At 41.0% G+C, this 142,276-nt stretch overlaps 14 protein-coding genes, 2 long non-coding RNA genes, 2 other non-coding genes and 2 pseudogenes across 20 annotated transcripts; 9 read left to right on the top strand and 11 right to left on the bottom strand.

Annotated features, from left to right (window-relative positions):
• Positions 1–3,350: 3,350 nt before the first annotated feature.
• LOC120292635 lies at positions 3,351–6,687 on the bottom strand (annotated as a pseudogene).
• A 7,921-nt stretch (positions 6,688–14,608) lies between these two features.
• LOC120286027 (acetylornithine deacetylase-like) lies at positions 14,609–18,459 on the top strand. The gene is made up of 10 exons (XM_039311429.1): positions 14,609–15,091; positions 15,836–16,080; positions 16,320–16,428; positions 16,887–17,025; positions 17,104–17,161; positions 17,246–17,263; positions 17,391–17,513; positions 17,649–17,802; positions 17,884–17,917; positions 18,100–18,459. The coding sequence occupies exons 1-10, from the start codon at positions 14,759–14,761 to the stop codon at positions 18,201–18,203; spliced, it is 1,317 nt and encodes a 438-aa protein (XP_039167363.1). The 5' UTR covers positions 14,609–14,758; the 3' UTR covers positions 18,204–18,459.
• A 91-nt stretch (positions 18,460–18,550) lies between these two features.
• LOC120292636 lies at positions 18,551–22,750 on the bottom strand (annotated as a pseudogene).
• Positions 22,751–22,778: 28 nt separating this feature from the next.
• On the bottom strand, positions 22,779–24,610 carry LOC104443192. The gene is made up of 4 exons (XR_005550275.1): positions 24,470–24,610; positions 23,719–23,889; positions 23,019–23,162; positions 22,779–22,907 (listed from the first exon to the last, which is right to left on the bottom strand). It is a non-coding gene; the product is annotated as an uncharacterized LOC104443192 (transcript).
• A 2,065-nt stretch (positions 24,611–26,675) lies between these two features.
• Positions 26,676–28,778, bottom strand: LOC104443193. Its single transcript, XM_039310917.1, has 7 exons — positions 28,638–28,778; positions 28,458–28,544; positions 28,130–28,336; positions 27,883–28,047; positions 27,396–27,449; positions 27,264–27,317; positions 26,676–27,053 (listed from the first exon to the last, which is right to left on the bottom strand). The coding sequence occupies exons 1-7, from the start codon at positions 28,776–28,778 to the stop codon at positions 26,676–26,678; spliced, it is 1,086 nt and encodes a 361-aa protein (XP_039166851.1).
• Positions 28,779–41,432: 12,654 nt separating this feature from the next.
• LOC104443194 lies at positions 41,433–46,482 on the bottom strand. The gene is made up of 6 exons (XM_010056535.2): positions 46,348–46,482; positions 46,122–46,208; positions 45,208–45,375; positions 45,064–45,117; positions 44,826–44,966; positions 41,433–41,807 (listed from the first exon to the last, which is right to left on the bottom strand). The coding sequence occupies exons 1-6, from the start codon at positions 46,480–46,482 to the stop codon at positions 41,433–41,435; spliced, it is 960 nt and encodes a 319-aa protein (XP_010054837.2).
• A 1,096-nt stretch (positions 46,483–47,578) lies between these two features.
• On the top strand, positions 47,579–48,283 carry LOC104443195. The gene is made up of 2 exons (XM_018872707.2): positions 47,579–47,617; positions 47,903–48,283. Exons 1-2 carry the CDS (start codon positions 47,579–47,581, stop codon positions 48,281–48,283), a joined length of 420 nt encoding a protein of 139 aa, XP_018728252.2.
• A 4,825-nt stretch (positions 48,284–53,108) lies between these two features.
• Positions 53,109–57,383, top strand: LOC104442017 (transcription factor MYC2-like). The gene is made up of 2 exons (XM_010055306.3): positions 53,109–53,133; positions 55,074–57,383. Exons 1-2 carry the CDS (start codon positions 53,109–53,111, stop codon positions 56,909–56,911), a joined length of 1,863 nt encoding a protein of 620 aa, XP_010053608.2. The 3' UTR covers positions 56,912–57,383.
• Positions 57,384–61,551: 4,168 nt separating this feature from the next.
• LOC104443197 lies at positions 61,552–62,181 on the bottom strand. Its single transcript, XM_010056539.2, has one exon. It carries the CDS (start codon positions 62,179–62,181, stop codon positions 61,552–61,554), a length of 630 nt encoding a protein of 209 aa, XP_010054841.2.
• Positions 62,182–63,161: 980 nt separating this feature from the next.
• Positions 63,162–63,524, top strand: LOC104443198. The gene has a single exon (XM_010056540.2). The coding sequence runs from the start codon at positions 63,162–63,164 to the stop codon at positions 63,522–63,524; it is 363 nt and encodes a 120-aa protein (XP_010054842.1).
• A 923-nt stretch (positions 63,525–64,447) lies between these two features.
• TRNAM-CAU lies at positions 64,448–64,532 on the top strand. Its single transcript is given in 2 exon segments — positions 64,448–64,485; positions 64,497–64,532. It is a non-coding gene; the product is annotated as a tRNA-Met (tRNA).
• A 2,800-nt stretch (positions 64,533–67,332) lies between these two features.
• Positions 67,333–69,542, top strand: LOC104442018 (protein HAIKU1). Its single transcript, XM_010055307.3, has one exon. The coding sequence runs from the start codon at positions 68,077–68,079 to the stop codon at positions 69,046–69,048; it is 972 nt and encodes a 323-aa protein (XP_010053609.1). The 5' UTR covers positions 67,333–68,076; the 3' UTR covers positions 69,049–69,542.
• Positions 69,543–75,462: 5,920 nt separating this feature from the next.
• Positions 75,463–76,736, bottom strand: LOC104442019 (abscisic acid receptor PYR1). The gene has a single exon (XM_010055308.3). The coding sequence runs from the start codon at positions 76,645–76,647 to the stop codon at positions 76,000–76,002; it is 648 nt and encodes a 215-aa protein (XP_010053610.1). The 5' UTR covers positions 76,648–76,736; the 3' UTR covers positions 75,463–75,999.
• A 2,961-nt stretch (positions 76,737–79,697) lies between these two features.
• On the bottom strand, positions 79,698–85,465 carry LOC104442020 (probable ADP-ribosylation factor GTPase-activating protein AGD8). Its single transcript, XM_010055309.3, has 7 exons — positions 85,208–85,465; positions 84,888–85,006; positions 82,562–82,991; positions 82,173–82,436; positions 81,675–81,800; positions 80,572–80,670; positions 79,698–80,161 (listed from the first exon to the last, which is right to left on the bottom strand). The coding sequence occupies exons 1-7, from the start codon at positions 85,274–85,276 to the stop codon at positions 80,054–80,056; spliced, it is 1,215 nt and encodes a 404-aa protein (XP_010053611.1). The 5' UTR covers positions 85,277–85,465; the 3' UTR covers positions 79,698–80,053.
• A 15,275-nt stretch (positions 85,466–100,740) lies between these two features.
• On the top strand, positions 100,741–104,727 carry LOC104442021 (ubiquitin carboxyl-terminal hydrolase 21). The gene is made up of 8 exons (XM_010055311.3): positions 100,741–101,265; positions 101,412–101,532; positions 101,629–101,739; positions 102,073–102,239; positions 102,344–102,682; positions 103,171–103,293; positions 103,547–104,132; positions 104,232–104,727. The coding sequence occupies exons 1-8, from the start codon at positions 101,053–101,055 to the stop codon at positions 104,525–104,527; spliced, it is 1,956 nt and encodes a 651-aa protein (XP_010053613.2). The 5' UTR covers positions 100,741–101,052; the 3' UTR covers positions 104,528–104,727.
• Positions 104,728–105,317: 590 nt separating this feature from the next.
• LOC104443200 (glycine-rich cell wall structural protein 1.8-like) lies at positions 105,318–105,848 on the bottom strand. The gene has a single exon (XM_039310918.1). It carries the CDS (start codon positions 105,846–105,848, stop codon positions 105,318–105,320), a length of 531 nt encoding a protein of 176 aa, XP_039166852.1.
• Positions 105,849–116,793: 10,945 nt separating this feature from the next.
• On the top strand, positions 116,794–118,448 carry LOC120292759. The gene is made up of 4 exons (XR_005550362.1): positions 116,794–116,945; positions 117,214–117,386; positions 117,589–117,641; positions 118,337–118,448. It is a non-coding gene; the product is annotated as an uncharacterized LOC120292759 (long non-coding RNA).
• Positions 118,449–120,065: 1,617 nt separating this feature from the next.
• Positions 120,066–120,688, top strand: LOC108956048. Its single transcript, XR_001982142.2, has 3 exons — positions 120,066–120,134; positions 120,218–120,275; positions 120,454–120,688. It is a non-coding gene; the product is annotated as an uncharacterized LOC108956048 (long non-coding RNA).
• A 2,477-nt stretch (positions 120,689–123,165) lies between these two features.
• LOC104442023 (putative gamma-glutamylcyclotransferase At3g02910) lies at positions 123,166–125,567 on the bottom strand. Of its 3 annotated transcripts, none has more exons than XM_039311214.1 (2): positions 124,992–125,567; positions 123,166–123,353 (listed from the first exon to the last, which is right to left on the bottom strand). In XM_039311214.1, the coding sequence occupies exon 1, from the start codon at positions 125,536–125,538 to the stop codon at positions 124,993–124,995; it is 546 nt and encodes a 181-aa protein (XP_039167148.1). In that variant the 5' UTR covers positions 125,539–125,567; the 3' UTR covers positions 123,166–123,353; position 124,992. The 3 variants fall into 3 exon arrangements, with proteins under 3 accessions (XP_039167148.1, XP_010053615.3, XP_010053614.3); XM_010055313.3 differs by lacking the exon at positions 123,166–123,353 and adding an exon at positions 123,498–123,761 and having other exon boundaries at positions 124,992–125,566; XM_010055312.3 differs by lacking the exon at positions 123,166–123,353 and adding an exon at positions 123,498–123,774 and having other exon boundaries at positions 124,992–125,565.
• A 12,201-nt stretch (positions 125,568–137,768) lies between these two features.
• On the bottom strand, positions 137,769–139,070 carry LOC104442024. Its single transcript, XM_010055314.3, has one exon. It carries the CDS (start codon positions 138,799–138,801, stop codon positions 138,097–138,099), a length of 705 nt encoding a protein of 234 aa, XP_010053616.1. The 5' UTR covers positions 138,802–139,070; the 3' UTR covers positions 137,769–138,096.
• Between the last annotated feature and the right edge of the window lie 3,206 nt (positions 139,071–142,276).

Genomic DNA, 142,276 nt, shown 5'->3' on the forward strand with positions numbered 1-142,276 from the left:
AGTTGCTTCGCAGGCTAAGCATTAAAGAGGTCGATGGTTGAGTCGACTCGACGTCAGAATATGCGTCAATTGGATCTGTCGTATGTGCTTCGCAGCCCATCTAAGTAAGTTTGACTTTGGTTGACCACCTTAACAAGGCAACCCGCATTAAATGTCGGGTCGAGATCCACGTGCTTACCTAAAGAGGAAGATTTAGTTTCATTTCTGTCCTTTCTGGAGTAGGTCACATCTGGTTTCACCACAATGGCGCGACAGCATTCAATTCTCAAGTCAAACCTCGAAATAAAAGCCAAGCACTACCAGACATTTTTGCTTTCCTAAAATAATTCATCTCGTACTGCCAATGGCGAAAACAATGGTCGGTATTTATTAACTTATTGAGCTTCGAATTCGAAAAATATTCCAATTCCGACCGGTGCCATGTGGCCGGTGTAATTGTTATCCACACTCACGACTCTTTTGGACAAAAATGAGTAGGCATTGTCCTATCATGAACAAAATGAACTTGCAAATCGACAATGATTTCACTAAATATGATATTTTTCCCTCGTTCTATGTTACACATTTTAGAAAATTAGTTTCCAAATCACTATTTTTTATGTTCATTGACATGCAAATCCATGTGCTCACCCATTTCCTTCATATTTCAATATTATCTTGGACTAAAAGAGTATGGAAACAAAATTCATTGAATCTAGCCGCCTTCATGAGGATACATCGAATGTGGACATTGACATCAAGAATGTAGTTAGCTACACCTTAAACTAGAATAAGCAAACTATCCAATTCTCAACTTAATTAAATCCATAAATTTTTAAACTACAATTACCGACAAAGCACATCTCATTGCACGCTCAACGTCCAATGGCACTTGTCAGTAAGTCATCATTTCGCATCGATAAAGATGACAAATGGGTGAGTTTGATTGAGTTTGAATGGATCATAAATAAGGTTAATCCATATCCACCTACTTAACTCACATCGGCCCATTGTTTGTACTTCATAATATAGGTGGCCTACTAGCAACCCATTCCAGATCCAGCATGGACCCACCCACATAATCCGCCCAAGTGAAATAATGATTTTAATCGAATAAGAACGAGAAGGCTAAAGAAACAGATTGAAATGGAGGGAAACTGGTAGACACCCACAAGATGAACATGGAAGAAGTGAGAGCTGCCGGAGCGATGCATCGAAGCAACCGCCACAAACCCCGGCCTATGCCGGGCGGAGCAGCTTGCCCTACAACTTCACCACCGTAGCCATCGCCGACTTGCTCATTATCGGGGTCGCTAGCTACTTCACGCTCCAAGAAAGATTGCTTCTAGAAATTAACGCAAACAACAAGGGAGGAGAAGAAACGTGGGTGGCCCAGAGAGCCATTGAAATTTAAATTTCTGGCCCACATATGTCCCCAATGGCCCACCGATCCATCTCCGCGCATGGAAGGATCGTGTCCTCATTTTACTCGTTTTGCCAAAACGTGAACGGAGGACCCATTGAAATCACACAAGACAAGCACGTGGGAAACATAGAATTGCACAGCCCACTAAAATTCAAGTTTCACGGAGCCAAAATAATTATCTAAAACGTCCTAAACCTATAATACGACAGTCAATTCAATCCTAAACTTTTTGAAGATTTGCAAATTTGGTACTAAGTCTTTCAATTTTGTCAACTTAATTTAAACTTTTTTTTAAAAACTTTGCCGATTTAGTACAAAGCCTATTACTTAAAAAAACCTATTATTTGAATATTTGGTAAGAAGGACTACACTGGTATATCGTCAATAATTAAAAAGTTTTTATAATCAACCCAGAAATTGTCAAAATGTTTAATTCTGAATTAACTTAATTAAAATATTTAGAACTAAATGGATCTATATACAATAGATATAGGATTTTTTGGACAACTTTTTCATTAGTAATCGTCTCATCCAATAGCAGCAGAGGTATCTACGAATCTCTTCGGCGGGTCACTAATGCTCCCCGACAACTCCATCATATAATCAACCATGTCACGATGTGGGGCTTAGAATATTCTACTCCATCAACGTTTCCCTGTTCTGAAACTCCGATATGATGCCTTATCGCGACTTTGAGAGGAGGGCTTTTCCAGAGTTTTTCTCGACAGTCAATGCTAATCTCATCACTCATGATTGGTTGTCGTCTGATCAGGTGGGACAGCGACCGCATCACTTTTCTGTAGTCTCCGCTGATGTAAGGAGGGTTTGCCCATAGAAAAGACATCGCTTTTCGTTCACGGTGGAAACGTACTTTTCCACTAAGGAGGGAGGGGCTAGCGAGTACCGGAGGCTAAGAAATTGCCCCGGACGGGATGGGTCACGGTCGTCGTTCTCACGCGATTTGAGAGATTTAACCCTTAGCCTCTGGCAGTCGCGGTTAAACCAAAGGGAGGGGTACAAGAACGCTAGCTTGGGACCATGCCCAGAGGCCTGGTGCGACCTCATTTTCATTCGGCTTTCAAAGTACAAGAGCTTTCGACCGAGGGCAATTGGCTCGAGACAGGACAACATCGGAATCGAAGATTTTTATGGCTCGTTCGGTCCCCAAAAGCAAGATTCCTTCGGGGACCATGGACAACAGTACGTTACCGAAGGTTCATATGAGGTACCACAAACATTAAAGTGGACAAATGTCTTCGAAAATGAGATCTCTTTTTGTACCAGTTCTGCCGGAGGACGGCTCAGAATCAGATCAGTCTGGTTTCTGAACCCAGTACGAGGAAGAAATTCTCATGTCCTAGAACTGTGAAGCCCTTCACTGATCGTCATGTCCAATGCCGCATCAAAAGGACTCGACTAAATGTCATGGTTGAGTCACCGTGAAAGTGATCCCACGGGAACAATCATGTTACATGTATGGAAGAGGATACGCTCTGAAAGCCCAAACAATGAACAAATGCCTTAAGCCACTCGTTAAGGGAAAGAGTTTGATCATCAAAGTAATAATTATATCATCTTAGAAAAGTAAGCACATTGAAAATTCCAAGTTTTTTTGTTTGCCTAACAAGTACTCTAAAGACACTCTTAACAAGATCGTGTAAATATGCCAACCCCTATAGAACCTCTGCATCAAACAAGATCAGCGTTTCTTGAAAAAAAAAAGGGAACAAAAACAAAAACAATTTCGGCATTCAGCATCAGAGTGCATACAATTTTCAGCACACATGCGATTAGTCATCAACTGAGGGGGAAAAAGAGTGCAAAAGGGCACAACGCTATCTAGTGTTTGCAATAAACAAGATCCAATATGTACATTCACTGTTCAGCGAACAATAGAGGATAACTAAGTAACAGTACCTATCGTACAACAACAATCTCCTGAGAGTTAGTCTTCCATCTCTGCATCACGTCCAGCCACCTCCATCGCGACATCTTCATCATCAACATCGCCATTGTCGCCGTCACCACTGTCCTCTTCTCCTAGCAGCCACTGTTCAAACTCATCGAAGTCACACTCACGCATGTATGAATCGTCAATCGGTTGGATGGGTCCGCCCCAGCTCCTCCCCCATGACACAACACATGCAAGAAAGGGCCTACTCCGCCAAAGCATCTACCATATCCCTATTGACACTTCCCACAGTCCTAACCACCTCAACCTCGGAAATAAGGTCGCCTAACCACCTAAATGACAGTTGGGTAATGCCACCACAACCAGCAGATCCAACAACCAGCCTACTCCCTTTGCCACCCTTCACGAGCCTGCATAGACGCTAATGCCATTACTGAAGTGTCACCAATGAGCTGGCATTGTCGCAAGCGGAGTTCAAGAATTGAAGCAGCCTTTGCTAATGACAAGATTCCATCATCAGAAATGCTAGGGGTGTTGGATAGGTCCAATTCTTGCAGCTCATACTTAAAGGAGCCCTCGAACAAAAGTAATATACCTCTGTCTGTAAGTCTCTTTGCAGCCTCTCAGAGACAGTGACGTGAGCGAAGTGATCACTCTCCATCTCAAGTATGACAACCCGTATCAGTAATATCAGAACCGTCCAACTGCAAAATTTTCAACTTTACAAGAGTTCCAATGGCTCGGAGAGCTTCATCTCCGAGACTTTACAATCCCTGAGATCAAGAACTCTTAAATCCACATTTGACACCAAATTTTCAACACCGTCATTTGTCAGAAGATTGCACCATCTCAAGCTAACATGGGTCAAGGAGAGTGAAGTCGCACGGATGTCATGAAACACCAGATTTGTTAATGAAGTGCCATGAGCAACCCTCAGCTTGTGCTAAACTCGAGCATGAATGCAAGATTGAAACCTGTATCAGTGACACGACAAAGCCACCAAGATATATACTTTCCATGTTTGCACATCTATCGGCCATTAGTAGGATCCCAAGATCGTTAACTCGCTTGAAATAAGTAACAAGAAACTCCTGGCTCCTGACTAGTGAAAGATGCCTCAGTTTGCCATGCTGATTAATCTGTTGAAGACCAGAATTAGTGAGGTCAAATGTAAGTCTCGGGTTCAATAATCGGGTGCATCTCGAAGATCCAAATGGGTAAGGGACAGAAGACCCCAGAAATAGTTCCGACCATAGCATCAGTGATATAGTCCACCGAAAGGCTTAACTTCTGAATTTAGGAAGCACCGATGATTGAATGTGCGTCTGTTCCAAATTAGGCTCAGAAGCTCAGTGATCATCACTGACGAGATATAGCCGATTTCAAGACAAGTGAGCTTTGTTGAAGCTAATGCCCAGACTCGGGAAAGAAATTATGACGTATAAATATCGACACATCAAACATGAGGAATAGTGCCTGCAAGACAAGAAAAGGCATACACATAAGTGACACGAACCAACTAGCTGAAGACAGCAGCTTATACTATGAATCCATACGCTCATAATAGGTGACAAAATCAGTCAGATATGGAGCGGTCATTAAATGATGATTTTTCTTAGATTCTATCATGCTCGAAGGGTAAATAAGAAGTAGAATCCAACACATAATTAATTAACCATAGTAATACTGTCACATGCACAATTAGATCAATTTAAGCAACAGTTGCTAAGGTTAAATGGATGATTTAAGAATGAAGCTCACTCTAACTGAGTAACCACTCAACAACTCGTCAAGATCGGAAACATGAAGTGCTCGCCCTCTATTCTCAGCAACAGAACCTAAGTACAGAGACCTCCATGAAATGAATAACACAGCGTTAACAAAAGCCAATCCTCTACAAGCTGCACATAACCAGCTAATCCATGACCGACGCCAGAAGCAGGCGCGGACAGAAATTAAAGAGGGATTGTCGATACAAACTTTAGGTCCCCGCACTGGGTGATCCTATCTCGGAGAGTGCTTGCCGCTGAAAACTGCACAGTTGTGGAGATGGAGCTCGTGCAAAGACGGCCTAACCAGCAACCTTATGGCCGAATCGTTGAGCTGACCGCAGTCCACCTTCAGGCTCCTCATCAGAGGATTCGGCGGCAGCAGAGGCCCCAGCAATTCGATAGAAGGCGCGATCTCCTGAAACAGTAGCCCACCATCTCAATCGACAAGTTCGACTTCGACCCGAAAAGGCAAATTAAAAAAATCAAAATTTTCCTAAGTTCGATCCATCTTTTGTCCCCTGGATCTTCTTCCACAGTCGCAAGTCCGAGACTTCCGTTTCGTTCCTCCACTTCGTAACCGCCGGCGGAATTATGGACATGGAGATCGATGGGTTCGGTCAAGAACCGCGAAATCGAGCCGGGCTGCGAAGAAAGCAGAGAGGGAGAGAGTAGGGACATACGAGGAGATGGATGCTGGGGATGAAGGAGAGGACGTGGGAAGCGCAGTGGCGGAAGGTCCGGCACGTGGACCCGGCGGAGCAGATCGACGACACGTCCAGCTTCACCATGATCGTCGCCAGCAGAGCCGACGGCAGCTGGTCCAGCCCCACCATGCTCGCCTCCTCCTCCTCCCCTCCTCCATCACTCTCTCTCTCTTGCTTGAAGGAAGACGGGAGCTTATCGTCTGGATCGAGGTCCGGCGAGCAGACGATGGCCCGGAGACGAGCTTCCACGATTTCGTCTCACATGGCGACATGTGCATTTAGGAAGATGAGATTGCTTGCGTGACGACACCGTTTAAGAGAAACGTCTTGCGATGGGAAGGTGTCGGCATGAATCCGGCCCAATCATTCGTAAGCTTGGATTAATTATCTACACAGGTGATTTGTGGGCTAAATTGAGAGGAAAGCTGTCATTTTGGGGGGGTTGAATGAAAAAACTTTAAAAGTACGGGGACGGGGGCACAAATGTATAAAACCTCGAGAGCGCGCGTTGGTCCTCGCTCACTGCCGAGTGCTTCCTTCCGACTTCCGAGTTCCGTAGCTCAGAGTCCCAGTGACCTGTAAATTTCGCCGGCGGATTCTCCCCCTCACTTTGTCATCGCGTTTTCTCGCCGCCGATCCCTGCTTTCGATGCCTGGGGCGCATCCCGCAGCCCCTATGGCCGATTGGAGCCAGATGCCCGTGGACCCTCCTCCGCTCATCGCGCGACGCCTCGACACGCAATTCGACGTCCTCCGATTCCGATCCGTCTGCTCTTCCTGGCGTTCCTCGGTCGCACCGAGCCCTATCCCTCGGGGACGGCGGATTGTGGATCAGCCCGCACGGCAGGGATCCTGACGATCGCCTCGAGGTAGACTTCCTCTCCAGGAGCACCATCTTCCTCCCTCGGAGTGCCCCGATCCCGCGACCAAACAGTTCCCGGCGGGTGGCTGCTCAAGGTCGGGAAGGCCTTCCCTGGGAGGATGCATCTACTGAACCCTCTCTCCAGCTGCGAATTGATCGTCTGCCTGAGGATTTTCCAAGAGTTTTGACTTGATGAATCTGCGCGTGCTGGAGTTAGGGCACGAGTATGTGTTGCGGTGCTTGAATAATGACGACCGCCGTCCTGCTGACATACTTTTCCCGGATAAGGTTGCTTTCATGTGTTTAGGCAATGGAAATGATTATGTGCTGCTCCGATTGCGTCGGGGAAATTGTCCATGTTTAAATCTAAGGAAGAACGGTGGTCCATCATTCAGGAAAGGCCGTCGCCATGGTATGACGACGATATTGTTTAATGGGGAGTTTTATGCCGTTGATCGTGCTGGGAGGATCTGTGATCGTCGGGTTGGATTCGGGTGTGACCTCGTTTGTGCAGCCGAATTTCCGTGGTCGTGAGAAGTTCTTGGTGGAATTCGTCGGCGAGCTGCTGTTGGTCTACAGGGATAGGAGCCTGATGCGGAGAACGACCAATGAAAGCTCAATAGATTACCTTGATGAGCGAGACGGTCCAGCTTAAGGTCTACAAGTTGGACAGCAAAGAGCAGGTGTGGAGCAGGGCGAAAGACTTAGGGATAGGGTGCTGTTTCTGGGAGATGAATGTGCATTCTCTGCTTCAGCTGCAGATCTAGGGGCTTCTAAAGGGAATCTCATATTTTATAGGGATTATGTTGGAAGGGCAGCAGATTTTGAGCCTTAAGATGTGTGTCTATGACATGGATAGTGGCCGTTTTGGACCTACAGAAGATCATGCAGGTTTTCGGAGCTGTTCTGGCCTCCTCCAGATTGGATTGCTTCGACGACTCGGAAGTAAGCACTTGTTTCCTGGAATTCTTTCAATCATCTATTATATGTTTGTCGGTCCTCAGAACTAGAGGAATTCATATAGGAGCACACTGGAGATTTCCTCTGTTCTGTTGCATATTCTGATGCTGCATTCTATCATCGTGTTCTAAAAGTGCTAAACTCATTTCATCGGTGCCAAATTTAGTCATAAGCTTTTTGGTCCATTGTCAATTCAGTCATTCCGATTAATTTTGACTGGTTATTAATAACAAAGGGAGCTGGGCGTGATAATTTTTAATATTTTAATATTTTCGATTTTTTCCCTTTCTTCCTCCTTTGTTAGTGATTAACCACCTGAGCGGGCTGGCCTTGCTTGGGCGAGGGTCGCCGTTGCCTGCCATAGGCGAGGGCTCCCCTCGCTAGGCCTCACTGAGGTGAGAGAAGGCGACACCTGGTGGGGCTGCCCCTGGCCTAGGCAAGGGCCGGCCTTGCTAGATTTGGTGAGCGGAGCCCTCACCAAGGCTCACTTGGCCGAGCCTCATATGGCAACACCGACCATTGCCTACAAGTGAGGCCAGCCTGCTCAGCCATTACCTGTGGCGATCACCTGCAAAAAATAAGAAGAAAAGAAAAAAATCAGAAAAAATAAAAAGTAATAATATGAATATTAAAATATTGAAAATTGTCCACATTAGTCACCGGTTATGCTACAATGTGTCCAACGTCCAAGTAAGTAATATCCGCCCAAAAATAGGTTTTAGAACTTGTCTAACACTTTTCCTATTTTGACTATAGTCACTTCTGGAAGAAAATTTTGGAACTTAACATTAGATTCCTCATGCTTTATCAGTGGTTGGTTTCGTTCGGATAAATGATATTTCATCGAACATTTTCTATCATTTCTCCTTTCTATAAACTATTTAATACTCTCTTCGTGATAGCCTCAGGTTTGAAATCGATTGGAAGCACCGGCAGCGTAATGCGGAGGTTGGTCTTCTTGGATGTGGGATGTTGCCATTATCGAATTGTTGGTTCGCGGCATTGTACATGAATAACACGGTTAGAAAGGGCGAGGGAGGTTGATTTAGCTCGCTGTATGGGATAAAGGCAACTCCTATCGACGCTAAAGGAAGGCAAGAAGGTAGTCTAGTTAGGTGACAATGCATCCTCTGAATAACTGGTTACGAGATTAATGCTCAGATCCCCCTAGAGGTCCGCATCATTACACAGGTTTGTTATATTCAACTGTTCATTATAGATTTTGCCAGACGGTCTTTGTTGATTGATGCAAAGGCAGAGAGCAGTTCACTGTATATATATTTTTGGTCTCACTCCTCTTCTATGTATAGTGCGGTGCTCGCGGGGTTCGAATCCGTCCTTTACTAGCAGGGCCGCATGCCTATTGGCCACTGGACATAGATTAGGGAAGACCATTCTTTTTTGAGCTATAAAAAGTATGGTCTTGTGGTTATTTTTACCCTCTGTACTCACTTATGGATGCTTTTCGTATGGTAAGTTACATGCTTCTAAGTCTTTCCCAAGCGTTAAGGATGTAAATCACTTGCCAAGGTGGCAAACTTTTGCCGTCAAGTTTTGCCCGAATCATTTACCCGGCCATGGTGCCTGTCGTATGGTTTAGAAGTTTATGAATTGGTATCGGTGGTATGTTGCTTGTAGAGTTCAATCTACAGCCAACCCCAAATAATTTGATAAACAGAAACGACAATTTCATAAAACACAAACTTTGCAAGAAGGATTGCGTGGCTTTCATTTAATGGAGCATCCTCTCTCAAAGAGGAATTCTTGAACTTTTATGTTTATATAACTCTTGATCTTTTGGGTTTGCTTGAATTGCAAGGCCATATTTTCAGAAGTAAAATCAAATTTTCAATAAAGTTTGATTCATCTTTTGTCCCCTGATCTCTTCTGCGTCAAAACCGAGACTTCAATTTCGTTTCTACAATTTTGGAACCCCGCTATAATGTTAGGGACCACCAGGTTAGATTATGAACGTTTAGATCAATGGGTTCGGTCATAGCCACGAAATTCCGAGCCACGCTACGAAGAGAGCACACTCAGAGAGAGAGAGAGAGAGAGGGAGAGAGAGAGAGTGGAGGGAGTAGGGACATACGAGGAGATGGATGCTGGGGATGAAGGAGGGAATGTGGAAGCGCAGTGGCGGAAGGTCCTGCATGTGGACCTAGGAGAGATAGACGACACGTCCAGCTTCAACATTATCGTCGCAAGCAGAGCGCGGCGACAGCTGATGCAGCCCCATCACGCTTGCCTCGTGCTCGGAAGGAAGACGGGGGGGCTTGTCGCTCCATCTTGGTCCGATGAGCAAAGGAGAGATGAGCTTCTCCGATTTCGTTCCATATGGTGACAACGCACAGCACTCACGAGCGGAGATAGCTTGTGCGACGACGCCGTTCGAGGATCCTTCTTGCGTGGAAAGGTGTTAGCCCAGGCCCAACCGCGGCCTGTTCGGCCCAATCATTCATAAGCTTGATTTATTATTTAAGATATACGCTAAAAGTTTCCTTAAACTTATCGAAAATGTGAATTTGAGTTCAAAATACAGCAAGTCTTAAAATTTGTTAAATTAATGCAATCGAATTCTTTCATTAATACTGTCAATTTTTTAATGAAAAATATTAATATGACATTTTAAAATAAATATCTCTCATACGTGCTATTTTTTTATATTAATTTTTCTTTTGAATTTTAGTTAATATTTGTTTTTTAAAAAGGCTAAAATATTTTAAGAAAAAAATTGAAAAAAGAAAAAAAGAGAGTAAGGACTCACTAGTGGCTACCACCCATCATTGAATGGGTCGGTGAAGGTTGCTAGCGTAGCTCACCCTACGTTGGCCTATTTGTTAAGCCTCACTCTCCAAGAGGTTCGTCAACAAGGCTCCCAGCCATCCTCACTAGCCCCTCCAAACGATGGGTGGTAGCGGTGGCAGTCATTGGTGAGCCCTTGGCCATTTTAATTTTTTTCTTTAATTTTTTTAGCTTTTTATTTTTTGGTATTATTTAAATAATATTTAAAGAAAAATAATAAAAAAATGACACGTATGAGAGATATATTAATTTTAAAATGTCCCTTGGCATATTCAGCTAGACAAATTGATAGTGTTAAATGAAAGGATTGAATTGCATTAATTTTATAAATTAAAGGATTTGATTACACTTTTTGATTATTCAAACTAAATGGAGGTTAAAATCTTAGACCTTTGGATTGGTTAAAATCTTAGAGCTATGGCTTTTATAATAAGGATCTCTCCAGACTATCCAATCATATATCTCTTCACATTTGGTATCCCCCACAAGATCGTCCAAAGGAATTAAAATGATTATATTGGTATATACCTTAGTCATTGAATGCCCTATAGCCATTGTCCATAGGATCATGACGGCTTTTCTTATTGAGGGGTTTTTGGAAACATTATCTCAAGCCATTTTGCAGAGGTTCTTGAATGACTTGACCCTTTGCCTTATGGCAAAATCTACTATCCATTGAATTGAAGTGCAAACCTCCAAATCTTAAACTCCATGCAACTACAATCTTACAGAAAAGAAACTTCACATCTTAGGATTAGCATGACAATTTGATTGTCCTTATCTTATTGCTAATTTTTTAGAGATCTTTTGACTGCAGTTTCAGTGAATTTTATGAAAAATATCAAGAATTTCAGAGAATCCTAAGCGAAGGTGGTAAAGCTACTCTAAAGTTTATATAGTCCAATACTTCTCAAGAAGAACGGCCATGTTTATTTCCTCGCATATCATGTCACTAAAGATGCAATCCATTGGGTTTCATATATATAATCAACATGCAATCCATTGGGTTTCATATATATAATCAACCAAAACCCATAGATTTTTAAGTATCTTATCTTGAAAACACATGGTAACCAGACATTAGATCTTATACCATAGGTTGATTAAGATGGCACTGAACACTAGAAGGTAGTGCCATCAAAGAGTAGAGAAGAAAGATCTGTGTGTTGGGAAATCATACTTGTCTCAAATCTCCATTAATCTTCCTATTAGACATCTTATGGAGTTTCGTATCCTTAGTGAAAATCATAAAGACTCTAATTATAAGATAAGCTCCGGTATAGTGAAATATGAGTGAATATGTTATTAGATCACTCGATGAAATTGATAGCGTATCTTACATAAACTATGGTATATAAACTTATGAACATTTTTGCAAGATCGTTACGGCTAAGGTAGATGAACCCAAAACATGTGTGGACAGAGCATCGTACAATCAGGCACTGCAATTTCTAAACAATCATTCGGACAATAACTGAGGGACGTACAAGCATGAGGTATTTGCAGATGTTTAGAAAACTCCTGCCTTACATTATCAGAAATACGGAAAATTGTCCAATAGCCCCCAGCATTTGACAAAAGGGTTTGGATTATGTTCAAACCCTAATCCAATTCTATGAGATAATGAGAGATGAGGAATGAAGGAGACGACGGCGACCACCACCACCACCACCAGTCCACAGAGAGAGAAAGAGAGAGAGAGGCGATGGTAGTCGTCACGACTCGACCATCGTGCTTGGGTAAGGCATGGCTAGGTATGGATAACAGAGAGAGAACACACATGAGAACGAGGGTTTTTCTTCCCCGCATCTGGAGTTGCCGTCCCTGCAAACACCAGGACCAAAAATCACTGCTTAAGGCGACCATGGTGAGCTCAAGAAGAGGGTGTTTTTCTCTCTCCCGCTTCTAGAGATTTCTCTCTGTTCTTCTTGCATCCTATCGCGTTGGAGCTTGAAAGGCCAGCAGAAAGGGAAATTCAGTTTCTCACGATCATCCATACAAAAGCAGAATAGGATATTAACCAGCATTTGCCCATTCTCTAGCCCGAGAACAACCCATTTGAAACAAATTTCTACCATAATAAAGAAACTTATTTTGTAAGCATGGGCGTGGAGTATCAGCCACTTGGAGGCCCGCCATGAACCAGTTAAGTCCATGCGTTTTGGCCTATGGAGGTAACCTTGGCTCAGAGCAATTGACATAGAGTTGGTAGATTGGTAACGGGCAATTTTCAATTTTTGATACGAAAATTTCCCAACATCCCAATTGTTGACACCAATTCCGATCAGTTAAACGGTCAAATGATATCTAGATTGCGTTGGATTTCCTCAAACTGAGATGGTGGTGGACCATCATGTCTCTGTCATTATTTTCCTCAATTTCTCTTAATGTTATCATTGAATTTCAATTTACAGTAATGCAAACGGACAAAATATACCCGCTAACCGTTGCGGACAAATGCACGTGATGGGCACGTGACTCAGCACCGTCCAATTTTTATGACGTTCAAAAGCTATAGGGATGGCTTGATACATTTTCGCCAACTACGAAGGGGCTATTTGAGACAAAAGGCAATTATAGGGGGCGCCTTGAGAATTTGAGAGTGATGGAGGGGAATATGGAATTTTCCTTTTTTTCCCTCGGAAGAAATAATTTCCTAAGCCCAACTTGGTCGGACTCGGATTCTGGCCCGTCTCAGATGAGACTGGGCTACGTGCTTCATGGGCCGGCCCAAGCTTTTGGATCATATATTGCTTTGCTTTCACTTCTCTTTAAGGCTGTTTTCGTCTTCTTTTTAAGTTTCACGTGAGCAACAATCCTCAAATTGCAAGCGTCGGGAAGTCTTAAAAATGGCAAAAGTGAAATTCGAAAGACACTAAAAAAGGTCGAGGTGTGAATAGGTATTGAATGGATTGGAGGGTCATGGTGTCAATTCGTTGATGTTGAGTGATTCCTAAAGCTGATTTTTTATTTTCACAAGTGAACAGATTGAATATATTCTCGCTTCATAAAGAATAAATCTCAAGAATGCAGAATTGAATAATTTAATCGGAAGAGAATCTTATCATGTCTGATAGAGCATTCATTCTTTGATTTACGTTGAATCAAAAATAGGAAATCATTTGATTTCAATTCTTCACATGAAAAAGCTTGTCGAATGATTATCTCCTTCCTTGCCCCCCATCTATTACTAGGGGTGATCGGGTCCAAGGTGGGTAGGGTCTAGACTTGGACCCAGTACTCGACCTTATTATAGCCGGTTCTCCATTTTTGAACCATATATCCGACCATATTTGTATTAGACCCTGTACCCGACATATCTTATTCTTTCAATCTAATTCCAGGTCAACCCTGTTTCCATTAGAACTTGTTTTATAATTGTTCGATATTCTATACGGCTTCGAATTTTACATTAATATGCGAAAAAATAACGTAATCCTCATAATTTGTATTGAAATATTAAGCACTTGTAATAAATAAGTACATGGACTTTTTGACTAAACGAAAAACTAAGGATCCACAAAACTAATTATCATAAATAAAATCATAAGGCAAAAGCAAAAATCATAACATTGCATAAACATTAGCAACAAACATGGGTTTACTATTAGTCTCATTCCCATAACTACTACTTAAAGTTATTTATTTATTTGAAAAGTTAACAAATTTCTGCTGCAAGAATAACTCCTCTAGAAGAGAAATTAGGTGGTACATAAGAATTTGGTGGCGATGGACACCATCTGTCTATTGGACGGTGTGAGAGGGAGCTAGTGAGGGAGGAAAGCAAGAGAGGAAGAGGAAAGATGAAGGAAGAGCGTCGTGCATGTTTGAGAAGGCCAAGAGGAAAAATGTTATATGATTGCATGAATAAGAATAAAAATCAAGTAAAAAAATAGGGTTTTGGACTCCTACTTATAAAATCGGTTCCAAAACAGGTTCGAGTAGGTAATCACTTGGACTCAATTTCGGACCAGTTCAAACAATTCCAAATTTTAGGAACCGGTTCCTGAATGATTTCAACGAGAACCAATCTTGACCTTATTTTCCGGGTGGGTCGGTCTAGTTCCTGATATACCGATCCGGTTGCACACCCCTAGGTATATTATTACCATTGAAAATATGAAGAGCCAATCCGTCGACTTTGCCTTGCAACTTCCGATGATGCAAACTGAGAAGAAACCGCTCCTTGAATAAGAAATAGAGAAGCTAAGAAAAGGGGAAAAAGAGAGAGAAGAGAATCGCTTCATATCGACACTTCCTCCTCCTCCATATCTCGTCCTTCAAGGTTTCATCTTCTCCGGCGCCACCTCTCTCTCTCTCTCTCTCCTCTGTGTCCATCATGGGTTCTTCGTCCGACGTGAAGGCGACGCTGGGGGATCTCGAGAGGGAGTCGTTCACGGCCCTCCTCTCGAAGCTCATCGGGGAGGCCCGGTACGTCCAGAACAACCCTCCCGATTTGATCCCCCAGGAGGACAGGATCGTCAGGCACGTCCTCGACTCCCTCCTCCCCCTCAGCACCTCCACCGGCGGCGGCCCCCTGGTGGTGAACCACGTCAACTACCACCCCAACAGGGGCAACCTCATCGTGGAGTACCCGGGGACCGTGCCCGGGAAGATCCTGTCCTTCGTCGGGATGCATATGGATGTCGTCACGGCGGATCCTAGTGCCTGGGTAATGATTTCTGTATTTTTTTTTAATAAGCAAATTCTGAGCCCTTCTTTTGGAAATTGCGTTTTCTGGCTGTTGGGCAATTCAATGCGTTGTTCGAGTTCTCTGAACTGGGTTGGGCTTTTATGTTTTTCTGGGTATTGATCAAAATTCAATCTTTCGTTGGAATGGACATGGATGTGTTGCTGTCCATCCTGGTGGCTTGGTACGATATTGAGCTCGAGTTTCGAGTTGCGATTTCGGTCGTCTTTGAGTGTTACTGTTGGGTTTTGGCTGAATGTACTGAGGAATTTGATCAGATTTGAACTGAGGACGAGGTTTTAGATTCATTATTATTTGGCAATTGGAATTTTTACGCAATTTCTGTCCGTGATCAAGTACTTGTTAGTAGTTTGCTTTTTATCGTTGCCTGCATTTTACAAGTTAGCTGCTTCTGTCCAGCTGATCTTTCCTTTCCTTTTTGTTTTTGTGTGGTAGAATTTTTTGCTGGTTCTAATTTCATTTGGAATGATTTTGAATTATTTAGAACGGGTTCATCCTTTGGCAAACACAATCTTTGTATTGCTTCTTTTACTCTGCACACTTGAGCCTGTTGGTTCTGTTGTAGCAGAATCTACTTGGGCAAGTTACTGGTCCCATGTAGTATATGAGCTGATTGGTAGCGTTTGAGTGATTGACATCAGCTCTTTAATTATGGGATGTGGATTTTCTATAATTTAATAATGGTATAAAGGATCAACTGTTCAGGAGTTTGATCCTTTCTCGTTGAGCATCGATGGGGATAAACTCCGTGGTCGTGGAACGACAGATTGTTTAGGACACGTTGCCCTGGTAACCGAACTCATGAAGAGGTTGGGGGAGACAAAGCCCAACCTGAAGTCAACCGTAGTTGCTGTTTTCATTGCTAGTGAGGAAAATTCTTCCATTCCAGGCGTGGGGGTGGATGCTCTTGTAAAAGATGGATTGCTTAATAAGCTGAAGGATGGTCCTTTGTAAGTATTCTCCCCCAATTTGACTGGACCTTACCTTTGTAAGTATATCTGCTATATATGGATTCAGTACAAGGTCTGGAGATAAATCTTTATGGCTTTGAAAGAAGGATAATCTTTGCATGAGCAATCTATGAATAATCTATTCCACTGTTCTGATAAACATGCGAACCATATGGTATTTTTGCTCATGTTCATTTGAAATTTGTGAAATTTTAGGCAGTTCCTTGATTTCCATGCAGATTTTGGATTGACACTGCTGATAAACAACCTTGCATTGGTACTGGTGGTATGATTCCTTGGAAACTCAAAGCTACGGGAAAGCTTTTCCACAGTGGTTTAGCACATAAGGTATGAATTTAAAATTCCTCACATAAAACTGTTGGTTTCTGGACCATCTAAATTGAATATACCATCATATCGACATTTTTCACAATGACCTTATGAAAAATTTGCTTGAGGTTTACATTGTACATAATTTTGAGGTTCTATCTTTTGAGTAAACTACATTTACACTACACTCTGCACTCTGCAGCTTCTGCTTTCTGTGCTTGTTCTTTCCAAAGGAAGATGCTTGGTCAACATAATTCACTGCTGCACCATGTGATAGATCAATTGTTATTCTGCTCATAGTGGATCACTAGTAGATTCAAACAACAGAATGCTTAGTAGTATGAATGATGACTTAAAAGAAAAGGACACTGGCTAGTGGCTACAATAAGGCTTAGCGAGGTTTCATCAGATGATAAGTGATTTTAGATAGTAAAACTTGAATAATTGATGTATTTTTGTCCTCTCGTATATAACAGGCTATAAATCCTCTGGAACTGGCCATGGAGGCACTGAAAGAGATTCAGACAAGGTTTTACAATGATTTTCCTCCACATGCCAAGGAGCAGGTCTATGGATTTGCTACTCCGTCAACGATGAAACCAACCCAGTGGTCTTGTAAGTTACGACAGTGCAAGTTACAATTTTAGGTAAAACTAGAATTTGCGGCTAAATCATATTTTTCCTGCAATGCAGATCCTGGGGGCGGAATCAATCAAATTCCTGCAGAGTGCACAATTTCTGGAGATGTCAGGTTTGGAAAGCAGCTTTGAACTTCTTTAATGCGTATTCTTGATGGTTTTTATACTTAATGGCCTTTTACAATCTCTGTTTGCAGATTGACACCATTCTACAAGTAAGCTGCTGTAACTGAAAGTTCTCAATCTCCTTCAAATCCCTAGCAATTATGTCTCTAGAATACTCTTTTTCTTTCCCTCACCCAATGGTACTCGTAGATGGATTCTGACTGATATTCTATACAGTGTAACAGATGTTGTGAAGAAGCTGCAGGAATATGTAGATGACATAAATGCTAACATAGAGAAATTAGATTCACGGGGTCCAGTGTCAAAGTATGTCTTACCTGATGAGAACCTGAGGGGAAGGTCTCTCTCTCTCTCTCTCTCTCTCTCTGCTCTCTCTCTCTCTCTCTCTCACACATACACAGCATTCCCATACTTCTGACAGATTTTGCGCATGCTGAAATTTTGTTGAAACGACAACGGTTCCATCTCCTGCAGACTTAGTATAAGTTTTGATGAGGCATCATCTGGGGTTGCTTGTGATCTTAATTCCCGTGGCTATCATGTATTATGCAAAGCAACCGAAGAGGTCGTGGGCCATGTGAAGCCTTACTCAATAACAGGAACCCTGCCTCTCATCAGGGAACTGCAGGTATCTACTTTTTCTCTTGTTGTAGTCCCGTTAAATTATTGTACTCCTTTAATTACTTAACTAGATGATTTCATGCTGTAGGATGAAGGCTTTGACGTTCAAACTTCAGGATATGGTATGATATTTATGTGTCATCATTAATAGAGATTTTAGCTTTCTTTTGGCCAAACTTCTTGATAGTAGTTAAAAATAGAACTGTCTGGTACTTTTTTTTTTCATTTATTTACTGTTTCTTCCCTTTCGCAAAATAATAGTCTATCGTAAGAGCTGATTAGATGCTTTTGCTTGTCAATACAGGTCTAATGGCAACATACCATGCAAAGAATGAGTATTGCCTCTTTTCTGATATGAGCCAAGGCTACCGTGTGTTCGCCAGCGTCATCAGCCAATTAGAAGATTGACTCTCGACATGAAGACATAAAAAGACCATACTGTCAGATTATCGCCTACAAGAATTTAGTCAAATGACAACGAAAATTCCCAAAGAGGTTATTTCCTTGTTTTGATGAACAAATTTATGCAAGAGTTTGTCAATCGATTAGACAGTTGTCAAACAAGGTTTTGCTTCCCTGTATTGCTTATGCACCATCTGTTTCACTTGAATGAACTTGGAATTATAAGATTATGTTGCTTAATAATATGTCAACCAATCTCTCACTTCTTTTTCGGTTGGGACAACTATTCCAGTCATTGATCATAGCACACTCTTGAAATTAAAAAAACATGCTATAGTGTCTGGCAACCAGCAGCCTACCGAAGTAATTCCTTAAAAAGAGGCTTCGTATGATATCATGTATACAGCTTTGAATTTCTCTTACATATTCTTGATGTATAAGGTTATTCTACCGAAATTACATCTGCCACTAGACCATACAATAGTAAACTCTACGTAATGTACAAGTTCCATGCATGCCGAGCTACATTTATGCTGATTCAGTGTTCATTTTGAATCGTTTCCCTGTCTAAGCTGCTGGATTCGTTGGCGTAGTCTTCTCCGGTGGTCATGGATCTTCCAAAGGCCATGTCCAAGTATTACCGCAGAATAAATCCCATGTGTTATTATAGGTGCAAGGATGTTGTTTGTCTGTCACATGGGCATCAGGATTTAAAGTCAAAACAATCTCCAAGTCTCATCTGCTCCATGTGAAATAAGTAGAGTGCTCAAATAGGTGCTTTTTAGGCAAACAGCATGTTACCTGAATCCACTCAAACCCAAGGTAGAGAGCCAGAAGTCCTTCGAGAAGAGGAGAGTAGATTTTCTTCATTTGCCTCCTTTCATACCAGGCTGTCACATAATGAAAGATGGATCACCAAGGAGGCCGAGGAATCCATGTCAGTAGCCATCTAGGAAAAGGTTAAACTTTGGCTTTCCCAGAAGTTCCAGATCAAGAATACAGCATAATCATGTATTGCTTTGCGACATCCATATAAGTAATAAACAGAGAACAGAGAACAGAGATCAGGATGTGATCAGTGTTTCTAACTAAATTGAGGGCCTATCAGAATAGTGCGACATGTCACAACCGAGTCATGTTGTCTATTGCTACTACATAATATGTTTCAGTGTCTGGCCCGTCAAACTATCATACACCGATGAGGGCGCATGATTGTAACCGAAATGAACACAGCTAAGTATATTCAAGATATGATATCTGAGTAGGCACCTGCGAAGAGCTTTTTCAGATTTTCACGACCCGAGCGAGATTGTAAAACTGGAGCAACTACATATGTGGGATCTACGAAAGCATGAAAATGTTTGTCAGTGTTTCGACCAAAAGAAGCAAGACAGAGATTTCCTAGGACTCGGGCACTAATACGTACCTTTTGGGGAGGCAGCCACATAATATAGAGAACCCGTTAGCGCAGCCGTAATAACCGCTGCAAATGCCTGAGCAAAAGGGACAAAAGGTGGTAGCACTCCAGTCTGCATAATTAGAGATGGAAATGAGTTAGGCGTTGCCTGCAGAAAGATAGGAAACAGTTTTCCGGGTGAAACTTATACCAGAGAAGCGATCCCTTTAGCGTCAGTGACCAAATCTGTGCCCTCAAAAACACATCGGCGAGTACTCCCTGTAACATGAAACAGACATTCGATCACAACATGTGCATGTGATGTTGTGGATTACACCAATGACAATTTCACGGTTCCCATAAAAGAATCAGCCGCCCCTTCTTTGTCAAAGAATACGAACCATGTTTATCAATACTAATCTTTAATGCGCAGTAGAAGGTTCAACACATCGTCAATCTCCAAGACAAAATATATTGACAGAAAGAGCTAGAGAATATCCAATTAAATCCATATGTAAAGCCTAAATGGCATTTTCCCATATGAACATACCTGAATCGCAGCTCTGTAGAAAAGCTCCTCCCCAATTGAGCTAGCAGCAACAATTAGTATGAACTGGAAAATCAAGAATTCAAGATTACATCGGACTAGAAAAGTTCCTTCCTTTACTTCAAAAGTTAACCAAGTTCGAAAACAGGGGGAAAAAAAATACAAGACAAAGCAGGCATAAGACGAGATGACTTTACCTGCCACGGCGACATCCCATAAAAGAAGCTCCATAGCTCTTCATCTTCCACGTCTCTTATAGCCCGAGCATGAGGTGACAACTTCACTACTTCGTCCTGGAAGAACAATATTACCTTGTGAACACAAAGTCCCCAAACTCAAAGCATGCATCTAAAGCTAGCATTTGCTAATGAAAACTAAAGCTTCCAAATTTCCCAAAGTTCCACCTCATGCACAAAATTTGAAATTTTTAGTACTGCGAAAATCAAATTCATCTAAAACATGAATTGATGCAATTTACTACTAGAATGCACATACATCTAGAATAAACAGAAGAGCCATGATTGGAGGTATGGCGTATCCGAGCCCTCCGACGATCGCGTCTAGCGAAGGATGGAACCCTCCCGTGCAATCTATCCCGGTGAACGAGCAGATGAATCGCCCGGCCAACGCCATTGCCCCGTATATACCTGAAACAGCAAATTCCACATTGGAACATCAAGAAATCAGGAAAAGGCAAGACCCATCATCGAGAAAAAGCGCCTTTAGGCTTTTAACTCTGTACCCTAGCGAGAACGAAACCAATCATCGCTACATAAACGCAGATGCTTTCCGAAAGTAGCAGAAAAAAGAGTCGAGGGAACAGAGAGAAAAGCAAATTTCCCGTGCAAGGAGGAGAAAAACATTCCACCAAAAGTTTAGGCAGCCGGACCAACTCTCAGGGCCACCTTTTTCCACGGACAATACACTACCTAAGTTGACTTTCGGATTTCTACGGTTCAGCTACTTCTACTAAGACCAAAATCTCGAATTCATCGACTAAAAGTCTTGCAAATCTTCGCTGTTCATCATCGAGCACGGGACTAACTAAGGGACGGATAGAAGGCAAATGAAAACAAGAGCGACGGGAAGGAGAACGATGAAAGCAACCGGACGGACCGATTCCGTAGCTGAGCCGCACGACGGCGCCGATCTTCTCCCAAATCGGGAACTCCGAATCGCCGAAGCCGCGGTCGAATGTGGTCACCTCCATGGCGGGGCCCGTGAAGCGTCCCCTCCCGCGCCCTCCCTCTCCCGGCTCGCATCGATTCCGCCGCCGTTCCTCTCGGCGGAAGACTTGACGCACCGCACCCGAGGTAGGGGCCTGGCAGCTCCGCCGAAGCCCCGCGCCTCATCCCCCTCCTCCCCACCTCCCCCGCCGCCGTGGTCGTAGAGCTGCTTCGCCGCGGCTCTGCCGGAGGATGACGCCAGCGAGGCCGCCGGAGTTCCTGGGACAGCGAAGGCAGAGACAGCTCCATGTCCGGCGGCTACGGCCGGGCTCGTCAGGCGCTCCGTCTCGGGTCACGGCCGTCTCTTCGGGGCTCGAATCGGAGTGCATAGCTCGGCTCGGCTCGCTCGCTCGCTCGCTCGCTCACCGTCGCTTCTCCGTGGCCGGGTTGACCGTTCGTTTTTTAGAGCGAGAGGGAAAGGAGAGAGAGAGAGAAAGAGAGAAGGGACGTTGGAAAAACGGACGGTGGAGAGAGCGGAGGGATATGTCGCGGGACCCGCAAAGGTGGTCTTTTCTTTCCTATGGTCAGATTGATCTGTGGGCTTTGGGGATTGCATAAGCGACTGATAAGGCTTGGATATCCGTGCGCCCAATGACGGACTGACACGTAGGGAGAATCTGAGCTTTGCAGCTGCCCACGTGGAATTTCGAAGCGTCGTACATTTTTTATTTTTTTATTTTTTTTAGATCGGTCAATGCTTTCGGTGCTTAAGAATTTATACGGAATTTTAAATGGGAATTTGAAGATTAAATGAAAGTCGAGTGGCCCCAGCAAACCAAATTCTGAATCGGTTTTATGATTTATGGATGGGTTACCGCCACCTTCATGCCACTGTTCATAATACTCTCTCACTAATTTGATAAATCGATTTATAAAAGAATCACTCGTACTTGAAAAAGCAGCAAGTTAAAGAGGAAGAAGTTAAAAGTGAATTTTAAGTCCAAAATAAGTTGCTAAATTTGCACTGGATATGAATAGATCGAAACGGATTAAATATGTCAATTTAGATTGGATTATTAACTAAACTCAACGCATTTATTGAATGTTTATTAACCCACATAACAACTCCTTTTACCAAACATGGGTTGAGAAACGGACATATGACCCGTTTCGATTGGTCTATTTAGACCCAGAACATACGTATGTCAAGAGAATGCCTTCATGCTCTGCATTATCCTCCAGGACCTCCGAAGGAGAAGGAATAACCCCACGGATCTGACCTATGATGCAGACTCAGCAGACCATAACAACTGGGTGGTCCTTCCACATCCTGGGGCATCCCTTTGTGAGGAGGAAGGCTCGATCCATCTGCATTCCTCCGTTGGACCTGTCTGAAATAAGCCGCTTTTCGGTAATCCTCATTCGGCAGCTCACCGTTGCCCATGGCCGGGCAATTCCCATCCTCGCTTTCTTTAGCGGTTCCTCCCCCACGCCACGGCGGACGTTCCATCCTGTAAAAAATTGAATAACGCCTTGGGCCAATGGCCCACATCGATCGGCGGGTCATGAACGCGCAGCCACCAATTCCCAGTCACCCTGTCCTGCGACAACATCGGCAACAACAGTGGAAGCAATCATAAATACACGTTCAGGTTATCATTTATTGAGTTCCAGTCGAGTCTCTTGATCATGTATAGAAGGACTGAAATCACCTGGGAAGTATCAATTTTGAGTTCATATATGGGTCCACCATCTTTAGAAACTGTTGGAATTGGATAATTGAGAGTCACGGTTCTGTCCATCTGTACAAAACCTGCGCAGTTCGTGTTGTAGCAACCATTGCGCCAACCATTTCCCTAGTACCAATAATGCTTTAATTTCAAGATAAATCAGGATAATGCTAGCTATATAAACGGAAAGAAAAGATATTTGATTTACGAATTTATTGAAGTTTGTAAAGAACTTGAAGAGATACCGTCCAATATGTAATTAGTTTGAGCAAGATTATCGCCACCTACATCGGGATTGACCTAATACAACAACATATAATTTCAATGGAAAATGCAAACCATACGTAGCTACATTCATGCGATAGCTGACCAATACCTTAAATAAAATGCTTGTCTTTGTGATACTAGGAAAGAGTGACAAAAAAATTTAATTGAGTAAAAAAAAATAGAACCTTTTCAAATCCAAATCATTCACACAAGTGTATATTAAAAAGGATTAAAATTTACATTCAAAATATGGAAGATTTATGGAACTATATATCGAGTATTAATAGGTAATTATGATATTTTTCTTATTATACATCATAATTTAAACAGTACATATGGGCATCCATAGAACTTTGAAAAAGTAAGGCTGAAATCCTCCTTCAAATTTTAATTATGCACAATAAAATATACTTACCTGCCAACCGGCTACAACCATGCTGAGTCGATCCAATGGTCCAGTTGAAATCCATATGTTATGCGCACTATATTGACCTTGAGCTACAGTTAAGTTGTGGACAGAGATATATGCGCTACTACCATACTTTATGATAATGACATCAGGTTGATCGAACCGTATGGTTACATGCTGAAAAATACACATATTGGATTGATCATATGTGTATTTTTCAGAGAGAGAGAGAGAGAGAGAGTACATGTACATCGGGAGGAGCTCCAAACATATTCAGATTAGGCATTTTAGGAAGGGACCTTATCCTTATCAAATCTTCTTTTTTGATTCGTTGAAAGGGAACTGTTCCAATCGGACAAGGTTTTCTTAATCGAAATTGCACATACTTTGTACCATAGGAAAGTTTTGGAGAAGGACCCAACAGGTAAATTGGATGCTCTCCATTAAACAAAAATACACAAAAAGAAAAAAAGAGATGCAGTTAACACATAATAAAAAGTTTTACTTATGTGCATTTTTCAACAATCCATCCGGCAAGTAAACGAATGAATAGTGGAATACTATTAACCTGAACTTTGTGATTTTTTAGTAAAGGATGATTGAGTGCCAATTGTTTATCAATATCGACACAATCAAATAGTATCTCCTTCCTCGGTCTCCATGCCAAAAAATAAAAATAAAAAATAATTGACTACTATTGCTAGCAGGAAATGGTCTAGAAAGATGAAACAATTTCGCCGGGTTTCTAACCCATTACCAGGAATGTCTCGATTGGCGGCTTGTTTAGAAGCTTGAGCTGCTCTTCCAATTCGATGTCATAATTTTTGGATATATTTGTAGCTCTACACCTGTAGATTGGAAGCAAAACTAGTACAAACACTACTTGTTTCAATGCCATGGTGATATCAGGAAGTTGCTACAGCTGGGAAAGGAGGACTAGAGTATTATATTATGAGCTTAGATTCCAAATGGAGTAGGTTCAAACTCAGCAAGCATCTTTTCCGCTTTGGCGTGGGATAATCATGACATTAAGCGAAGGAAATTTTGTTGAGTTATTATAAGATTAAAACTGTGCTCGGATTATTTACCAAACCGTTAGGAAAATGGTTTAGGAAGTCTACTAATTTGCTTTAAAAAAATTTATGGCTGGCCTTTGACCATCTCACTGTCATTTTGTAGAGGATGCTAGCCACTCCCAAACTTCTTGAATCGGTTTCAATTTTTTGAATCTATATTTCACTTTTTTCTTTTTCTTTTTTTTAATTTTATTTTTCCTTATTAAGTTGAGCAACAAAATCATACGAGGGCCCACAGAATCATTTTTCCTGAATATGAAGAAAATTATGGCTAGCATAAGAGGGCCCAACCGTTAGAAAAAATGGTTTAGGAAGTCTATTGATTTGCTTAAAAAAAAATTGTGGCTGGCCTTTGACCGTCTCACCATCATTTTGTAGAGGATGCTAGCCACTCCCAAACTTCTTGAATTGGTTTCAATTTTTCGAATCTATATTTCCCTTTTTTTTTTTTCTTTTTTAATTGTATGTTTCCTTATTGCAAGCTTAAGTTGAGAAACAAAATCATACGAGGGCCCACAGAATCAATTTTCTTGAATATGAAGAAAATTATGGCTAGCATAAGAGGGCCCGACCGTTAGAAAAAAAATGGTTTAGGGAAAATTATATGATTAATAAAAAAATCATAAAAATCGTCACGTGAGCGTCCGGTCACTTGCCGATGTCCACGTCAGTGCCGGCCAACCAAAATTGGCGGATAGACTGAATTGGTACCAATATTAAAAAGTTTAGGACTGAATTGGTCCAATCGAAAAGTTTAAGACTGAATTAATACTAATGCAATAGGTTCAGGACTTTTTTGGTACTTTTCCCGAAGTTTAAATGAAAGTCAAGTCGCTACAAAAAATCCAAAGCCTGAACACGTTTATGATTTATGGATGACTTGGGCCAAAATTTCAACCCACCTTCATGCCCTTGTTCATAACCCACCCCTGAGTTCTCTCACTAATTTGACAATTTGGTCATGGAGTCACCTACTCTTCAAAGGCGCAACAATTTAAGGAGAAAAGTCACTTAAATGGATTCTAAGTCAAGTTGGGTTTTAATCGGGTATTGATTGGGTTGAATATGAGTAGTTAAAATTCATATTGAATTTCACCCCACCTTCATGCATTCATTCATAACCCGACCCCGAGTTCTCTCACTAAGTTGACAAGTTGGTCCATGGAGTCACCCACTCTTCAAAGGCAACAATTTAAGGGGAAAAGTCATTTAAATGGATTCCGAGTCGAGTTGGGTTTTAATTGGGTACTGATTGGGTCGGGTATGAATAGTTAAAATTTGCATCAAATATAAATAGATCAAAATGGGTTAAATAAGTCAATTTGGGTTGAACCATTTATCCAAACCCAACCTGATTCTTCCATTCGACGGGTCTAAGTAGGTATTTTGTACCATGTGATGAAAACTCACTTCCTGTTGAAGCTGCTAATTCAAATAACATCGTACGCACATACATCTCAAAAAAGAAAAGAATAGAAGAAGCCGCTCTTTTGCTCTAATGTTAAATGCTCATGGTTAAAGGCGAAATCAGATCAGCCTTTCCGATATGATATTGTCTTGCCAAGTTTGATTTCGTGCACGTGCGTGCGCACGAGGGCGTGTGACCAACTTTGTTAGGCAATACTGAGCGTAAGTACAGCTATTCGAGTCAAACTAGAAAACCGGAAACAAGAATCAATGCAGCTTCTAAATCTTTCGTTCTTGGACATCTTCACATGAATTTCCTTCATGTCTGAACTAAAATTTCCCAAGTCATTCATCACGTTATATAAGACAACACGGGCTATTCGCTTTCAAAATGCACTTCGCCTATAAATATGCGACTTTCATTTCCTTCTCATTATTTATCTGCTACACCCAAAACATAAGCATACAAAGAGAATGCCCTCATGCTCTGCAGTATCCTCCTGGACCTCCGAAGGTGAAAAGATAACCCCATGGATCTCGCATAAGTTTCAGATTCAGCAGATTATAACAACTGGGCGTGTCCACCACCTTGGGCAAATTTTTGTAAGGATGAAAACTCTCTCCATTTGCATTCATCCATTGGACCTTTCTGAAATACGCTGCTTTATCAGTATACACATCCGGCATATGACCATTGCCCATGGGCGGGCAATACCCATTTGTGCCTTCTTTAGCGACTCCTCCCCACGCCGCATGCAGTGAGCCATTGCGTAAATTCACGAATAACTCCTTTGGCCAGTAGCCCACGTTGATCGGCGGGTCATGAACGCGAAGCCACCAATTCCCAGTCGCTATGTCCTGCAATGAACATGGACAACAACAATGGAAGCGATCATAACTACACGTTCAGGTTCACATTTGCTGAATGATTGTCGTGAAAAGTCGAGTCTCTACATCAAATAGAATAACTGAAATCATCTGCGAGACTTCAATTTTGAGTTCATATATGGGTCCGCCATATGTGGAAACTGGGGTTAATGGATAATTGGGAGTTATTACTCTATCCACCTGAACAAAACCTTGGCAGAATGTGTTGTAGCAACCATCGCGGAAACCATCTCCCTGTTACCAATAACGTTCTGGTTTTAAAAATATTGGCGTACAAATTTATTGAAGTTCGCAAAGATCAAGATGGAATACCGTCCAATATGTAAACAGTCGAGTTAGACCATCGGCATTCAGCAATGGATCGACCTAATACAACAATATATAATTGTCACTAAAAATATTGACCGTAAGTCGCTAGATTCAGAAAGGTGCTACCAATACCATTTAAAACCGAATTCTTGTCTTGATACTACTAGGGAAAAAGTGGGGAAAAAAATTAATAGCGTTAAAAAGAAGAAAATATAATGTTTTTAAATTCAAATCATACAAAAAAAAAGAATTTTAAATAGCTGTTGTAGAATGAAAATAACATTAAAATTTACATTTAGCACACGGAAAATTTATGGAATTACATAGCAAGTAATTTGAACAAGTAATGATGATGTTTTTCCGATTATACAACAAAAAAAGTGCGGTCATACATTTTAATAGCACATAAGGGCATTCATGGAACTTTAAAATAAAAATTAGGTTGAAATCCTCATCTAAATCTTATGTATATGTAGTAAAATATACTTACCCGCCAACCGGCTACGATCATGCTAATATGATCAGGAGGTCCGGTCTCAATCCATATATTATGTGAACTAAATTGATCTAGAGCTGTGCTTATATTGTAGACAGAGATGTATCCGCTAGCACCATACTTTATGAGATAAGTGTGATCGTGGCTCAGGAAGACTCGCTGAAAAATACATATATCAAATCAAACATATATGTTATTGAGAGGGGGAAGGGAGGGAGGGAGGGAGGGAGGGAGAGAGTACATGTTGCCCGGAAGGCGGTGCATCTTCAATTTCGACCATATTCACAGAAGGCATTTTAGGAAGGGATCTTGTCCTTATCAAATCTTCCTTTTTGATTCGTTGGATAGGAACTGTTCCAATTGGACAAGGTTTTCTTGATCGAAATTGTATATACTTGGTAGCAGAGGAAGTTTTGGAGAAGTTACTGAGAGGCAATTTGGGTTTTCTCTATTAAACAAAAAAGAAAGAGAGTACATAGTTAGCACATAGTAGAAAGTTTTACTTATGCACATCACTCAACAATGCATCCTGCAAGTAAATTACGAATGAAATATGGAATAACATTAACCTGAATTTTGTGATTCTTAAGTAAAGGATGATCGATCGCCGGTTGTTTGTCAATGTCAATACAATCAATAATATCTCCTTCCTCAGTCTCCACGCCAGGGAAAAAAAGAAGAAGATAATATTATTACCAGGAAATGATTTAGGAAGATGAAAATGTTTCACTGGGTGTCTATTACATTACCAGGAATGTCTTGATCGGCGGCTTGTTTAGAAGCTTGAGTTGCTCTTCCAAATCAATGTCATCATCTTTCGATATATTTGTAGCTTTAGACCTGGACACCGAAAGCAAAACCAATACAAACGCTACTTGTTTGAAAGCCATGGTGACACCAGGAAGTTGCTACACCTTGTAAGGAAGACTAGAGTTTTATATACAGAGCTCAGATCCCAAATTGAGCCGGTTCAAACTCAGCAAGTACCTTTTTCCATCTTGGGCCAGCAATGATCATGACATTTAGGGAAGGAGGTTTTGATGAGTTCCTGTAAGATTACAACTGTACTCTCTGATTTATTTACCGAATTTAGACTCTTCCCAAAACCGTTATCTACTTTTCCTCTTTGGCCTAATTTTCTTTTAAGGTTACACAAAGTAAGAGAAAAGAAAACCACAACTATGACTCCAGCATTTATGCAAGAGTTGTTTTGGCCAACTCAGCTGACCAGTTGAGATTTATGGAACCTTGAAAAATCATCATAGACACATCCATTTTCAATTAGCTTCAATTTGTGACTCTGATCCTTTAGAGATTCTACTATTCCCTTAAGAAAAAAGGGTTTTTTCTCCGTGCCAGTAGATTCCTAAAAGAGCTCATAAGCGTAAAAATGTAGATGATAAAAAAAAAATGCTCCTAATTACATGGTAATTTGTTGATAACTTTTAATCATTTTAGAAATGACTAACTTTTCTTATCTTCTACGAAACTTGATTTGTTTTTCTTAGAAATGCCTTAGATTCGCCAATTTTTTTCCAAATTAAACTATCAACTAATTATGATCACAAACTCTCGTTTGAGTTATTTATCACCGCCTATTTGCTTAATTTTCAATTTATCAATTTTCGTTATGATTTACCAACTTTCATTTGTCATTACTTACAGGAGTCCCTTTTATGAATTCACCGATCTTCATATGTGTGACTGACCAACTTTTATCCCATTAAGTTATCAACTAGTTTTGGTTCATCACTCTAACTTGAGTTGGTTAGCAATGTTCATTTGTTTTTCTCTTTTTTTAATTTTCTATTGAATTGCCAACTTTTATGTGCCTTGCATCCTAACTCATTCAATTTATCAACTATTTTCAGAAAATACCAACCTTAATTAGAGAGATCATCAGCTTTGTTGGATTAAGTTGCCAACTAGTTTGCATTATTAACTTTTATCAAAGTAAGATACTAACGTGTATGTAATTTTGATAAGTTACCAACTTTGTTATGAATGACAACAAAAAACACGTTCTCTTATCGTTTACAAACTGAAGATTGTCAATAAAAGTTGGTGATTAAATGAAAAATAAACTTGGTAAGTAAGTTAAATGAGATTTTAGTAACCCAAAATTAATTGGTAACTTAATCAAAGAACAGTTGATAAAGCACTCCAATAAGTGTTGGTAAAATAATAATAAAATAAAATAAAAAGTTGTAAATTTAAGGCATTACTAAAAAAATGCAAATGAAAGTTTGTGAACGAGAAGAAAATTGGCAAATTAAAATAAATACAAATAAATATCAATATATAACTCATATAAGAGTTGGATACCCAATACTATATAATAATTCAATGATAGAATAGTTGGTGAGTCACAATAAGTTAGGTTGGTGTATGGTTACTTGCCAAGTCAAATAAAAGTTTGTACTCAATAGAAAAGTCAATAAATTAAAAAGAACATAAAGGTTGGTAAGAAACTTAAATGAGAGTTGGTAACCCATAAATAATTCATATTTAATATAACAAAAGCTAGTAAGTTACTCTAATTAAGGTTGGTAATTTCATTAAAAATTATTGAACTCGAAACATTCGTAAGTAATCCAAATAAAAATTTGTTCGTAATACAAATGTCGGTAATTTGCAAATTATCAACAAAAAAAAAAGATAGTAATTTCATGAAAGTGTTGGTAATTTACCAACAACTGGTTTTTGTTATTTATCAATATTTTTTGCCACTTATAAACACAGGTTGAAATTTACCAATAAGAGATAGCACGTCCAACCCAGGGCTAATTATGCTTGAAACCCAGATTCAATGGTGTATTATCAAGATTCGAGTCATGTTGTTTCATGATTATCTCCTTTGCTGAAATGTCTTCTCTCTATTCCAAATATAGCGTTAAAGAAAATACAGAGCGTGCAGGTGTGGAGACAAACACGCACGCGTCTACCCACAGAGAGCGAGTTTGTGTTGATTAGATTGAAAAGCATTCTGCCTTGAAGCTGTTGAGGAAGTCATCCTTGTTAAGGCTTTCGCGCTCTCGCCCCGATCAAATCTTTCTTTATTACTCGAGGAATCGGTACAGTTCCCATTGTACATGATTCTCTATGATCAAGTTGTACAGATTTTATACGCGAAAAGAGCCAACCAAAGCTAGTTAAGTGTAATGTTGGTTCTTTCTACAAGAAAAAGAAACCGATTATAGAATGCCAAGAAGAATGTTTTAGGCAAGATGCTTTTTTTTTTCATAAAAGGAAAAATCAATGAAGTATCACCTGAATTTTGTGATTCTTCAACAAAGGATGTTGTAGCAATAGTTGTTTATCAGTGTCAATACAATCGATGGTATCGGCCACCTCAGTCTACATAAAAACATCAAACACGATTGATGGTTGGTCGAATGTATGATGCTTTTGTGAAACTTAATTAAGAATATAAATTGCAGCAGCATAACATAAAACCACAAAAATCAGGGCATTGCCAGATTGTTAGAGAGATTATTACCACAAATGTCTTAACCGGTGGCCTATTCATCATCTTGACCTGTCTTTCCAAATCTAAGTCGACGTCTTCTGAAATGTTTCCCACCTCGCACAGAGAAACACCGAAGAATACGAACATCAATTGCAAGAGTTTCATTCTGTGTTGCGTGGCGGCGAAGGAGCTTGGAGATACTGTTAATAAGCAGTGTGGTAATAAGCAGTGCTTGGGCTACACATGCCTATATACTGTGAAAGTCACCACGAAGCCGTTTTGTACTTTGGCCAAATTTAAGGGCCTTGTCCGCATATGGAGGTCAACAACTTGCTTTTAGGTTAATAATCCTTCATTTATTCTCCATCCACTTTATTTCCTAGTGCAACATATATAAAATATATTAAACTGGCTCTCTTAACTTTATCTTGGGGCAGCAGTAACCCCGAATTTCAGAAAAAAGGAACCTTTGACATTCATGCATTCTCTTTTGATGGATTTTGTGCAAGAGCGACAGCATGAATGAAACAAAAGAATGTATTTGGTTAGCTTGTTATATATCTAATGGCAATGGCACGTAGAGAAATAGAGAAAACTAGTTAAAGAGGACATTGTGAGTAGATCCTCATACCAGATCGGCAATGCATTTAACATACGAAGTCTAAATTCATGTGTAAATCTATCACGAGAATTGTCTTTGCTAACAATAAGGAAAAAAAGGGGGCAAAAAAAGAAAGAAAGAAAGAAAGAAGGCATTAAAGAGTCGTGCGTTATGTTTACCGTGAAATAAGGCATGGTCGCCATTTTTTTTCCCATTGAAATGCATGTTTTCCACTTATCTTTGAAATTCTGCCAAGACAGTTCCTTGACCGACTGAAATTTTATACTAAGCTCGGAAAAAGTTGGCAATCATCTTTTTTTTTTTCCCCTCAATATCATGTTGTTTTGTTATTGTTTCGACTTGATAAATATTTCTATAAATATGGGCATTAGCCTTGCTTCTAATGTATAGTACCTTTTGGAATTTTTTTTCCTAATAGTCTTCTAAAGTCTCTCTGTTTCATTGAACTGTTCTAAATAATTCTATCTCTTTTTGCTTTCATACCTTACCTAATTAAAATTCTAAGTTTTCATTGTCAGTAGAATGACTCCATGTGAAACAGTTCTGCTAACAACTTAATTGCCATTTAAATTATTAGAGATAATAAGTGGTGGAGATTGAGATAAATTAATTAACACACGAGATGTTTACATATATGAATATATTTCGGTTTAGGGGACCAATTTGCAAATTTTAGATGGATATATCACAATATGATGCTATATGAGCTGAGCGGGTGTATATACTAGTTATTTTAAGAATTAATGGAAAATTTGAACAATAGCCTCAAATATGTTGTACTTTTGTCAATTCAATCATAAACCATTCAATTTTACCAATTCAGTCCTAAATATTATCACTTTTTGTCAATTGTAGTTCATCCGGCCAATTTTAGCCGGATATCGCTGACCTAAACGATGTTGATAGTTGTACATGAACAATTTTTAATAATATTTTAAAAATTGAATTTTTTAAATATTATTATTTTCCTGTTTCTTTAACTCTGTCTTCTTCTACCAAAAAAAAAAAAAAAAACTGTCTTCATCCTCTGAAATGTTTCCAACTTCACACAGAGAAACACCGAAGAATACAGACAACAATGGCGAGACTTTAATTCTGTATTGCACGGTGGTGATGGAGCTTTGAGATAGGGTTAATGAGCAATGCTTGGGCTAAAACTGGCCTTTATACTGTGAACGTTCTGACGAATACGTTTTGTTCTCCGGCCAAATTTAAGGGCGTTGTCCACATTAATTGTCTACCCACTTATTTCTAAGTTCAACATATGTAAAATCTATTAAGCTAATTCTACTAATTTTCCCTAATTCGTTTCTTTTTTTTTTTTCAGGAAATTTAATGATTTATATCTTATGGCAGTAGTAAACCCGAATTTCGGCAAAAGGGACCTTTGATATTCATGCATTCTCTTTTCATGGATTTTGTGCAAGAGGTACTTGTGTAGTTAATTTTATATCGTGGTAATGGTAGTAGAGAAAAAAAAACTATTTAAAGATAAGAATGTTCAATATTTAAATGCAAATTGGAATAATTTGAGACTTTTATTGCGAGGATGTTGTGATTAGCTCATTATACCATATCAGCAATTTATTTAACAAATAAATCCATCATGCTAATAGTCTTTTACCAAAAAGGAAAAGAAGAAAAGGCATTAAAGCGTTACGAGTTAAGGTCCTTATGGGTCAAAGATAAGAGCATGCAGGGTCTAAAGCTTACCTTGAAATAAGGCATGATTGTCAAATTTTATAGTGAAAATGCATGTTTTCCACTAGTTCTTAAAAATCTGCCAGGTTCACATCATGCATAACTACTGTCAAAGAGTTCGATACATTTTTCATGACGGTCCTTCGTCCTACTAAAACCAAGCAATCAATGATCAAGTCCAAAGGTTTGAAGAAATTGGCAATCATTTTTAACCTTTTGGAACATTTTTTTTCCTCAGTTTGTCTTCTCAAGTCTCTCTATTTCATTAGATTTACCAAAAAATAGGCAACATGCTCTCTCCTTACATGCATTGTGTTATTGCGGGTAATGTTGATCATCTTGATTGGTTGATTACACAGCTCAATTAAGGGTATGGGTGAGTATTGTTTCAAAATAGAACCTAGAATTTGAGAATTGGACTAGTGGAAATTTGTAGGTCTCAGGTTCCAAGGCATGCAAGGTAGGTTCTAAGATCCAAAAAATAAGGAATCTTTTTCGACAAGTAGGTTCCGGGTTCTTAATTGGATGTCACTAGAACTTGGAATCTGCAACCTATAACCTAAAACCTTAAATAAGTTTTAATATTTTTCTCGATTCATATCTTTGCACAATTTTACGATATTCCATGCTTTTTGATAATGAGTATAATTTGAAAGCATTAGTCTGAGCTTCCATTTTATAATCGAGACTTTTACTTTATTAATATTCATTATTTTTGTATGTATAAATACAAGTTATAGTTAGTAAATTATAACAGCAAGTAATGATCGTCAAAAGTTTTAATTTATTACAATCGTTCAATTTATAATATAGGTAGAACCTAGTTAGTCTATAAAACCCATGATTGGTTAGGTTCTAGGTTCTATGGTATGTAAAGTAGGTCTTAAGTTCCAAAAAAAAAAAAAAAAAAAAAAAAGAACCTGTTTCAACTAGAACCTAAAACCCTCATCCCTAATTAAGGATCCTTTATTTGAAAGAAAACTATTTTTAGAAATTTTTTTTTTTTTTTTGACTTGCTGGTATTTTCATGACAAAAAAATTAATTTATTTACGAAAAACGTTTTCTATGGACTAAAAAACAAGCTTAGATTGGAGAAAATGGTAGAAATCATTTTGCCTAAATCAATAAGTAAATGAAAATTGAAAATGATTTTCATGAAAAATATTTTTCTTTATTATGAAATTTTTAGTGAAAAAACGCAAATTAAGTGTGGAATAATATTATTTTCTTAATACGATCAATGTGAAAAGTTTCACTAGCACCATTAATTTTATCAAGTTTCTTCCTAATAAAATCAAGTTACGTTAATTTCCTCATAGACTATGTCACATAGAGAGAGAGAGAGAGAGAGAGAGAGAGAGAGAGAGAGAGAGAGAGAGAGAGATGCGACATGGAGAATCCCACATGGTGGATTTGTTGTCACACAAGGCGAGCGTCCTCCAAATAGAGGTGTGATAAGAGAGAAATTTGGTGACTTTCTCTAGGTTTACATGCATATATGTAATCATTTTTGGTGACTATTCATAATGCCTAATCTTTTCTATTCCTCCACTATTTTTTAAATTTTATGATTTTTAAAATATATTTTCCCAAAAAATACTTTTTAAAATATTTTTTCCAAAATAATATGTTTTTAATATATATTCTTAAAAAAGAGAGAGAGAGAGAGAGAACATTTTTTGTCGAAAATAGGGACCCGGGTCAGATCTCCGGATCTAGTCCAATTAGACTCCCCAGCTGGGCCAAAAATCGGGCCTGGCTCCTACACCAAGCCCGGTCCGACCAAAGCCCTAAACTACACCTAAACCTAATTCCCTGAAGCCCAACTATCTAATATAAACCTAAGCCCAGCCCAAATCCCATTTTCTAATCTAAGCACACACCAGCCTAAACCCAAATATTAGCCAGCCAGGCCGAGAGCCAGCCCAGACTAAAGGCCGGCCGGCCCATCTTCCTAAATTTGACGTAACCAAAGCCCAAGTGAGAAAAACCCAGGGCAGGCCCATATTTATCAAGATTGCACCAAGCCCACAGTAATAAACTCCAAACTCCTCCGAGAACCACCAAACTTAGCCCAAGCTCACTGAGACTACAAAGACAAGACCAAATTTGCTAAACCCTAACGTCTTTACATGGCCCAAGAACCTCTCTCAAGAATTATTGGCCTACCGGTTCGATAGCAGCACCCACTCCACGGCAAGATAACATAAAGAATAGAGAAATGCGAAAAGGCACGGGATGCTCTTGGTTTCTAATTCAAATCTCAAGAAACATAGACGATACACGTTCATGACGATTCGAAATTTTAATAAGATTCTATTGTTATTATTAATGCAAATGCTTCTCATACTCAGGGGAAATTATTTTTGTTAGGTGGCCAGGTCGATCCCTAATTTCATAATTATATATGCAACAAATTAATGATTAAACGGGTTGGAAAATTTTAGTTTTAGAATAATTAAAATTACTTAGAAATATTTTCCAAACAAAATGAGCACTCTACACCCGCTATCTAGCTGATTTTCGCACGCTGAGGGGTTCTTGTATGGCTCCGAAAACGGTTCCAGAGCATCCTTTTTACCTTAGTAAAAGCTTTGGGGGTGAAACTCGCATGTTTCTGTCCTAATACGGTTCAATTCACGCCGTTATGGTTTGTTAGTACCAAACCATCATGTTTAGAGTAATCTAAATGTCCATTCATGCAATGTTTAGAATATATTAAGAAGGAACAAAATATGATAAATAAAAAAGTGCACCTTTAGAGGAAAAATCAGGTTTTAGCGATGAGTCTTTTCTTTTTTTCTTTTTCTTTTTTTGGGAAATTTTGAATTCATGTTTAGTTGCATGTTGTTATAATTTAATTATGATGCATTTGGCAAACTTTTAGCGTAATATAAATGCTAGTTTACGTCATGACTTGTATGTTGATGATATACCATTTGAACTTTTCTCTATTATAGTAGTTTCAATTACATGATATCATTTGTAGGTGGTCAAAAGTACTAAATATCGAGCTTGCCGGAGCACATCCATTTACAATATAAGCGTTACCTATGACCAACTCGGTTCACGTAATATATGGATTGAAACTAGGCTTTACAGATCATATTAGCATGATTGGAGCCAATTGGTGGGTGAGTGATTAAACTTATAAATTTCGAGAAGGAAATTGTGTGAAAAAATCCTAGGAGTTGTGTAAGTCTACTATCTCTTGTTTTACTCCATGACTCTATGGTTACTCTCTCTTAGTTCTTCAATAGTGGGCGGGTAGTTTGGAGAAATGACTAATTATACACGTAAATTTTAAAAAAAAACCCAAGTTGAAAGTAGATATAAGTTGGCTTATTTGTTGAATAAGCATCATCGTGACTATTGGACTGGTACGGGTCAACATAATTTTGAACTAACCCGTCATATTGTGCGCTGTCTTCATAACGCATAATTCAATACGGATGAAATCCTATTAGATTTGGAAAGTAATCTCAAGCTGCTGACATAATGTACGACCATCACTGGCGATGGGAACCAAATCTTTCATTAGCAGCAAGTATGGCAATACAAGGATTACGTATAGCTATAGATTGCCCAATACATTTAATTGCATCAATATATTCAAGCAGATTAAATATAAGTATTGGTACTTTGCCATCTAAACTTCGGGTGAACAAGCTTAAGTTTCCTTTGCCTTTTACAATAGATGCAACTAAAAGTGGTGAACGCCACGAGGAAACCAGTGGCGACCACTCCTCCTGCAGTACATATAGTAGGACCCATCTCTTCATACTATTCGGTTGTGATGGTCCCCTGTATAGCTCTATCTTGGACATGAAGTTACCTAAATCGGGGAGAAAAAAAAAATAAACTCTCAATTGAAACAACTAAATTAATATTTTCGGGGTGAATATAGAATGTCTAGACTTAGGAGGACTGCTATTCCCATATGCGCAGTACTACAAAATTTCCAGCATTATTATGCATCGTACTACACATTCGTACATGTATGAGTGAATACAATGTCAATCCTATATCAGCATTCCTCCACGTAATTAGTAAATCATCATGCGAGAAAACTGGTATAGAGAAAATGACATGGAACTTGGAAGCGTGAAAAATCATTGTCCGCACGGTGCTAGCCTTTTTTTCTAGCAAAACATGGGGAATATGAACCTTTGGTTCGATTAATCTACACGACACCTGCAGTTGCTTGATCCACATTGGTCAATTCTTCCCAAGTGAAATAAGTTGGACCATGTATGCTCATGGTTCGGTATGCAAAACAGCTTTTCATTGAAACTGCAGCTTTCTAACTTTCTACACGTACAAGAAAATGACTATGATTACAATTTTTTGGGAGTACTGGAAATTATATGAAGTAAGAAAGAATGATAAGTGAGTGCCATTGGTATCTTTTGAGTTGTACTAAGAGAAATTTAAGATAAAAAAGATCCAATCAACCTAACATATGCACATCCCCCTCCCCGGCCCCGGTTGCTGGTTTTATTATCAATTGAACTAAGCATTGAACCCATTAAAGAAAAAGAAAAAGGAAAAAAAAAACTGAAAAGTAGTAGGTCTAAGTTGAGTTCTTAATGGGTTATAAATGGATTTGGGATAGATCCATTTTTCAATTGGGCTCTATTATGATAAACCTATTTCAAACTCATATTAAAGCATCAGCTAATCCATTTTCTACTTAGTCCATTAAATGTGGATTAAAATATGAGTCATTGACCTATTTTGCCACCCTAGCCCGCACATCGCACGCACAACAACAACACGACACTCGCACGTCATCTGCACGTTGCAATTATGGTGTCGTCATTTCATACATTAAGTATAGATCATAATCTGTGTTTTTCATATATCGCGATTTAAAACAACTGCATGCCGTTTATATATTCTCTCTTACACCTTTTATTATGGTTGTATTTCAACGAAACAATTGAAATCAAATCACTTCCTCACACAATAAATATCACTAGTGGTGGGAACCAAATCTTTTATTAGCAGCACATATAGCTATAGATCGCCCAATACATTTAATTGCATCAATATATTCAAGCAGATTAAATGTACCTATTGGTACTTTGCCATCTAATCTTCGGGGTGAACGGACCTAAGTTTTCTTTGCCTTTTACAATAGATGCAACTAAAAATGGCGAACACCACAAGGAAACTGGTGTCGACCACTCCTGCTGCAATACATAGTAGGGCCCCTCTCTTCACACTACTCGGTTGTGATGGTCCATTGTAGAGTTCCGTCTTGGACATGAAGTTACCTAAATCGGGGGAAAAAACCACTCAGTTTGACTCAGCATTGATTAAGTTACCCATGATATGGAGAATTACTACATGGACCTCAACATTAGTTGGACTAAGCATCGATTAACTTACCCATGATATGGAGAATTGCTTCGTGGACCACTGCTCCAACAACAAGAAGAAGAAGGACCACCGCTCCAAGAAGAAGCAGCAGCAGCAAGAGGAGGAGGAGGAGGAGCCTCTGTCCTCTTTTGGACGAAACGTCCACTTTTTATAGAGTGAGAAGATTAGGGATCGAAGACTCTTCTCTTGTGCACGCACAAGTATCCACCGCACTCGACAATGTTTCTCTCCTCCAACGCAATCCACTAAGATGCGAAAAGGACAAAAAAAGAGAGAAATTTATAAGCGTAGGGAGTTCAAATTAGGATATATAGAGAAAGAGAGGGGCTGAAACCTCCTTTCGTCCCAGATTTAGCCACCTAGTGCTTGTCAAACGTCTAACCTCACAGCCGCCACCTCACCAGTCACCACCACCGCCAGCCTCGCCCCGAGTCACGAGCTCTTGCCATTTGGCTTCCATCCGCTTCTCTCACCGGCCATTACTTTTCTTCTTCTCCAACAACCTTCCACCTGAAGATTTTGTAAAAGAAGAGGATTTTGCTTCAAAACCTTCGGTCTTTCTATCTATTGCTAACACATGCCCCAAGCAACTCTGTTCATGATTCTCTCTCGAAGGACTCATCACCTGCAAACACAACATACGCATCGGGGCTTCTCTTCCCCCATCTCTGTCTCTTTCTGACATAGTATCTCAACGGCGACGCCAAATTCACCGATGAATTTCACAAAATTCATCCACGCGCAACTGTTGAAAGTGCTGATGGGTTCTTTGACCCCTCCATGTTGGGAAAATATGGCTACGAAATGGGTTGAATAATGAAATCGGATCGAGTAAAACAACTCGAACTTTGAGGCATGATATCACTTTTTTTAAGGATTTATTTGCCCACAACGTTGCTAATGGTCACCGGCAAAAATCCTCCAGGATACAACAAAGTCTCAGATGAGAATACTAAATAACAATTCTAGTATTTCTCCAGGGTCTCTCTAGGACAGCAATCAAAAAATTAGCTGCAGTTTTTCAGAAAGAAAACTCGAAAAATAACCACAATTTTCTTTCCGAAAAATGACAAGTATATATATGAAACAGTCTTGCAACTCTTCGTGAAAATTGCCAACAAACACTTCTTTAGAAAATTGTTCGGATAAACAAATGCGACTCTTCGGAAAAAGTCAAAAAACGAACAATTGCAATCCTTCGGAAAAATAAAAACTGAATAAGTAATTTTCCAAAGGTTGTCTTGAAAAGACACAAATAAAATTCGAATAATTTTTTTTTAAAATAGAATTTCGAATTTTCATTTATATTTCATTTCCGAAATTCTCAAATTAAAAGGTAACCTTTGAACTAAAAATATAAAGTAAAATATAAATAAATAAATAAATAAAAAGCAAGGGATTAATACTAATTAACCCGCCAAGTGCCAAGTGCACCAAATGATCGCGCACCCGCACGCGGGTATGGTGGGGTCTAGACTCACCTAATCACTCATTTAACTACAAAAAGGAAATCCCACATTTTTAAACTGACCCTCCTGCTCTCACCTTTTCTATGTGGGACAAAGTAAAAAGCACTCATTTTGTTTTAACAAACAAAATTCCAACACTCTATACTCCTTGATCACTGCGTCGAAGCCTTACCGGAAAAAGGTCGAAGAAGGTTTATATGGATCACTGCGAATATGGGTACTCTTTTTTTCTGCGCGGCAAATCTGGGTGGGCATCCTCAACGGCGAGTGGAAGGATGGTGGAGCGTCCACGCTTGTTTTCTCTCTGTCGATTTACTTTGGCTTTTTTTTTTTCTTTTTTTTTTTTTTTCCTTTACTCCGTATTCTATCCGGGTCTATCTCACCCCTTAGGTGGGAATTTTTTATTCAAACTATATTCAAACAACTCGGGATAAGATAAAAATTATTCCATCTGAAATTTTATCCGGCCCACCAAACATAACCTTAGTAAATTCAATCTTAGACTCAGAGAATTAAAAACGATATGATTTATTTATTTATTTGTCGACACAAGGATATAATTTATTAAAGATATAGATTTATGGTGCATTTATTTCACTTAAAACTTTTAGATAAGAGAAAATGTTTTCCATGAAAATCATTTTTAAAGGAAAATTGTTTTTTTTCATTTATTTAAATGTTTAGAACGTGATTTCCTTCTTATCAAAAGGAGTCGTTTTCCCTAAACCTAAGCTTATTATTTTCAGTCCATGGACAATATATTCCGTAGATCAATTAATTTTCCATCATCTAAACACCAAAAAATTGGAAAATATTTTTCTAGAGCTATTTTTCCTTCAAAGAAAACATGTCCAGCTTTGCTTATTGAATAGTTCAAAGTAATTTCCCATGGACTTGCTATCCGCTACAATAACCTCCGGGACCTCCATAGCCAATCCAATAGCCCAAATCTCGATTGTAGCCGTAGGTCTTCAAATCATAGACATGAGATGGATCCACCCATTCAGTCACTTCACCCGAAGGCAGTACAAACTTGCCATCTGCATCGACCCAGTGCAGTATTCGGAAGTACGTTGCATGTCTGTAATCACCATCGGGCTTGTGCCCGCTTCCCATCGGAGGACAAACTCCATTACTTCCGGCGGAGCCATCTCCTCCCCAAGCTATAGTTAATGAACCATTTTGTAGATGTGGAAATAGCTCCTTTGGCCAGTAGCCTACTTTAGCTGGAGGATACCCAATCATCAGCCACCAATTCCCAGTTGTGCGGTCCTGATTAGAAGTAGAATTTTACTCTTTAAGTTTTTATATGTGAAAATTATCCTATTATTTTCGAATGAAATTTGATATAATAAACAATCAATCTAAATGAAACGTCAAATTATGGAGATAGCCACATTTATCAACAATCGATATTTTGAAAACTATTAGTGTATTGTTGAATGCAGAGAAAATTCCAAATAATGAAATATTCTCAATTTCTCAAATAATGACTCGAGGTGAACCTTATCTTAAATAGAGACCTGAAGTATCATCAATTTCTCAAATAAGGATATGCAGTGGATTTTGTTTCAAGTAAGGATATAAAGTTAATAAAGAAAAACTTTAAAAAAGAAAAATAGGGCAATTTAGGCCTCTATTGAGACAAGATTCACTTCAAACCCTTATTTGATAAATTGATAGCATTTCAAGCCCTTAATATTTGTCCATGAATTTATTAGCTTATCCAAATTTATTATGTGTACAAGTAATTTGTCTATACAAGAACATTAATGGGTGAATATCATTTAGGTTTAAATAGATTTTGTTAACGCAAAGGAATCGCTCTATGAATTCAAGAACATAAGCTAGCGTCTGTTGATTTTTAGACCTACTTAACTTTCATTGTAGGACCAATGGGCATGCATAAGAACCTGAGCACGAAACATAAAACTCATCAAGGGGCATTCAATTCACTAAGTCTCCATTCGTTTCACGGAAAATGACTTTCAGAAAACGTTTTCCGGTGTTCGTTTCACAGAAAATAAACTACTCAAGGAAAATGTTTTCCATCATTGGAAAAAACAACATTCAAAGATGAGGAAAATGTTTTCCACTTTTCAAAAGTGGAAAACATTTTCCATAACTTCTTCCATCTTACTTCTTTTCACCAACACATTTTTGTTTTATTTTTAAGCTTTCCCTTTCTTTTTTTTTTTTTTTTCCCGATCCAAGCGAGCCCGAGCTCCGTTGCCAGATCTGGCGAGTTCACAACTCACCAGAGCCTGGCGAACCTCTGGCAAGCTCGGGCAAGATCGGCCAAGCCTCGAGCTCGCCGAATCTGGCAACCAGGTCTTGGTTGGCAGCTAGGGGCATGTTTGGCAACTTGCCAAACAGTGCCAGATTCTGATTTTTTGTTCCGGGAATCGCTTTTGGACGAGAATCGCGTTTGGTAAACTTTTTGTTCCCTGAACGATTTTGGACAAGATTTGAGAATAAAAAAAAAATTCGATTCTACGTCCGAGAATTAGAAAAAGAATCAAAACGGTAAAACCCTTGTTCTTCTCTTTCAACATCTCGGTTGCCATTCGCCATCGCCTGCCGCCGTCTGCCGCCGCCCGCCGCCGCCCGCCGCCGGTCGCCGGTTCAGCGAGGTCGCCGGAGGCTCGCCGAGCCGGGCGAGGTCCCAAGCTCGTCGGAGGCAAGCCCGGCCACCGGCGAGGCCGACCCGCCACCGGCGGGGCCGGGCGAGCCTCGCCCGCCTGCTGGTGAGGCTCGCCGCCACCGGCGAGGCTCGCCCGGCCTCTACCGGTGGCCAAGCTAGCCTCGGCGAGGGCCGGGCGAGCCTCGCCACGGCCCGGCGAGGCTCGGCCGACGAAGGCCGACCTCGCCGAGGGTCACGACCGGCCAAATGAAGAAGAAGAAGAAGAATAGGAAAAAGGGGAAAAAAAAAGAGGAAAAAGTAAAGAAAAAAGTAAAAAAGTAAAGAAATTATTTAAAATTTATTTAAAAATCAAAAGAAATTAATTTGGAACATAATCAATTAATACGGTACCAAACGCAATTCTATTCCGTAATCAAAATTTTGAACAGCTTACCAAACGCGCTTTTTTACTCGGGAATCGGTTCAGGAACGTAATAAAAATAATCATTTCTAGTCATAATCGGCTCCCCGGAACATAATCGTTACAAATGCGCCCTAGGCGGTCGACCATTGTTAGGCGTGCGGTGGCGGAGGAAGGAGGAGGAAGGAAAAGAAAAAGAAAGAAAAATAATAAATAATAAAAATTTCGATTTTTTAAAATACAAATAATTAAAAAATCATTTTTTTTAAATAAAACTAATTTTTTGGTCAATTAAAAATATTAAAAATCAATTTTCTTGATCATTTTTCCCAAACAATTAAATTAGCTAACGAATGGTGGAAAATATTTTCCACTAAAAGTTCGAGTTTGAGCCGAACACCGGAAAATATAGTCATTTTCCTAGAAAATGACTTAAAAAAATATTTTCCGGAAATGGCTCATTTTCCGCGAAACAAACGAATCTTAAGATACTATTTTGAAAAAAAAAAAATGATTAATGGATAATATCTAGGAAGATCAAAATGTATAGTATTTATACAGATATTTGAGATTTACACAATCTTATCTTAATTTTTAAACTGAAGATTTTCAGATTGTGGTTCCTTGCTAAATTTATTTTACTTTGGTTGATGTAAGGTGAACATATTCTTATTTTCGATTATATTATAACTCAATTGAATTTAAATTTCAAAATAAATTTTAATTGTATATTTATTTTCTAATCCATCTCATTTTGTTCAAATTTTGGCTATTAATATGATATATATTTGATAAATTAATTTTAATAATTAATTTTAATGATTAAATAATTGACATAAATAGTTTTATATATCTTGGGGGCTTTTTTTTTTTTTTGGGGGGCGCTGTCGAGAGTAAACTAATAATTTGACAAACAATGAATTGTTAAAACATACCGATCACATTTGACACGGTTTAAATAAGTCTCATCTGGTCACCCAACAAAATGAAGATGGAAACTATTTTCATTTCATTCTGACAGGAAAAAAGCAAAGTTACTAAAATATATATATATCAGAAACTAAATCTCCCTTCATATCACCACATTTCCTAGTAGTGAAAAATTCCATTCCCATCGCCACTGATAATTGTGCAGCATGTGAGCAATTCGATATTACTTTTCAAATTCAAAATGACTGTCTCCATATATTTGGATAAGCGTTACGAAGATAGCACAACATGGAGTTTGTTTTTAAATGAAGTTTACCTGCTGGACAAGGATTGCAAGCTCATGTTGATCTCCACCATAAGTAGAACTAACTAAGGGTGTATCGATAAGTGCTCCCCCGTCTACAAGGACAAAACCTGGACACAACAGGTTGAAGCATCCGTCTCGGTGACCATCGCCCTATCATGCTTAGTCAACAAATAAGCCAGTTTAGATCTAATTTCATGTTGGTTTTGCAAAATTGTATGAATAATCCATCAATTATCTCCGCTCTAACCGTCCAGTATGTGAAGAGCCGAGGAAGACTATTTCCATAGAGTTGTGGAGAAACCTAGTAAAACAAGAGATATTAGACTTAGCCAACTCTTACGAAATTCCCAGCAAAATTAACTCCTCGATACGTATAAATATAATCACTCACCGTCCAACCAGCTACAATCATGCTAAGATGATCTACGGGCCCACTTTGAATCCATATATTATGTGAACTGGATTGGTCAGAGGCAACGGTTATAGTGTAGATGGATGTTCTCCCATAAATTCCATATTTAATATTTTCTACCTTACTGTCTGTCAATGCCACCACCACCTACAAATGACATCGTTTATGTTAAACTACTGAAATGGAGAAAAGTTGAAATGTATGACAGAGTACGGAAGATGGTAATATTGTACACAGATGTTCATATGTTGAAATGACTAGATTGCAGAAAGTGGAAATATATGAGAGACATGGCCGTTGTCTATGCCAAGTGAAGAATTTCCCGGAAAGTCTTATTTTCAAGAAAAGCCATGTCTAGCGGCTCTCTTCGAGCCTGCTTGCTCCAAGGGGGTCACATAGTCCACAGGCCAAGCCATCTTGTTTTCATGTTGGTATCTTATGCTGAAACGTCTTTTCTTTAGTCCATAGCGATCTTTTAAAGAAAATACATAGCACATGTGTAGAGGCACGTACATACCTGTACTCTCAGAGAGAGAGAGAGAGAGAGAGAGAGAGAGAGAGAGAGAGAGAGAGAGAGTACATGTTTACTAGATTGAACAGCATTCCATCTTGAAGCCGCTGAGTATGTCATCCTTGGTAAGACTCTCGCCCTGATCAAATCCTTCTTTGTTACTTGAGAAATCGGTACAGTTCCAATCGGACATGGTTTTCTTAACCCAAATTGGATGGACTTTATATGCGAAAAGTTGTGAGCAAAGCTAGTGACATGAAACGTCGGTTCCCTCTACAAGAAAAGAACCAATTACAGTAAATCAAGGATTCACATGATGTAAGTGATCTTTATTGGCTCATATGCTTTTTCTTTATTGACGGAAAAATCAACGAATCTTTACTTGAACTTTGTGATTCTTCAACAAAGGATGTTCTAGTGATGGTTGTTTATCAATGTCGATGCAGTCAATGGTGTCGCCTTCCGCAGTCTACATAAAAATATCAAACACCATTGCTAGTTTGTCAAAACACAAGGCCTGCGTCAAACCTTATTAACAACACAATACTGCAGCATAACATAAAACTAAAACAATTCGGACAATGCCAAATTGTTGGGGAGATTATTACCACAATTGTCTTGACCGGTGGCCTGCTCATCATTTTAATCTGTCTTTCGAACACTGCGTCGTCATCTTCCAAAACGTTTCCAACCTCCCACGGAGAAACACCGAAGAGTACGAACAATAATAGCAAGACTCTCATCTTGTACTGCACCGTGAGAGTTACGACGATCTCCTCTTTTTATACTTTGGCCGAATTCAAATGCCTTGCCCACATTCGAACTTCATCTTTGTACTTCCAATCAGACCTTGGAGGTCAACGAACTTACTTTTATGTTAATAACCCTTTTATATAAGGTATAACCCACTTTATTTCCTTTTGTAACATATTTAAAATCGTTACAGCCAACTAGTAACGGTGCCAGCAAGACCACATATCTTATTTAACGTAGAATGGGCAATCGGAGTATATTATATTTAGCTACTATATTCGTCTAGAAATCCAGGACCTGAAGAAGATATTGTGCTTAATGTATCGAAGGATTGTAGATTGTGTTTGGGCAACAAAGAAAATATTCTATTGGCTATCTTATTCTACCGTAGAAAAGTTTATATACTGGCTATATGTGTGCATTTTTTATTTTTATTTTTGGCGACTGGTAGTTTTGTAAGGACGGCGTCCTTCGGATTTTCATTCTTTATTTCATCCTAAATACAAAAAAAAAAAAGAATTGACCTATTTTAGCTTAATTAAGCATTTCCTAATTGAAAATAATGTTTGCTTATGTTTGAAATATAATCCGAGTATCTATCTAATTTTGAGTATTTGTCGAATTCTAAATATCTCTCATATCATAAACTCGTTTTTATGATTTGTTGCAACATTATCTTACTATAGATAGCTACATTGTAAAGCCTATATATAGGTATATATGGTAACATAATATTACAATAAATTAAAATAACAAGCTTATAATCTAAGATATATTTAGTCGGAATCAGGCAAATACTCAGAATCAAATAGATACTCAAAATATAACACCAAATGAAAATTAGTTTTTTAAGATAATTTTCGATAAACAACATTTTTTTTCTTAGATAAACAACATTTGTCAAGTGTAAACGTTAGTTATATCTTTTATTTTTTTACCTTATTCACATTCTGGACGGTCAGTTTGAACACAGTCGATCAATTCTATCTCCATTAAAAACTTCGCTCCTCCAATTTTGTATACCCAACGTGCAAAACCGGAGTAAAGTCGAACTATCAATTACCGAAGTATTACTCTTATAGGGCGATGGTTATTGCGATGGGTGCTATAACATGCGATGTCCAGGTTTTGTTCAGATAGACAGGGAAGTGACAACCAATTATCCATTCTATGATACTTCCGTTGTCGGTGGCGCCAGATGTGAGCCATGGGTTCGAGTTGAACAGGTAAAGCTTGATTCATCAAGCTCATCATCAAGGCATATAGCAGTCTCAGTCTTAAATAAAATGTTCACATCATATTATACGATGAGATCATGTCATGTTCGGAGTAAACTGGAATCGGGTGCATGTTGGACCGTTCTAACATGGGCAATGAAGCTTGTTAATGAGATACTTTCTTTCTGACCAGGACTTGTTTTCTAGGAATTGGTGGCTGATCGTGAAAGACGGTCCTCCGGTTAAAGTTGGTTATTGGCCGAAGGCAATATTCACCAATCTACGCAGCGGCTCCCTGCATGCAGCTTGGGGAGGAATTGTCCAGGAGGGGAACGATGGATACTGTCCTCCACTGGGAAGTGGTCGTTATCCCGATAACGATAACTCGCGGGCCCCATACTTCAGAAACATGTACTGGATCTACAGATACACTGCCCAATTTTCGCCTTCCGATAAAATCGAGGAAACGGTCGACAATCCCATTCTTTATGCCTCGAAGAACGATGGCTACCTGCGGGAAATGGAGTACACGATTAGCCACGGAGGCCCGGGAGGTTATTGTAGGGCACAATGACTTCCATGGGAAAAGAAAAAAGATGTACTTTGAGCAACATAAAACAATGCGTATTACCTTTGTCCATGCTCCATATACCTACTCAAGAAGGCTGCAACTTTGGGAGAAATTAAAACAAATCAGTTCCTCAAATACTTTGCCTTGGGTGTGCTTGGGGGATTTTAATGAAGTGCAGTTCCATTGGAAAAAATTGGGGAAGAGGCTGGCTGAAAATTTCAGAATGAGTGCTTTTCGAGATTGCTTGGATGCATGCTCTTTCATGGATATAGATAGTAAGGGATGTGTTTTTACCTGGGCTAATAACAGAGATGGGGAAGAATATGTCAAAGAACGACTAGATAGGGTATTGTGCACGATCGAATGGAGATTAATTTACCCTGAAGTTGAGGCTTTTGCCCTTCCTACGGTAGGGTCAAATCATAGTCCCCTTATATTGTCTCTTCAAACAACTCAAGTTAGAAGAAAACAAAACTTTAAATTTGAGGCGTTTTGGCTTGAGAATGCTGAATGTCGGGAAGTGGTGTTGGAATCGTGGTAAATGATGAATCAAAGCCAAACAAATCTTGCTGGAAAACTTTATGCTGTTCAGAATGCTCTATCCAAATGGAGTAAAGTGACATTTGTGAATGGGAAAAAGAGAATTAGAATGCTAAAGAAGGAGCTTGAGTGCCTAACAAATCATCTTTCAGGTCATTTCAACAAGGCACAATTTCAAAAGATACAGGGAGAAATTGATGAACTTGGGAGGCAAGAAGAGATGTATTGGGGGTTAAGATCTAGAATTGAGTGGTTGAGATGGGGAGATCGGAATACTAAATACTTCCATGCGACAACTATCCAAAGAAGACAGAGAAACAGAATTTCTATGCTGCAAAATGAAGAAAATACATGGCTGGTTGAGCCAAATCAGTTAAAAGAACATACCGTGCAATTTTTCAGGAAGTTATATCAGTCCTCTGGTCCTCGGAATTTTGCCCCAGTGGTAGAGCAAATATCTACAGTAGTGACAGAAGATATGAATAGAAGGTTACTTGATGAAGTTACTGTAGAAGAAGTTACTGAAGCAGCATTTCAGCTAGGCGCAACTAAAGCTCCAGGGCCAGATGGTCTTAGTAGATTGTTCTATCAGCATCATTAGGAAGATATTAAATGGGACATATTCAAGGAGGTCAAGCTCTTTATGACCACTGGTTCCCTCTCAACAGCACTCAACCAAACACATATCTCCCTCATTCCGAAAATTCCAAACCCAGAAAGACTGGACCAATATCGTCCCATCAGTTTATGCAATTTCGCATACAAAATTATCTCAAAAGTGCTGGTAAACAGACTCAAACCCATAATATCAGAAATTATAGAACCAGCACAAAGCGCATTTGTTGGCAGGAGGCAAATCCAGGATAACATATTTATTGTTTAGGAAGTACTTCATCAGATTCGACTCAGGAGCAAGAAAAAGAAATTCCAAGCTATTCTCAAATTAGATATGAAGAAGGCCTATGATCGTGTGGAATGGGATTTCTTAGAGGCATGCCTTTTAAAGACTGGCTTTGATGGAAAATGGGTGGGATGGATAATGAAGTGTGTTACTACGGTCACATTTAGTGTTAAATTCAATGGAGAACCCCTGCAATTCTTTCAACTCTCAAGAGGACTCAGGCAAGGGGATCTCTTATCTCCTTATCTCTTTATTATTGTGGCTAATGTATTATCCTTATTGATGAAGCAAGCTGTGGAAACTGGGAATGTCAAAGGAATCAAGCTAAACCGAAGCTGTCCTACTCTATCTCATCTATTATTTGCTGATGATTCGATTTTCTTCTTAAATGGCACTGTTCTAGAATGTCAAAATCTTGCAATGATCCTCAATCAATACTATTTCGCAGCTGGACAGGAGATTAATTTAAATAAGTCGGGGATCTTTTTCAGCAAGGGATGTCCTCAAACATTAAAAGATAATATGGCAAGAACATTGAGAGTCCCTATTATTAACAAAACAGGGAAATATTTGGGTATTCCTTCTGATTGGGGAGCATCCAAAAAACAGATGTTTGCATGGGTTCTTGGGAGAATTAGTGCCAAACTAGAAAGCTGGAAGGAAAAACTGCTATCCAAGGCTGGAAAAGAAGTGCTGCTGAAAACGGTGGTACAAGCCCTACCACAGTATGCAATGTCGGTATTTAAAATCCTGGTCTCTATATGTAAGGCTATTGAACAGAAAATTACTGCGTTTTGGTGGAAGAGTAATGAAAAGAAAGAAGGCATTCACTGGAGGAAATGGGAGTTATTGAAAACTAGAAAAGATAGAGGTGGTATGGGGTTTAGAGACCTTCTCTCCTTTAATAAGGCAATGTTAGGGAAGCAGGCTTGGAGGTTGGGACAGCGGCCCTCTTCTCTCTGGAGTTCAGTACTTAAGGGGCTCTACTATCCTCATACAGATTTTTGGCATGCGGCAAAGGGTCTTCGACCTACATGGGGATGGCGTAGCTTGCTTTTAGGAAGGGATTCAATTGCACCTCAAGTAATGTGGTAGGTTGGAGATGGATCTAGGATTAAAATCCGGGAAGATAAATGGTTGCAACGAGGAATTATTGAGGGACCAGTAAATGCAAATGAACCATCCTTGGTTTCAGAACTCATCGATAAAGAACAAGGCATATGGAACGAAACGACAATAGTAGCACACTTTGAGGACAGCCTAGTTGAAGAAATTCTAACCATTCCAATCAAGCCTCAAACAGAAAAAGATAAGATGGTATGGACTGGAAATCAGGCAGGCAAGTATACAGTCAAAAGTGGGTATAATCACATCAAGGAGGATACAGAACAATATCAAACAAATCATGCCACAACGTCGTTTCAGCCTCCCCCCGCACTCTGGAAAGACATTTAGAAGCTACACACTCCATCTAAGGTTAAAAACTTTATGTGGTGCTTATGTCAAAACGCTTTACCGACGAAGGACAATTTGTTTAGAAGGAACATATTACCTTATCCAATATGTCCTCTATGTAATCATGAAAGAGAGACGGTGGAACATCTCTTCTTATTGTGTCCGTGGACAAGACAGATATGGAGCGATCCTGTGATGAACATTAAAATCTCAAGTCAGGGCTTGACAAGACTTGAAGACTGGTTTTACAGACTCAAAGAAAAGGCGACTCACCCTCCAAATCTGCACTTGGTAGCTGTTGTGTTGTGGTCTATATGGAAGGCTCGAAATCAGGCTATTTTTCAGGGTAGAGAACCCGAGGGACCGACCATCATAGAATTTGCAAAAGCGACACTGAAAAGTTATCAAAGATGGAATCTACGGAGGGGTGGTCATCAAGAAGGAGTAGGTGGTGAATCTCAAAACAGAGCAGCCCAAACAGAGCAAAACGAGCAAATTAGTGAGTTGCAACAGAGGCATAGAGAGTCGGGTAGAGAGCAACAAGTTGTCAATAACGAGCTGGGACTCAGAATAGCGAATGAACAGGCGAGCAGAGATAATGACTTCAAAACAGACCTGAGACTTCAACTCAGCGGCGCACGGAGTGGGCGACATAGACAGCCTGAGGCAGAGGAGATTGCTGGATGTTACAGCAGGACAGGAACCGGTGCAGGGCCCTCTTTGTTGAGAACCTCAAATACGCAGTATAATGAGGGAGATGAGGACAAAACAGGGAGATCTATACCCTGAAGATCAACTGATGTGCCGAGACCTTCAACCCGAGAGGAAGGCGCAAGCGAGGAAGACAGATCGGAGAACCAATCAGCTGAGTCGTGCCTTCAAACGAGAGGCGAGTAGGGACAGGAGCTCCACGAGAGGGACGCTGGCGAAGGAGGAAGTGTGGAATCCAGATCCTGACGCAATGAACGGAACGCTCGCTGCGGTGCTGGTTGGAGGACCCATGAAAATACCAGATCTGAAACCCACTAATTCCGAACACCTCAGCCATGGATTCCACCACACAAAGGAGCCTTGAAGATCAATCTAGATGGAACGTACGAACTTGGGATGTTGGGGAACTCCATTGCTTATGTGTGCAGAGACTCGGGAGGGAGGCTAGTGGAAGGAGTCGCTAAAAAGATCAGAGCTTCCTCTCCACTTATGGCTGAAACCCTAGCTTTATGGGAAGCCATTGACTTTTTCTACCCTAAAAGACACGAAGCTCTTATCTTTAAGTCAGACAGTTCACAACTTGTCCAAGCCATGAACAGATCAAACCAGTTCAGTTGGGAAATTCAACATATTATCAGCAAATGCAAGGAAAAGCTACGGGCCTTCACAAATTTTCATATAGCCCATTGCTATAGAGAGGCTAACATGGTTGCAGATTGGGTTGCTAAAGCCCATAAAAAAAATCACTTATCTTGGAATTGGGTCTCATCCCCTCCACAAATTTTAGTAGACTTATTATGTATTGATGCCCATTTACCGGGCCTCTCTTATTTACGTACTTAATGAAATAGTCGTATTTCAGACCCAAAAAAAAAAAAAAAATTAAGCAAAGCTGAGCACCTTTTATAAACTAATTTTAGTTTTACCTAAATCTCTAGCTATGGCGAGATTCATTCATTAAAATGAGTCTAGAGTGGGGATAATTGCCAAAAAAAAAAAAATTATAAACATATTATAAGGATGTCAACTTGGTTCAAAACCTTTTAATTCGGAAAAAAAATGAAAAAATTATCCACACCAATACCGACTGTACCACATAAGACGTCTGGCATCCACTAGCGCTAATTGGTTTTAGGGTGAGCAATTCCCACCTTGGACTGAGAAACCGCCTACTAAACACCAATTTCACAAAATGGGAACCGGAAATCACCCATTGGTTCCATGGACCTACCGGGGAACCGCCCAGGTGAGTTCATGGAACTAGTCTAAATGTGCCCAACAAATTCACAATTTCCAAAACCCTTTCTGATTTCTTGAAAAAGTTCACTCAAGTCTAGCATCAAACTTTAGCTCGACCGCAAACAAATTCTCAACAAGGAACCAAAGGAAGAGTTGGAGAATACTTATTTAACAATCAAGAAAGAAACGAAGTGCCAGACAAGTCCAGAATGAGAACGAAAAAATGGGCGCATGGAAGAAGAGAAGAGACTTCTCGGTATGGAAAAGGAGAACTTGCGAGCCAGGCATAGACAGTGAAGAGGAAGAAGAAGAAGCTGGAGAGTAGGGACTTCAAAGAACGAAACCAAACGAGCGACCCACTTGAGCTCCGAGAGGCGCAATGGATTTCACGGTCAGAAGAAAAAAAAAAAGAGTTGAAACTGCTCAGAAACTCATCTCCTCTTTTCTCTCCTCTCTCCAAGAAGTCTACAATTCAATGATTAAAAAAAAAAAACGGTAATCTTTTTTTATGGGTACACCAGTCCAATCTAGGTAGTCCGGGTGGATAGTTCCATACTAAAATTGAAAACTAGATGGGCACCCACCAATTGCAATATTGGAATTAGAAACTTATAGGTTTAATCCAGTTTTAAGCAGTTTTTAATTTTTTTGCACACCCTTAATATCCACGTTAGCAATTTATAGTTAAAATTGATCGGATGAACTATATTAACAAATTCTTCAAAAAATTTAGGAGTAATTGATAAAATTAAAAGATCTATGACTGAATTAACGTCTGTGCAACATATATACATGACATTTTTATTTTTTTTCTCATCTAAAATATTACATGTCATGATCCAATATGAACACTCTCTTGCACACGGTAGATTCGATCAATGTTTATGTTTTTGGAGATGATAAGTTCATAAGCCTCCGGTCCCCCGTCTCCACCTTCCTCAACTTGCAAACTCCTGTTCTTCACGTGATCCGCAATACCATCTACATGAAATCGATATAGCACCGTTCCAGCTACTACGGGTTCATAGAAACATCGCAACCTGCGCGGTGCTACGTAGATCCGCTCACATATTCGAGTTGATTTGACACTAATTCGGTTATTAATCTGAAACCAACTTACCTAATCACTCTTTCATAAGCTCGGCTAGTCTATGCATTGGGGGCGGCCGACAGTCGCCTGCTTTCGTGGTCCAGTCCCTGGGTCGCGTCGTAATCCGTCGTGTCCACATGTGCGTCGAAACCAGACTCAACTTCCGTTCCTGGGTCACGTGATTCGACACCATCGAATGCCCAACGCATCGTGTACGATTTTTTTTATTTTCTTTCCCGAAAAATTGTAATGGGGGCTACATTTGACAGGCCTTCTTGTCCTGTCCGACACTCCGACCCGGCCCGGCCCGTTCGTTCCTCAGGCCTAATTCGCGGCTGCTTCGCAGAACGGGGGAGGAAACCCGGCGCCGGTCAAAAAGGAGAGGGGAAACGGGTCAACGCGCCACGCGTGGCCCGAGCCGTCCGCGTCCCACTCGGAACGAGCCGAACCCCACCGAGCCGCCGATTTCCAGCTCGCGGCCGAAAAGCATCGGAATTACTCGGAGCCGGCTCGAGCGAGCCGTCCCCCGCCCCGGCGATCGGCTCGACCAGCCTTCGAAGAAACCCACCGGCGGTGGGCCCCGCCGGTCCCCACCCCACAACTACCGCTCACTTCCGGACTCGCTCGAGTTCACTCGCTCGCTGGCCCCTTCTTTTTAACCCGACGACACGCTTCCCCGAACTCCCCCAAACTTCCAAGTTCCAAGTTCCAAGTTCACTCCCTTCCTCAAGCTACGATTCCAGCTCTCCGGAAGGAGGAAGAACGTCGCGAAATTCACCGGAATCTCTCCGACCCATCAACGCTCGGGAAGGAAAGGCGCGACCTTTGATCCGCCTTTTTTTGTACCGTCCGATGAGTCTCTGGGCGGACTACGACCACGCCGCCGCGACCGACCTCTCCGCCTTCTGGCCGCCGCCGGCCACCCCCTCCGCCGGCGCCGGCGCCGCCGCTCAGTCAGGAGTCGCTGCAGCGGCGGCTCCAGGCCCTGATCGAGGGGGCTCGCGGGAGGGACGGGGAAGAAGGGGCCGGGGGGCCCGCCGCGGCGTGGACCTACACCATCTTCTGGCAGTCCTCCGGCGACTACTCCGGCCCCGTCCTCGGGTGGGGGGATGGGTATTACAAGGGCGACGGCAGAGCCAGGAGCAGGGGCTCCGCTTGCTCTCAGGCCGAGCAGGAGCACCGGAAGAAGGTCCTCCGCGAGCTCAATTCGCTGATTTCCGGGGCCCCGCCCGCCGACGACGCGGTCGAGGAGGAAGTGACCGACACCGAGTGGTTCTTCCTGGTCTCCATGACCCAGTCGTTCGCCGGCGGCGTCGGGTTGCCCGGTCGGGCCTACTTCAGCTCGAATCCCGCGTGGGTCACGGGGGCCGAGAGGTTGGGGAATTGCGGGTGCGATAGGGCCCGGCAGGCGCAGATCTTCGGGTTGCAGACCATCGCGTGCGTCCCTGTTTTGAACGGTGTGGTCGAACTGGGTTCCACCGAGCCGATCTACCAGAGCTCCGATCTGATTAGCGGAATTAGGGGGCTGTTCAATTTCCATGAATCGGAGATGGGATGCGGTGGTAGGGTTTTGAATAGCGAGCATGACCCGGCGTCGCTTTGGATCTGCGATCCGCCAGTCACGATGGAGATTAACGATCGTCCTATGACATTTCAGATAGAGAACCCCAGCTCGAGCAGTCTTACCGAAAGCCCCAGCGCGATCTGCGCGATAAATGATCAGCAGAGCGGCCAAAACCAGCAGCAGAATGAGGGGTTTTTCGCGAAAGAGTTGAACTTTGCGGAGTACGCGATTAATTCGAGTAGCAGGAGCAATAATGGAGATTCTCATCCTATGAAGCCGGAATCTGTTGAAGTACTGAATTTCGGAGATAGTGGGAGCGGAAGGTTGCTTTCGAGTCATTCACAGGTCGCAGTTGCAGGGGAGACCGCGAAGAAGAAGAAGAGGTCGGCTACTTCAATCGGCAGCAATGAAGAGGAGATGATGTCCTTCACTTCTGGAGTGATTGTGCCCTCTTCAGGAATGTTGAAATCAGTCAGTGGAGCAGGGGATTCGGATCATTCAGATGTCGAAGCCTCAGTGGTCAAGGAAGCTGAGAGCAGCAAAGTCGTGGAACCTGAAAAGAGGCCAAGGAAGCGGGGTAGAAAACCTGCCAATGGGAGGGAGGAGCCTCTGAACCACGTCGAGGCGGAGAGGCAGAGGAGGGAGAAGCTTAATCAGAGGTTTTACGCCCTCAGGGCCGTGGTTCCAAATGTATCAAAGATGGATAAGGCTTCACTGCTCCAAGATGCGGAGTCTTATATCAGGGAGCTTAACATGAACCTACAAGCTGCAGAGTCTGATAAGGAGGATTTGAAGAAGCAGTTGGATGAACTAAAGAAGCGATCATCGGATAAAGAATGTATCCCGGTGGATCAAGATCGCAAGATGGCAAAACCTACGGGAAGTAGGTCCACTGGGGTGGCAATCGATGTGAAGATAATGGGTTGGGATGCAGTGGTTCGAGTAGAGAGCGGCCGGAAGGATCATCCTGCAGCAAGGTTAATGGTGGCTCTTCAAGAATTGAACTTGGAGTTGCAGCATGCTAGTGTTTCTGTGGTGAACGAGCTCATGATCCAGCAAGCCACAGTTAAGATGGGGAGTCAGTTGTACACTCAGGAGCAGCTCAAGGCAGCTCTATTGGCCGTAATCTGAGGATCTTTGAAGGATTTCGTTCAATGCAAGTTGGCATCGACTAGACAATGGAATTGAAGTTTCTCCATTGAAAGCAAGAACCTGCCCAATATTTTCAGGTTCCGGGTGGTGCGAACTCTTTGAACAATGGGCTTTGTTTAGTTGTGTGGCTTCGTCTGGTAGATTGAACCCCTAGATTGCAAGTTGAAGTAAATACCTAGTTCTAGCAGATAGTAATTTTTTTTCCACGTTGATCTCCTGCCTGTCTTCGATGTAAATAGATGCTCCAAATTTGAAACTGATGGGGCCGTTTCCTTATCCTTTGTTAGCTTGTTCTGCCGTTTGTTGGGTTCAACCAAGATCATGTCTCTTGTACACCAAGCATCCTGTAATCAATGCGCAAGTGTGGCGCAATTAATTTAAAATTTGTCTTCCTGTCGAAGTCCCGAGAGTCGATTTTGGTGAATGAAGGACTAGTATCATGGTTGTGTGATGGTGTTTGGGGATAGAAATTTTAAGATTGCTCATACTGCACCTCCTGCATTGTGATATTCTGCTGAACTCTTCATGTGCCCTCGCATGATGTTGGGATGTCTGTGATCCTTCTACAGAGATGTGCAAGTTAATGAGCATGTAGATAGTTTTTGGTCTATTGGAGCTTAACCATATTGATTCAGTAAATTTTATTTGGTGGATGATAATTAGCATCAGCTTTCATGGAATGAGAGTAACATAAGCATCAGCATAATTCCTCAGGCTTTGGCATGGTGACTTACGCGACCTCTCATTTCCTTACTGCTGAGAAAGAAAGATCTAACCACGGGACCGAACCATTCAATTCGATGCACGGGTCACTGGTTTAAGGCAGTATTTGGAAGCATCATCGGACATTACTGAGCATAGGGTTCTTGTTAACTCGGTTTTCTGTCGCTCTCTTCACGGACGAATCACGATTTCTGTCATGGCTAATGCCCACGTCATTGTCAGAATGCACCCAGTCGATCGCTTCCCCTTTTTCTTTACCTTTTTCCTTGTCCAAGACGAGAGAGCGATAAAGACAATAGGACTTCCAGTGCTTTTTCGGTGGATGCATCGAAGCATGATTGTCACTGAAGTGTCCGGATGCAATGTCCTTGTGTGAAACCTCCAGACGAAAAGGTTGAATTTTGACTATGCTGTGGGAGTGCAGATTCCATTACATTATCGCTTTGTGTCCTACAAATTCGAAAAATCGGAATCATGATAGTGGAGAGCACCGGTATTATTTTAGGCGTTATGGGAAAGAATAATTACATAAATAAATGCGATTCCTGAAATTTTAATTTGATCAATGTAATCTCTTAATTTTAACCTAGTATGCAATGCCGTTCCTAAATTTTTAATTTATTCAATGCGATCCCTAGACTTTTCATATCAATTCAAGTTAGTCCCTAAATTATATGAAAATGTTTTTTTTTTTTTTTTTTTTTTGGTAAAGGTAAGTAATATAGATAGACAAGAGAGCCAGGAGGCCATACAAAGAACAGCAGGGAAGAGCCGACACCAAAAACTTGCACTCAGAATGTCAGAGTACCACTCGAGTGGAAGGGTGCCAACTCGAGCTGCAGAGAAGGAAAAAGGAAACATAAAAACAGGCAACTAAAAGAGGCTGACGAACAGCGCAGCCAGGGCAGAAAGCATGCCAAAAAAAACGAAGAGGGAGGGCAGAAATACAACCCCACAACACCAGGATACAACCAAATGAAAGCAGCAGCCGAGTGAACTGGAAGCAGCAACAACAGCGACTAAAAGACCAAGGGTAAGACGAGATAGAGAACCACCCAAACAAGGGGGAAGAGGGGGCTACCCACGAGCATCATCAATGCAAAGAAAGACATGAACGGAGACGGCCAAATGATCTCTTCAGTAGGAGGCTGAAACGCTTACTCAAAGATAGAAGGGTGGATACCCCAACTAAGCTGAAGACGTTTGTTGCGTGGGATATCCGGGACCTTGGAGAATGTAAGGGCCTTGTCTTTGACAGCTTTGATTAGATGGGCTTTCATGGCTGGGAGGGAGAGCTGTTGGTTGCGGAAGATGATATTGTTTCTCTCCTTCCAGACAAGATAACATAAGGCACCAAAGGAAAACCTAGCCATTGATTGATGGAACCCTGAATCATATAAGTGATTAATAGCCCACAAAAGGTTCACTTTCCAGGTCTGGTTTCTCCAAGGAAGATTAAACTTCGCCGCCCAAAAGGCCGCAAGGCCGCGAGTAATGGAGCAGCCAAAGAAAAGGTGATCGATTGAATCCGGTCTAATTGAACAAAATGCACAAGACACATCCGGGATTCTTCCATGGGTGAGCAACCTCACCTGAGTTGGTAGGCGATTGCGAGTAATCAGCCACAGGTGAGTTTGATAACGAGGAGGGAGAGAGGGGCTCCAAATAAACTTGTAGCAGTGACTAAATGGCTTCCTCGTCCTCAAGAGATTCCAAGCAGAAGCTGAAGAGTAGGTTCCGGACGGGTGACCCACCAAACCGGTCGATCATTTTCACCATTAAGGATCGTGTGGCTCCTCCCAAGTCGCAATAACACCCGCAAATGAGGAAGGGGTGGACAGGCTGCCAAACCGTTCTAATTGTAGCAAGACGTGGAATACCGGAGCTATAGATATCACGATTAGAGAAGATCTTATAGAAAGGGCCTCGTGGATGCCAATAGTCGAACCGGAAGGAGGTCAAGAGCCATCGCCAACATTCCATCTAAACGAAGTTTGGATCAAGTCATGGAGACCAAGTAATTTCTTCCAAGCCCATGAACAGGGACGTTGGCTTAGGCACTATCCAAAAATTCTTATGCTTTAAGAAGTTTGAGTGGATCCATTTACACCATAGGGACTCTTTATCAAGAAAGAGGATCCATAAGTGCTTGATCATTGCCGCCAAGTTACTTACTCGAATGGATCGAATCCCCAACCCACCTTCCTCCTTAGGTAGGCAAACATCCTCCCAAGCCACCTTAGCCCCACCGAACTCAAGGTAGGCCCTTTCCAAAGGAATTGTCAAAAGATTTGTTCAATTCGCTTAATAACCGAAGAAGGCAATATAAAGACACTCGACCAATACACCTGGATGGAGTGGAGGACCGATTTTATCAATTGCAACCTGCCTGCCATGAACAAGAATCGGTTGGCCCAAGATTGGACTCTCGAGGTGATAGTATTCACCAACACAAAGACAATCTACTTTCCTAAGTCTAGTAGAAATAATAGGCACACCAAGGTACTTAAACGGAAGAGATCCTAATTGGAAGCTTTGGCATTTACCGGGGCATCCGTAAGAGAAGGAGGCCCTCCGTAGATAAATATATCACTCTTGCGAAGATTGGGTAATAGGCCCGACCAATCGGCAAAGAGATGGATCCCATCCATTAAGATTCGCACCGAGGTCAAGGCGGCCTTCGAGAATAATAGGACATCATCCGCAAAGAAGAGATGGGAGAGCTTAGTGGCTTTGCATCTCCAAAAGTAATCGAAGCCTGGCTTATTGGATTGGCGGTTAAGGATACCGTGAATACTTCCATAACGAGAGTGAAGATGTAAGGAGACATCGGGTCACCCCCGACGAATTCCCCTTCCGCTTGAGAAAAAACCATGAAGCTCACCATTTAGGGAGATGGAGAACATGGGTGACCGGATACAAGCCATGATGCGGTCAATAAACACACCAGGGAAGCCAAAAGCTTTAAGGGTTAGCTCAATGAAATTCCAATCCACCGAGTCAAAAGTTTTAGAAAAATCAACCTTAACGATGCATTTAGGCCGGTACGGTTCACGATGGAATTCACGAGAATAATTCTGGGCTAGCGGGATATTATCGCTAATCCTTCTGCCTTTAACAAAGGCGTTTTGAGGAGGGCTGATGATAGAAGGAAGAATAGAAGCTAACCTGTTAGCAAGAATCTTGGTGATGCATTTATATATAGTGTTGCAACAGGCTATGGGGCGAAAGTCATTGACTGTCGAGGCATTTGGGATTTTAGGAATCAAGGTGATGATAGTGGCATTAATCTGTCGAAGGAGTTGGCCCGAGTTGAAGAAATCGCGAACCGCCAAAATCACCGAAGGACCAACTATGTCCCACGACCGCTTAAAGAAATCTACGTTGAATCCATCCGGGCCAGGGGCTTTACCATTTGCAAGGGAGAACATGGTTTCCCGAATCTCATCATCCGTAATGTGTCGAGAGAGGCTAAGAAAATGAGCATCGGCGATAGTATGATTCAAATGAGCACGAATATCATCGGACGAAGGCTTTACGGGGGGGGAAGCCGCCAAAAGGTTACGAAAATGGGAGATAAAGAGTTGCTGAACTTCGGAGGGGTCGATGTCTGAGATCTCCATCCATAATTAATAATATTCTATTCCGGAGATGGCTCCGCTTGACCGAGTGATGGAAGTATTTCGTGTTTCGGTCACCTTCTTTAAGCCGCACTCTAGACTTTTTTTTCGAGGAAGGACTCTTCTTGGATGCGAAGATCCGAGAAAGCACAGCGATCCCTCTCTGTATCGGCTAAAGACCGGTTGAGCGGGTCTAATTGAATTGCATTTTGGGCAATCAACAGCGGACTTCTAGCTTCCTCCGTACGAGTTGAGATATCCGAGTAGGCTGTCTGTTTAGGCCTTTAAGTCTCGTACTTTAGAGCACGCAGGTTTGCAGCAAAGCAAATACATGGGCGAGCCAACGTAGGAAGAATCCCATACCCGTGCTACCAGCTCAAAGAAGTTCGGATGGGCCATCCAAAAGTTGAAAAACTTAAAAGGCTTACGATTGTTTGGAGTAGGGAGGATCCTAACGACCATTGGGGAATGGTCCGATACACCCGGCGCCAAGAAGGAGGCCTCAGAATAAGAGAATGTAGAGTTCCAAGCCGAATTTACAACAACCCTGTCGATCTTCCTTTGCTTGCGATTAGGTCCAGAGGAGGCTGCCCAAGTAAAGCGATTACCAACAAACCTAAGATCATCCAAGCCAGCTTGAATGAGACAATTGCCAAAATCTTCAAAGGCTGGAATCCAGTAGTTTGATCTATCCGCCCTATCAGAGGCATATCGAATAGCATTGAAGTCTCCCGCAACGATCCAGGGCTCATTCGTGTACAAAAGGCTGTAGTGATTCAACTTAGCCCACAACGGTCTTCTCAAAACAAAAGAGTGCTCCACATAAACCACCGATAAGTAGAAGGAAGTGCCATCAGTGATAGATCTCAAGTGGCCATGAATGGCCTGAGAGGAGCAGTCGGACATAACAAAAAGGGCATAAGCGGGTTCCAACCCACCCAAACTCTACCTCTTGCCGAATGCACATAATTGAAGCACCAATTCCAACCGGGAAGCAAAGCGGCAGAGATATCATGAAAAACATTAGGCGAGATCTTAGTCTCCAAGATACCAATACAAAAATGTTATTGGTTCTCACAAAATGCCTAATTTCGGCCTGCTTAAGAGGGGTGCCGAGACCCCTAATATTCCAAACACCAAAAAACATGGGAGCCAAAAAGGAGAGAAAGTTACCTTTTCTTGCCACCTCGCTTTTTCGCCGAGGGTGGCATCAGTTTAGACTTCAAAGGGAAACGCACATCAAGCCAAAGTTTGAAATGATACTACACATCAGGTATAATGATACTACATATAATTAGGCATTTTGGTTCTCACAAAATGCCTAATTATATGAAAATGTTGAATGTTATATTTTTCATTAATTCAAGTATAATGACAACACTAAACATTTTCATGTAATGAATAGATTATATTGAATATATATCTAAAATTCATGAATTGCATTAAACAAATTGAAAATTTTGAAATGATACTACACATCAGGCCAAAGTTTATGGATCATTTGTGTCATTTTCTTTTATAGGAATGACTGTTGGAAAGCTATCTAGATGGCCAAAAGAAAAGAAGTTAGGCACGAATCCAAAAATTCTAAATTGAGGCATGAGTTGTTTGCCACCCCTAGAATTTAAAGGGTTCAGCTCATTTCTAGGGATCAAGATGAATGCGGATCAATTGCAAAACAGCAAAAACAACAACAAAGAATCATCTCGCTTTATCTTTTGCCATTGAACTCTTTGCAATTCTTAGGATCCCCTCTCCATTTCATCCTCCCTCCCGCAATGCCTTCGCTCTCTTTTGCGTGAGCAAGAGTCTCATTTCTCTCCAATCGAGCCACCCTTTTCTTCCGTCCGAAACTTTCCCTGCCTCTGCCGCCGCCGCCGCGACCCATGAGCCTCAAGTGCCTCATCTGCCGAGGCGGGCATCGGACGAACTCAGACCTTGATTACCGATGCGCCGAAGAGTTCAGGTGTTGTGATAAGCTAATCAGAATGACGGTCGAGAGGACTTGGTCTAGCCCATTGACCCCACCACCTTATGATCAGGTCAGGGGCGCGCCCCCGAAGAGCGCGAAGGGCCGGCACCACCGGCTGCACAGCTCCGGGCCCCTGGCTTTCGGCGGGAGCCGGGGTGCGGGGCCTGCAGGGGAACCGAGGCTGGTCCGGAGCTGGGGGATGAGGAGGGATTGGAGCTTCGAGAACTTGGGACAGTGGAGGGACGGGAAGAGGCGAGACGAGACCGTGCTTCAATAAGCCCGCAAATCTCATGTTTTGGCTCTTCAGTTTTTTTTTTTCCCCATTTTGGTTGCCTCTTTGCTATTTTCAGTGATGTGTTTAATGTGTCCAGTTGAAATGGAACATGCTCCTTCGTTTTGGACCGACAATCCTAGAGAGATTTTCGCAAGGGAAAACACTCGGCATGTGCGCTAAAAAAAGAAAAAATAACGATGACAAATTTATCGAGCTACTCACATTAGTGAATTTTTTTTCTAAAATATATGTCAATTATAAGAACCTCTCTGAATATCCACTGTGCATACATAAATCAATTTTCGAATTTAAATCGGGAAACGTGAAGAGAGAGGAGGTTTACTGTCTTAGGCATGAAGAGTTTTTGTTGCATTTGAAAGATGAAAAGTCGACGGTCATCAACATTAGAGATGCAGGTCAAATTCACCACCCGACACGCGCATATTGGAAATCACTCGACCTTCCCGCAGCGCCCTATCAATTGCTACTATGGCGAGCATCTTTTACTCATGTCCACTCGTAAATTGACGTAGTGTCCATCGATGTCGAATCAAGTAACAAAAAAAAGAGTGGGTATTGAGATCAGGGAAGATGGAGCCGATTAGACCTAACCAATGATAACCGTTGGTTCAAGACCAGCGAAAACTCTCCCGTCTTGGTTTCTTGATAAAGAAAATTGCACATTGATGTTCTTTTATGTATATATATATATATATGTATATGTAATTTCAAAACACATGCCAATAATTAAGTACATGCGAACAACGAAAAGCCCACCAGCGACAACAACTCGTGTGGCGCTAAGAACCACCGAATATTCCATGCGCGCTCGTCTGAACTCCTCCGTTTAGCTTCGCACGCCGAACTGATGAAGGATCGCTTTATGAGTCGAAGAAATTATCTTAATCCGCGGCTTTAACTCAACCGGGGTGGTGGCGCAGTTGGCTAGCGCGTAGGTCTCATAGCTTCTGAGTTATCCTGAGGTCGAGAGTTCGAGCCTCTCTCACCCCAGCACATCCTTTTACAACATCTTTTCTATATTTTTTTGGACAACATTCTCACTGCATAAGAGAGCTTTAAAGGGTGCTTTCTCTTTTAGAAAATCTAAATGCAACTGTAAATTAACAAAGATCCCATGTTTCGGAACAAAAAAATAAAGTTACTCGATTGAAAATTTCGAATTTTAGTAAAGATTACGCTATCCTATAAGAGTGATGCCTGTGGCCCGCCATTAAGGATTTAGCTATTCTTTAAACCATTGAAAATGACAAAGCTTTGTCTTGTTTAGTTATTCTATGATCGATCGAGTGGATGGACGATGTTCGTGTATTACAGGAGCATGGACAAATCTCTGCACTTTCTTATCTGCCTGGGAGGACACGTATGTTCTTTTTGCTGTTGCGAGAAATTCTTCATCTGACTTTGCCTATTCAAATGTCTCAAAAAATCCCCCATGTTGGTCAAATATAACTTATATATGATTGATTTTCACCGACCTTCCCATATGAAAGCTCCTTATTTTAACCAATTATTTCAAAGGGCTTCATCCAATGACTTCAAAACCTGGCTTTATTGACTTTGCTGCGAAGTTCGTCCAATCGGCTGCATCATGTAAATCATTAAAAAAATCAATCGATAACGATGTGGATCTACCAAAACGGAACAAGGCGACGACTAGTTCGATCCCTTTGAACGACAATAAACTAGGGTTTACGTGCCCGATCCCACCCTTTTGCTCCGACCAAGAGGCTGGGTGCTCGAAGTGAAACCGCTGCCGGATGAACACTTCTGCTGGTTTTAATTTATTTCCCGTCTCCCCCGGCGGGGACAGGTTTTTCATTCAGTCGCGTGCCAAACCCTAGAACGTGCTTGTGCTTCGATCTTGTGGACGATGGCTTTGCCCTCCCTTCCCTTCTTTGAATACCAACGAAAGAAACGATGCGAGAAGCGGTCAAAGTCTTGCGGGCCCGGAAGTGTCTTGCAAGGCAGGGTTCGGTCATTCCTCCCCCAAGAGACTTTTGAAATGTCAACATTTGACCACCCCCAGAAAAGGGAGAAAATAATTTGATTAGAGGCAGTTTGGCCTTTGGCTTGTTGTCTCTTCAGCATGTAAATGGAAATTGAAGGAGAAGGGGGGAGAAAAGAAGAAGAAGAAGAAGAAGAAGAGATGGGTTTTTTTGGATAAGGGAAGGCCTTGATCATAGCTTATGATGAGAAATTTAAGACCTTAGAATCATGAGGGAGAAAAACAGAAACAAAAAATCATGAGAAAAATTGGGCCTGCGATGAGGACATGATGCACCATTCCGTTTTCGCATAAAACAATAGTCATAATGATATCAGCGTGCCTAACTTTGGACCATCTATGAAGTTTCTTGTCTAATCCGCGACCATCTTGTAATGAACTTCCTTGGGAACCCACGTTTTCTTTGTAACGAACCTAACAAACGATGCCAACTTGAGGCTAATAGTAACGTGATACTTATCATTGTCGGCGCACTTGGATCTTTTGCTGAAGCTCTCCGACGCAATTTTCTTCTTTTCGAATTGGTAGTAACCATTTGAGGATGGATATATTGATTTTAATACACTCGACAGAGCCTCTCTTATCTGATGTGGGACTTAGGAGGTCATAGCATCATACTTGTCAAGCATATTATGTGAAAGTAAGTTAAAATTAAGATTTAATCATATACCCTTTTTCTGTTGAGTCGGATATATCAACATACAGGCATTTTGTCCTACTATCAATCGGAAACCAAATGCGGACTAACAAAATGCATCTCGTCATAAGTTCCTTTTATACTTGTAACCTCCACGTGGACTATAGTCATGATAGATGGAGTTCATGAAAGATGTTAAAAGACTAATCCAACTCATTGATTAAAGTCACATGATTGCAACACTTAAACCAAGATTCACGGGGGCATTACGAACATATTTACATATTAAGAGTGGCTTTTATTAGAGAGAGAGAGATCAAAATGAACATTCATTAGTATTTTTTTCCTTGCACTTCATATAAGGAAAAATGACACAAATGATTTATAAAATTTGGTTTAATGTGTAATGACATCCCTAAACTAAATCTGTCAAGTAGGTGACTCGAGTCCGATCATAAATGATCTAACCCAAATAGACCTATTCTACCCGTTTAAATCCATTTCTATGTAATGCAAATCTAGTGATTCATATCCAATCCATATTACCAATATACTTCTATATTTTACCCCATAAGTGAGCGTAGGATCGAATAAGAACAATAGACCGAAGAAAAAGTCATAGAAATATAACTGGTCTAAATAAGGTGTAAACCAATTTAACTCTTATATTACATTTATGATATATTTGGTCAATATAACTAGTAGGCTTATAACCCATTTAACACTCATATAAGTTAATAAATGGATTTTTTATTATTTTGACGGGTCTATCTTGGATTTCAATTCAATGTTCAATATGACCCCTTTAACTTTCAAACATCTTCATATAATTTTCCGTCGAACATTTCCTAAAAATTAGGGATCATTCATGCTACCATCACTTTAATACATTACGTGAGGGAGAGGCTGGGGTCAGGTGGTTCTCAAATTGGCATTCCACGGGTCCACGGACCCCGTCAGACGTTGACTCAGGAGGCTTATTATTACAGAGGACTCGACACGACAACGGTGACCTTTGAGGTAAGAAGAATCTTCAAAAGATGGGAAGGAGAACAACTTTTTTTTTGTCAAGAATCCGAAAGTGGGGGTGAAGGGAGAGAAAATGGAAACAGCGGCGATGATTCCGTATGGTTTGACTGAGGAGGGAAGGGAAGGAGGAAGGATGAATGCAAGTTCACCATGCGTAGCTTCGTCGCAAGCCGGTGGTGAATGGAGCTTCGACCCCACCAGGCGCACCACGTCACGGCCTCACTCTCACACACCGTTGTTCCCATCTCTTTCGCCCACCTAAATTATCATTCATTTCGTTGTTGACCCTCTGCCTCTCTCTCTCTCTCTCTCTCTTACATCGCCTTCCCAATCCCATCTCTAGGGTTTCCCCCCCCCAGTTCTCTCTCTTCCCTCTGCTTCTGACTCTTTGACACAGACCCAGAAGATATCTTTTTTTTGGCCAATTGGAGACCCAAGAACCGTTCTTGATCCTCGCTTCTGGCTTCGGAGGCAAGTGGGTCTTTGGAGTTTGGTCGGGTTCTTGTTGCTACCGCCGAGGTTAGAGGTTAGAATCTTGGTCGTGTTCCCTACTGATTCAGCTCTTAGTTTCCGGTTTTGGGTAGTGGGAATTTGGTTGTTGGGCTCGTGTTGTTGTTAGACTGGTGCTGTCTGGAGCTCAAGTTTGAATCTTTGCTTGTTGATTGGAGAGGAAGAGGTTTTTGGTGGGTGCTTCCAGTATGATCAATCTGATCAGTGAATACCTAGTGGAAATGCTCGCGCTTTGTGTGTTGTAGCCGTGTCTGTTGTCGGTTATGGATTTTTAAGCATTCCGGGAACGGGAGTTTAGTGAGGGATTGAGGAGCGCGTGTGCTTCAAGTGATTGCGATATTGGGATCTCGAAAATGGACAACTCTAGGAACAGGCAGAATGATCCTTTGGGTGTGAACAAGATGGGCAAGAACATAAGGAAGAGCCCATTACACCAGCCGAATTTTGCCAATAACAATAACAACAACAACCCTGCTGCCGCCAACAACAACAACCACCCAAATAATGCTGCCAGGCAACAGCCGCAGCCTCAAGTTTACAACATCAGCAAGAACGATTTCCGCAGCATTGTTCAGCAATTGACAGGTTCCCCTTCGCAAGATCCCTTGCCTAGACCTCCCAACAATCCCCCAAAACCACAGAGCATGCGGCTGCAGAAGATCCGCCCACCGCCCTTGGGGCCTATGAACAGGCCTCATATGCCCCCTCCAGCTGCAATCCCTGCGGCTCCCCCTCCGGTTCCCTACAACAACAGCTTCGCTAGGCCTCCTCAATATGGTCAGCCATCGCCAACACCTATGCCACCTATGGAACCTCGGGACCCGTTTATGCAGAACACAACCGAGTCTCCTATCTCTGCATACATGCGATACTTACAGACTTCAATCTTTGATCCTAGTCCGGCTGGAATCCAAGCTCCACCTCATTTACCGCAGCAAGTTCCAGGTCAAGTTCAGAATCATCCACCACCAGCTGGTTTGCTTCACAATCCATCTGTCCCTCCACCAAGAATGAGTGGTCCGATGCCACCTATGCCAAATCTTCCTTCTCCTCAGATGAATGGTCCCGCACTGTTGCCCTCTCCGACTTCTCAATACCTCCTACCATCGCCAAACGGTTACTTTAATTATTTGTCTCAAAGATCGCCATATCCTTTGCTTTCGCCCGGGTTCCAGTTTCCTCCCCCTTTGACACCCAACTTTGCGTTTTCGCCGGCCACTCAGACAGGGATTTTGGGCCCAGGTCCTCAGCCACCACCTTCACCTGGGCTGGCATTTCCGCTGTCTCCTTCAGCCTTCTTCCCAAGCCCAAGGTGGAGGACGTAATACTTCCTTGTTTTTTTGGTTGTTTTTGAGCAAAATTGCAGGCTCAAAGTTCCATGCTGAAGATCTTCGCAGTGATGGATCTGGTGCTTCAGCCATGTATACTATGGATTCATCCGCTTGCGGAAGCTTCCACTGTGAAAAATTTATGTACGATTGTCATGTAAGAGGTTCTGCGTCATTTGAAGTCCTTTTTGTGCATGTTCATTTTGTTCACTTTTGCCTGTATTGACACCCATTTTGTAGCTTTTTCTTTATTGCTGGTGACTTGGAAATAGTAACAGCTGCAAAAGTTCAATTTAGCCGGTGGACAAGTTCGCTTTAGGTGATATAGGAAAATACATCATGCAAATGGCAAATTTGCAGTGTGTAGCATAAAAGGCTGACTTCAATTGAAGGTAGGGATTAGGTCCTGTACTGAGAAGAATTCCAGTCTTGTTGTAATAATACTGATATAGTCTTTGTTTCCATTCGATCTGCTCTTCTTTTGATTGGTCCATACCTTGAACTTTTATTGTTCTGTTGTTCTTACAACCACCTTCATGGTAATTATGATTCCATGGTTCCTTCAAATGACTTGTTTTCTTGTCATCTTTCTGTTTTCTAGCTTCCTACCGTTCTATTTTCATAGATATTTGCAAAATAATAAGAGAATGTAGATGAACAATTCTTTAGCTTTCATCTTGCAGTAACTGCAAGTAGGGGGAGGTGCAAGGTAGATGTCGGACTTGAAACCTCCGGGTTCTTGATCTGGGATAAACCGCCCTTAGGCCAATGCCTTGCTCCTTCCTGTGTTCTTATCAGCGTAGAAATGAGTTATGTGAGCATTGAGATAGGTATCTCTATGTTGCATTAATGAAGAAAGGATAGACTCAAGGGTGAGAAACTAGCAATTATCGGTCTGCAATGGTAGCAGTTCTAGTTTTATCTGGTATTTCCAGCTCTGGCCACTCGAGCTTCTTAGAGCCCCTCCGTGTCTGGAATGATTTGAACTGATTATTTGGCCTCCTTCAAGTGGAACTTCTTTCCTTGTGTTCAACTGATTTTGAGGATGCAAAGTTTATTCTCATTTGACACTATGCATTGGCCATTCCATCTTGCTCTGTGGTGTTTAATGGGTATGCTATAGTGGCTAGCTACTTCGAAGCTTCTGTTGTGGTATTGCCAACATGTTTAAGCGGATAGAAGATACTTCTATATCTAGTATCGATTGTGATTTTGTTAAATTTCTTGTGTACAAAGTATGTCTTCTGCTCCTGGATCTTTTTGCAAAATGAGTGCCTCCGCTATCTGAGTGTGCGGCCTTGGCAGTGGCCTTGGCAGTGCTTCATGTCGAAATATGTAAATGTACCAAATCTGCTGGCTCTAACATGTTGAGATGCAGTTTAAGCTTCGATATCTGTATGCTTACGTAGATAAATATCGTGAAGGGCATGTGACTAGCTCGCACTCCTAGCATAGGCAATATGGATTTATATGTGTTTTGACGAGTCACAACTTTTCTTAGAAACTTTTGGTTCCAAGTCTTGTAAAGAGTTCGTTGTGCTGTTTAGTGGTGAACTCGGCCGAGTGCCTGAGGCCATCATTTGCACCGACCAACGGTGCACGGACAACCGGGTGGTTTCTATCATTCATTCATGTGATTAGGCTGCCGGGCTTTTGAACGGAAAGGCAGGGGAAGTTAAGATGTATGTCGGAACTAATCTTTTGACTAGTGCTCCTTAAACTAAGCCGATAAGCAGCGGTTCCGCATGTTCTCATTCATCGCCAAGATTGGCACGCCCTACGAATTCAGCTTCTTAACTTGAGGAAGCCTGCGGCAAGACCTGTGACTCTTCAGGGCACAGGAGAACCGAAATAACGATGTCTTGCGATGGTATGCCAGCTCTGTATGCTCCAGCATGTAATGAGCAAGAACGTTGCACCGGCTTTGCCTGAAGCTGATTCTTTAGGTTCAGCTCAATTCAGATGAACAGGTTTCGTGTGAACCGGGACCGTGGGTCGGTCCGGAAAATGCTTCTTCTCTCTTTGAATGGACCAATGCCGGGGTGGCTTCGGGTTTCGTGACAGGAAGAACATGGCCAGTTGACCTTTAGCACAAGAGGATGATTCTGCGAATAATGCTTCTCACTCAGATCTCGTATCCAGCTCTTTTCGTGGGCCGTGATTGTGTCTAAGCAGCCATAGCCTGGATTGGTCAGAGGAAGATGTTGACATTCGGGCTCCGGTGATTTCGCTAAAAATGAAATATATGAAAAATATTTTTTTTTGAAAATCATTATTTGTATTACTTTCAAAAATAAATGAATAAAAAATCATTACATCATCCACAAAAATATCTAAACGTATTCATCGTCTAACCGGTAAAACGTGCTTTTTCATCGTCTAACCGGTAAAACGCGCTTTTTCTTGTTGGTTTTCGCTGTTTTCCCTGTACTTGTTTTAACTTGCTCTATTGTAATCTGATAATAGGCATCTTTGAAACTTTGTCCCAAAAAGCAATTTTAGGCATTTTCAAATAAGTGACATCACACTTGTTCTCTGATTTTATAAATTGTGAACATGACATGCTTTTATAAACTTTTTTTTTCTCATTATGTGCTTTATTTTTGAATATAATGCGTACTTTAATCATTGAAAGTACATTTTCGTGGGTTCCCTATGTAATTAACTAATATTTACCCCCGCACCCTATCGCAAAAACATACACTGCATCTAATATTACTTTTGGATTAAATAGTATTGATCATCATTTTTAAGAATTTTCTCAGGAGTTAAGGTGAGTAAATTCTTAAATCCTGGATAAGGATATGATCATAGTATGTTAAATAGTTTAAAGTCTATTTCATATTTTCAAAAGGAATACATTTCCTAGTTGCTGTCCTTTTTCGTTGAATAAGGTGAACTTTTTTTTTGCTTATATTTTTTTTTTATAATGATTAGGCTATAAGATGAGTTGATTTAGTAAGGCATGCGTTCATTTTGCCTAAGAAGTATAGGGACAAAATAGTCAAAAAAGTATGATTAGATTCATTTTTTTATTCTTTTCTCTTCTGCAACCATTCATAACTTGGCCAATTTCATTTCCTTTTTAGAAGCTAAGTTCAAAAATAACAATGAAATCAAATCCCTTCCAATCTTTTTTTTTTTTTTTTTTTTTGCTCTCTCTCCTGAGGTCAATATCCGAATTATTTCTTTTCTAATTTTGAGCTTTGCTCATTTGAGTCTTGAATTTAAACATCAATCTAACATCCATTATTGAAAGAGAAAATGACACAAATAGTCCCTAAATTTTGACCTATTACACAATGTCGTCCTTAAACCTTTTATTTATTTAATATGACCCCAAAACTATTAGTAAATATTCAATCTAGTCTCTAAATTATATTAAAATTTCATAATTCAAATTAATGGATCTAGTAATACGGCTTCCAATCTATTAAGTTTGAACAATGGATAATAAAAAAAATTACACATGTATTATACAAGATAATCATGATCCACATCATCAAGCAAAGGTGGACATGTTCACACACTAATTTTTTTTTTCAAAATTAAATGGATTTAAAGATGTACATGTTAACTCATTATTTTTAATATACTGATCCATGTCACCAAATAACGGTTCAGTTCGTTGTTTGATCAAATCGAAAGACTACATTGAATACTTACCAATAGTTCAGAGTCCACATCAAATAGATTAAAAATTTAAGAATGAAAGTACACATTAAATAAAAATTCATGAATCGATTATGTCATTTTAGCTTCTTCAAATTAATCATTATTGTCTTCATTGGGTTTTCGTGCGATTAAACACATTCCGAGGGACGTGAGCAGAAACACAAATCCTTGTGGCTCACAAGGAGATTGAAAGGGAGAGGTTTGGAGAGTGGCGCCTACAAGACAAAGCCCCCACAAAAATGCAAAATATCTTTCCTCATTAATTGCCACCCCTAAACCCCCTTAATAAGGCCACCCCATTGGCTAATCCAAGGCCTTTCTTTCTCCCTCGTGGGCTCCACCTCTTTGCTCTTCAAAACGGACCAATTGGTGGCTAAAGAGAAGAGAAAGAAAATTTGCAATTAAAACTTGGGGACAAGGAATCTTGCAAAACCCACCAATCAACAGCCGGCTTTCGTAGCTTGTCACTTTATTGTTTAAGCAACAAGTTGGCAACTTGCGGAAACTTGCTTTGAATAGCCATTTCGCCTACCAAAGAGAAAAAAAATATATAAAGACGGAAAAAAAGGAGGTCGCTTTCACTCAAGACTTTCCTTATCATGGGGTTGAGTGCTCTTCCCAAAAGTCTTCACGTGGTCTTCAATATTCAAATGTCCCCCCTCTCTAAATCGATGATTGTCATGGTCATCCATGTGAAAGATCTATGATTGATCGTCTTATGTTCGTGCATTTAAACTCATCCCGATGTACCAAATCAAGTTCTGAAGGAATGACCGACGGAATTCCCGCTAGTTTTCGTGTATACATCTTTTCATCTGCACCGCGATCAATCCCATCTAGTGAATTGGTTCGATTTTATTCAAAAGGCCGACGACGACGATGCGATTAGTTTGTGCATTCTCTTTTTTATTGAGTATTATTTGCTTTGTGGGTAGGCGAATGGATATTTTGAAAGCATTGGACAGCAACGGGAGAGACTCGTTTTGGCATCCACAAGAAGAAGGAGGGTGGACCATCGAGAGGGCGCCCTCAAATTTGCCCCCACCTCACCTGCCCTCACCCGTCCAATCAAAGCGATGAATAAGATTCGGAACTCCGCAGTTGATGCGTTTGACCTTTTGTTGTCCAAGAACGAAGGCTCTCTTCCATCGCAAGAAAACGCGAGCTAGCCATCAATGGCTGAAGCTACCTAACTCAACATGGTCCTCGACACATGCACTTGCCCATGGAGCTCGATCGAACCGGGTCGATGAAGAACAACGAAAGCGCTGCGCACTTAGAGTCGGTTTCAAAGCGAGAGATGCGAAGCGATGGTCATTCGCCCTCGTTGCATGTTAGACAAAACAAGTGGGGGAGAATGCGGACTGTGGGTCAGCATCAGCCGCAAAATGACATGGCTGGAAGTTGACAATCTGGGATAAGATTCCGAGGAGGTCTTTTTTAGCACCACTTTGGATAGTGTTCCTTGATTCATGTGCGGACCCCAGATCTCAGTAGCCGTGACACCGATCTCTTCCCGCCCCACACCCCCCCTAGTTGCCCTAAGCATGCAATGTGCACCACATCGCTGCCAGCTATCTATCTAACATTGTCCGGAATCGAAAAGGACTTAAAAGCTTTGCTCCTGCCTAATTCGAGAACAAGCTCTCCCCTTCTTTCTCTCTTTTCTCCGCATTCCTTTCTATTGGCTGAGGGGGTCCATTCTTGTTCTGGATAAGTCGATGTCCAACGTTAGACCAACGACTGCTGAGAATGAAGGGCCATGGAGGATGATGCATCAAGACATTGATCGACAAATCGAAGCATACCCTCGACCGGACAAATCATGCTTCTTGACAAGGACGAAATTTTTTATTAAGAGGATAACGGCGGTTGGTTGGAGGAAGTGTTCACATTTGCAGGCTCAAGGGCCTAGCTTAGCTTTATAAGATTTAGGCCGAGCATCGAGGAGTCGGGCGGTGCGACGGCCCCTACCAACAACCCTCGGTTCTTCGGTTGAAGGTAGTGCTGTCGTTGCGCAAGATGCAAGGCATCTTACAAACTAATACTGATCTCCAAGAGAGGAAGAAAAGAAAATTCAATTGATTATCAGAGACGTTGCAGCACTAATCGTAAAGGACCCTTCTTCCTTCATGGACTTATGGTACAGGTGAACCCACCAGCCCACCACAATCATATCAGCTCGTAATTCGAACATCTCGGATAGTCCTTCGGCCTCTCTCTCTCTCTCTCTCTCTCATGATTCCCCGAAATGGAAGAAGACGCGAGAAGAACGGAGGGACTTACCGGAAACAGACCCTTTCCTGAACGTCTTCTCGCCTTTCCAGCTTCCCTAGAAATTCCTTGCTACAAATGCTGCTGACCCAGATGATGATGTACCCTCTCTCTCTCTCTCTCTCTCTCTCTCTCTCTCTCTGTGACCCACAAGAGACCAAAGAAGGAACATCAGTTTGAACCCACAGATCCTTCTGCTCCAATTCAAGCAAGTTCAGTTGTCCAACTTTCAGCATTTTACACCCATTCTTTATTTGGGCGGTCGAGCAATTGAGCCTCCTTAAGTGTCAGTGCTAACCCAGATCAAACAAATCAGCTCAACCGCGATGAGGAAACCATGAATGTTATCTCGCGTTATTAGTTCTGGACTTCTAGCCCACTTCACAGGCGAAAAGAGAGGAGGAAAGATTGAAACTTGAGGGAAACATCCACATGCAATGTATAACTACAAATCTTTGAACCTACCCAAGAAGGTCAAACCCATGTTACAGCAGTTAAGAACATTTGTTTGGAGATTCTTACCCTAGCAACAAACGACAAGAACAAGAAACCACCGCTATCATCACAACAGGAAAAGGGTTTAGAAAACAAGAAAAGTGAATACCTCTAATAATCCAGATGATCTCGATTCTTGAGAGCTTCAATTGGTTTCCACAGCGAAAAGAATTTACAGAAACAAGCGACGAGAATATACCCTTTCATGAACATTTCTGTACACATTGCATCACTCTTGACTAATCTAAAACCAAATCTGCATTGCCCTTTTGACTCGATCTTGATCTTGATCTTTCTCACTAGATTTCTCCTGACGGAATCAGCCCCGTCTCGATCTCGCTCACATGTCTGTATAGGGAGAGAGAGAGGTCAAAAAAGGCAAACGAAAAGGGAGCTTCGCATCTCGTGAATCCTTTTTTCCAGAACAATATCACGGGGGAAGAAAAGAGGGAACTGTCGTGGGGGGATCCTCTTATTGATATTCTCGCCTGAGCCTCCGCCACGTCACCGCCGGTCACGAGCCATCCCCTCGGCGACGGCCGCCAGCTTCTGCAGGTTCAGCTTCACGAAGGTGTCGGCGAAGAGGCGCGTGTCCTCCTCCGTGTTCCCCTCCGGCACGTCCACCACGTACGACTCCATCACCGCCGTCCAGATCTCCCCCCCGCCGCCCCCGGCCCCCATCTCGTGCACCGTCGTCACCGACCGGTAGTTCCGCAGCCGATGCTCGCCGCCGATGATGCTGAACCCGGCCACGTGGCGCTCGTCGTCGAGCACGTCCAGCCGCTCCGTGCTGGTGGAGGCCGGCAGGCCCGAGATGACGATGACGTCGCGGGTCGACCCGACGGCGAGCCGGAAGTCCGGCGCGACGGAGCAGCTCTTGATGAAGTGCTTGTACACCTGGGGCCGGTCGAAGCGGCGGACGATGGGCCAGACGGCGGCGCGCGGGGCCCGGACGCGCTGCGCCAGGAGGGAGGAGCACCGCCCCGGGCGGAGGCGGTAGGTGTGGAACTCGTGGACGAAGGGGGCCAGCGCCGCGAACTCCTCCGGCGCCAGCCCGGCGGGCACCTTCAGGTGGTGCGCCGTCGTCGTCGTCGCGGCGGCGACGGCGCGTTCTTGCGCTTCTTGAGAGGTCTCGCCCTCGCCTTCCTCCATTCTTGAAAGAGCTCGTCTAGAGAGAGAAAGTAAGAGAGAGAGAGAGAGAGAGAGAAGGGTGGAACTGGGGGAATGAGGGAGAGAGGGGTTTTGTTTTTATTTGGGTTGGCTTTTGCTATTTCATATATATATATACACACACATATATGTATGTATATTATAAACTTATTTTCTTCTCTTTTTTTCTCCATATTGCTGGTTCCCTTTTGTTTATTTGTTTGTTTATTTGAGGTGGTGGTTTGTCAAAAAATATTAGGAGAAAGTGATTTTAAAAAAAAAAAATTGGATTTTTGGGGGAGGTGGTGCTGGAAAAATGTCAACATGGTGAAGTGTACATGTGGTGGGTCGTGGCTCATCTGCTCTTGCCACTCCTTGACACGTCATCCTGAGTGGACTCTGAGTTCTTTTTTTTTTTTTTTTTTCTTTTTATATCATCTAAGTTCTTATTTTAATCCTTCGTTAAGCTCGCAAATAGGAACATCAATTTTAGGTCAATCCCGATGCCGCCCTCTAATTTTTCTTTACCTCAAAAAAAAAAAAAAAAAAAACCATTCTCGACATTGCTCTAGTCACAAATCCACCCATGCGTTCAAAAATCGCCTCCACTAGTGGCTTCAAGATTTGTAGTATCAGAAAACTGTCATTGTTCCATATAAAAATGAGGGTATCGACGAAAACGTGGATTCTGATTATAAACCTTTAATTGGCCCATTGCTTATAGTTTCCAAAAAATTAGTGGCGATTTTTGGATGCGCAGATAAATCTGAAACTAGAGCAAAAGTTGAGAATTTTTTTTGAAATAAAAAAAAATAGGGCAGATCTGGAATCTGGTCTAAAGTTTAGAGTTTTTAGGGAATTAGGTGCTTATCCCCTTCCATTTAATTATTTGTGGACTGGGGGTTCATTTTCTTAAATAAATATTTTTTGCAAATTCAAGAGGGGAAGGCTTCATATACGTATAATTTATCCATGTTGTCCGACGCGGATGTAGTAAACAACAGCGTTTTGCACTACTAACTTTTGACCTTATCCACAGTTTACATTCACTTACCAAAATGGAATGTATCTGGACTGGATTATATACATTTTAATGTTTGCATGACATCTTAGATTAAAGTCGTAATCTTAGATTAAAGTCGTATGGACCTACTGCAATCCATCTACGCTTCCTCTGAAATTATTTTATCTCTGCAAATACTTTGAATTAGTGAAAGCATTTGATAGCTCGATTGAATCATTATTATGTGACCTTTTTGGTGCATTTGCTTAAAAGATTGGTCCTCTCAATGTAATCCGAGTGCCGGCCTTGATTGATGGATACCTAATTCGATAACGAAAGGTATTGAGCGGTTCCGTTCGATTTTCAAAAGTATCAATAAGGCATATATATCCCTGAAAAATGCATTAATAAGTCGTGCTTTTTTTTTCTTTTTCCCCTGTTGGAATGTTTAATCAGTGCTCCCATGCGTTCTATGTAATAAGACGTAACAAGGTCGAAGATGATGGGATTAATATTGAGCTCCGTGTTAATTTTATTTCTTCAAGTAAATTCATACACATTAGATGTGCGCTCCGCTTGTTTAACGGAGAAATAAATAATTTGGAAAATATCTTCCTCAAAGATGATAGATTGTATTGCTTGAAATAATTAATTAATGAAAAGTGCTTTTATTTACGATAACAATTTATGTTTAAACATTTTAATAAGCGATGAAATTATTTTTCTCTCATTCATTTTTATAAGCAATACAAGTTATGTCTTATGTTGTGTCACCGAAATTTTGGGATATTGATATAAGTCGTTTTTGAACTTTCACTTAATATGTAACATGGTCTATAAATTTATCTCAATGTACAGTATGGTCATTGAAATTTTGATTTGTCTAATGTGATCCTTGAACTTTTGGTACATATTCAATTTAATCCTTAGACTACATGAAAATATTCAATATTATCTTTCCATTAATTTAAAATTAGGTCGGAGATAATATTAAATATTTTGATATAGTCTAGGGACTAAATTAAACATGTAACAAATATTTAGTGATCACATTAAACGATTTAAAATTTTGGGGACTACATTACATATTGAATTAAAGTTCAACAACTATTGAACAAACTAAAAGTTCAAAATCACATTATATCATTTGCAACTTTTTTCGTTGATTTGTAGTACGTAAGTGCCTGTGCTTCTTGGTGGGCTCCACAATCTGATTGAGCAGAAAGCTCGAAGCCCCGCTGGCAAAAATTTCCATATTCGAGGGACCCGTATGTCATGACGATTGGGCTCGATTGAAATGATGGACCGAAAAAGATGTTTGATACAGAAGTTCCAAGGATCCCAACTTACGTGCTATTTGAAAATACAGTTTTACCTTTGGACCACTTTACGTCTTTTCATCCTCGAGTCTCTATTTACAAAAAATGTCATTTTCTCCTCAGAACTGCCCATCCATAAATCCAAAATCTTATACTCACCTAAAGCACTCTAAGCCAATTAAAAGCCACAAACACGTCCAAAGCCTAAGCAATATGCCAAAATGAGTTCACCTGGAAAGACTATCTGGTATATTCAATAGCGGGTTTCGCTTGAAGGCTTGCGAATGACATTTGCAACGATAGTGATATGTAAACAACCATTTCCTTAAAAGCGAAAAACGTATTTAGTGTTCCCCTAAAATGATCATTTTGCTCGACAGAGGATGGAAACACGATAAATGCCAGGTCGTGTAATCTTCTCTTCTTGGTTGACTTAGGACTCTTGATTGGCATTATCGACGAGCATCGTGATCGCCTTCCTCCCTTCCACTAGTAAAGCAACTTAACGATGGGAAGTAAACTCGGTTTCTCTGATTAAGCATTCGTACTAATTAACCTCCAATCCTTCTACACCTCTTTTCCAGCTCTAATGTGAAATGCCCTGGTCCGTAGATCACCCTTGTAAATTGTACAGAGAAAAAGGTCATGAGCTCTAGTTTCTACACCCACACAGACATTCAAAGCCATTCGCCTACTGTTCGGATTGACGACAAACTCTAATTAGATAGAAGGACAAATATTTTGGTCGCGAATCATAAGCCCGCCAAAAAACCATCACTTTTACACACAAAGCAATTGAGCAAATCGCTACCTATGGGCAATGCTTTATCAGAAACTTGTTATCAAGCCAATGCACATTAGTATGAGGCTCGACAAAAAGCTCAGTTGTGTAACTGACAAAAAGGCGACATATCATTCTTTAAAGCAATACCTGTGCTACAAAATACTCTCAAACTGTCTTAGATCAAAGTAAATTCTTTATTTGTCTCCTGAAAAGAATTTCTTAAAAGCTCTCCTTCACATCCATTACATAATTGGGCGATGATGAGTCGGACTCCACTTCTCCGGGACAAAGAGGACCTGCAAATTAGAGGACTCTGTCTTGGAGATCATTTATGAAGGAAGACGCAAAGGAACTTAGCTTCTTTCCAGTCTCTCCCGCGATGTTCTTAAGGGAAGAGATATCCTGCTGAGCCTGCAAAAATCAGAAGGCGAAAAACTAAACTTAGTACAAACCCACCTGATTTAGCCAAAAAGAGAAACCAGAAACTAGTGGTAGATGAAAACTCAGATGAAATTCATGAAGACACAAAAGGAAATAGTAATTAAATTGGAGAAGCCAAAGAAATCGGAGTGAGGTGGCATGGGAACACGAGTTCAATCACAAGGTGTGGAACTTGGATCCCCCATCACAAGGATGGGACTACTGCTTCAATAGCTAGAAAGTGCCCAGGCCATATGAAGCCACATCCAAGTTGCAAATCTATACCTTGCAATTAGGATTATATACCTTGCAATTAGGATTACAGTATATATTCCTAAAAAATCAGCTCAAAACCAGTACCACGATTAAACGACAAATGCTGCAGCATGGTAGAACATTACCTGGAAAGAGAGCCTGTTGATGAGGTCACTTGCAGAAACGTCCAGAGCAGAATCTGAACTGTTGCCAAAAAGATCAGCACTGGAGATGGCAGAGGAACTCTGTAACAACAAACAAAAAGAACGTATTACATCAATTACTGAATATTGGAGACCCTTGTCCATGGAACAAATTCATAGTTACCTCTTAATAGACCCAGAGTAATTTATAATACATCATGAGACTTCAGCATTAAGGTCCAGAGAAGTCTCGTTAATGCAGGGAATGAAAAATAGTGACATCAATTTGGCATTCAGTAAAGTTGGCTTCTTCAGATGGTTACCACTAAGTAAACAGAAACCAATAAAGGTGTGATGTCTCCTAAGATCATCCTTAAGACTAAAGGTTGTCATCAGAAGAGGAGCGTACGATTCTAATTTGTCCCAACACTAGTATGAACTTTGAAAATCATCAAAAGATCAAGTTATATATATTTATTGTCACTCAATTTGCAGAAACAGCCATGAATAGGTCAGATGTTTTTGAAAAAAAAAATTCCGTAAGAGAATTATAAAGTGCACTCTGAAGTTATTCCAAAAGCCCATATGATCCTGCCAACACTAGTCGCGCCAACATAGGCCACTATCCCTCCCCCAAACTCTCTATTACAATTCATGCGATAATGGAGAAAGGCAAAACAAACCCAAGAGGAAACATTTATGGGAGAAAAGCCACAAACAGATTAGGGAAGAAGTCACAATTAAGCTAAATATAACACCAAAATCGGACACCACATTAGTAAACTATAACTCCGGTCAATGCACACACAGAAAAGACCAAAAAGGCTCCCCAAAATCCTCAAACAGGATGGGATGAAACCTTTCTTGTATCATTGGCCATATGTACAGTGTCCACAATGGTCACAAAGTCGTGAGTATTAATTTCTACTCACAATAGCAATTAATAAAATCCTTGTTCCTGTTTCCCTTATCTATGATGCATGTCAAAGAAGAATATTCTAGGAAACAGCCAAAAAGGGTAATACGCCCAGTCACTCAAAGGGGGAAAATGCCTCAGATGATAAAGGAAAGTCAAAACTGGTCATTTCTCAATAAAGGGCACATACAGAGAACTGCTGCAAGGTAGCTTGGGCATTGAGGTCATTAGCTGTATTCTGGTCACCAAAAAATTGGGCTGATGAAATTGACTTTGCATTTGAGAACTTCTTCCTTGCTTCCTCAGATTCCTGGACCTAAAAATAGCAGTAACAGGAAATAACATCAACATATTGATAAGAAGGGTTTGTTGTAGCTGAAAATAGCATAATTGGATTACTAAACAAGAGTGTCACCACTAGTCATAAATAATTAACTAAACCAGAATGCATGAGAACTTATCAATGGAGTCGTTTTATGAAAAAGGCTAAGACGAAAACAAAAGAAGGTGACAAAAGGAAATGAATAAGAGCAAGTCCATCAGCACGTCTTCAAGCATGGAAAACTAGCACACGATTGACATACTACCTGTTCCCCATAAGAACCATGAGCAGAGTGTTCGATAGCTTTGCAAGTTTGGGATGACATATAAGCAGCTTAACTTAAACCGAACCAAGTACTTGTACTACCTGAGATTTTGAAGAATTAGAGCTTGCTTTCTTTGGAAAACCACTGTCCATTCCGAATTCAGCAAAGAAGTTCGACGACTTAGGTGGAGCTACATGATTAATCACATGTGTACCACCAGAACTCGTGTCTGATGACTGGACATTTTCTACATACTCAAATCGGGATCCAAAAGAAGGACTAGCCATTGAAGTGCTGCTAGCAGGAGTAGAAACTGCTGGGACAACTGGCTCTTCAGGCTTTTGCTCATATAAATTTTCACTTGGCTGCATGTGTGAGATGAGAACTCCAAAGTCAAGGAAAAGGCATATAAAAACATCAATGGACATTGTTTTCAACCTGCTTCTGAGATGAGCACCTAATGTTGATTTTTTACAGAGAATGCAGGTACCTTTGTTGTAAGCTTTCTAGCACCAAGGCCCCCAGTTTTTCCTGGTTTTTTGGCACCAAAAGGCTTCTTCACAGTAGTTGCAACGGTATGAGAAGTCCTGGGGGAAGCAGAGACTTCAGGCACTTCTTGCCTACCTAAAGAGCTTTCTTTTGGGGCTTCACTGATCTTAATATCAGGGAGTCCATTGGATGCTTGGGATGACTGAGAAGCAACGGGAGATGATGGCAAACCCACATCTTCTGCCGCACTTTTGGCTACTTCTTTTGAAAGGAGTTGCCTGTATAACTCAGCAGCTCTTGATGTATATTTGGCCTCAATTTTGCCTCCATCAGTCCATCCATGTTGCTTGAAAAATACATGGGCACGGTTATTCCCCCCAAAGCTCATCATTTTCAATTGCTCAGGTGTCCACGAGTCTAAATTTGTGGACCTTCAATTGAAAAAACAACGTAAGCTTTAAACATCCCTATTCCAAATTTCCGTAACTACAATAGAAAGAACGACACAAATTTGTGGGGTCTAAATCACAAAGGAAGAATTTCTAAAACTGAAAGAGAGGATTGAAACAATTAAAGAACAGCCCAAGGGGTGAATACAACATTAGAAGTAAGGACAAGAGCAAAAATGAATCAACACGCGACACTGAACAAAGTGCTTAATCGAATTCACCGGTTTTAACTTGTTCTATCGAACATTAGACTTGTATCCATTACGATAAATGTAAAGTCTGTGCAAATATGGTAGAATACTATGTCATAGAAGTCTCCATCTCTGTCCTACACTTTTACTCCCTCATGACCTTGAAATTACTGCATTTCTCGATTCCTTTATACCCTGTTCTCTTAATAAAGCATTAACGATCGTGACTGCAATTTTGGACAGCAAGCTTGTGCAGTTGTTGACATTCAATTATTTTAAATGTGTACATATGCAATCCCATAGCCTATTGGACAACTAGCCAAGTCGTAAAGCGGATACCATATTACTGCTTTAACAGTGAAAGAAAACATTGTGAACACTTCAATTCTTTGAAAAGAGTGAAAAATACACAGGGGAAATGACATAAAGTAAAGACAGAGAGTTTTTGAAGCAAGCGGCCATTTGGAAGAGGAAAAATAGGTGCATTTTACAAATGAAGCAACAGCAGGTTCAACACAAGCCTCCGTTTGGTTCAGCTTTCTGAGGGGACTTTCGGCCTCGAAAGGCCCTTGAGATACTTGGGTGTTTGGCAAGTTTTCCCAAGGGGTTTCCAGCCAAATGCTGGCCTTAGGAAAACTGAAAACCCAATGCTTGTAAGAACATTGGGCTTTCAGCATTTGGCTAATGCTGAAACTAGATTTTTTCTTCCAAAACTACCCTTAAAAATTCGTTAATTTTCCAGTTTTGCCCCTCTCTCTAACTGTTCATCTTTTTTTCATGCAACGGCAGCCAGTGAAGCCAGATCTGGCCGGCAAAGGTCGCCGACCAAGGCGACCTCCGACTGGGTCGTGAGACCTCAAGTGGCCCTCACCTCGGGCCACACACCCCTCCCAATCCAGGCAACAGTCACCTAGGTTGTGCACTGCCTAGGTAGCACAACCCTCACCGAAGGTCACTCAAGGTTGGACAACCTCAGCCAACAGCTGCCAGCGCCAAATCAAGCTCACCCGCAGCCGTTCGCTGGAGCTGGCAAAGGTTTAGGCAAAAAAAAATATAAAAACCATAGGTCAAACACCCATTAAATTCAAAGTTCATTTGCAAAAAGTTTCTACCAAACACAATTTGCATTCCCTCAAAGGGCTTTGGCTTTTGACATTTGCATTACACCCAAAGCCCATTTGCAAAACTGAACCAAACGCATCCAAGACCAAGTAGCAAGTGCTAAATCTAGTTAAGGGTACAAGGATAAAAGCATGCGCCAAGACAAGAATTAGGGTTGAAAATTACACATCCTAGAACTGACCTGACGATCCTTTTACTTGCGGGTAACACGATCTACTAATATCATCTACGATGAAGCTTGAACGAGTGCAGGGTAGCCACACATCTAGAAGCGCAATGCGCTTAAGAGTTCAACTTTTCTAACCTCGACCTTTACGCGAATCAAAATTAGCACCCAATGAACACAAACCGGAAAAACCGAACCGAAAATTAGCTCCACTACCCTACCGACCCATAACGTTTACACGATAGTAATGCCAATCCGCACAGCACGCAACATTTAAAAAAGATCGTTGCGGAACCTAATAAACCACGCCCACCCGCAGAGCCGGATGACTAGCCGAATCGAGCCCCGGGAAAAACGGGGGCCGGGAGAATGCGGATTCGCGATCGGGGGGGAACGCACCTGACGAAGCTGATGTGCACGCCGAGGCTGCGGTGCACCGCGGAGCAGTCGATGCAGAGGAAGATCCCGTACGTCACGGAGGCCCAAGTAGGGTTCTTCGCATTACAATCGAAACACATCTGCCACCAAAAGAAAAAAAAAAAAAAAAAAGGGAGGGGGAAGGAATTGTGAGGTCCCAAGAAAGAGAGGGGCGAGAAATCGCTCGATCCGAGACCTCGGGAGATCCCGGAACGGGATCGCCAGATCTGAACCAGATCGAGGGCGAACGAGCTGACGGAACGCCGGAGAGGAAAGGAAAGAGACGGCTGAAAAAGACGGACCTTGTTCTCCGATTTCGCCTTCAGTTTCCGGAAGACGGCGGTCTTGTCGGTGAAGCTCTCGGACGCCATGGGAGGCGGAATCTAGCGACCTCGCGGGCGACGGCGGAGGAAGAATTTCCGGCGAGGAGGAGGAGGCGGCGGAGGAGGAATCGATGGAGGCGCTCGCTCGCTCGATCGATCGATCGACGGTGGTTCTCGCTCGCTCGCCTCCTCCAGGGAATCCGAATTTTGAAGAGGCCGATGATTTTTATTTTTACATGAATGTTTATACGATTTTAAACTTATTTTTCCGGTTGGGTGGGCCAAAAAAAAATACTTGAAAAATAAAGTGACGGGAATGCCCTCGCTGCTCGGGGGCAGTTTTGGGAATTCGAGTTTGGTGCGCTACGGTTGTCTGGTGGAGCTGTAGGATTGGTTGCGACGTCGCGGTTGTTGACAGCCGTTAACTGATGCTGATGGGCGGTCAAGATTGTTCAGTGCCATTTTCCCGATCCTCGATTGTAATTACCCCCTCTGATTATTATTATTTTTCTTCTCCTTCTTCTTCTGGGCCCCGCGGGGCCCCGCTTATTTCAACGCCTCTGCTGACTCGCTTTTTCTGTGGAATATTACTACACAGTAACAAGTCAAGGACGGGTGGTCCAGCCTAACGACTTTAAACAGGCCATGCTTATCGGAGCCCCCGTTCCACATAAATAAAATGAAAGGGTTAACCGCGGGGGATTTGTAACTAACTTAGAAAATGCACGCGCATGTGCAGAAAAACCAAAAAGAACATGGCGAAACTCCGATATGGTGCAGAGTCACAATCGATGAGAAGAATGGAATAGGGCAAATTCGACCGGTAGACTAATGGTCAGGCGGGAACAGTTGGGAAAATATGACCAATAGTAGTTGACAAAAATAATGAATGCGGATTTTGAGGTGTGTTATTATTATTTTTTAATAAATTATTTGTCTCATAACGTTACTAATAGTTACCGACAAATTTATTCTAATATAAAACAAAATCTCAATTGAAAATTCTAAATAGTAATTTTAATATTTCTTAGAGTCTCTAAAAAAAACAATTGGAAAAGATTATTGTATTTTTTTGAAAGAATACTTTTTTATTTATGACTTGGGAACTCCCGTACAGCCGATAGCCGGCGGGATAAATCCAAGGCGAACTGAGCCACCACTACAGCCGGCACCAGCGGGTGAGTCGCGCAATGGAGATGCAGGGTTTCGAACCCCTCCCTCTTCGGTGGGGGAGAAAGCTCTAACCATCGCGATCATCACAAGCGATGGTTTTTTTTAAAGAAGACTTGATCAAGATTAATTTCAAAAATTGACATACTTATCTTCGTCTTTTGAACCATTCGAAAAATACCGCAAAATGAACAAGTGCATTCGCAATGGTTATATTGAAATTATATAAAAATTCGGAACTAAAAATAATAAATAAATAAACCGCAACTCTCTTGTAAATAATTGTATTATTTCAATAAGACTGTATTTCGACAAAAAAAAAGGACAGTATGGTTAATTTTTTTTTAAAAATAAATTCAATTTTTCAATAAATAAAAATAATAATGATTATTAGTTAACGCCAAATTTCTTCCACGTGTGCACAAGTCATCTCTTGATTTGTTTTACAAACCAACTATCAATAGAAGCTACAACAGTGTGCCTCACAAAAGGCTATATTTATTCATCGATCGCCGTGTTAAAATGCCAGAAAAAGATATCGATAGTCCGGTAAAGTGTGGATATAGTGTCCATCGAGCGTTGGACTACAATATTATTATCATCGTTGATCAACTATCGATGTTCTCATTTAGGGGCTCACCATCACATGACGACCCATCTCTTGTCTTTCCTTTATGGAATGAATTAGGATGTGCTTATTCCATTATTAACTGGCCATCTAATGAAATTTCGTCGTGGGTGGATCTAACGCTGAGGGAAGGATTTCTAAGTGTTGGTTTTGCTCGATTGCGATGCGGGGAAAGTTAGATGGAAATGGGGCGACAAAGCAAACCACCGATGGCACCGAGTTCGTGGAGCGGACGCGTGGGATCTCGTCGAATTAGGCCGTCTACATGAGCCCAATACGTCCAAACCCGAGCCCACTAAATGTTTGGGCTTGATATCTTGGACCGCGGGAGCAGGTAGGGTTGAGATGCTACTGAGCAAAGTCTCAATAGGGATTCTCAGCTGATGATGAAGGACTGTCGGGCCAAGGCGCCAAGGCTTTGGGCAGGCTCAATTGTCTTTTGTACTCTTCCCTAGTACCTTCTAGTTCTCAAAAAACAAAAAACAAAAAAGCAAAAAAGTCGGCGAGTTTATTTTGCAAAAAATTAGTAATTTAGAAAATATTTTTCTACAAAACGGTCGCCTAGGGTGTATAAAAGAATCGGAAACCACTCAGACTGCCAGAAACTAAATCAGACTGACCCGGAACTAGCAATTCTCATGGGGACCGATTTGGTTCCTAGTTCCAATTTACTTAAACTAGTAGGTACGTGTCTGATTCCAAATTCCGAGCATGGACAATTGCTTAATTATTTTGTAGCTTTTCATACCAAAATATGAACATATATATTTGTAATACTGGATATTATTGAATAATTTTGTTTCTCGGGTATAATAGGATTAACACCCTACTTTTTGACCACCGCCCGCGGTGGCCGCGCTGGTTTCGAGCTTAGTACCCTATCCTCAAGGGGAGGGGTTCGAAACTCGGCATAGCCGATGCTTCAATGCATAAGCTGCGCGATTCACCTGTGGCTAGGTTAGTGGTGGGAGCCCAGTTCACCCTAGGGTTTACTCCGCCGCGAAGCGGCGCACGGAGGTTCCTTGGGTCACCAAAAAAAAAAAAAAACCCGACTTTTTGTTTGTTCTAAAAAATCATTTATATGCTTTCTTGGTCAAAACAAGATAAACAAATGGATAAGATGGAGGAGACCGATTGGAGATATTTATAAATGTTGTGATGTTTTGTCATCATGTTGCAAAATTAATAGCCAATAGCTTGTTTTAAGAGTATAATTAGGTCTTTCTTTCGTCATCCCTACTGTAGAAAGTGAGCAATTGAATAATATTATAGACAGAAGAATAAAATATATCGAACATTAGATTTATGTGGTTCAATTGTAAAAACCCATGTTCATGGAGAGAGCAGCAACAGAGACTATATACTCGAGTCACTAAAACAATCTCGGTATTTCCCAAGCTCTAATTACACCTAATAACGCATACAATATTGAAGTATTGTAATTCCTCATAAAATAATCTCTCAAATCTCATGAAGAATTAAACGAATCTTACACAAGATTTAATCAACTACAAATACTTAAATTCTTGGTTGTAATTTTGCGGAAGAAAGACCCACTAGATTCACTGCCAAGCACTTGTATCGGTGTTTCAAGTTTTCTCTCTTTCTTTGGACATAGACAGCACTTGATTGCACTTTGATCAACAACAACACGTCACTCTATCCACAAGCCAATAGAATTCAGTGAATAATCTTTACGAAATCCAAGTGGGAGTCAACTTCTCTAGTTTCTTGTTTTGCTTTTTGTGGACTAACAGGAAGTGAGAACTAATTTCCTTTTCCATTTTTCTTTGACCCATGACCGAGTCCAAGTCCAATACAAAGTCTATGTTGGACTTTACAATTTGAGAACAAGGACTCCGATTCTTATACGAAATATGCTTCAACAAACTCATGTCCATTCAAAACCGACTAATATATTGTAAATTGTCGCTTCAACGCCAAATAATTTCCATGTTTTTCAGCATTCTTTATTTGGATCAAGTTTCGTACGATGGGCTCAAACTTGAAATATATTTTAATAGTCTCCACCTCCACTTGACGTTTGAGTCAAATTACAATTGGTTTGCTAATATTCAAACTCTGCCATTACTTCTCCATAGCCCCTAATTGGCTCAATCGCCACATATATTTTCTAAGTCCAAGCCGCACTTAAACTTCATTATAATAGAGGAACTCATCAGAATACCAACTCCACATACACTTTTAACTACTCCACAGGATTTTCTGACACAACCTCTTTGACCACAAATTAAGTAAAATTATTATTGTATCCATATGTATCAAAATATCGAATACGTAACTCGTTTATATCAATAGTTATAGCAACTGTTGACCACAGATCAAGCATCATCTGTGTTGATTACCACATTAGTACTCATATACGATACCTCAAGAGTTTCTGGTTGCAACTCAACCTCAGCTAAACATCGTTTAGATCCATACAAACATTACTATAATCACTCATAACCGAAATTACTAGAAACTCATCAAATGTAACTTAAGTAAATTTGATTATGAGCACCACAATTGATAACCCTGCTTGCCTTGTGCAGAGCCTAGGAACAAGAACATGCACTTTTGTACCCTTCCATCAAGCTTACCATCATTAATTCTAATATAACATGGGTAACCAAATATTCTAATGACAAATTAATCAATAATGTTACCTAACCACACTTTTTTAGGAGTTCGACATCTAATTACAGTCGATGGGAATCTAGTTATTAAGTAGCTCGACATGCTAAGCGCATCCGCTAGGAATCTCCTAACTATACCAACACTAAAAAGCATTTTATAGGTTGTATCTAATAACATTTTGCTCATCAATTCCGTAATATGTTGTGATTCATTGGCATAAGTGCGGTGTTTCGTTATGCATTTCTTTATACAAAATTTGTTTAACAGTTCCGAGCAAAACTCCATGCTATTATTAGTCCACACTTACTTGATCGTCTTACCATTCTCCTTTGTGATAGAAGCTATCGATTTTTATTTTTATTTTTGTAAAAAGAAGCTATCAATTGTTTTTTTTTTATTATGATAAAAGCATTAACTCCGTGCCTAAGCACAATTACCCACATTTTCATTGAGTATTCATCAACAACTGTTAGTATGTATACGACACTCTTCCTTGAAAGAAATGGTGATAAATTCTAAATATTTAAGTGAATTAACTTTGCAAATTATGTGGTTTCTTCGATAGTCGTATTGAACTGCACTTTCCACCATTAATCTAAATCATTACACTTGTATACATTCAATTCGTTAAGAACATAACCACATAGCAGATTTGTTTCACTTAAAACCTTTAGGCTTCTTTCATTATTGTGCCCCAAACATGTATGCCACAATTTAGATTCTTGAACATATGCATCTGACGTTTTTACAATGAAATCTATCATTGTCTCACCTTGAAGTTTCTACAGGCTACTATATTTGATTCATTTCATTATCATCAAAGCACCTCAAACAATTTTTAGAATTCCACATTCTGAAATATATTAATACTTAGCTAAATTTAAAGCACTCAAAGAAATAAAAGTTTTCTTCAATTCTGGAACATGCCTCATTTCAATCAATGTCCTTACAGTACTATCATCTATTTTGATTTTAACATTTCCAACATTAACAACATTGCATTTAAGGTTGTTCCCCAACTGCACTTTACTATTATTCATACATTTAGAAGTAGTAAACTAGTTTTTATCTGGTGTAGCATAAAATGAACAACCATAATTCATAATTCATTCATCAAATGATGAATAATTAGTGACATACAAAAAAAAATTAGTGACATACAAGATGGCCCTTCTTGTCATAGCTCTAATAAACAGCGCCATCAGTCCTAGATTGATTGCGTCTATTCATGTTTATACTACTCCTACTAACACGTGTACTAATTCTTTATCTATTTTCACCTACTAAAGCAACGTATATAGTTTCACCATATTATCTTCTATGGATATTCTCACTCATAATTAAATCTCAAACTAAAGGAATTATTAATATAGTAACGGTAGTATTCAAATTATCGGGTAATGAGAATAACGGGATTGAAGCACATACATCTCATATTTAAAATCAATCTCAACTGAATTCAATTGACTAACGATCACATTAAATTCATTGATATGATATACACTAGATGCACCTTCATTCATCTTTAAATTAAACAGACGTTGCATCAAATAAACCTTGTTAATTAAAAGAGCTTATTGTACATATCCGACAGGGTTTTCATAAATCAATAGTGGTTTTCTCTTTCACAATGTTAAATATGACGTTATAACGCAGTCAAATTCCACCCATAGCTCGTCTATCCATCAAATCCCAATTAACTTGCTGCATAGTCTTTGGCTTTTCCACAAACAATGGCAAGTGCAATTTTATCTAGTAGAGATAATTTTAAATCAACATATTTCAAAAGACAAAATCATTCCCATCAAATCTATCGATTCTCATTTTCCTTCTTCCATCATCATCGATTTGCTTCAACTTAGCTAACTTTGGCTCTGATACCAATTGTTGTGAAAAGCGAGGAATCGAATAATAATAATATAGAAAAAAGAAAAAAATATATCGGACAAAAGATTTATGCAGTTCAGTCGTACAATATGTTTATAGGGGGAGCATCACTGAATTCACTGTAGATCAAGAAATATAACAGAAAGTATACACTCAGGTCATTTAAATACTCTTAGTATTTATCAAGTCTTAATTACATCTAATAACACATAGTGTTTAAGCCTCACAATTCCTCATGAAATAATATCTCAATCTCACAAGAAATTAAACAAATTTTATACAAGATTTAATCGATTATGAACACTTGAATTTTTTGATGTAATTTGCCAAAGAAAGACCCATGAGACTCACCGTCAAGCACTTGTATTGGCACTTCAAGTATTCTCTCTTTCTTTAGACACAAATGACATATGACTACGCTTTCATCAACAATGGCGCGTCACTGTATCCGCAAGCCAATAAAACAACTCATATATTTAATGAAGAATTTTTACTGAATCCAAGTGAGAGTCAACTTCTCTAGTTTCCTATTTTGTTTTTGTGGACCGATTGGAAGTGGGAATTAATTTCATTTTCCAGTCTTTCTATGACCCATGCTGACCGAGTCTAAGTCCAACACAAAGTCCATGCTGGATTTTTCAGTTTAAGCAACTTGTTTAATGTTTAAAGATCCGTTCATTTTGCAAAAAATATGAAATTTCTAGAAAATGTTACCTAAAAAGCCATTCTTCAGTATTCAATTGAAATAAAAAATGAACTAGAAATAATTTTCCATCATTTAGTAAGAAAAATCTCATTTAATTTTCCTCCATGCCCTCCTTCCAATAATAATAATAATAATAATAATAATAATAATAAATTATTTTTTAGAATAGAAATTGCAATTTTTATACGAAATATGCTTCAACAAACTCATGTCCATTCAAAATTGAACTTATCCATTGTAAATTGTCGCTTTAATGCCAAATAATTTCAGTGTTTTTCGGCATTCTTAATTCGGATTAGGTTTTGTATGATGGGCTCAAACTTGAGGCATATTTTAATAATCCCCGTGATTAAATTAGGTTGATGTTGAAAAAGATTAATCAAGTGATTAATATTTTGACTTTGTAGAGGTTAGGATTTTTAATGTAGAGTCTAATTCTGCACATGTTCTCGGTGTTAAGAAACCCTCAAAGGACCACACCATACCCTTCGAAGAAATTATGTTCCTAATTAACAAGTATCGTCGATTCATTCTACTTTATAGTTTTCAATCCATAATCAAAATCATTGATTTGCAATTCGACCTTAATTCAAGGCCGAACAAGCTTTAGTGTTTAACGTAGAAATTAGGTTCACCGGGATATTAATTGATAAATGCAATGGGGATCGGTTCCAAAAACCCACCCGAGAATTGAACTAAATCAACAGTCCGATCAATGGAACCAACATGATGTTTTCAGTTTCAATTTTTCATAACCAGTCCTTAATGGGATGTTTCCGGTTCCAAGGTGATTCTCAGTTCCAAAGCGACAAATATCTACCCGAATCATATCAGGTCATCCGTATTGTTTGAAATAATTAGTCGGTGGAATATATTTATATTATCGATGACAATTTATATCCATGCATTTTCGTTGATAATGAAAACGTTCTCATCATTCATTTTATTTATTTTTAAGCAATACGTACGGTCATTTTCTAAAAGAATATTTTCCAAATCATTCATATTCCACGAAACAAATATATTTTTTGGGTTGTGATTCTTAGACTTTGGTTTAGCATTAAATCACGCTTGCAAATCGTTTCTCATAAGAAATGCGGATGATATGAATATGGTCATTATTGTGATAGAAGTTTGATGGCATTGGAAGGGAGGAGAGATGGTAGATATGTATCATTCATTTGAAATAAAATGAGATTTCACATTCCATTTCGAGAAAATTCCACGGAAGGAAATGAGCAAATTATATTTTCCTCTTTTTCATGTCGAAATCATCTCAAATCGCTTCACGGTCCCATTACCAATTTGGATTTAGCTCTAACTTAGACTACTCTACATTTGATATGTTCCCAACCTATTTTTCTAAAACATTGAATCCAAATTTCGCTCGATGTCAACTGCATTCCAACTATGTTATGGATGCTAATCATATTTGATCTTTATATGACGAAGCCTATGAGGTGATTTGATGTGAGAACATAAAACGCCATCGACATTTTGAAACTACTCATATTCATCTCGCTTTTTATTCTCACCAAATTACCCATTTCCAAAAACATTAGATAGTAACACGACCAATTGCTTAAAATCACGTTTTTTTCCCCTTCTTCTAGATATTAAAGGCACGTTTGGTAATATTTCTGTTCAAAATTGTTCCAAAAATAGAAATAAAAAAAATTATTTATGTTTCAGGGAACAATTTTTAAACAGAATAACACATTTGGTTACTGCACAAAATTTCTGTTTCTGGAATAGAAAAAAAACAGAAACACGTTTGGTAAACTTGTATAATTTTTTTTGTTTCTTTTGATTTTTTAATATTTTGATTTTTTTCTTCTTTCTTTTTCCTTTTTCTTTTTCTCTTTGGCCAGTGAGCTCGCCATTAGCCAGGGAGTCTCGCCAAGTCACCGCCAGGTAACGCCATCTTGGAGGTGGCTCGGCGAGGCTGAGCCTTGCGAGGCCACAGTGAGGCTCGGGTCGACAAGCCTCACCGTGGCTCAGCCTCTCCGAGGCCAATGACGCTTCAACAAGGTCGCTGGCCCTTATCTAGCCGATCGCCAGTGCCGGCCATGGCCAAGGCCAGTGACCGGTAAAAGGAAGAAGAAGAAGAAGAAGAAAAATAATAAGAAAAAAAAGTGTTTCTCGGAAGTGTTTTTGGGAAACAAGAAACAAGTTTTTTCTATTTCTTGTTTCTGTTTCAAATCTGTTCTCGGAAACAAAAAAAAAAAAATTTGCTCCTAGGAACAAAAGTGTAAATTTCTATTATTTTTTTGTTTCCCAAAACAAAAGAACAAAAATTTGTGTTTCGGGGAATAGAAACAATTTTAAACAAACACACCCTAAAATGATCAAATACCAAATCATCGATTCTCTACCAACATCCGCCTTCTTTCCTTTCCACACACATAAACACACACATATATACATATAAATGTAAAAAGGAAAAAAAAAAAAAAAAAAAGAAAAACAAAGCACACGTAAGTCTAGGGTCAAGTGTTGTCTTGTAGTATTAGTGAACAATAGGGCATAGCCTGCTCATACTTCAAATTTTGATAATCTTTTGTCACCACTTCTTGTAACATATATGGGCAAAGAGAGAATTACAAGTAACTTGCAAAATCAGAAAGTAAATGGTGCAGATATTTCTGTGAGAGAGAGGGAGTGCAAAAGTTTACATTGATCACAACAAATCTCTCAGGTTTCACTTCAAAGGTTGCAATTTTCTCCGTGACTTTTTCTAGCAATATCCTCAACTTGTGACTATAACCAACCACAATGACCTAAGTATGGAAACATATGGTTAGTACATAGAACGTCCACTCCTGCATACACAAGAGAGACTAGGGCACTTTGTAGAATTGCTTGCCCATTCTATTTCCATTTCAAAATATTTAAAGATCTTTTTTTTAGGATAGAAAAATGAGTGAAGGAAAAGCATAAAAGCATATTCCAGTCTTTTTATGTTTATCTAAACTAAAAGTAGCTTATTTCAAAAACAAGAACCTGAAAACCCGTGTTAGTGTGATGCACACTATGATAAAGGCCAGCAACCCGCGCATCATAAGCTGAACATATCCAAAAAAAGAAAATTAAGTAGAAAACCAACCATGCATGGTCACAACAATATACGAATTAGAAAAACGGGTTTGTAGAAGAAGAGGGACTGAACACTACTTTAAGCCATGCAAAATCACATTGATCATTGAATGTCATTTTCAAAGGAATGACTTCAGTAAAATCAAGACTGACATAAACATAGCATGAGATATTCCTATATAGTCTAGTGTACTTTAGAATCTTACTGAATTCATTTAAGTAATCCATCAACAATCGCGTAAACAAATTAGTCAGAACTACAGCTTCAGATGAGTTGCTAGCATGGGGTAGCTAAAATCTATTTTAATATATTTCTTGGGAGTGGAGAATACAATATTAGGCTTAAACCATAATATTGAGTATGATGACTTTCTCAATAGAACTGGCAAGTTGGTTAGTTCAAAAGATTAGTCACTATAGAAGTTAAAAAATGAACATGATAAGTTCAAAATGTACTGTACATCACACATTTTCTTCTGAAATTTTTAGAGATAAATTGGTAGGAATAAATACATTGGGTATTGATAGATACAAATTTTTATCAGTAGAATATGACATCTATTCCTGCAAATCAAATATAGACAATATAAAGGATTATTCTTTCTGTTCTCTACCAAAAGCAAAAATCGTATGCTCTATTTCTAGTAATCTCATTTGTCTCACATCTTTTAGTGTAAATCTGTGCACTAGATTTTAAAAGAAGTACAATCACCCCAGTTAATCTGAGCGGGTTTGCGTTATTTTAGTTGAAGAAATACACCTATCAAAAGCAATTGATGGGACTATAGTGGTGATTATCTATCAGACATCATATATATATGATTCACCAAGTATCTAACAGAATCACACCACCAAAATATCAAAAGAACAAGCTTGGTGGACTTGAAAATGTTTGAATATTTCGGGGATTGAATGTTCATTTTGGGGGTTGCAATTTTGCCAACTATGAACAAAATCAATTGAATATTAGGATTAAATCATTTGTGAAACCTCTCCACTTAGAAAAAAAAAATCAGTGAAAAGACTAATAAGGATGGGATACCTGTATAGTAGAGGTGGAGATTCTGTTCATAGAATATGCTATTCCATACCATGGTTTCGCCATGTTAATTAATCCTTCAAAATTATTGGACTCCCAAAAGATTATGTTGGATAAAATATTCATTCATATCTAGGATTATATTGACATATAAAACATTCAAATTTGCAAAAGAAATGATAGTCATAACACAATCATTGTAGATAATTTTTTATTGCATACGTTAGCAATAATTATGAACATCATGACTTATTTCTGGCAAATAGGGATGGTAACTATCTTGGATTAGTTATGATTTTATTAGGACATTGATGATCATCAAACCAGCTAAAAAGTAGAATTGGTTAAATTACATTGGTAATGAAATAGTAATGAGGTCTCCTCTGGTACATACCAGGGATTGAAACATCAAATCTATTTATTGACAATAATTTTCGCATTAAGACCATCCATATCTATAATAAAAGATTAAATAAAATACACTTATTAGATATACAAAAAGAATTACAATATATAATAATATAAATATTACTTACCCAACTCAAATTTTTCTACGTTCTCGATGCACTCTTTAACAGCAATCGGCACACAAAAGGCTCTCTACTAATCTTGAGTGCAAATCAAAGCTTTCACTACTTTGGGAGTTAAAGAACTTTGAAAGCTATTAAGCACATGACCCGATGTATTAAAAGTTGACTCTGAAGTAACAGTAGTTACAATAATGGACAAAATATCTCGAGCCATCAAATAAAAAATCTTATATTTTGAGTCAATAGTTTTCCGCCACATCAAAATGTCAATATCAATAACCTTTTCATTTTTTCCTTGAAAATACTCATTAAGCTCGAACTTGTTGTCATCGCACCCTTATTCATTTGAGTATAAAAACATTTTCTTCCAAGTTTGGGCATTATACTTTTTTATTCATTAATTATTACCCGTATTGGCATTGGAATCACTACTACTTGCACCCAAACTATAGTCATCAAAATTTCGATCACTTGAAATAAGAGAAGATTGCTCATAGAATTCATATAAACGCTCCAATATATCATTTACCTTGTAATGCATCTCTTTAATTTTATATTCATCATCATAAATTTGTCCATACAAGAAACTCACATAATTCAACTTAGCTCTAGGATCTAACACAACCACAATCAACACCATCATATTCATTTTATCCTAACTTTCATAATATTTGTCAAAAAAAAAAAAAAATTCACACCCATAGCCTAAAGCGTAAGATCCGAAACATCGACCGCATCTTTCAAATATTTATACAAAAGAGCTATCCTTTTAAAATAATCATTTGAAGTAACATATGAACTCCCTGACATCCGATTGATGGCATCATAAGTGCTTTTAGAAATTCCGAAAAAATAATAGCATTTTCCTGATTATCATCATTAAGAGTTTCATGATTAAGCTCATTTGCAAAAGATAAATCGTCTTTTTCCATCATTTTAAAAGCTTTTCTAAACTTTATGGCAGTATTTAATAAGTGGAGTTCCATCAAGTGGTAACGTCAAGAACTACTGAACCCTTATAAGTGATCCGTTCTCTCTCAATGCAATATTGAAATGTTTTGGCTTTCGTGGGAGAACTCCTTACATACCTAACAACATTTCAGATACATGCAATGAAGTCACGTACCATAGTCAAAACATCTCTCACAATTAAATTTAATGAGCTGTGCAAAATATTACCATCTAATATCAACAACATTTCTTTTGAAATTTTTTCATTCAAATAGTCAATTGCAACATCATTCGAGTTAGTATTATCCACAGTAATTGTGGACACCTTTTTTTTATTCCTTACTCCTAAATGCATTTTTCCACCATTTTCCCAATCTCCCTACCTTTATGACCATGTATCACCATAAAGTTGATGATTCTTTTATGCAACTTTCAATTTTCATTAATAAAATGTGCAGTTAGACATAAATAATTCAGATTTTGATTGAAACTCCATGTATCAGTCGTGAGTGCAATCCTAGAATTAATATTTCCAAAATAATTCTTTAAATAAATTCTTTTACATAAATACAATTTCAAGCAATCTTTCGCCACTGTGAAACGTGATAAATGTTTGAAGAGAGGTTGTAACTCAGTAACAAATTCACGAAATCTAATACGCTCAACCAAGAAAAAGTGTTGCTCATCAAGGATGATGAACTAAGCAAATATTTGCCTACAACATTCTTGCCAGCTATGGGTGCAAAGAATTTCTGTTTCTTATCTACATTACGAGGAAACCTCTTGCATGTGGTCAAGTGCTTCCTCATTGTTACCGTTAGCAACACGGTACTTAAGCATGGACTCACAATGAATGCGCTTCACTTGATATATTTTTCCATATTTATCATTGATTTTCAAATAATAATTCTAACATTCGGACGTATATTTCTTATCATGAGGAAGATGAAAATCAAATATCTTATTTGTGGTACTCATGGTAGAGGGTGTCTCTTCTTCAATTTCATCGCCAAAAAACTTTAATTCCGTGATCGGAATCATCTCCTCACGTCCCTTCACCTCAATTGACATGTTATTTTGATACATTAACTTTTCACTACACAACAATAATAGAATATAATTAGAAATTTCAAAATAAATAGCAAACTAGAAATAAAATACCATTAAAACAAGAATGTCTAGCATATAAATGGACTCCATTCATACCAATAAATTAAGAAAGTTTTGTTTTTGACAAAAAAACCAGCAACTTTAACTTAGAAATTGAAACTGGTCAGTTTAGCTTGCTAATCTAGCAAAAACAATTAAGCACACGATCCTCTTCTAGCATAACATTCCAAAATCATGGAAGAATAGACCCATTAAGTTATCTACCCTATCAAATCAAAATTCCATTCAAATTATACTGCACTTTGCCATGGAAAATGCGTGCTCTCCATACCAGCATAACCTCTCACGGACCATTTCCATACAACAAAAGCAAAAACAGAAAAAACTACACAGCTACAACATTGCAAGATGAAAGAATTAAACTTCATCGAGCAGAGTGACATAAATATAGCGAATCAGAGTGAGGATAATCTCATCAACATGAAAAACTTTCTAAAGAACATTAGATAATAGAAATTCCAACAAAAGCGAGATTACCCTCTTATTCATCCTTAAGCAAATGCAACTACAAAACATGACAAATGCATTCTTAAATAGGATTCAGAAATGCAATACAGCAGTTCCTTTATAAAGGGAATAAGCACTTGCTGAAGAATATAAAGAGGAGACATAAATTCAATGAACATAGAAAAACATCGAGTAGTACTATTACATATGATAACCAAAAAGCTGAAAATGAAATGAAATTTGACACGCTTAAGAAGGGCCAGGAAGCGTTGAAGACCGAGACCCTTAAATCAAGAGAGTGCAGAACTTTCAGCATGAGATTGAGCAAGTCTTAGAGCGGGTTCGCCATGTTGAGTGTAGGAATTGACAGATATTCCTCTTCCTCACAAAAGCAGCCAAAAGCCCCAACTTTGTTCGACGAGGGCGAGTGGTGTCCGGCGAGGGCGAGTGGCGTCCGGCTGCAGCATTGAGGGTGAGCGGCGTTGGCGACGAGCAAAGGCAGAGAATGAGAGAGACTCAGAGATTTGGGGCAGCGACTAGTGTCGAGTGGCGAGAGTTAGGGCGACTAGCGTGCGGTAGTAGCGTCGAGGGCGAGCGGCGTCTAGCGGTGAGACTAAGAACGGCGTCCAACGGCGTGAAAGTGTGAAATTGTGAATGAAGGGAAATTGTGAATCGGTGTCGAGACTATTTCGGACATTTCTTATGTGGGGCTCCTTTTAGAGCCCTAATTGGTTCCGTAATCGATTTTGGTTTCAATTCCTAGAAAAAATGAATTGAGAACCTCACTTACCCTTACCAACAATAGCATTTTGAAACTGCTCAAATTCAAGCGAATTACACGTATTCATCTTGCTTTTTATTCTCACCAAATTACCCATTTCCAGAAACATTAGATAGTAACACGATCGATTACTTAAAATTACTTTTTTTTTTTTTCCTTTCTTCTAGATATTAAAATGATCAAATATCATATCATCGATTCTCCATCCACATCCGCCTTATTTCCTTTCCACACACACATATACATATAAATGTAAAAAAGGAAAAGAAAAAAAAGAGAAAAAGAAAAACAAAGCACGCGTACAGTCCCCAAATGGCAATCCCCGCACGCGCCGTTCGATTCAATCTTCTTTAATTTTTTGGGAAGCGAAAAGAAGGGGAAATTACGATGGCGGCTTCGTTTTCCCTCCTTTTTGAAAACCCTCAAACCTCCGCTCCCTCCTCCCTCCCTCCTTCCTCCCCCTCCAAAACCCCCAAATTCCTCCGCCTAAAAACAAACCCTCGAAATTCCCCCTCCGCGAAATCGCCGATCGCGCTCTCTCTCTCTCGCCCTCCCCCGCCCTCCGCCGCCGCAATTCGCCTCCGCCCCGCCCCTCCGCCGCTCCGATGGCGGAGCTCCAGGCCCCGAAACCCTAGCCTCCCCGGCCCCCTCCTCCCCGCCGGATCCTCGGCCCGTTCGAGGCGCCGTCCCCGCCCGACGGCCGCGAGCCGCCCCCTCCGGCGCCGAGCGACGGCGAGGAGGAGGATGAGGAGGAGGAGGAGGAGTCTCCTCCGGACGAGATGGAGGAGGACGGCCGCGCGCTGGGCCCGTACGCGACGGCGGACGAGGAGGAGGTGGAGAAGGAGGTCTCGCCGGAGGAGAACCGGTACTGCTGCTACAGGCGGCGGGAGCTGAGCTGGTGGTCGCCGTGGTACCCGCGGAGGCGGATGATCTGCGGCCCGCCCTTGCTTCTCCCGGCGCCCCCCGTCCCCGAGATCGTGCCTTCTGGAGTGGTGCGTCGCTCGAGTTCATATTTAGAAATTCGTTTTTCCTGTCATTTTTTCGGAGCGAGAGTTCGTTAGGATCTGCGAGGTTCATTTCTGGAGCTCGAGTTTAATGCTGCGATTTGGTTTTCCTTTTTGCGTCGGAGTTGCTGCAGGGCGCAGGGCTTACTAATTTGGGGTTCACGTGCTTCTTGAATGCGGTAATGCAATGTCTCACTCATACTGTGCCGCTCGTCCAAGCGATCCGCGGCTTCAACCATGCCGATCTGTGCGATCGTAAGTTTTTATGGTCCGGTTCGTTTACTGCTCGATGCAGTGAATTCGTAATTCGTTTGAGTGGCCACTGAGCGATTGCGGTTTTGGAGTTTTCAGGAGGCAAAGAGGGCTTCTGTGTCCTGTGCGTGCTGCGCAACCACATCGAACTCTGCATATCTTCTTCCGGCAGGATAGTTTCTCCATTCAAATTAGTCCACAATCTGAACAGTATCCTTTCCCTCCCACTGCGTAGATGCTGCTTCCGTGTTTCTACTACTTTATATATTGCTGATGATATATGGAAGGATATGTGGCCAGATCAATTGAATATTTAAAGACGTGGACTGCTTTATGCATAGCTCTCACTAATCTCAACATTCAAATTTGATCTTGTCTCTTCTTTTTATAAACAAGATAGTAAAAACTCTTTGTACCCCTGGCATTTAGCATATTTTGTCGCTGTGAATTTGGAACTGAGTCAAGGACAGCTACCACTTTCCACAGTGGAAAGCTTAGCATTAATGAATCGTGGTACTGTGATTCTTGACTCGAGAGCACCAGATATATCTTCTGATTTTCAGAGGTATCAACAGGAAGATGCTCATGAGTTCCAACAGGCCTTGTTGGATAGACTCGAAAGGTGCTGTTTAGATTCAAAAGCAGAGGATGAAGTGTCTGCAAGAAGCAATATTGTGGATCAGGTTTTTGGCGGTCGTCTCGTAAGCAAAGTATGGACAGGAATTTGATCTTTATTGTCATTTTTCCTTTCATCCTGAATGTGGTCTTGTTTTAGTTTGGTTGGTGACTCTGCACAATACTGTGTCTGCTACAGCTACAATGCTGCAGTTGTGGACACTGCTCCTACACTTACGAGCCCCTTATTGACCTGAGTCTGGAGATTGAACATGTGGCCAACCTTTCGGCTGCTCTGGAATCTTTCACTAATGTAGAGAAGATCGAAGATCCTGAGACAAAGTTCAGATGTTCAAACTGCAATCAAGAAGTGTCGATGGAGAAGCAGCTTCTGCTGGATGAGGAACCCTCAGTTGCTGTATTCCATTTGAAGCGATTCAAGAGTGATGGTTTCAATGTTGAGAAGATAGATAAGCATGTGGATTTTCCTTTAGAGCTTGACCTGCAGCCTTACACTGGTGGCAGTCGGATTCATAATGTGAGTATTGATTGACTATTCATGCTGACAAATTTTGTTAGCTAGGGTTTTGGTTGTCAGTTCTACTTAGTCCTTTTCCACTAACAAGTTCTGGTATTTTGGGTTTTACCTGAAGCGATGTCTTATACACGTCGGTTGAGTTTCATCATTAGGCCTGTTAACTTTATGGAGGGTATACTTGACGTGATTTCTTACACATGTCAGTTGAGTTTCATCATTAAGCCCGTTAACTTTGTGGATGGATGGGTATGTTTAATAAGGACAGGATTTTTAGAGACCTTGCATGACTTTGTAACATGTTGACTGGTTTGTGGACTTTTGCATTGCTCTCACCTTGATTGTCAAGAGATGCTGATGGATGGTACATTCATGAGCATGACTTTCTTTTGGGTGTTTTTTGACAAATATATGTTATGCTATAGATAAGGCTTTCCAACTTCCAAGTATAAACCTTCAATTCTCTTGCTTACCATCTTTCTCTGCAATAGGTGGGAATCAAGTATCAACTCTATGCTGTTGTGGTGCATATCGGAATTTCGCCCACTTCTGGGCATTATTTTAGCTTTGTTAGGTCTTCTCCTGGGACATGGCATAGGTTTGATGACGCTGAGGTACTTCATCATTCTCTTCGTAAATTTAGTTTTGCTAACATTTGCTTCTTATATCCGTGATTCATTTTTATTTTTGGCTTTAAGTAGTATTAACTGTGAACTTTGCCAATCTGCTGCATTCACTATAACCCAACTAGGGACAAAAAAGCAGATGTTCCTTTGGTCAAAATTGGCCTTTGTTTTTCACTGTTTGGAGAGAGTCGTACACTTCCTTAATTAATTAAATACAAAAAGGTCATGCAATCTTTTGCAGGTCCAGAAGGTCCAGGAGGATCTTGTGTTAGCTCAGGATGCCTACCTTCTATTTTACACAAAGCAGGGCACACCTTGGTTTTCTAGTTTGATGGAGGCACAGAAACCAAATTTAAATCCAGACTTGTCTGATGCATCACCCACATCGGTGTTGGATAATCTGGATGTGCCTTGCACTTCATCCCCTGGCATGGCTGATATTGACAAGCCCATATTTTGTGAACCTTCTCATGTTTCCATTGAAGGTGCCCCCACATATCCTGGAAATGGTTCTGGGAATAATAGCCTTGGCGAAGTTACAGGTGGTGCCATAGTAGCCAAGTCATTCGATCATGACTTGGGGGAAAATGAGGTGGTTAATGACTCCAGAGATGACATAGAGGCTCCTTTGAGTTCTGATGAGCGTAATTGTCACGGTGAAACTTCATTTAGTGGGAGGGGAGAATCCACAACCTCCTTTTGTGGGAACATCTGTGAGCCTGAAAGTCAGGGTTTGGTGAACAATGATGTTTTTCGTCCTCTGACACCCGTTCGATCTCCATCTCCCAGTCCCGCATCTCCAGATACTTATGCCAGGAAATTGTCAGGTAAGGGATGGTTGTTTTTTCAACAAACTGCAGCAGATACGAATAATTTGCTTCAATAAACTGCAGCGCACGATCATCTGATTGATTCATTGTTTTCAGGAGAAAGTGATGGAAATTCGCATCTTCTGAAACCACATCGGGTGACTTGTAAACAACAATTGAGTAAAGCTTTGGACGATCCAAAGCGAAGGGAAGCTATTCGGTACATAAGGCAAATGCCTTCTTCAAGGGGTCTTAGATTGTACCAGGCTGTGCTGGGTCCGCAAAGTCCTGGCGTTTCGAAAAAGAAGATGGACAGAAGAAGAATGAGAGCATCTCCATGTAAGAGGACTAGCCCTCCAAGTGCTCGCCCCAGGTCTAGTCATGTGCACTCCGTGGCCGCTCGAACTCGTTGATAGCTTGGGTTGGGGAATTGACTGTGAGCTCTCTGACTTTGAAGGTGATGCCAAGTGGGCAAGGACCAAGTTTTCTTATTGTTCTATGGTTATATGTTCTTTTTTGTTATGGAGACAGTAGGTTGCTCTATTTGGCATCTTATGTATATGCTAACTGCTGCATTGGAAAACCAAAGTAGTTCAAAGTTTCATTTTGTCCCTTTTCTTCAGTTGGATATCACGAAGAGTTCTTATAGTTAATAATGGCGAGAATAACAAAAGCATTAGATGCTGAATTTGGTCGAGTGCATTGATCGTGTGATTCCTTGAGCAGTGTAATGCTGGCGAACGAGGCTCGTGCCCTTGTTTGTCCTGCCGAAAACAACTTCAGGTGCTAAATCGCAAGCATCGCGTGGATGCAAGTGCTGTGCACATGTGTAGTCCTGCGGTCTTGCGATTATATTGATGGCAAAAACCAACAACTAAAACTCGTGCCTTCCTGGCAAAATTGCCATTTGCATATCAAAACCGGGAACTAAAACGAAGCTGCATACCTGTTGGAGCAGCTTATCGAACAGGTAAAACGAAGAGGGAAACTAGGGGGAGCTAATAAAAAAGGAATTTAAGTTCTTCATCCAACGTAAACACGAAATGAGATTACACCTCCATGACTAGCAAGTACATCTTGCCTCGATACAATAGATTAATAAATTGACCAACCCTCTTCTTCATCGAATCAATCTTATTTTTGTAATTTATATGGCAAGAAAAGGCCTCCCTCTTCGCATGCAATAACCTTGTGAAAGCATCCTCAAGGAATGTAGCCGCCGCCTTCCCCACTACCAGCACCACCGCCATAAGCTGCTCCACCACCACCGTAGGCCCCTCCACCACCTCCGCCACAGCCACCTCCAACGCCTCCAACGTGTCCACCACCAGCTCCTCCTCCGCTGCCATATCCACCACCAGATGCTCCTCCAGCATACCCTGCTCCCCCTCCTGCACTCCCGCCACCACCTCCATATCCACCAGCGCCGGCTCCTCCAGCACCGTAGCCGCCGCCGGCACCACCTCCTTCTCCGCCTCCATAACCGGCACCTCCAGCGCCGGATCCACCACCTCCTCCACCGCCACTTCCACCTCCGCCTCCTCCAGCATAACCACCTGCACCGTATCCAGCACCACCTCCTTCGCCACCCCCACTTCCATATCCTGCGCCCTTCGCGCCTCCTGCACCGTAAGCATTTCCACCACCGCTACCCACCAATGCCACCACCTTGTCCTCCACCAGCTCCTCCATAGCCTCCGCCACCACCCTCTCCACTGCCACCACTGCTCGCATATCCCGTCATGCCACCTGTAGCTCCATAACCGCCGCCTCCCCCACTCCACCTCCACCACTATAACCAACAACAACAGGAACGTGTCCCACCGTCTCAGGAAGAGTAAGAAGAGCTGTTCTGGCGGAACTTATGCCCACACCAGACACTAGCACAAACAAGGCAATGCAATAGAATTCGTCGGTAGCCATGGGAATGTGTGTTCAAATCCCACAAAATTGAGTTCACAATGCAAGAATCGGGGAGGTATTTATAAGCAAATCGATGGGGTCCAAAAGCGCGTTTTCACTGTGTAAAAGAGTGGTTGAAGTATATGGAAAAGAGAAGCCCCACAGAACAACGGGTGGTCCAATACAAAGAGAGACTCAAGTATCATTTCACTCTTTGCACACTCTGCTACTAGAAAACCGAATGCTCAGTGTGGTTTTGCTGTCTCCCCTATTGGATTGTTATGATAGATACCATGATGTACATGGACTGTTTTATCCATTCAAGTTTATGGTGTAAGCAAGTGTTAAATTACCTTATCCTTCACAAATATTTACGAGCCATCTTTAGATAGGATGGATATCTGACAAGGAATAATCCCTTTTCACACTTGTGGCTGAGAACACACCACAATGCGTGCATGTCTTAGAGTTTGTATATGTACGAGGGTTGATGGTGTGCAATGACAATCAGCTAATACTGAAGAGTCTTGAGCACTTCTTGTATGATTGAATCTGCTGCATGTGGTTTGATAATGCATTATATGCTCTCTTAAGGGTTTCACAGATGAACTTCAAGAGGAGATGATGATTGAGGGTAGCGTACTGTCCAGTGCTATAGTCTTTCAAAGTATTCATATATCTTTCTTCTATATTAAAACCAAACTTGAATGAATCGTGAAAAAGTCTACGTTTTGAAACCTATGTTTGTTAATGATTCTGGAAGGAAGTTTTAAACCTTGCTAGTTAACTTTGTTCTCTTAAGCTGAATTGCAATCATCAGACCTACACTGATGGCATAGAAGAAAATGTAAATCTCACACGTCGAGTAATGTCAGCAGTACAGCAAGTTGCCTGCTTAATTTTTTTCGAATCACATGATGGATACTTGCATTGTTTAAATGATAATTTATGCACAGGATTTGTGGATTCTGAAGTGGACCACATGGACTTGTAACACTAATCAATGTAGAGAATAAATATAGGAATTTTGTGCTGATCACAAACCAATTCAGAAATCAGGATAGCTGATAATCGGAACATGGTTTTCATATGAGAGTCCTTTGCTTGTTATTGTAGCATAAGATCTGTCTCCATAAGATCTGTCTCCATTAGCTCATGTAATCACATGTATAATTGCTTGTTTCATATTAGACCAGTGCAATGATTTGAGATTCGGCATTCTCGCTGCTTCTCAGTCACTGTTTTGGGAAATACAATGAGATCAACAGAAGTCAAATGGCATAAACCTATCTATGCAAAAATGCATCCACCATTCCTCCAATTCTATTGTGTTTGGGGAAAAGTTGTTTGATTCAAAATAATGGATGATACCAAAAAATAGATATGCATAATTAAAAGTTGGAAACCATAGTACGTCTATGTATATGAAAAGGATGCAAATTGCATGGCTGGATGAATCTAGTATGAAGTTGATCCGCTATTCCTGTAGTGCTATTGTGATTCAGGCAAAAACAGTTGATTAAGTCAAACTAATGGATGATACTGAAAAAATAATTCAAACAAATTTGACAGGAACCATGAACGTGTTCATCAAGGCAACAAGTTTTAGCCCTCCTATGTGGCAATTCGGTAAGCCTTCCGTGTGATACAATCAATTAGTGTTCTCAAGTATGATTGTGCCATCCAACCAAGCATCTATCTTGTAACAACTTTATCTGATATAGAGGCATAGCATACAAAAGCAGTTGCAAAATGATATTATTCTCTACAGCAACAGTGCATCCATGTAAGTGGACTAACTCTGCGAGTGCTTGCCCCAGGTCTAGTCATGTGCACTCCGTTGCAGCTCGGACATGTTGATAGCTTGGGTTGGGGAATTTTGTCTGAGAGCTCTCTGCTGGACTTTTAAGCGGATGCCAAGTGTGCAAGGACCATCATCTCTTATTGTTCTTGGAACTTGACTTTATGTTCTTTTTGTTATGGAGACAGTAGGTTGCTCTATTTGGCATCTTACGTATATGCTAACTGCTGCATTGGAAAACCAAAGTTATTGAAGTTTCAAGCTGAGAAAAAGAACTTGCCCGTCCCTTTTCTATAGTTGAATATCATGAAGAGATCTCAGTTCAAGAAGGTGAATTAACCAAAGCTTTAGATCCTGCATTTAATCGACTGCATTGATGGTGTAAATCCTAAAGTGGTACCACTGGCGGATGAAGCTCGTGCCCTTGTTTGTCCTGCTGAAAGCAACTAAATTGCAGGCATCACCTCAACGCAAGTGCTGCACAATTACTTAGGTCAGTCATTCAGAATTTTTCATTAAGGATGGAATTGATGGAAGGAACTGAGAATAAGCTCGTGCCCAACTGGCAATATTGCGATTTGAATATCATTCTTTGACTTCTTATTTTTTGGATGGTCTTGGTTTCATTTGCCACGGAAAGGCCACAGAAATGTAAATGCTGCATAAAGGTCCTGACCATTCTTGAACTGAAGCCTTTTGGAGTGTAGCTTGTTGTATAAGTGAAAGAAGATGGCAAAATACGGAGAGCTAATAAAAAGAAATTTAAGTTCTTCATTCAACTTAAACGAGAAATGAAATACACATCCCTGATTAGCAGATACATTTTGCCACGATACAATAGATTAATAAGTTCTCTTCTTAACCAAATTAATCTTATTTTTCCGGTTGCATATTTGGCAAGAAAAGGCTTCTCTCTTAGCATGCAATGACCTTGTGAAAGCATCCTCAAGGAATGTAGCCACCACCATGGCCGCCACCTTCCCCACCACCAGCACCACTGCCATAAGCTGCTCCACCGCCACCATAGGCCCCTCCACCACCTCCACCAGAGCCAGTGCCACCACCTCCAGCGTGTCCACCACCAGCTGCACCCCCACCAGCTCCTCCTCCACTGCCATATCCACCACCAGATGCTCCTCCAGCATAACCTGCTCCCCCTCCTCCTCCACTCCCTCCACCACCTCCATATCCACCAGCACCGGCTCCTCCAGCACCATAGCCGCCGCCGGCACCACCTCCTTCTCCGCCTCCATAACCAGCACCTCCAGCGCTGGATCCACCACCTCCTCCACCGCCACTTCCACCTCCACCTCCTCCAGCATAACCACCTGCACCATATCCGGCACCACCTCCTTCACCACCCCCACTTCCATATCCTGCACCTTGTGCGCCTCCTGCACCATAAGCAGCTCCACTGCCGCTACCGCCACCGCCACCGCCACCATATCCTTCAGCAGCTCCTCCATAGCCTGCACCACCACCCTTTCCACTGCCACCACCACTTGCATATCCCGTCACACCACCTACAGCTCCATAACCACCGCCTCCCCCAGATCCACCTCCACCACCATAACCAACAACAACAGGAACATGTCCCACTGTCTCAGGAAGAGTAAGAAGAGCTCTTCTGGCAGAACTTAAGCCTAAAACAGACACTAGCACAAACAAGGCAATGCAATAGAATTTGTGGGCAGCCATGGGAATGTGTGTTGAAATCCCACAACCTTGAGTTTGAAGTGCAAGAACTGGGCAGGTATATATAAGCATACCGATGGGGTCCAATAGCGCGTTTTCACTGTTTCAAAAAGTGGTTGAAGCACATGGAAAAGAGAAGCCCCACAGACCAATGGGTGGTCCAATACAGAGAAGACTCAAGTATTATTTCACTCTTTGCACGCTCTGCTAGTAGAAGACCTATTGCTCAGTGTGCTTTTGCTGTCACCCATAATGGATCGTCATGATATGTACCATGATGTACATGCACTGTTTTGTCCATTTAAGTTTATGGTGTAAGCAAGTGTTAAATTACCTTATCCTTCATAAAGATTTGTGAACGATCTTTAGGTAGGATGGATATCTGACAAGGAATAATCCCTTTTCACACCTGTGGCTGAAAGCACACCACAATGTGTGCATGTATCGAAGTTTGTATATGTACGAAGGCTGATGGAGTGCAATGACACAATCAGCTAATACTGAAGAGATTCTGAACACTTCTTGTATGATTGAATCTACTGTATGTGGTTTCATAATGCATTATATGCTCTCTTCACAAGTTCACACACGAACTTCAAGAGGAGATGATCAAGGGGAGCATACTGTCCAGAGCAATAGTCTTTCAAACTATTCATGTATCTTTCTTCTGTTCTAAAACCAAATTTGAGTGGATCTTGAAAAAGTCTATGTTTCAAAACCTACGTTTGTTAATGATTCTGGAAGGAAGTTTTAAACCTTGCTAATTAACTTTGTTCTCTTAAGTTGAATTGCAATCATTAGACCTACACTAATGGCATAGAAGAAGACATATCTCACACATCGTGTCATCAGTTCATCAGCTCTTCAGTAATGTCAGCGATACAGCAAGTTGGCCACTTAATGTTTTTCGAATCCCATGATGGATGCTTTGCATTGTTTAAATGATTATTTATGCACAGGATTTATGGATTCTGAAGTGGGCTTTGTAACACTAATTAATGTAGAGGATAAATACATGAATTTTGTGCTGATCGCAAACCTACTCAGAAATCAAGATAGCTTTGATCAGAATTTGGTTTTCATGTGAGAGTCCTTTTCTTTTTATTGTAGCACAAGATTTGTCTCTATTAGCTCATTTGTTACATGAATAATGGCTTGTTTCGTATTAGACTGGTGCAATGATTTGAGATTGGCATTCTTGCTGATTCTCAGTCACTGTTTCGAAAAATACAATGAGATCAACAGAAATCAAATGGCATAAACTTATCTACATGAAAAGATGCAAAAATGTGTCCACCATTCCTTCAAGCCCATTGTGTTAGGAAACGTTGTTTTGTTCAAGATAATGAATGATCTGAAAAATAAATCAGCATAATGGAAAGTTGGAAACCATAGTATTTCTATGTATATGGAAAGGATGCAAATTGCATGGCTGGATGAATCCAGTATGAAGCTGATTCACTGTTCCTGTAATTCTATTGTGATTCAAGAAAAGACAGTTATTTAAGTCAAACTAATGGATGATACTGATAAATAAATCAGATTAATGGAAAGATGGGAATCAGGAAGTTGTAAGTTTTGATTCATCAAGGCAATGAGTTTAAACCCTCCAATGTGGCCATTAGGTCAGCTTCCATGTGATGCAATTAATTAGCGTTCTCAAGTGTGATTATTCCATTTAACCGAGCATTTGTCTTAGTAACAACGTTAAGCTGATATAGAGGCATAGCATATTTAAACAGTTGCAAAATGATATCATTCTCAACAGCAACAGTGCATCCTTGTAAGAGGACTAGCCCTCCTAGTGCTCGCCACTGGTCTCGTCATGTGCACTCCTCTGTTGCAGCTTGGACTCATTGATAGCTTGGGTTGGGAAATTTGGCCAAGCGGGCTAGGACCATCTTCTCTTATCGTTCTTGGGAACTTGATTTGATGTTCTTTTTCTTATGGAGACGGCAGGTTGCTCTATATGGCATCTTATGTATATGCTAACTCTCGCATTGGAAAACCAAAGTAATTCAAGTTTCAAACTGCGAAAAAGAACTTACCTGTCCCTTTTCTTCTGTCAGATTTCAAGAAGAGTTCTTTGTTTATGATGGAGAGAATAACGAAAGCATTAGATGCTGAATCTGATCAACTGCATTAATGGTGTGGATCCTACACGGCTACTGCTGGCAGATGAAGCCCATGCCCTTGTTTGTCCTGCTGAAAGCAGCTTCAGGTATCAAATTGCAAGCATCATCTCAATGCAAGTGCTGCGCAATTACTGGGGCCAATGATTCGGAATTTCTTATTGAGGATTGAGTTGATAGTAGAAAGCAAGAAAAGTTTGTCCACAACTGGCAACATTGCAATTTGAATATCACTATATTGACTTTTAATTTTTCGGATAGTCTTGGTTTCATTTGCCGCGCAAAGGTCTTAGGTTTGCAAATGCTGCTTAAAGGTCCTGATCTTTTCTAGAACAGAAGCCTTTTGGAGTAGCTTGTTGTGTAGGTGAGAAAAAGGCAAACTAGCGAGAGCTAATAAAGAGACTTTTAAGTTCTTCATTCAACTTAAACACGAAAGGAAACACACATCCATGATTAGCAGATACATCTTGCCTCGATACAGAAGATTAATAAATTGACCAGCCTCTTCTTAACCATATTAATCTTATTTTTGCAGTTATTTATTTGGCAAGAAAAGGCTTTCCTCTTGGCATGCAATGACCTTGTCAAAGCATCCTCAAGGAATGTAGCCACCGCCATGGCCACCACCTTCCCCGCTACCAGAACCACCGCCATAGGCCCCTCCACCGCCACCATAGGCCCCTCCACCGCCGCCGCCAGAGCCACCGCCGCCGCCTCCAGCATGTCCACCAGCAGCAGCACCCCCACCAGCTCCTCCTCCACTGCCAGATCCACCACCAGATGCTCCCCCGGCATAACCTGCTCCCCCTCCTCCTCCACTCCCTCCACCACCTCCATACCCACCAGCACCGGCTCCTCCAGCACCATAGCCACCGCCGGCACCACCTCCTTCTCCGCCTCCATAACCAGCACCTCCAGCGCCGGATCCACCACCTCCTCCACCACCACTTCCACCTCCGCCTCCTCCAGCATAACCACCAGCACCATATCCGGCACCACCTCCTTCGCCACCCCCACTTCCATATCCTGCGCCATGCGCGCCTCCTGCACCGGAAGCAGCTCCACCGCCACTACCACCGCCACCACCACCACCTTGTCCTCCACCAGCTCCTCCATAGCCTGCGCCACCACCCTCTCCACCGCCACTACCGCTCGCATATCCTGTCACACCACCTGCAGCTCCATAACCGCCGCCTCCCCCTGATCCACCTCCACCACCATAACCAACAACAACAACAGGAACATGTCCCCCTGTCGCAGGAAGGGTAAGAAGAGCTCTTCTGGCGGAACTTATGCCCAAACCAGACACTAGCACAAACAAGGCAATGCAATAGAATTTGTAGGTAGCCATGGGAATGTGTGTTCAAATCCCAAAACCGTGAGTTCGAAATGCAAGAACAATGGAGGTATATATAAGCATCTCGATGGGGTCCAAAAGCGCGTTTTTCTGTGTAAAAGAGTGGTTGAAGCACATGGAAAAGAGAAGCCCGACAGAACAATGGGTGGTCCAATACAGAGACAAAGACTCAGTATCATTTCACTCTTTGCACACTCTGCTCGTAGAAGACCTAATGCTTAGTGTGTGTTTGCTGTCTCCCACATTGGATCGTCATAATACACGCCATGATGTACATCCATTGTTTTGTCCATCCAAATCTATGGTGTAAGCATGTGTTAATTACCTTATCCTTCATAAAAGTTTATGAACCAGCCCTAGAGAGGATGGATACCTGACTAGGAATAATCCCTTTTCACACCTGTGGCTGAGAACAAACCACAATGCATGCATGTGTCAAGAGTTTTTACCTGTACGAAGGTTGTTGGAGTGCAATGACACCATCAGCTAATACACGAGTTGCTGAGCACTTCTAGAATGATTAAAATCTACTATATGAGGTTCCATAATGCACTTTATGCTCTCTTAACGAGTTCTCACATGAACTCCAAGAGGAGATGATGATCGAGGTAGCCTATTGTCCACAGCAAAACTCTTCCAAACTATTCATATATCTTTCTTCTTTTCTAAAATAAAATTTGAACGAGTCATGAAAAAGTCTACGTTTCAAAACCTTCGTTTGTTAATGATTCTGGAAGGATATTTAAACCTTGTTTGTAAACTTTGTTCTCTTAAGCTGAAATGCAATCATCACATCTACACTGATCGCGTTGAAGAGGACATAAATCATGCATACACTTGCTATTGTGATCGGTTCTTTTGTAATGTCAGCAGTACATCAAGTTATCTGCTTAATGTTTTTTTCAAATCACATGATGGCTAGTTGCACGAAAATCCTCCACATGCGGGTTTGCATACAGAGAATTTGTGGTAGTGGACTGCATTGATTTTGTAACACTAATCAATGTAGAGGATAAATATGTGAATTTGTGCTCTCATTGCAAACCTGCTCAGATATTGGGATGGCTGAAATGATAATATGGTTTTCATGGAAGAGTCCTTTGCTTGTTATTGTACTTAGTCTCATTGATCAAATGAATTATTACAGTTTCGTATGGGACCAGTGCAATGATTTGAGATTCAGCAGTTCTGCTGCTACCCAATAACTTGTTTCCAGTAATACAACGAGATCGATAGAAGTCAAATGGCATAAAACCATCCATAGGAAATGATGCAAAATTGCATCCAGCATTCGGTTTAATCCTATTGTGCTTGGGGAAAAGTTGTCTGGTTAAATGAGAATAACGGACCATACTGAAAAATAAATCAGCATAATGAAAAGTTGGAAAGCATAGTTTATCTATGAATATGTAATGGATGTAAATTGCAAGGCTTGACAACCCAGTGTGAAGTCGATCCACTTTTCCTGCAACGCTGTTGTGATTGAGGCAAAAATAGTTGGTTAAATTAAGCTTATCGATGATACCGAAAAATAAATCAGAATAATGGAAAGATATGAACCGCGAAGCTTTGATTCATCGAGGCAATGAGTTTAAACCCTCCAATGAGGCTATTAGGTTAGACTTCCATGTGATACAATCACTTTGTGTTCTCAAGTATGATTGTGCCATCCAACCAAGCATTTATCTGTGTGACAACTTTAGCTGATATAGAGGCATAGCATACATAAGCAGTTGCCAAATGATGTGATTCTCCATAGCACCAGTGCAGGCATGTAGCAGCAACTTTTCACCTAATATAGCACAAAGCAAAGAAGAAAACACCCTTTAGAATGTGATCTCTTAAAACCAGTTCTCATGCATACAAGTTGACAAGACATATCTCACATTATGGAAAAATAAAGCTACAAGCCTCACCAGAATGATCCTCAGTGGAAATCCATTACCTCCAGGAATGATTATCCAGAGAGAGCCTCGATGTAGATTTTGTTAACATATCTTGTCAGATCTAATCCATAATAAAAACAATAGATTGAGCAAACGGTTCATGAACCACCTAACAGAGGCTATATAGCAATATTTTATGACTTATGTATTGAATCTCCTTGCTCACATATGCATGCTCACATCCTATAATGCCCAGTATAGATATATCTATACTGAGTTTAATTACAACATTACAACTCGAGAACAGATATGCTTGCTAAGTACCAATGTCTACTACTCCATTGCCATCATTAGAACCTTAGCAAGATCCAATAAATAGGAGATGAGTTAAAAGGCGAACATACAAATTAACCCTTTCTCAATCTTTGGTGAGAAAGAAAGATTGAATAACGCTGCGGAATCTCTATACCAGATCTGATTTAGCTCCACTGCTCCTTCTTTGGTTCTTTCTCTAATCACCCAACTCCATTTTGGGTCTTTAGTTAACTATACAACGCACGAAATGCGGCTTCTCCTTTTCACATTAAATCCATAATTGTGGGCACAAGTCTTATCCTTTTAGAAAACTTGGCTGAACTATTTCTCCATTTGGGAAATCAAATTATAATAACAAGAGCTAGTGGAGGATCACATGCATAGTGGTCTTAGAGTCTACCGCCACCAACATTTGCTCTCACGAGAGTGGGACCAATTCCTTCTCATCTCGTGCGTTTCAGTGGTCACTTTTTTCCTTTCTTCACGCTCGGGAGGGAGGCCAAGTAGAACATTCTCTTCCCATTACATCACCTGTGATGTCCACTAACATAATAATGTCAGTGTTTATTTTTATTTTTTTTGGCCTCACCCAGATATTCCTCTTTGTGGAATCCAGATTTGATCTTTGAAATGGAAGCATATGAATATGAAGAGGAAAAAGACAGATGTGAATTAAGATTCGTTTGCACTCCAAAATCTCAGTTTCTGGCTAATGACCTTTGTGTTTTCTTCTAACCACAGGCCTTATTGTCCTAAGTGTATCGTTTTGTTTTGTTTCCAGTAGGTTCCTGTCCGACATTTGTTGTGATATTGGCTTTCTTGAAGTTTTTTTTTTTTTTTGGTGACCGAGGAACCGCCGGAGACCTCTTACGGGTCACACCGCCCTCCGATGCCCGGTGGCACCGTCAAACGTCGTTGCAAGCCACTATTTAGACATAAAACTTTGGAAGAGACTAGTCCAGCAACCTACCGCCACCTACCGCCAGGGCCCCCCACTTAAATCGTGTTGACAACGAGGGGATTCGAGCTCTCGACCGCAGCATTGCAGGAGAGAGCAAATACCACCTGCGTTGCCCACGGGTGGGTGGCTTTCTTGAAGTTAGTTGTCAAAGAACTTGAGAAATTACAATTCATTATTGAATCTGTCAAAATGGGGAGGAACAGATGGGAGGCAATGCTGCACCATTGAAACCTTAAGTAAATGCCTTCATGCTCATTCTGAAGTTCTCGTCTTTCTGTCAGGTCCTGATAAAAGTCATGCTCATACTGATCTCTCCTCTGCAGTGAACAGCAGATTTGAAGCCTTGTCCTGTAATCCTGGTACATAGTTGGTATCAGTCGATCTGGTTTTGAGCAATTCAGTCATTAAACATCATTCGTTTGACTGGCAAGGGTTTTTCAACATTTCCGGCTCAGGAATTGATGATCGTGGGGTTGATTCCTACCTTGAGGAACTCATACGTAAGTGGCGAGGGTCATGGCGGCAGGTGGCTGTGCTAGTTTTCCTCCATGTAGTCGGCCAATTATAGTGGGATACCAACAAAAGATGAAAAAAAAGTTCGATTGCAGCGTGGTTCCACGAATGAGAACCCTGAGGTTTGTCGCATGTAGATTGAAGCTGTTGGGTTGGTCGCAAGCCTTGCTTTGAGTCTATCCAGGCTTCCATCAGGTGCAAGTTTTGCCTTGAACACCCATCTGCATCCGATAACATGCATATGATCATTTCGAGGAACTAAATCCCAGGTTTGATTCTGATATAAGGCATCCATTTCTTCTTTCATTGCTTGATACCATCCTTGGTCTGCTAATGCTGACTTTACTGATTTTGGTTCTATAGGAACCTGATATTCAACTAGACATGCATATTTGGGATTTGCTTTAATAATTCCAGATCGAAGTCTTGTTTGCATAGGATGAGTTGAAGAAGTACCTTGCACCTGTTCAGTTTCAGAACTGATTTGTATATGCTCTGTATTAGCATTTGATGTTGAGGTAGTCTCTTGACTTGTAGGTATTTGTTCCTCTATGATTGGAGATGGCAAGTGCAATTCGGTAACTCCAGAGGCATTATGGAGATCATTCTGTATTTCAGCATCAGATACTATCTGGAAATGTGATTGGCTCGCAGGATTACCTGTACTGAACTCATTGTCCTGTATTACTGAAGTTGTTTGAGTTGATCTGGTATGCTGCAAATGCTCCCTTGATATATTGTCTTGTGATTGATTCTGCTTAGTAGAACTGGAAATAGAAGATAGTACTCCTTTTATCCACTGTTTGTATAAATCTGATCCCTGTTGATATTCAGTATGTATAGTATGAGAGAAGGGAAAAACCTTCTCATCAAATATGACATGTCTGCTGATGTAAACTCTTCCATTTGTAGGTAAGAGACATCTGTATCCCTTATGCTTCTCACTATATCCAAGAAAGATACATGTAAGTGATCTTGGATCAAACTTATGCTTTGTGTAGTGCCTGAGACATGGATAACATGCTGACCCAAAGACTCGAAGATACGAATAGTCTGGTGTCTTGTTGTAGAGCTTATAATGGGGTGAATGCATATGTAGTTTTGTTGAGGGCAGAAGATTGATAATGTGAACTGCTGTTTTGAATGCATCTACCCAATATTTCAGTGGTATTGTAGCATGATACATCATTGCTAGACTCAAATCAATGACATGTCGATGCTTTCTTTACGAGACACCATTTTGCTCGTGTGTGAGGGCAAGAAATATACTGCTTGATTCCACATTTTTGTAGATGAGTTTGAAATTTACTGCTAGTAAACTCACCTCCTCCATCACTCGAAAGATTTTGATCTTGTGGTTAAACTGATTTTCTATAAGTCTTTGAAACATAATGAATATCTCATAGACTTCTGACTTTTGTCTCATTGGGTATAACCAACTATACCGAGAAAAATCATCCACAAAAATGACATAATAGGAGAATTTCTGAACAGATTGAATTGGTGAAGGTCCCCATACATCACAGTGTATTCTTTCTAATGGAATATTCGAGATATGTTCTGAGGAATGGAAAGATAAAGCTGAGCTTTTGGCAGTTTGACAGCTACTACATATATTCTGAGCTTTAGAACTAAAATGAATGAGTTGTTGTTTCTGTAGAGTCTCCACTGTTTTAAGACTAGTGTGAGCAAGTCTTTGATGCCAGATGTCCTCTCCAACCTCTGGTTGAGTTTGTGTGAAGAAGACCTCTGCAACTTTAGGTTCCACCTGGTATAGTCCCTTGACTTTCCTTCCTAGCTTCACTTTGTTGTATGTTTGTGATTGTCCTTCACATATACCCCATTTTTATCAAAAATAAAAGCACGGGGATAATCATCGGTGAGTTTTGACACGATAGAAGATTCTTTTTGATTTCGGGGACTATTAAAACATCATTCGAGGTAATTTGCTATTTTCTATGTTCAATATTCCATTACCAATGCAGGAGATTGACAAATGAGATCCATCTCCTATCATGACAATCGGTACCATTATATGTACCGAAGTTTTGAATCTTACCAGGTTCTGAGGTAATGTGAGCTGTAGCCCCTGTATCTGGGTACCATTCCGAGCCATATGGTTCTTCAATATGAACTGCTGCCAATGCAGTTGGTATTTCCTCTGCCTGGTATGAGTTATCAAACCTGTACCAACATCTGAGTGCTGTATGGCCTGATTTCTTACAAATCTGACATTGCAGTAATCCATTACTCATAGGTTTTGTACTCTGTGTTTGTCTTCCACTATTTGAACTTTGTGGTGAATAAGACCTAACACCTTGATATCTTTGTGCAGAATTGGAATATGGTCTAAATCCTTGTCCAAAATTAGACCAATTATCCTTGTTAACTTGACCTTGCCGAGTTGAATTCGGGGTATTCACTTTAATCTTGATTCCTTCCCGCTTCGTAACATTGTTTCCATACTCCCTTCGAGTGAATGACTGTCCTCTACCATAGTTAGCTTCTCCTCGAAAATTTTCTCTTTGATTTCTAGGATTAACTCTCTGCCGACTTGTTCCAATTCTTCTTTGCCCGTAATAGGCCACGTTGGTATTATACTCATTCACGTAATATGTCCGTAATCGAGTTTCAAACCTTTCAAGTTGTGAAATTACCTCATCATATTCGCTGAGGCTTTAGACAATACATGGTTGTCCCGAAAGTTTCATATTCGAATCTAGCCCTTCGAGTATGCCAAACATTCTTGTTATATCATCAACAGGCTTTCCAATTGCATTTAACTGATCACAGATAGTTTTGAACTCACGAAGGTATTCGCTTAGTAATCTATTTCTCTTCTTGCAGGCCTGAAGTTTTCCTCTCAACTCAAACTCCTTTGCAATAGATTTCTGTGTAAACTTATTTACAAGAGCCTGCCATACTTCAAGTGAGGTTTCTAAACCAATTATCAGGCTTAGAATATTCTCTGATACAGCACCACTAATCCAGGATGATATGAGCTGGTCGGTTTTTATCCAATCCAGATGATCAGGATTCATTATTTCTCCTGTTACTGTCTGTATCATTTGTGTTGGAGGTAATGTTTCACCATTAATAAAGCCAATCAGATCTTGGCTTTTCAGAAATCGATTGAATTGAGCTTGCCATAGCAGAAAGTTCTCTTCATTCAATTTGATAGTAACGAAATTAGCTATATTCACATGGATAGGGAAAGGATACTTCTGCACTCTAGTTGCCATTCTTATATGATCAGAAACCTTGAAGATTTGAAGAAATAACCCAGCAAACTTTGAAGAACAATTACTTAAGAAATCACCAGAATCTCTATACTATCTTGCAGCAAGAACATATCGATCTATTACTCCCAGGCATTCAAGCTCGATACCATGAGAAGAAATTGAACATAGAATACGATCTGAATATGAAAGAGATTTCAACTCTTGAACAATCAATGAGTAATACCTCAGCTGAAATGTATTCATTCTTCTGAAGTTCGAGATCACGCTTACAAAACTTCACCATTCTTGAGAAAATGCAGAGGTGAAGAGAATTGCTACAGATGATTCCAAGAGAAAACTGAGTTTTAAAGGATGAAGGTAAGTTTGCTAACTCTACTCTCATTCTCTTATCCTTTTATACTAGTGCAGGTAGTTCAAGTACTTCTGTTACAAACTTGTTACAACAGAATAACCAATATAGAAATATGCGAGAGTCCTTCTAGCTTTAATCTGTGCAGTTCCTTTAATCCTGCTTGATCAACTTCTGTTCTTCCAGATTTTGATGCCATGGATTGCCAGCTCATTGATGCCATGGATCACCAGCTCATCAATTCATGCCATGGATCGCCAGCTCATCAATCTTCCTCTGCTCCAGATTCTTCAGCTAACGACTCTCCTCTGCTCTAGCTTCCTCTGTTCCAGCCTTCTCTGCCTCAGTTACTTCGCTAAGTCTGATTCTTCCACTATTATTAGCTCCTGTGTTTAATTGCTCTTTTGATATCTGTTTTATCTCTCTAACAGGTCTCATGATACATCCGATCCATGCCTGAATATTTTCTGGAACACCCACCGGTTCCAGGTCGGAGATAGATTGATGTTAGAGGAGCCGCGCTTAGCCCCTGCACTCCTTTTGTCGTGCCACAGAGTCCGATAAATATGAGAAAGTGAACTTGCCAGTACAATCTAAGGTGCGTTGCTACATCAGGTGTGGGCTAGGATCGCAGAATCGGCAAAAAGGTCCATGGTGATTCAATTGTCGTGGATTCGAGCTTTTCGGGTTTTATTCTTCTTCTCAAACTTTATGAGAAACATATAATAGTCAGTAGCTCCTCATGGACCTGATACGGTACATAGGAACAGAGTCAATGTTGTGCCCCCACCAAAAGAGTCCTTCAACTTATTGTGTCCCAAAGAGTGGAACTACGAGCAACGAATGCCCAGCACAAATGGTAGTGGGTGTCAACACATAGCACGAACGTCTGATGCTGCGTCACCAGTTAAGTTCCGCAGAAAAATTATCGTTTGGCAATTGGCGAAACGGCCAATATATGGGGCCTTGCCAGAAAACACGGTATGGTAGTGGTTGAAGTAGTAACTACCTCAATTTATCAGTAGTCTTTTCAATGTGCTACTATAACTGTGCTAGTAAATTCCTAAGAAGTACAACCAAAGCACATGGGGCTGAACAATTTCCATGGACAAGAAAACCAATCTCATTACAACAAAACATGAAGGTCAACCAACAGGAGCTTAGATAATTCTTCTCAGTTTTTAAAAGCTTCACTTCTATCCACAAACATAGTGTTGTTATCGCAACTATTTACTTATATCATGTCATGAAGCAAGGCAACCGGTCAAGAGATGCCGGCATTTGAATCTAAACAAACCCGAGAGCCTCAGAATATGATTATCACCTGTGATGTCCACTAACGTAATAATGTCGGTGTTTACTTTATTTATTTATTTTTTTTTTGGCCTCACCCAGATATTCCTTTTTGTGGAATCCAGATTTGATCTTTGAAATGGAAGCATATGAATATGAAGAGGAAAAAGACACGTGAACTAAGATTCGTTTGCACTCCAAAATCTCAGTTTCTGGCTTATGATCATCGTGTTTTCTTCTAACCACAGGCCTTATTGTCCTAAGTGTATCATTTTGTTTTGTTTCCAGTAGGTTCCTGTCCGACATTTGTTGTGATATTGGCTTTCTTGAAGTTAGTTGTCAAAGAACTTGAGAAATTACAATTCATTCATGAATCTGTCAAAATGGGGAGGAACAGATGGGAGGCAATGCTGCACCATTGAAACCTTAAGTAAATGCCTTCATGCTCATTCTGAAGTTCTCGTCTTTCTGTCAGGTCCTGCTAAAAGTCATGCTCATACTGATCTCTCCTCTGCAGTGAACAGCAGATTTGAAGCCTTGTCCTGTAATCCTGGTACATAGTTGGTATCAGTCGATCTGGTTTTGCGCAATTCAGTCATTAAACATCATTCGTTTGAGTGGCAAGGGCTTTTCAACATTTTCGGCTCAGGAATTGATGATTGTGGGGTTGATTCCTACCTTGAGGAACTCATACGTAAGTGGTGAGGGTCATGGCGGCAGGTGGCTGTGCTAGTTTTCCTCCATGTAGTCGGCCAATTATAGTGGGATACCAACAAAAGATGAAAAAAAAGTTCGATTGCAGCGTGGTTCCACGAATGAGAACCCTGAGGTTTGTCGCATGTAGATTGAAGCCGTTGGGTTGGTCGGTCTCATGATACATCCGATCCATGCCTGAATATTTTCTGGAACACCCACGGTTTCCAGGTCGGATATAGATTGATGTTAGAGGAGTTGCACTTAGCCCCCGCACTCCTTCTGTCGTGCCACAGTCCAATAAATATGAGAAAGTGAACTTGCCAGTACACTCTAAGGTGCGTTGCTACGTCAGGTGTGGGCTAGGATCGCAGAATCGATAAAAAGGTCCGTGGTGATTTTTTTTTTTTCTTTTGAACGACCGTGGTGATTCAATTGTCGTGGATTCGAGCTTTTCGAGTTTTGTTCTTCTCGTACTTTATGAGAAACATATAATAGTCAGTAGTCCCCCCATGGACCTGATACAGGACATAGGAACAGAGTCAATGTTACGTCCCCACCAAAAGAATCCTTCAACTTAGCGTGTCCCAAAGAGTGGAACTATGAACACCGAATACCCCAGCACAAATGTTAGCGGGTGTCAACCTTTATACATAGCACAACTACCTCCTATTGCATCACCAGTTAAGTTCCGCAGAAAAATTGGCGTTTGCAATTGGCGAAACGGCCAATATATGGGGCCTTGCCAGGAAACAAGGTATGGTAGTGGTCATAGTAGTAACTATCTCAATGTGTCGGTAATCTTTTCAATTTGCTACTATAACTGTGCTAGTATATTCCTAAGAAGAACAACCGAAGCACACGGGACTGAACAATTTCCCTTAACAACAAAACCAATCTCAGTACAACAAAACATGAAGGTCAACTAACAGGAGCTCAGATAATATCTTGTTGGTTTTAAAAGCTTCACTTCTATCCACAAACATATGGTTGTTATTGCAACTATTTACTTACCTTATGTCATGAACCAGAGCAATCAGTCAAGAGATGCATCCATTTGAATCAAAACTAACCTGAGAGCCTTGGAGGGTGATTATTGCCTGTGGAATGGAAGGAAGAGAATAGAGGGGTTGGGGAGAGGGTTAGATTGTAGGGGGTGAGGGGGATATCCGAACCTAAAAGGGAAAGAGAAAATTTTCAAGAATGATGTGTTAAGCACATTATTATGATAAACACAATCTCAATATGTTCAAAGAACCTTTACTGAATCATCATTTTCCAATTAGCTACACAGAATGCAATTCCCATGAAAGAGAGAAAAGAATTGGCAGAATCATCAAGTCTTTATGTTCTGTTACTTTGCATGAAACTTCAGTTGTAATCAGGGAGTCTGAAACAAGCTAAATTACTACAATCTTCTCTTTTGGGCAAGACAAATAAGTTAGAAGGCTCTTGTTCCTTCACATGCAGGCTGCCTTAAGTTGCTTAATTGATGCCCATGTCTCCACCTGTAAATTGGTTCTTCAAGAAAGAGAATGACAGGAAGAGAAACACCACGTTAATCGCTCACGTATGATCAAGGCAATGGCACTACTTGAATGACGACACTTAGTCAAGATTTCACACACAAAAGTACTTGCAACTAGAAATAGTGCAAAATGACCACTATCTTAACTGCTGCTGCATAAGAATATGACGATATCCATAGCAAGTACATTGATCAGCTAAAGGACAAAATAGAATTGATATGATTCAACTCTAACTGCATTGAGGAGGGAGTCGACATGTTGAATTTCTGCTATGTCAGCCAAAATCCTGGAGGTTTTATAGATAAAATCCAAATGCCACAGGCCACAGGGTGTATCAAACAGATTCTGATGAAGGTTTAAGGATCTCGAGAAGTCATCAGCGTGGGTATTGAGTGATGCAATAGCAACAAAGATGAATGTCCAGTGCTTGGTGGTATGGGACAAAGAGGCAACACAAAATAGGCTGTCCAGATTAAGTGCGCATAGACTTCTCGATTAAAATGATGGATGGCAGAGTAACGAGGCAAGGAAATTCTCCTTGGTTCCCTTCCAAATTCATTCTCCTTTCACTCCGCCTTGGTATGGAGGAAGGGAACAGAAAATGAACGCCATGGTAATTCATCTAGAGGAGCAACATTTTAAGAACAGAACTGCATTCCATGGAAATACTGCTAATCAAATGACATAACCAGACACCATTGATCCAAACATGCTGTTTTCCTTTTCTTTTCCACGTTTGTTTTCAGTCAGACAATAATCTCGAACCCCTGCTATCACATTGCACCAGGAATGTCTATAAAGCAAAATTTATAGGATGACTCCGTTGCCCATGAGCTCAGAGCATCTGGGCTTGTTCCAGAGCACATTCAGACTCTGTTGAACTTAGAGAAGGCAGCTGCTCTGCACTAAATCATCATCCTCAATTTGTCAGTTACTCAGCAACTCTTTTGCCTCACGACCTCATGATCAGAGATACCACAAATTACATAGTTCGACCTCGCAGGGCTCAAAATTTTTTCTTTTTTGTGGCTCTAAATTGCAGGGCTCAATTTGTCAAGCAGCACACAAACAAACAAACAAACACAAACCATTCCTATGCACGTACTGCCAAGAGAACAAAGAAGCCAAAAAATAAAAAACCAGCGTGAAGACTTCACGAAATGAGAGAAATATATATAATAAAAAAAAGAATAAACGAAACATAATCACCTCAATCAGAAGAAGAAGACACGAACTCTCTCACCCCCTCCACAAAGCTCCAACCTTTCGGCCTTTCCGACCTCCTCACGTACTCGCCTGCGCACTCGCGCGTGTACTCGCTCATACCCACCTCCCCTCTCCTCCGCCACAGCCCCTCCCCGAAGCTCGCGTGCGCGAAGTACGCCTCCGCCTCCACCACGCCGCCGCCGCCGCCCCCGCCCCCCTCGGCCTCCACCTTTACGGGCAGCCGCTCGTAGTGGCCGCGCCCGACGCCCTCCAGCTCGTCGACCCGGGCGAGCCCGCGGGGGGAGACGGAGAAGAGCTCGCCTCGGACGCGGTGGCCCCGGCCGGGGAGGTGGACGAGGAAGGGGATGCCGAAGGGGCCGAGGACGAGCGGGTGCGGGAGGTGGGTGGCGTGGGGGCCGAGGGAGGCGGCGTCGCCGGCGAGGATGAGGTCCTCCATGAGCGGGTGGTTCGGGAATCCCCGCTTCAGCGTGCCGTACGTGAAGATCAGCGACCGGCGGTGGTGTTGGTCGCCGGCCATCGTCGTCGCCATTGAAGCATGCAGTGCACACGATGAAATGAGGATTGACTTTTGAGTCGAGATCGGACGATTATGGGCCGAAACATGGGCCGGATTTTGGGCCCGATTATATGGGATTGCGTGGCCTAAGCTGTACGAAACCATACCGTTATGCCCCCGGCCGTGACTTAGGCAAATGACGTTCGGATTCCACAGGCCCCGTAAAACGGGTTGGTCGGAACGGGTTTGAATCGGATCCAAAAAATGATCAAACCTAAATGGACCCGTTTAACTCATATTCCTCATTCTTTATGCAGCACAATTTTAGTGATTCATATTCGACCTGGATTCAATCATACCCAACCTGCTTTATAATACTAAAACTTAATCCAAATTTAACCCAATCAATGAGAACCCTTATCTACTCATTCACCCAATTTAAGCTCTTCATGCGAATATGTTCCTTGAAGGAAATTTGAGAAGCAAATTATCAAAAATAAAAGAATGTTAGTACATGAAATAAATACCGTAAAAAAATCTAAAGATTGAAATAGTAATAAAGAACTGGAAAAGTACGCATGTGTTGTGACCACACATGCTCTTAAACTGTATTTTATTGATCCGAGTCAAGTTAATTCTTTTTCAGCTGCGAAATCCATTAAAACCCATAATTACGATGCATGTAATGTTATCAGCTACTTTATATATATATGCTTTACTCTTTCAAATTTTCTATGCATTTTGATATTTTGCTTCTCGAAATTAGAAATATATATATAGCTTAAACACTCAAAATAAATATCATTGCTATTGTAATTGATGATTATGATTATTTTCAAAATATAAGTTTCATTAGTACCCCGACTATGGTATTTTACAACTCATTTTCACGACAAGTCAAATGGGGTTATTGCAGGCCTCTACCCACACGGTGGCAATCTCACCAATAAATTCTTTTCTAGGCTTTGCTAGCGTAATAATGTTTGAGCTATTATGATCATAACAATTTATTATAAGTCACACATTCTCAAAGAAATAGACTCCATAATAATTTATAATTATTCGTTATTTGATTTTTTAAGATTAAGAATTGATTGTTATTTTTATAATAGATTGGAAAATATCACTAAATCATTTATCTTTTTTTTTTTTAGATCACGTGGACGATTATGAGCCTCATAAGACTTCTCACTGCCCTCCCCTGCGCTTATCCCTTCGAGACGGCCTCTGCACGACGGATCCCTGATCCGAGCCCAAAAGGCTGCCCTCTCGAGAGCTGGCTCTCGCAAGTTTGGCTCTAGTACCGAAGCAGCACCGGCAAGAAGGCGGAGGTCCGCAAGGTAAAGAAGTCCAGCGCCAAAAAAAGTGGGTCCGGAAAGATGGAACTGGACGACGTGATATAAGCCACCCTCACGTTTTCAATCTGGACACAAAATCTATCTGGGCCCAACGCAATCCTTGCCATCTGAGATTTTTTATTTTTTATTTTTTGGTCAGTATCGTGGCCATTTGGGAATTTGGAAAGCACGCCATCGGAGGATTTCACGTTCGTTGGGTGTAGCCCTTTGAGTCGACAGACAGTGTCGTCTCCGATGTTTACCGCCGACGTTGTGGGATTTTACGTGCTCCACATTACTATGCCCGGATCGATGTGGATGGCAAAGGGGCGCCGAGTCCGCATGAACTGGCAAGATTCTTAGCTTTGTACAGTGGATCGAATTCGCTATGATGAGTTATGTCCACAACTCAATCTCGTTCGAAAGACGGACGAACATCATCCCCACCATGAAATTAACGTCAATACCGCGTTTGTATATCGGCATGAGAGCAAAAACGGAAAAACAAAAAAACCAGAGAGAAAATAGATTGAAAAGCCTTTTGATGCCCAACTTTTTGATCTGATGCACCCTGCGTGTGGCGTTGGAGCAAATATAGTGTGGGATTTGCTATTACGTTCATCGAGCAACAGGATGCATGGAAGCATGTGGTCGTGGGTTTTCTGTTATAATAGAACGATATAATTTGAGATAGTATGTGATGTCGAGCAACGAATAGTAAGTTTTGGGCTACTCTTAAATTTGGGAAAAGTATATAAAAAAAAAAGTCATAAATCTATTATATATATGTCAATTTAATTCTAAACTTTTCAAAATTTTGTTAATTGGGTTCATCCGGCCAATTTAGGCTGAAAATTGTTAATGCGGACGTTGACAGTTCTATATAGCACAGCTAACGAGTGGATTTTTTAATACTTTTCAATATGTATATTTTTTATTTTTTATTATAATTTTCTTTTTTTAATTCCCTTTTGTTTTTCCTACTCCACCGACAGAAAGAGTAGGGAGAGAAAAAGAAAGGAAAAAAATTAAAAAAATAATAAAATGTCCACATCAATGCCAACTAAGTCAAGTAGAACTATTACTGTTCATATCAATAATTTACGGTCTAAATTGGTCGTATAGGTTTACTTAATAAAATATGAAAATGTTTGAGATTAGAATCGATAAAATTGAAATATTTATAATTAAATTAGTATAAATATAATAAATTTAAGACTTTTTTAATGCTTTTTCTAGTTGGATCTTCCGATTATAAAGGTATCGAAGTTTTACCATGCTCACTTAAAAGTGATACTTAGGGGATCGGGAATTTGCTCTTTAAAAGCGATCGAGAGAGAGAGAGAGAGGGGGTTCCTATCAAATGTTGGAAGACGTGTAGCGTTAAAAGGGAAGAAAAGACAGACAATGAGATCCGAATCTCGGCCTGTTGCTATATCAACGTGGTGTTGTCCAAAGAATGGCCTCAAAATGTGTGGATCGGAGACAGCGCCATCGGAAGCCTTTGCAATAATCAAGACATTAAAAAACTTCGTATTCTTTAGGACCACTCGAGCCGGGCATGCGATGCATTCATCGTACATCCAAGCCAGTGTACAACTGATGCAGGTAGGCTATAGATTAGATGCATCTTCCGCCTATTGAATGATATCTATAACTATTTGCTGCTATTAACGCATACATAGAGTTTAAAGCTGAGTGGAATTTGCTTACTCTTCAATTGGCGTCTTGACATGGATTTGATAGAGATGTCAATGCCTAGCCATTTCACTCGTTGGCATATATAGACATGAAGTGAAGATCAGTCTCGTCATTTTCATCCCTTAAAAATTTAAGCTAGACCTAATTCCCTACTCTCATTATACTTTCCCCTAAACTAACGTTAAATGCTATTGTCCTTGACCGCTTAAACGCAGCTACCAATTAATAATCAACGGTGGATCGTAGAAATCTACCTCGGGGGGGAAGAAGAAAAAAAGAAGGGGGAGGTGAAATTGAAATGTTCTATAATACACCTAACTTGTCCAGGGAGCGGGGAGGAAGACGTCAATCTGAGTTTTACATGAAATTCCACAACTCAAAACGTATATCAGATTGGAAATACTCAACGCATCAAGCAGCGGAGGGGCGGTGGCAGCAGCGGCTATGGCGAATTGTATTTTCCGTCGAGTTTGGTCTCTCAATGGCGATGAAAGCGACGAAACACTCTTGTTTCATCCCCCGTGGCCTGGTTGATGGCGACGAAATCGGTTTCCATCGCAGGGGAGAGTATCAACAAAGACGAAACTATTTTCGTCGACAGAAAAGTTCGCCGTCGTGATCCTTACTTTCTGGTGGCGAAGCTGATTGCACAGTGCCGGACAAGATTCTCGAGAATAGACAGACACTGTACATTCCATTCTCTGGAGTTCGAAAGCCGACGACTGACCTCGGGAACTTCGTCGATCCTACGAGGTTCATCCCCCAGAAGCCCTCATCGTGCTCTCCCCTTGTCTCCCTCCTTTTGGGTCATCCCAAGATCGGAACTCTCGAGGCACCCAAGCTCTCCCAGCATAATCGGAGATGCTTTCGCTCGACTAACTGCACGCATGCAATTCGTCTAGGCACGTTGGGAATGCTCGACCTCTTGGAAACCCTGCGAACTTGTCGATTCAGCGAATGGCGGATCTTTGAATTACGGTCGCGCTGGCCAAGTGAAACTAATGCAACTTGACATATAATTATCGATCCCTGCATTCGGAAGATGCATTGCTTGATAACAGTGCATGAAACCTTTATGTGCAAGAAATGCCGTAGCGCAAACCGTGGAAGGTTGAGAAGGTTTTGAAGAAAATCTCAAGGGACGGATCAACATCATGTCATGAACAAGTCATGTCTCTACAACATAGAGGATTAACTTCTGAGGATAACTTCTCATCACTTCCGTGCAGACTTATGAACTCTGATAAATCTTTTCTTCAATGTCGTTGGGGATATCGACCGACTAATCATTCACCGAGAGCGATAGTATTAGGCCCTAAATTTCTGAACTGTGATTGATTATGAGACGGCATAAAGGTCCAAACTCGTAAAAATTAAATCTAGTGTTTATTTTATTTTTCTTGGTTCTTAAATTCATATCTTTCAAGCAAAAAAAGACCAGGATGGTTTCTAGGGAATTGGAACAAACAATGTGCTCAGAAATCAGCGTACTGATTTCCTTCTCGAGGACACCACACAAACTTTGTAAATCTGCAAAATCTTGGGACGGTATCTGAATAGGAGGTCGAGTACGGTGTGACATTTTTTTAAAGTTTTTGCACTGCATATCTAGGGTTACAAATAATATTTCTGTTTTATCTAGCTTTGAACTCTAAGAGAGGATGCTGATAAAACCAGCAGCGGATGACCGCCATCAATTCATCATAAAAGCTTCTCATAGAGCTGTGCGGCATCAAATCTGACAATTGAAGAGAAGGAGATCCATATTTGCCAGCGCCTCAAATATGATCTATAGATTACGATGCACATAATTTCGCAACCAGCTATTAGTGAAAAAAAAAAAAAAAAAAACCCTAATGTCAAATCTGTCGCTCTCCCTCTTTGCTCGTATTGTCAATGGATTTTCGGGGCTGTGTGAGCACCATCAATCACTGTCATTGAGTTAGCTGTTATCGGCGACGCCAAGATCTATCTATTTCAGGCACATGATATGGAGTTTGATGCGCCTGCGTGGACGATGGAGCCCAACGTCATGGCAAGCACCTTCATGTCATTGCGAACAAGCCAGGTTGCTTCCATGGTGCTTTGCGAGAGAGAGAGAGAGAGAGAGAGTGAGAGAAAGGGAGAGAGAATAGGACCTTTAATGAGGTATTGCTTACTCGTATGGTGATGGAGACTTTTCGTTAGAGAAAAAGGAAAACTAGACCCCAATGGCTCACAAGGAGCGGCATGCATCGAGCCAAAAGAGTAGTCCAACCTCAAAGGATAAGCTCGTCCCTACTTACACCTAATTTCTAGTCCGACATCACTCTTTCTTCTCGACGATACACGATGCTTTGAGTCTAGAACAAGTTACAACTTTACAACTCGACATGCTATGCAATGCACCAGAAGAGTAAGATATATTCAATTATTTGTTGGGTATACATCAGAAACCACAAGAGCAAGATATAATCAGTTATTCGATGGGAGTATAGATCAGTTTTGCTATATTGTACCACATCGATCACAAGATTCCATGAGATATTCACAAAACATCGAATCTATTATCAACTCCGATACCATTTGAGCCTATTAACATATCCAATTTGACCTATTTTCACTAAAAAGCTTAAGTCAAATGAGTTAAAAAAAACCATTTAGGATATATTAACTACTTCAAACAAACTCTAAAAATGTAACTCACATGCTCGTACATCTCAACACCATTGCCTAAGATATTTGACAGGCACATTATGTTGTGAGTAATGAGTCTATCGATCGGAGAATTCATTGTTCCTTTTCTTGAAATGGAACAAAATAGCATATGATAATTGAGATGCTGTTCTTGTAGCTTGTCGTAGGAAACATGGTTCCACTGCAATGCGTACTCACGAAATCATTGTCATGTACGTCTTTCTATCGATTTGCCCAATCTCCGTGGACCCAAATTCTAGCAATGTGCATCCAGTTCGATTCAATAAGGGAATCAGGTGGCTGTTGTCGGTGACGAGAATTTAATGCAGGCTCCATTTCCGTTCCAAAATCGGACTTGTCGGTTCTATTCGGATGAACGCTGACCACAATTGTTTAGCAAGCAATTTAGTTCTTCCAAAGAGAAAAGAAAAACTTATTTTCTAACCCGGTATTGGAGCACGACAATAGTTCAGATACTGCACTCCGAACACCCGCTCGCATCGTTATCATGCATGCCTCCCCTTGCGTATCCATTTACAATCCTCGGCCCACCAATCGATGCGATCGAGTTCGCATTTTACGTCTCGTGAGTAAGACTTATCTCATTCCTTTTGGGAACAAGAAAAACAAAAAAAGTCTCAGATTTATGGATGAATCGGTTGCACACTCTCCGACGAAGAATCCATCATTTTGCTTGGTGTCTCTTGAGAAAAAGGTAAAATTTGCTGTTGCGCTTTCAAATAAATTAGAACTTTTCGCCAATTGCAGTTTTCAACAGAAAGTGGGTAGTCGACTTTTCTTTTTTACTTATTTAAATGTATTAAAAGGTGTTTTTGCATTCCAATAGCAAGGTGGAATGTTTATAGATAGATAGATAGATACAGCCTATAGATATAGATATAAAGATGGAGAAGTAAAGAACTGAATTAATGCGATATATTACGTTAAACTCAAACTAGGTCATGAGAACCCAGTTTTTAAATTTCCAAAAAGGTTTCAGCGCCGAGGCACTGGGCCCCGATGGTAATCGGCCGTCCACGTGTAGGGTCGGCAGGGGCGACACGAGGGTTATCCCGAATTTGGGGTTTGCCGCCGGGGGGGGTGGGGCCCGCTTCGGGGAGGGAAGAGGAGCAGCGCATGTGGGGGAATGTCCCACGGTACACGTGAAGATGTCGTCATCCCATTTGGTCGCACCTATAAAAGCGGTTTGCTTTTGGAAAAGTCTTTTGTCGTTGGATGTTTCGACGTCTCAACTCCTCCTCTCCCACACGCTCTTTTTGGGACATGCGATTTTTTTTGGCCCCTAGAGACTGACCGTGACATAACACTCTCTCACGCACACACGCATATATATATATATATATATATATATATATATATATATATATATATATCGTGCTTAACATCGAGGGCTAATACCGGATGTAAAAGTCCCTGTATAAGATAATCGTGAGTTTATGCTTTTATTGTGGAATTATTCTAGGGCATTTTCATTCTTTTGTGTATCTCTATTTTTTTTTTTTGGTTGACGTGTGTCTTTATTCAACACACGATATATTTTCAAATCTTTGAGTTTTTAAGTACAAGCAATTTTTTGTTTGAGATGCTCACTTAGGAGTTGACGCATGTCGATAAGATTAGTGAATATTTCATGGCCCGGAGTTACCTATCTATAATGAGTTTCTCCATCGTGATAAACTTATGTAATTCCTTTTTTTTAATAACCGAATCAATAGCCTTCATGATTAAAAAGTTGGTTTAAAACATGAATTAGTAGATAACCCGTCTACATAGGTACAAAAAGATTAAAGATGTGTCTAGAGTGATGTGTATCTCTAGTTATAACTTAATCTTAATATCATGACACTGACATTTTGATTGTTTTCTAATTCGAAGTGCCTTAAACTTTCATGGTATATGAATATTGTCACTTAAATTTGTATTAAATTCTTCACAATTATCTGAGATTTCAATAATAATTTAAATTGTGGCTTGATGGTGCAAAAATATTTTTTACTTTTAATTTAGTGTAGACAAACACATCCTGAATGAATGAAAAAAAGAAGAAGATCATTGCCGCATGCATTAGCAAATCAAGGGGAGGTTATCTCCTGACACACCTTTTCACTATAAATAAGAAATTCCATGTAACTTTCTATATCTCGCGTACCATGAATGGGGTAGCTCTTCTTCTTTTTTTCAATCAATTTCGTCTTCTTGAGCTAGATTTTGGCCACCTAAAACCAGCTTAAAAAATCATTCAAATAGTGAATTATCCCGGTTTGCTTATATAATCATGTATGTCTATTTTACTTTTATCATATGGAACTCGCTATAAATTCGATCGCCTCTTTCGCACCGTTCAACATCACGTGCGTCGGTCGGAACCTCTTGTCAGCCAAATGAAAACCAATACCAATTCAACAAGACTTTGATGTCTCGAGCTGATCATCAATTAGTTGACAAGTCTGGGGAATTTTCTAAGATGCTACTACTATTCATGAACCCCTAAAAAGATAGTGACAAGAGAGAAGAACAGGAAAAAGAGGACAAAAGGACCACCGACTTTCTGCAGCTAAGACCTCAGAGATTTTGATTTATTGACTTTTGTAGACGCTTGATCCAAGAGCCACAACCCACGTAATATGTATATGTCGTCTCTTGAGAAGCAAAAATACGTTCACATGTTTTCGCCATTATAACAGATTTTCATTTGATACACTGATTGCGTGAGAAATAAATATTTTGAATAAGATTAGAGAGCTTATATGAATAAAGTCTTTTAATCTTGATAAATGAATTCATTGTGTATGTAGACGAGAGTTTCATTCTATGGCCGCCTGCGTCAGAGATACTTCACATGGCCTGTGTTCCACGATGGACCGGTGGGGGCAAGTTCCTGGCAATTTCAAGAGCCTGGCAACCCAAATTTTAAAGGGTTCTCGCTAAAAGTGCACAACTTTCGGCTCAGCTTCTCATTTTAGAAAAATCGATCGAAATCATGTAGAATATACTTGACGACATACATAAAAGTCAAGCTCTTCACAGATCATGTACGGACAAATGCTTTTCATTTCCAAGTATTCAACAAAAAAATTACCCAGTCAATCATAAACTTATTATACAGATGCTAAAATTAGTCTTAAACTTTCTAATTTTGTCAATTTAATCTTAAGTCTTTTGGGCAAAATTCTGATGTAGTCCTTCCAATCAATTTTGTCGAAAATTACCCACGCGGTGGTTTAGTTATCATTGCTTGTCCTACGTGGCACTCCGCCACGTTAATGATTTTTAGCAAAAATTTAGCCGGAAAGACTATATTGAAACTCCTGCACAAACATTTAGAATTGAATTGACATCTGTACGTTGATTTAAGATTGGTTAGATAATTCCTTGAGTATCCAATAAAAACAATTGACAATGGGATAAGTCCACAAGTTAAATTCAATCTGTCGTTACAAAATTAACTTCCTTTTTAGGGTTTTGAGCCCTGTGGCGGTGGATTAGTGGGGTGTTCCCTAAAAGCAGTTTCTTGCTTTTAAGCCTAACCAACGTGGTGGTTGATTACCTTTCGCTAGACACCAGAATTCCTGTCCATATGTTTTGGCTGCACGAGTCTCGTCTTTTCGGTCCTTCCGTCGTATTGACCGGGTGCGGTGTCTGTGTTCGCTGAGGTCTAACTTATCCGGCCGAAAGGGTAGCCCCAGGATCATATAAGTCCAATGCACATGCAGCCATTTAGTCCCATGTTATCATGGACGCCACTATTCTTGGAAAGAGATTCGATCGCTTGAGTCAGTTCAAACTTCACAGACGAGACACATTGATTCGTTCTGATTTAAACTCATCTTCTCCTTTGAATTAAGTTTGTTTGGAGCCCGAAATTCGCCTCCTACCCGAGATGATCAGCTCTCGACCCATTGCCGGGTCGCTGCTTTCTAGCACGTGTTTATACTGAAGAATCACCCTGAGTGCCTCTTGCCTAATCGGATAATGTCCTTTTTGTTTGGCTGGGATGGGCAGGTCTTTCACGTAAAGTCGAACTTAGTTGATTCGCGTAGGAGTGTCAAAAATCGAACCGAAAATCGAACAGAACCGAAAATTTGATTTTTTCGGTTTGGTTCGATTCTCATTAAAATCGAAACTTTAACCGAAACTTTTTAACTAGTTCGGTTTTTATCGGTTCTTATTCAATTTGGTTCTCATTAAAACGTTGCCAACTGCGAATCAACAAAGTTCAACTTTACGTGAAAGACTTGCTCATCCCAGCCAAACAAAAAGGACATTTTCGCTGTTGGCAACGTTTTCATAATCAAGACTTGAACCCAACACCTGATTGTAGGAACACTCCCCCTAGCGATATGTCCTGGGTTTAATTCGATCCCAAAAAAAAATAAAGAAATTGGGAATTTTCCAAAGCACCATTATTGGCAATAGTGACCAGTACACTGAATCGCTAACCATGTCCAAATATTCCTCTTTCCCCCTCTTTTGATTTTTCTCCTGTTTAGGGGTAGGGTTTGGTGGTGTCGTTTTGCTCCATGTCAACCCAACCAAAACCGGAAAAGAGCTGTTACCCACGTTGGCAACTTGGCGTCCTGATTAATTTACGCTAATACGAATTGAAAACCAATAGAAAAGCGTCGGACATGTCATGAGGCAAAAAAAAAAAAGAATTAGATCGGACAGTTAAGATCGCCGAACCCTAGCGTCCTGAACCCGATTAAACTAAACGAGAAGAGATTCTCCGGCAATTATTTAGAGGCCTTATTCTTTTACGGTCACCTATATACGATTAAATTACTGACCAAAAGTTAGAAGCTTAGTCTTTCTACATGTGCAAAGTCGCAGCAAGTCTCCGAAATAGATTACGCTTTCACACATTAAAAACCAGAAAGGAAACGACGTTTCCAGGTGTGCAACAGGTGCTGAAAGATTCCGCCGAGACATCATGTAATGGAATGGAATGCTATGGCTTTGGTCAAACCGATGATGTCCGAAACGCGCTGTCGTTTTCAGCTCCTTCGTATTCGTGGCCAATCCAATTCTCGCATATTGGTCGGTAAAAATCACATGCTCCCTGAGCCATCATTGGTCTCGCGTTGCTTATTGAATTGTCCATCGTCCCATCGAAAAGCAAAAACCAAAAAATAAAAATAAAAATAAAAATGGAGAGGTTAAATTAAATGATATATTTCCTCACGGGTCCATACGGATTTTTTAAAACAATTTTTGTTTGTGGGAAAAGTCATGGTTCTAGAAGCTTAAAGTCAAATGACGTTATTTGACCAGTCGGTAACTGACTTCCAGGAAGTACAGCTCGTCTTGCTTAAGAAAAGATTTACCATCTCTCAAGAAAGCTTTTTGATCCTAATGTCTTGAATCCTGCGGAAATGATCGAGCAAGACAAGCGGCCAAGCACGCCATTATTCACACTAGTTGATGACGCGACAGCAATATCTAAATGGAAATCTATTATTGGCCGGAACAAATCCTAATCATGTGTGCATGTCCAAACGAAACGGAGTCCTTATCAAGAACGGCCCTCGGTCGCGGAAGAAAGCCCCTTCTTTTTCCTGCTCGGTTGGAGGCATTCAAGTTCAGGTCACGCTCTCTCGTCAATCATATCATGATCATTAGTCCCATTCCCCCACATAAGAACACATCAGAACAACAGATTGAAAGGGAAAGAAAAGTAGATAATCAATTATGAAGATAGATCAAGCTGGAGGTGCTGATCCGCGCTCTAAAGCCACATGATGGGCATTAAATCAAGGTGCGCTGTGCTTTCTTTTTATCTGGGGGTGGGAACTGAAATCTGGCCAAGATTTTCCACAGAAACTCAAGTGGGTGGGGGATGCCTTTTGGAGCCTCGCGTCAATCAATCGGATGGGACATCCCCACATCATTTGCATCCGATTGTCAAACCATGAAGGGGACCCGGCCACGTTAAAAAGAAGTAATTTTTTACATTTGGAAATCATGCCCACGAATGCTTAGAGATTCGTCGGATCGGATGTATTTGTTAACGAGATCCTGTAATCTAATAGAGTAATCGAGGCGAAATTTGGCTTTAATCACAGCCTCATAATGTGCACTGGTAGCCGTCCAGCCGACCCCATTTATCTCCCCCTCGCCGGTGAAGACTTTTCCGTGCGTGAATGCGCCGAACCTACCTTTGCACCCAGTGAAAAAGCTGGACCGTCCAAAGCGACCCTTTTTCAAGTATCTGCAAAACTCAGCAATCAATGCAACTCCCTGAGCAGCATACAGGCTTTTTTTAGGCATAGATTTTAAGTCTGGAACTCGGATACTTTGGTTGGATGCGTGAATCTTCCCATGAAAAGCTAGAAGAAAAAGCCGCTTGAATCCGGTGGATGCAAGACCGCACATGGATTCACCAAATCCATGTACATGATCACATGTCCGGAACGATGCATCCATCTTCATCCAGCGAGGATCCATATTCTTTTAACTTCAGTTTCAGACATAGAAACATGCAAGTTTCAAACAACAGAATACGAGAGAGAGGGGGAGAGAGAGAGGATGTGCATGGTACAATTACAATCAGTTGATGAATTTCTCGACAAATCTGACGTCGACCCTTCATGGGTTTTATTCTTATACACCAACTACTGTAAATCCCATTAGTTCTAAGCTTATCAGTGATCGTCGGTTGAAAAAATCTCAAGAAGATGAAGGCAGAACCGGACGAAGTGAAGTGAAATGAAAACGTTATTGCCTTTGCCTTTGGGAATTTCGATTTCTACGTGTTCTGTTAGCATCACGGATACAATACAATACAACCCACGACAGCAGCATCGCTCGTTCAAAAACTCAGTATTATGTATGCAGGAAATTTAATGCGATTCGATATTCAACCCCTGTACAACGGCGACCGCTCCTGGCCCATCACCTTCGTCATCTTCGGCTGCCGGAACACCTTCATCGGGCTCGGGAAATGCCAGCTCCTCCCCTTCGCCGGCGCGGCCCCTCCGCCGACGCCGCCGAGCGGGTTCGAACCCACCGCCACAGACCTTGACTTCCTCATCATCGTTGCCCTCTCCGACGCCGCGTCGTCGTAGTCGCCTCCGCACGCGCGCTCCGCAGCCTCGGCTCCGGCGCCGGGTCCGGCTCTCCTGCTCTTGTCTCTCCGGAACAGGCCGAAGAACGACGGCGTCCGGTGCGGCGAGTCCGCGGGTCGCTGCCGGCGGCCGCCTTCGTCCCCGTCCCCGTTGGCGTCCAGGTCCCTCACGAACTTCGACCGCGACCGGAAGAAGGAGACCGCGACGGAGCGGGAGCGGCGGAACGAGGGCTCGGAGTCGATGAGGTTGGAGACCTTCCCGACGGCGGCCCCGGCCGGCTCGCCGGTGAAGAACCGCGAGAACGAGGAGGACGAGGAGGAGGAGGAGGAGTTGAGGGAGGCGCAGCAGCTGCAGGGGCGGAGGTTGGCGCAGTCGGGGCAGAGGCCGTCGAGCCTCTCGCGGAGGCACTTGGGGCAGATGCCGCTGCGGCGGCGCCGCGTGGGGTGCTTCGCGCACTTCCACACCTCCTCCTCGTCCACGTACATCGCCGCCGCCATTTCTTCCGCCACCTCTTCCCCTCCGGCCTTCTCCCCTCGATTCGTCGAGCTCTGTCGGCGGGCCGTTAACGGCGGCTGCTTGCCCTTTTGCCTGCCGAATTCTGCTTTCGACTGGGTGCTTCTGTGCTGCGACTGCGAGTCCTTGTGATCTTTTGCTGCGTGGTGTCTTCTTCTCCGATCGTGCGGGGGTGGTGGTTTATAAGAGGAGGGGGAAGATTATGTTGACCAGGGTTGAGGAAATGAGAAGCACGCGAACTTAACCGTGGTTAGGTCGTCCCCTGGTTAAGTGGTTATGGATTGGTTGGCGTTGGATTTTGGGTGAAAACCCGGGCGGATCGAACGACGACGCGTTTTGCGACCCCCCCCCCAAACCGGTTCTCTTCTCTCTTCCTTTTCTTCATTCTTTCTTTATTTTATTTCATTTTATTTCGAATTGGGTTCTTCGAGTCGTCGTCGGAGTGCAGCGCAGCGAAGCGAGATTGACCGGACTCGGGTTACGGAAATGCCACGCGGGTTCGATCCCTGTTGGTCCGACCGTTCACACGTGCGGGGCTGGTGACGGTGAAATCTGAACAGGGGAGGCTACAGGAAAGGGTGGGACCAGATTTTTGCCGAGCGAATGGGACCGGTCACGGGGTCACATCTCAGGCACGGGCCTGGTTCTCCTCCGTTGTTCAAGCCGCTCGAGTTTAGTACGTGCCCTCTCGATCGGGTCACTTTAATGACAAACCTTTCGGCTTATTATTCGCCCAAGTTCACCTAAGTTTCGGTCCGGCATTCATCCTGGTTAACGCTCGTTTAGCCGGACCGACAAGGCCCACTTGTCCATAACTTAAGTTTCCATGCCATAAAAGCTCTAGAATCGCTTAAGAAAGCCTCACACGACGCGGGTATGCCCCAACCGAAATTTATCGAGCTGTCATTATACTATGCGTGATATTTTATCGAGTATTGAGAAGGGCTTAGTAACTCTCGAGTGGTTCATCGTCATGATGGCAAATCGGCCGACGTTGAATTTTCCCAAATCTCGGTCCACCGGAAGGAATTTCAACTACCCGATTTTTATTAATAAAACGAGTGGAGATTCAGGAGAGCAGAGCAGAGTCAAAAAGGTAAGGAAGAAAAAAAACTCGCGAAGAGGGGGATAGGGAGGGGACTTTGGCTGTTCCTGTCAACCGCCCTCGCGACAATTCCTGCTTGTGAAATGGTCCTTTCCACGAGGAACGCAACGCAAAACCCATCGCGCGCGTCGCATGTAAAATCTTTTTGCTGAAATTAAGGTTGGGTCCACGGAGGAAATGGGAATTTCCCTTTTTTATTTTCCGACCCTCGACTTTCTTCTAGAAAACTTTGCTTTTGTGGTGGGGGGGTCAAAGAGCGCACAAATTTGACGAAGTCACTTCAGCTTCGGCCGGGGACGCGCCGTCCGCGTTCTGAATCTCCGGTGAGCAACGGGCTCGTCAAAGATTGAATGATCTTTGCTCATCGTTCCTCTCCTCGTCTTTCTTGTCGAACCAATCGGACCGTTCTTGGACAAACTAAAAACACGTGTCGCGTCCTTATGGCTCGAGGACGATGACGTGCTTTAGAGAGTATAGCGATCATTCCTGCCAATGAAAGGCTAGCAAGATCTTCCCGAATTTTGAGCATGGGAATTGTCGAGATCAGGTGTCATTGCCTAGGGTATGGACTATCATATAATTAAAGGATGAGAAAGAGTGACTGACATCGGTGAGCCCCTTGACGTTACCATGGAAGTGATATATTCAAGGTCGGAATGGACAATTCAAACCATAGCCACTACTCATTTTCACTAAGCCCGAGAGGCCCATCACCACTTACCATTCATATGCAAATTGGTATGAAGCATGAATTAATCAAACATTTATTAGTAGGTTGAATTTACGATGCAAATGTCTCTTAACTTTCCGGAGATTGAGGGGCAAAAGAGGAGGCTCCAAATCATCTAAGATTAAGCCTCATTCAATTTAGCTAATTAGGGGTGATAAGTTTTAGGGTGAGTAGATTCTAGATCTGAAACCTAGAACCTTTCCTATTAGAATTGATTCTTTATTTTTGGAACTTGAAATCTATCTTGTTGGCCCTAAAATCAATGTTATAACCTATTATGTATTTTCAAGTTTAGTTCTAGGGTTTACCAGAAGACCTATTTTTCTTTTGTTCAATTTTCTTTTAATATTTTACAGCAAAAATAATATGAGTAACAGAAAAATTCAAAATAAAAAGTGAACAAGGTTGAGCGAGCAAAGGAGAGCCTCAAGCGAGGCATCGAGGAGGGTGAGCCTATGCACGTGCGCAAGAGAGAGAGAGAGAGATATGAAGTATCTGAGTGAGGTTGGAGAGAGTAGAGAAAAAGATAGAGATAGAGAAAGAGATGCTTAGAGAAAAACTTGGGCTTGTAGGTTTATAAAGTGGCTCCAAATTCAATCTGTTAGATCCAGTTCCTGGAGGGTTCTTCACCCATACCAGTGGGAACTCGGGATTGGGGCGATTCCTCCTTGTATTGAGAATTGAACTAGTTCTAATGGTAACTTGAAACCAAAGATTTTCAGGATGGTTCGATCCGATTCCTAGATAGAACCTATCAAATTGCATAGCTTTATTGCCAACTACCTCAATGGTGACATCGACTTGAATGGAGTTAAATTAACACTCTTGATCACATGTCTGTCTCCCCCCTAGTTCATATAGGGATGACGTCTTGTGCTTATCTCTTAAGGTATATACAATCCACGACTCCGCCCATATTAACGATCAAGTTGTATTACGTTCACACTAGTCATAACTCATTCCAACGTGGATTGAACGAAGAATTGCGTGAACATCGTTGACATAAATTAATCTCAATCTATCATTCTCTATGACAAGGACCCTGATGCTAAAGCAAATGGTATGAAGTGTCGATGTCCAAAAAAATCAATGGATTGACAATATCCACACGATACAATAAAAAATCTGGAGCCAAATCATGAATTAGATGGAAAACCTTAAGTCAAAACTAGCAGACAATGATCATCACTATCCCAGAAGCCAGCAAAATCACATGTAACTTGATTTAAATAGCCAAATTGTCAAGTATCAATAGAATCGAGATTAGGGTTATTTCGTTCGGAGGAATGTTTCAAAGTCCAAGCACGAACGAGCGCCCGAGAAATACCGCCGCGTGCGTTAATGGAGTCAAAATGGGGTGTGGTTTGTCTGTCCAGAGTGTCAAATACAGCGTGCTGCTGCTCTTCTGCTCAGCAAAAATTGCTCCGGACAGAATCGTTCGAATCATTAAACGACGTGGACCGGCGGTCTGATTTCTGTGTACGGTTACTTGTGTAGACTAGATAAATTAATTATTATTAATGTTGTAGTGGAAAATGTCAGCATAGACTTGGTCTTCCTGTGGCTGCTGCCAAAAATGAGTGTCAATTGAATTAGATAAATGTGAAGAGAATTTATGAATGAA

The sequence above is a fragment of the Eucalyptus grandis genome, chromosome 4 (genome assembly GCF_016545825.1).
Source record: "Eucalyptus grandis isolate ANBG69807.140 chromosome 4, ASM1654582v1, whole genome shotgun sequence".
NCBI classification, from domain to species: Eukaryota; Viridiplantae; Streptophyta; class Magnoliopsida; order Myrtales; family Myrtaceae; genus Eucalyptus; species Eucalyptus grandis.

Coding starts and splice junctions, on each gene's coding strand:
- LOC104442020 (XM_010055309.3), bottom strand. CDS start 85,276: ATGGCGTCCGAGAGCTTCACCGACAAGACCGCCGTCTTCCGGAAACTG. Junction 85,007..85,207: donor AGGCGAAATCGGAGAACAAG/GTCCGTCTTTTT, acceptor TTTTGGTGGCAG/ATGTGTTTCGATTGTAATGC. Junction 81,801..82,172: donor CTAATTCTTCAAAATCTCAG/GTAGTACAAGTA, acceptor TGCTATTTTTAG/GTCCAGGAATCTGAGGAAGC.
- LOC104443197 (XM_010056539.2), bottom strand. CDS start 62,181: ATGTCCGACTGCTCCTCTCAGGCCATTCATGGCCACTTGAGATCTATC.
- LOC104442017 (XM_010055306.3), top strand. CDS start 53,109: ATGGACCTACCGGGGAACCGCCCAG. Junction 53,134..55,073: donor CCTACCGGGGAACCGCCCAG/GTGAGTTCATGG, acceptor CCGTCCGATGAG/TCTCTGGGCGGACTACGACC.
- LOC104442024 (XM_010055314.3), bottom strand. CDS start 138,801: ATGGCGGCGGCGATGTACGTGGACGAGGAGGAGGTGTGGAAGTGCGCG.
- LOC104443200 (XM_039310918.1), bottom strand. CDS start 105,848: ATGCGAGCAGTGGTGGCAGTGGAGAGGGTGGTGGCGGAGGCTATGGAG.
- LOC104442018 (XM_010055307.3), top strand. CDS start 68,077: ATGGACAACTCTAGGAACAGGCAGAATGATCCTTTGGGTGTGAACAAG.
- LOC104443198 (XM_010056540.2), top strand. CDS start 63,162: ATGAGCCTCAAGTGCCTCATCTGCCGAGGCGGGCATCGGACGAACTCA.
- LOC104443194 (XM_010056535.2), bottom strand. CDS start 46,482: ATGAGAGTCTTGCTATTATTGTTCGTACTCTTCGGTGTTTCTCCGTGG. Junction 45,376..46,121: donor TGAAGAATCACAAAGTTCAA/GTAAAGATTCGT, acceptor TGTCATTTGTAG/GTGGTGGTGGCATTGACAGA. Junction 44,967..45,063: donor GGCTCTTCACATACTGGACG/GTTAGAGCGGAG, acceptor TAAGCATGATAG/GGCGATGGTCACCGAGACGG.
- LOC104443193 (XM_039310917.1), bottom strand. CDS start 28,778: ATGGCTTTCAAACAAGTAGCGTTTGTATTGGTTTTGCTTTCGGTGTCC. Junction 28,545..28,637: donor CGCCGATCAAGACATTCCTG/GTAATGTAATAG, acceptor CCTGGCGTGGAG/ACTGAGGAAGGAGATATTAT. Junction 27,450..27,882: donor TGATCGTAGCCGGTTGGCGG/GTAAGTATATTT, acceptor TTGTTGTATTAG/GTCGATCCATTGCTGAATGC.
- LOC104442019 (XM_010055308.3), bottom strand. CDS start 76,647: ATGGAGGAAGGCGAGGGCGAGACCTCTCAAGAAGCGCAAGAACGCGCC.
- LOC104442023 (XM_039311214.1), bottom strand. CDS start 125,538: ATGGCGACGACGATGGCCGGCGACCAACACCACCGCCGGTCGCTGATC.
- LOC104442021 (XM_010055311.3), top strand. CDS start 101,053: ATGGAGGAGGACGGCCGCGCGCTGGGCCCGTACGCGACGGCGGACGAG. Junction 102,683..103,170: donor GTGGCAGTCGGATTCATAAT/GTGAGTATTGAT, acceptor TCTCTGCAATAG/GTGGGAATCAAGTATCAACT. Junction 104,133..104,231: donor TTATGCCAGGAAATTGTCAG/GTAAGGGATGGT, acceptor CATTGTTTTCAG/GAGAAAGTGATGGAAATTCG.
- LOC120286027 (XM_039311429.1), top strand. CDS start 14,759: ATGGGTTCTTCGTCCGACGTGAAGGCGACGCTGGGGGATCTCGAGAGG. Junction 15,092..15,835: donor CGGCGGATCCTAGTGCCTGG/GTAATGATTTCT, acceptor TCAACTGTTCAG/GAGTTTGATCCTTTCTCGTT. Junction 16,081..16,319: donor AAGCTGAAGGATGGTCCTTT/GTAAGTATTCTC, acceptor ATTTCCATGCAG/ATTTTGGATTGACACTGCTG.
- LOC104443195 (XM_018872707.2), top strand. CDS start 47,579: ATGGTTATTGCGATGGGTGCTATAACATGCGATGTCCAG. Junction 47,618..47,902: donor CTATAACATGCGATGTCCAG/GTTTTGTTCAGA, acceptor CTTTCTGACCAG/GACTTGTTTTCTAGGAATTG.